Source organism: Pholcus phalangioides, unplaced genomic scaffold (genome assembly GCF_987345545.1).
Source record: "Pholcus phalangioides strain wild (caught in Gottingen) unplaced genomic scaffold, Ppha-v1.0 ptg000018l_1, whole genome shotgun sequence".
In the NCBI taxonomy this organism is placed as follows: Eukaryota; Metazoa; Arthropoda; class Arachnida; order Araneae; family Pholcidae; genus Pholcus; species Pholcus phalangioides.
In genome coordinates, this window is record NW_028301611.1 from 15526704 (window position 1) to 15670882 (window position 144179).

The 144179-nt window shown below is 34.8% G+C and overlaps 1 protein-coding gene across 1 annotated transcript; it reads right to left on the reverse strand.

Moving 5' to 3' along the window:
* Positions 1 to 37297: 37297 nt before the first annotated feature.
* Positions 37298 to 104157, reverse strand: LOC149071768 (neurotrimin-like). Its single transcript, XM_089247890.1, has 8 exons — positions 103490 to 104157; positions 66429 to 66547; positions 54395 to 54602; positions 44161 to 44316; positions 43914 to 44045; positions 43317 to 43607; positions 42227 to 42346; positions 37298 to 37983 (listed from the first exon to the last, which is right to left on the reverse strand). The coding sequence occupies exons 1-8, from the start codon at positions 103575 to 103577 to the stop codon at positions 37874 to 37876; spliced, it is 1224 nt and encodes a 407-aa protein (XP_089104016.1). The 5' UTR covers positions 103578 to 104157; the 3' UTR covers positions 37298 to 37873.
* Between the last annotated feature and the right edge of the window lie 40022 nt (positions 104158 to 144179).

Below are 144179 nucleotides of genomic sequence, written 5' to 3' on the forward strand. Positions count from 1 at the left end.
CAGGGAGATTACGTGTATATACAAACGAAACGATAAAGTGGGCGTAACTTAGGGTCTGAGCATCATATATACAAAATCAAGGCATGTGTTGAAATCAGAAAGAGCAGGGCTTTCAAAAGAAAATAAAAATTGATATTTTCTCCCAAAATGACGTGTTTTCAACGTAGTCGGATACCTTAAATACGAGGCAAAAAGTGCGATATAGAAAATTTTCGAGGAATTTCCTATAAGGGAATAATTTGCACCTACATGGTGGTTACAAATAAACGAACCCTATTCAGATCCCCTTTAGAACACATTCTACTCATGAAAATTGTTTATTCGGGTTCAAAGACCGTCGTATGTTTGAGTTGGTTCTCAGCGTTTCCCCAACACTAGCAGTTGGCATCATCAGGAAAATTGATAAAGCTGGATCAAAAATAAAGTTTTGTGGAATGCGAGAACTTATAACGCTGAGTTCTGCCCTCAGGGCTATTGCAGCGGCTTACAAAAGGCCTGGCGGGCTGATTTAAGTTTCCGGAGTCCCAGGTTGTATTTACGTACATGAGTGGCTTGACATAAACTATTGTTTTGTGATTAGTCAGTTGATCCAATGGCTGGCAGCGAATTGAAAACAGCTCTCCTGCTGGGAGAACCTGATTGGCAGCTGGATCTTGAAGGAGAAGGCTCTCGTTCTTCTGAGAGTTTATTCTGTTCTATTAGAGCTGTTTTTGTGCTTGTATATTTCAATAGCCTCACTGTAGATTCGTGGGAAGAAGTGATCAACATTCGCCATTACCTGTGTTTTGCTGAATTGTATACTGTGGTTATCGTTAAGCGCATGCTCCGCACATCGCCGACCTTTCTGTTTGGCCCATTCTGCAGCATCGTTGGTGCTCTTTTATTCTCGTGGCCACAGATCTTTTTAAGATTCCAATATATACCTGCCCACAAGGTTAATAAGTCTTCTTGCTGAATTTAGCTTACAGAGATCATTGATTACAGTAAGTAAAAGTTGGAGTCCGAGGATCGATCTCGAGGAACGTATTTATTAATTTTAATAAGGCTTCTGGCTTTATTGAAAAGTTTTACGATGTACTGTCTATTGGTTAGGCAAGCCTTTAAAAGTATAAGAGGAGTCCCTCTAACTCCGCAACAGTTTAATTTTTCGAGAAGTATTTTATGAAGAACACTGTCAAATGCCTTTTTGATATCAAGAAGAATAACTATTGTTTTATAAGAGTGATCGATATTTAAAAAAAAATGTAGAAGTGTTCGCTTTTCATGATGTGAGCAAGGTTGACATATTTTTGTGACTTCTGATGTGATACTATGCACGTATCCCTCGAATAAGAGGGTTGTAACCCTGTGTTCCATCATGATAATTGTTAATCCCACGGTGCATTTACGGAGTTCTGGGGAATCCCTGTATTTCCAGGAACTATAATGCAATCCATTGATTGAGATAAGTTATCCCTGTTACTCATAAAAATGACATTCTAGCATCTCATAGTGTGGATATTTTTGACTTATTAATTTTATGAGATGTTCATTCTCACATGAATATTAAAAAAACAAAATATATATTCAAAATATATGTTTATTACTATTAATACGCTGTTTTTATAGGTTGCCAAGGTTTTGAAAAAAATTTTCTAATATCTTACATAAAATATTTCCCTCTATTTTTTGTTTGTTTGCCGCAAACTATCAAAACGTTGATATAAATATTTTTCTACTGGGAATTTTTTTCGGTGTAATGTGACGAAAGAGAAAAATATATTCCACGTAAAAAAATGCAGAATACTTTCATATTTGATAACACTCTCTCGTTGCTGCTAAATTTCTTTTTACAGAAAATTCAAAGCATCTTGGAAAGAAGACATTTTGTCATACCGTCTTCCAAACTGAATATTCGCATCGTAACCTAAGTAATCTTTCAAACTAAAATATAATAATGTTCAAAATACTGTCAGATGTTGGTTTCGGTATTTAAAAAAAGACGCAAAATAAAAACATGAAACAACTTTGTGTGTACGCGTGAGATAGGTTTGGAAAAAAATTACTGTCCGGAAGAGTAGATGTATTTGCCCAATAATACTCAAAAAATCGTCAACGAATAAGGCAAACACCAGGAAATACAAAAAAATTCCTAATGCATTTCGACACGCTATTTCACGAAATAATGACATTAGAATTTTTGTTTCAACACACTATCTAACATGCTCGGGACTGCCTCAGTTATACTGGGAGCATACCTCTCCATATACTGGGAACATTGCAGTAGTGGCAAATAATTGTAAAGGCATAAACATGTGTCTGAAATGCACTGTATGGGAACCACGGAAACTGAAGTAAGCATTCAAAATGGCATTGTTAAGGCTCACGAACAATAGTCACCCGGGAGTTTTTTGCCCATTTCGGTTATTTGCTCCTCTCTAATAAACTTCTTAAGTATCACGTCGTTCAAGGCGGATCGTAAGTGTCATATATACAAAATTTGATTAAGATTGGTCTGAAATGTTTTATCGGTGTAGAGGGAACGTATACTCAGAGACACAGAAAACCAATTTTATACATCACAGTTTTTGCATGCCGTTTAGTTCAACAATATGGCTCCGATTGACGTCACTCTACTAACCGTGTACACTGTAGACGTTCTCAAACTTTTTCCACCCGCGGCGAACGTTTTCCCAATCACCGCTTCTCCGCGGTTCCCCAGAGCAGTGTAACGAGGAATCGCTTCGAAGAACCATTGTCAGCGTCACCACTCCGCGGTGCCCTGAAAACTTTGACGGCGCACAGATTGAGAACCCCTGGTCTAGAGGTATAGTTTCCCGTATGTGGTGTATAGTATCATGTATAGGGGGTGCTTCCAAATTTCGGTCACCTCTCTGTTAACCCATGTTTTATTTCGCCTATTATGTTTTTTTTCGCTGATATTTTGCAGTAGTCAAAAGACAAACTCGGTTATAACGATATCGAAGATTCTACGAAATTTTGTCCTTATGACGGAGGTGTCATTAAAACTGAGGTTCACGTTTAGAATACTTTTTTAAGAATGGAAAATATTATCACAATATCAATCAAACACACAACATGAAGTTGATATTTGATTAGGTTGACCAAATTTGATTGATAAAAATAGCGGAAATTGGGATCATCAATACGGACCATCGCCGATATTCTCGCGAAAAATGTTGTCAATTGTCGGCTAAGTTGCCAAATATCAAAGAAATATAATTTTTCATTTCTGGATACTATGCTGAGGACAACTTGGAAAGTAAACTTAAATAACGAGGGAAATTTCGTATCTCTCCTGCCCGGATTGCGAGAAGACCAAGTGAATTTTTTTTCCGACTTGATCTCGTCATTACATCCAGATAAACATGTATCTTTCTTCATATATTGGACTGAGAAAAATCATCTCATTCTTGCCAAATGCCTCCTATAAATATTCCTTCAGTCAGATTCCAGTGCTGCAACTAGTCCACAATGATGTAAAATACATTTCGCGAAAAAAAATTAATAAAAATGTGTAGTTACAGGACAATTTATTAATTACGCAAATGACATTTATCATTGATTTTTGCAGAAATTATGAAGTAAAGTAAGCTTTGTTGAAAAAACCGGAAAAAACGGGAAAATTTTTGACGTAGTTTCTAGAAACGAGCGTTGGGAAAGGCAAAACAAAATTACGGATAAATAAGGTGAAAGTCTCGCATACGTATGTGAAGGAAGCTTGAGTATGATGCACGCACAAAATTGAAAACACGGAGAAGAGAAATATCCGCCAGAAATTCTGCAATTTTATTACTCCACTAATTAGTGTCGTTGATGTTCTCAACAAAATGAATTCACTGTACAATCCGATCAGCATTGGAAAGCTGCCTTACGTATGTATTTTACATTGCTCGGAATTAGGCCGCTATTCATGTTTTATTTTTAATTACGTGCATGCAATCTCTTCGAAAATTTCTCAAGCGTATTATACTTAAAACCTTGTCATTGGACTGTCAAGTGAAAATAAAGCCACGAATTACAATACAAGAGCTAAAAAAAAATCATAGTTATATACCTCTTATTCTAGCGACAAAACACGGGATTAGTCATTCTCATACAAGCTCATTTGCCCATAAAAAAATCCATGTTTCTAAAAACATTGTTATACATAACCAAGATTTTGTTGCAAAGGTAAGTCAAAGAGACTGAGTAAATACTGTTTGAAAAAAGTATCATTTAAGAAAAAATAATTTATGCTGTTTTTCTTGTTATTGCGTTCTAATTGACCGTTATCTGTGGCTGTAGTGTTGATTGAATAGGCGAGAAGAACAACTTTAACAATTTTACAAGTCCTAATTCCAACCTTTTTGGGGTTTTTTTATGAATCAGTTCGATAAATGTAGATCTAAATATTAAGTTTAAGTTTTTTCGCGTATACGTCGAACACAGAATGGGAATAGAGAACACTAAATGATATTTCCAGTGCGAACTTTTTTTTAAGTAAAACCCGAGAATTTTGCATGCATGTTCACGTTGTTTGTAACTTCGGATGGCGCCACCGGAATGTTTGGACGTTCACAAACATTCGATATATACATAATATATCTCGTGCAACCGCTATGTGGGGCCTTTGCTTTACATTATGCCTCCCAGTACTTACGACTTCCATTGTGATTCTTATTTGTCAGTATGTTTAACTTCAAAATTGTTTGTTATCTAATGTATTAATTAGTTCACATTAACTCCGTTATGGATTAAACTCCCCGTTGTGTTCTCCCACATACAATGATGTCGAGCGCTTCTTTATGACTGTCTTACTACTCGATTATTTCAGAGTGAAAGAGCAATACTATATCAGCCTCCCTCCATTTGTTTCAGGCATGTTTTAAATTTGAAAGTAGGTTGCACCGTGCAACATTTCGAAACGTAAAACTTGATTATCCACGAAATTTCGGACTAGTACTGGTCTTCCTCTCACCGTTTCTTATGAATAATTTGAATTTTGGACAGACTAGCTCGGACTTTTAAGCTGTTCTACTAGTTCGACTCCAATAGCAACTGGTGGCGGATTGAAAAATGAAGACCATTATTTCACATCGCATTCTACAAACAAAACTGTACAGTCTTGTAATTTAATAAAATAAAAAAAAAAATAAAAACATGGTAAAGAAAATTGCAAAAACGAAAAGTTTATTATTCAAAATCTTGAAAAGTGCATGTCGTCACACACAACGAAACATACAGATTTAAATAATTTTATTTCAAAATCACGTCTTTCATTTTGTTTCTTCTTTCATATGGAGTACCTGCTTCCATGTTTTGTAAACGTAGTATTCGCTTCATACAAAATGTCACATTCTTTAGTTTTACAGTATAAATGTAAAAATAGGAGAGGAGGTAAAATTGCCAAGCATTTATCACAACGCAGTCACTTTATTTCTCTCAATTTTAAGGGGAAGCAAAAAAAAAATAATAATAAAGCTCCTTTTGAATTCATTGGAGCCATTTTCTTTTCTCGGCTGCCGTCATCATAAATCAGAAAGCACCGTCGTACGCGATGATGGTCGAAAAAATTTTCATACAAAAATTGCTAACAGTACAATATAGAGTATGTGTGGATACACGTAGCATCCGTTCGTGAACCTTCGTTTATCCGTTCATATGCATAAAAGAAAGTTTCTCCTTGCAATTCCACGTGCTCGTATACATGTATTTTATTATACATACACATTTGTGTGTGTGTGTGTGCTTTAGGATTGAGGGGCACCCTTCACCCATCTTCAATCATTCATCTCACTATATGAACGACTTCTGCCTTCTTTTGTACTTTTATGTCCTTTTATATGACTCCTTTTCTTATTGATCTCTCGTTGCCTGTTTTGCGTGGTTGGAAATATTTGCATTTTCAAGTAGGGATGAACCATTTCTCCCCATCCCTAAACGCATTCCTCGCATTCATGTAGGTAAATAGCTTCTCTGTTTTTCTTTTTTTTTCTTAAATTTTCAAAGAGGTTTTCAAATATATTCAATAACATTTCATTCATGGCTTGCGTAAACGTGAGGGAAATACAATATATATTCAGCAATAAAACATGATGACTTTTTTCTGGGACTGTTTATACATTTCTGTATATAAATATTGAATCAAACTTATAAGTTATTGAATTTGGGACATTTTCTGCACGGGATTCATTTTTCTTTTGCACGCAATGTATGGAAATATGTGGAAATTTGTTTAAGGTAGTGTCACGACTCCTGAAGTCGATTTCACAAACATTCTTTAAAAAAATATTTCATTCAATTGCAAATAAAATGCAACAAAATATTCATGTCAATCAGTCGATTTGTATTTTAAAAATTAAGGAAAGTAAGTTCAAACGTATATAAGAAAAAAACTGAATTTTCTGAGATTGCCGTTTTTGTATTCAGCCATAAGATTTAAAAAAACTCACTGCACCAAAGATTATGATATGTAGAATATATATCAACGATATATCTTAGTAAAATGAACTTCGGACATGAATATTTATAACTATTGGTTGGAATGTTTTGAATTTTTAAAGTTTGAAAAACTATAGTTTCAAAAATTTATATATTTTTTCAAACTTAAGAATTAAAAAAAATTCTAACCAACAGTGAGATATTCAAGTCTTGTTATAAAACAGTTCCCATTGGTCGATTGATAAATCGGAAGTTCATTTTACTTATATTACATTTTATTATACTATATGTTGAATAAACAGTTCTGCAAAATTTCAGAATTTTTATCAAAGTAGTTACAAACTTTACTCCGATTTTCGAATTCAAATATCTTGTCGAATTTTGATTGCGCTTAGAAACGTCAAAGTTTTTTTTTTTACCTCAGTAGAGGTAATAACTTTTTAATTGATTTTTGAGGACGAGGTGTCTGTATAAAAAGTTGACTTTTTTATTTGAATATCGCTATAAACCCTTGCAATATGAATGACGCAACTAACGTCTAAACGTTATTTGGATATTTACACTAGACATTGTACACTAAAAACCACAGGATATATTTCTGTAATTTCCAATGACTGTTGTCTGAACAGGACATTTTCTGTAAAATGGCAGCTTTCGTGGAACAGAACCTAAATTTTTACGAGAAAGTTCAATATTTGGATTTGAAACAGATCTAAAGTATTGAATTCTAAATATATAGCTGAGATCCTAGTTCATCGCACAACTAATATTATCTGAACTTCTGTTGAAAATATCGCATGGAATAAAACGAAAAAAATAATCTTCAGAAAAAGCGTATATTCCTTGTTGCCTTTGAAAACATCGTTTTTCAAATAATTTGTATTCATAGATATGACTTTGGTTTTACTTACTTATCGCATGTACGAAAATATGAACAAGAAGTAGAAAATCGCGTTCAAAGTTCTGGTATACGTTTAAAGTGAATTTTTAAAGTGAAATTCATTGTTTTTTTCTTTAATTTTGAAAGAACAAATCGATAGATTGGCACGAACTATTTTGCATTTGATTTTCAATTGAATTAAATACTTTTTTGAAGTCATTTCTGAAAAATCAAATTCATGTGTCGTGACACCCCTTAATCTATCTGAAACGAGAAAAACGCACGACTCTGACGGAAACGTACTTGTCTATGAAAAATCCGGGAATAATGCGGAGCAGTGTGTTCAGTGTAGTATGTTTGAGAGAACCCGGATTTCCAATTTTAATATCAAATATTAGCATGCACGGTTAGTATTGGCACAGTTGTAACATGCTTGTCTTCCGCGATGATAGTTACGTTCAAGGACCACGAGTCCGGGCAAAGAACATCAGGAACAAGGTATTTACATACCAAGAAAGTGGTGACCACTGATAGATGGGACCTTCATTTCAAACCAAACTCCGAGGGTTTTAAATTGCTGTAAGGCGGTATATGACCGGAGTTTGTGTGCAATAAAGTAATATTTAAAGCCTAATTCAAAACCGAGTTTTTATTTCTTTCCGTTTTATTTAAGGGCTGTTACGACCCCTAAAGTCAATTTTTTAGAAATTACAAAAAAAAAACTTTTTGACGCATCAAACGCAAAAAAAATTCGCATCAATCCGTTATTTTTTCAAAATTTATAAGATAATTTGGTTATAAAACTAATAGACTAAGAAAAACGCTTTCAACGCTTTTTTCTCAGATTGCAGTCATTTCTCAGATTGACATTGAACTGACTACGTCCAAATCACGAATATTCTGAAAATTGTCAAAGATGGAGATTTATTCGAAATGATTTTTCACCAAATTCAAAAACTGTTTCATATTTTTGTAAATGCGATAAGTAAGTAAAACCAAAATCATATCTATGAATAATTCAAATTATTTGAAAAACGATGCTTTCAAAGGCAACAAGGAATATTTATACGCTTTTTCTGATGATTATTTTTTTCGCTTTATTCCATGCGATATTTTCAACAGAAGTTCAGATAATATTAGTTGTGCGATGAACTAGGATCTCAGCTATATATTTAGAATTCAATACTTTAGATCTGTTTGAAATCAAAATATTTAACTTTCTCGTAAAAATTCGGGTTCTGTTCCACGAAAGCTGCCATTTTACAGAAAATGTCTTGTTCAGACAACAGTCATTGGAAATTACAGAAATATATCCTGTGGTTTTTAGTGTACAATGTCTAGTGTAAATATCCAAATAACGTTTAGACGTTAGTTGCGTCATTCATATTGCAAGGGTTTATAGTGATATTAAAATAAAAAAGTCAACTTTTTATACAAACACCGGGTCCTCAAAAATCAATTAAAAAGTTATTACCTCTACCGAGGCAAAAAAACATTTGACGTTTCTAAGCGCAATCAAAATTCGACAAGATATTTGAATTCAAAAATCGGAATGAAGTTTGTGAAAAAAAAACCGCATAAACGAGGGAAAAAAGACTTGACCGTTAGTTTATGATGTCCTTTCCCAACTTCTCTTCTATTTTTGGATCAAATATCTTAGCGAATATTGATCTTAGTAACGTACATGAATTATATTTTTTTTGGCCTCAAGAGAGACAAGACAAAACTTTTATCATAAATTCACACGATTCTGCAGCACACGGTTTTGCATGGTTTTCAAAGCAAATCTCGAAAGATTGACTCAGAAGTAATTACTGATCACTATAAAGACGAAATTATGTGGTAAAAGGATATTTTCCCTTCGAAAATGGTGAAGACGGAGACATCGTCGGGGGAAATGACAAAGTATGTGATAAAGTGTTTCTCAGCGACCATGCTCGGCTAGACTCACATTGCGACAGAGCAGCTGAAGATAGCGAAGAACGCAATTTAAATGAATAAAATACTTTGGATACGTTTAAGTAGATGCCTTCAAAAGAAGAACAAAACAAATGCATTAACATGTACTTTAGTATCATCGGTGATAATAACAATTGGTTCTAGCAGTTCCCACGTCCTTGAGTCCGAATACTCTCACAGTTGCTGCCGGATTAAGAAAGTTATGAACTTGTGAAATTGATGATTGATAAGGCTATTTTATTCTGCATTAGAACTCGTTTCATTTCCCAAACTCTCATATGGAACAACATTGAAATTTCAATACATAGAGAAACTGGTGAAATCTCTGAACGTATATAGAGATTTCAAATATATTTCAAAAATGTCAAATATAAGATAATTCTTCATCAAAATATTATAAAAAATATGTGTAACCAAGAACTCTTACAAAAACGTTGAGCTTTTAAAACTTATCAATCCGTTATCTATAAGTTAAAAAGAAGAATAGAAAAAAAGTTAGAAAGAGAGTGATTCTTAAATCCGAAAGACAACCTTTTGATCGAGAAAAAGAATGTTATCTTCCAGTTTCGAAATTGAGAAAACAGAACTGAAAAGTATACCTCAATAAATGAAAATAGTTGATATCAAATACTGAAATACAGAAACGTTACAAACATGAAATAGTGAAGTTCAACGAAAGATACTTTTTTCCTTTCACAGCAGCAAAAGTTCGAAAGAACAAAATCATCTATAGTTTGAAGATGCTTTTCTTGCAGTTGTAGTAGCTTCTACCACAACTGATACTGCACTTTGGTTAAAGCGAAGGCTTCTTACAGAAATAAACGATATAAGCAAATGGGCTTTTCTCATCTATGCGGTTGGTTAAAAATCTCTATCCGTTTTTCAGACAAATTAAGTCTTTCAAAAGGAGAAATGAAGGCAAAAAAAAAGTAATAATAATAATAATGAAACATGAAAAACGAATTGAGAAGATAATACTTCTTCCTTAAAAGTTCCATACCATTAATTATAAGCGGAACGAATAACGTCATGAACTGCTGAAAATCCATAAATTATCATCTATTAGCGAGAAGTTGTATTCTGCTAATTAGAGCAGCTGTTGCCACGAAATTATTACAATTTTTGTTCCTTTATACTCTTTTAATTTTTCCTTTTTGTTTTATGCTCAATACGCCTCTCTTTCTTACATTTGTTTCAAACATTTTCTTTTCAAATATGTTAATTTTCCTCCATGTTGAATTTCTCAAGATGGTGGATTATCTGGTCACTTTTTTTTTCGATATACGTTTCTCTTATTTTCGAGATTTTAATTAAACAGAGAAAAGTCTTATATGTATGTTTTTGTTTCGATATGAATTGAAAAAAGAAATCTAAATTACATTTAGATTAGATAGGAATCTCATTTTTCCCTTGATGAAAATTAGTTCAGTTTGAATATTGAATGTGATGCGCTATCGCTTGTTGTAACTCGATTTCCAGGAAATATACGTGAACAAAATTGATTGAATTATCCGCCTTTTCTGGATTCTTCCGATTTCTTTATTAATTCATTTATTTTAGCATCTGCGTTATTAAGAGATATTCGGCAACAAATGGATTCTAAAGCATCTCAAAGCTCACACTTTTATTTATGAAAATTCAAATTATGGCGTTTCTAAATAAAATTATTTATCTAACGTACCTGTTTGTGTGTTCTCTATAAAAAAAAATAAATCGTAAATCTTTGATAAATCACATGAAAAAATTCATTCACGCATCAACTAAAACGCGGAAAATTCGATTATGGCCTAGTAATTTCTTAGTATACTGTGGTTGCCAACTTCGAGACACGAATGCGAGCCGATCTTCCCAATAAAAAGTTTCGCCTGAGAGAGCAACGGGCTTAGAAACGGTACTAATATTTAATCATTACACTTCTGATATATAGATGGCATCACGAAAAAAGCGTACCCAACTCTAGATGCTCACTCAGATTGTTAAATAAGCACACTTTACGCTTCCGGACAGTTCACTATTTAGAAAATTGCCCGTGCGATAGACTTGAGTTGTGCTCGGGTTGAAAAAGGAATCTTCTTTGTATATAAGGAAATAATACTTCAGTCCCGTGAAATACAGGACGTATAGTTTACTGATGTGCATTCTTCTTAAATCCCTCTCACATCCGACTCCCAATGCCTTGGATCCGCATCTCGGTTCCAATAATCAAAGATCTTCGACCTTGCGCACACCCACACAAATATTGCGGGTCAAATCACGCTGCTACGAAGATTGCGGGCCACCAAGTCACTCATACCATGACATTTTCCGGAACTAAACAGGATTTTCCACAGTATTTGAACGGTTTTTCCTTAAATCTCTGAATTAATTTCTTTAATTAAATTTGAATTTTTTTTATTTTCAAAAACATCTATTTTCATTAATTAATTAGTTATTAATTCTTATTTAATCCATTATTTTTTTGTGGAATCTGAAATTTGTCCCGTTAACTCTGGAAGTAGATTTCATTGATTTCAAATTTCAAATTAATTTTCAATTATTGTTTCAATACTTCTGAAATTATTTTTTTTAATAATTCTAAAATTTTTTTTCAATTATTTTGAATTTTTTTTTTCAATAATTCTGAAATTATTATTATTTTTTTTCAATAATTTTGAAATTATTATTATTATTATTTCAATAAGGGTTTATTACAATTACTATAAATTATGTAATTATCTTACCTTTTTTATACGCCGAATTTGGCATCTCGAAACATGTAGCCTATGTGAAATCATAGTCCTCAGAAACTGTTATGGCTCGGAGTTCCCTGAATTCGTTACGACGGCACTTTTAATTGAATGTATCAAATGTAGAGCATTACTATTGAATTTGGAAATTGGAGTTCCAAATACAACAGTACAGATTTCAGGCTTTCAGTGACCAGAGCTCTCTTTGCCATTGTGGTGGTCGAGTGGTTATAGTGACGGACTCGCGATGCGAGGATCCGGGTTCGAACCCCACAGTGGTGGTCGGCTGAAGTTGGTTTTCTGTGGTTCCGAACTTCAAGGCGCAAATGCGAGCCGATCTCCCCGTTAAAAAGTCTCGCCACAGAGAGCAACAGTCCTACAACGATAAATCATTCAATCGTAACACTTCACTCATAGTTAGAAAAACTGGTGGCAGATGGCAGCACTACACATAACAAGCATTACACAGAAACAAACTTTATGTCAGGTTGCACTACACGTACACGCACATTCCCGCATGTACCGATTCCGCGGGGGGGGGGAAATGGCTCGGGGATCCATGATGTTCTTAAGTCAGCCATCTCGTTGGGCAATTTGCCTGTTGTGGCGTTGTATTTGTATTCATACAATACTTATTTGTGTTTGTATTTCACTAAATTAGAAAAAATAAAGGTAGGTTTCGTTAAAAATGCTGGGAAAAAAACGGGGCACTTTAAAACCGAAAGTGAGCACTGTAAGAATTACACAAAAGAAAATAAAAAAAAAAAAAACACACAAACTGCCGGCTGCTTGTATGGTCTTGGTGACGAACTCGAATCACTAGGAACCACGTGTTCGAACACGACCAGCGGCACAGTGATGGTCGGCTGAAATTTGTTTTCTGTGAATTCCCAACTAGGAAGCTTGTACGCGAGCCGATCTCTCCGTTAACTCTTTATATAGCAGAAGACTAAGACAGAGATTTTAATTCTTATTTCGTCTGGTGGCAGATGGCAGCACTACGCATAACAAGCATTACAGAGAAACAAAAAACCTTCACGTCAGGTTTCACTACACGGACACGCACATTCCCGCATGTTCCGATTCGTTGGGGATTTTGTAAAAACATTGTTTTAAATTGTCGTTTCCACAAATACGAAATAATGTAGAATTTCATTTCTTTCAAAAGCGTGATGACATCGCCCCTCCACTCCCCCTCTTCTTATACATGTTGAAATCCTGGAACTTCATTCATATACACGGTTGACATGACGAAGAATGAATAAATAAACAAAATAAAATAAACCGTAAAAAAAGAAAAGAAATGAAGGAAAAAATTGCTAAAGCATTCATTTTAACACCCCAATGAATAAAACATTTTACTTTCAGTTTTCAATTCACATCCACATGACCAACAACTCTTCCCTTTCTCAGATCTTTCTCCTTCGCCATTCTTTCCCGTATCATTCATTCCTTATTCCTTTTCCCAGCTTTTTATTCCATATCTTTTATATTTTTTTTCCTATCCTACTTTTTTTTTCTTACTTTGCTAACAATAAATCTTGTTCCGGTTTTCAATTTCAGTTCAGCCGTGCTTCGTTCTCCTATTGAATCTTATTCTGCCATTCCGAGACGATTCCGCAGACGTGACACGATTCTCAAATGACAAAAGCTTCGATGTAAGAGGACCAAGAGAAGATTTCACGTTAATTTGCGTTTTATTTCCTTCTTCTCTTCCTATCCTGGAACCATACGCAATGTGAGAAGAAAAGCTGCAATAATAATAATAGAAGAAGAAAGTTCTGGAAAGTTTTCGAAACAATCGATATGCTACGAAAAGAATCATTCAGTTTTTTCCTGGTATTGAACTATTCTTGTGGGTATGTCCGTGGATTTTGAATGTTGAATAGCAAGATAATTATGGAAGTTCTTGGTTATTTATTTTCTTTAGTTTATGATGGAATAGTCCCAACAATAGCCATGTCAGCTTTGCTGTTTGCAATTTATTTTCAGTGATTGGGTATGTCATACATTATCAAGTTTCATTTGAGGTGTTTATTTTAAAAAGGGAACATTTCACACTTTTATTTTAAATGGATTTTTTAATGGTTCTTGAAACTTCGGGATGAGCTCTGTCATATTATGCAAAAGGGTTTATTAAAACGGAAATATTTATGGTTAAAATCACAATGTAAAATGTGTCTTGTTCATTCATTTCGGTATTTTTTATTCAAAAGGGAACATAAAAAGCCATTGTCTTACTGGCATAAAGGGATTTTTTTAAAGCAATGGCATATTTCCCAGCATCGCTTTTAAAGTTGCTTTTAAAGTCTCACAGTAGGACCTCTTGATAACGGCCATCCACAGGTCCGGAAATCGGACAAAATGAAATTTCGAGATACAATTCTTTTAGTAATTGTTATGTGTTTTCCACTTATCTAAAACTTTTGTTCTGAGAATCGTTGGAACTCAAAGTGAACCACCAGTTCTAATCCGAGTAGCATCGCAATATTTGGCTTCTGTCCGTGATAAAGTCCATTCGTTTTGCTTAGTGTAACTCCAATATGCGTATCAGTATTCAATAATGTTCAATATTATACTAAATGTTAATTTCATACAAAAATTTGAATGAGAAACATTTGAAAAAAAAAATTGAATGAACCTTTCACACATGCAATGTCATTAAAATGTGTTAATTTTATATCTATGTAAAACTTTTGGATGCCGAATTTTGCCTCTCGAAGTATATTGCTTGAAAAACTGTTTTTCCTCTCGGTCACTCGAATTCGTTACGACGACGGTCCTTTTATTGTATTAAATACGCAGCCGTACTATTGAACCTCAGAAGTGTCTCAGAGTTCTGAATGCAGCAGTACAAATTTCAGTTCCAGAGGTCTTTAATGAATTTTCTCTTTTGAACTTTATTCGTTTTCTAAGTAAAGTAGCTACTTTAGAAAAATTGAATTTGCGTGTTTCTTTCAGTATAATATTGGAATAATAACTTACAATAATGGGAAACATTCACGTTAATGTTGAAAAAGTTTAGCTTTGTTTTTTTCTAAGTACTACAATTTTCTAACAGGAAATGCTTCTTTTTCATTGGTATCATAGAATGTGAATAAGCATAGGAAATTATCGAACAACTATTCTTTTCTTGCGGTAAAATAACAATAACTTATAAAATTGTGGGTGAAGTTTTTTTATTTTAAGACAGTTTTAAGCAATTCACTCACATATCCAGATTGACGGTGGAATTTTTCAATAATCTGTCTTTACTTTTTCTCCATCTAAATTGAAGCTCACATGTTTCTTTAGAGAGAGAGGAAAAAAAACCAGTCTTTTTCCCTCTTTCTTATTTTACAATATTCATTGGAATTCACGCTTAAAACTCGCTCTTGTATTGCGTTGGCACACAATAAAATGTTCTAAGAATTCTTCTTAAATCGATGGAGAAAACAACGATGATATTTCAATATAAGGGGGGGAAAAAATGTTAGCTTTTTCACAGTTAATAAATACTGAAGCTTGGTATTGCTGTGTTGACGCGCTGTTTGAGACATGCAGAAAAAACACTTATTTTCTGCCATGCAGGGAAGATTAAACCATTTTCCAGAACTTGATTCTTTCCACTCCCTTAATCGGAGTATTTTTTTTTCCTTTTTAATTTGTTTTATGATCTAACTAAACGGTCTTTAATTAGTAATTTAAAATTCAGTGTTTCTTTGTGTAGCTGATCTTTTAACTCAGTTTGACGTTGACAAGGCTTTTTGGGATAACAATTTGTAAAAACAGTGGAATGATAAGAGCGTTACAACAATATCCAGCACGACTGGGCATATGTCTGCAGAATAATAAATTCCCGAATCACAATAGATAGATAGATAGATAGAAAGAACCGCTCACAGCCCCGGACTGATGCAAAGCACCTTACTTCCGTTACCTCAAAAGAGGCAGAGTTGTGTCGGAAAAGAATGTCCACCCATGATATCCAGCAATTTATTGAAACTGTTAGCAATTTAGAAACACGTTTCTTTTGAGGTGATCAGAATTAGTAGTATGTATACGTACGAGGTATCTCACACCCATTCGATCCGTAGCTATCAATAACAATGATTGGTGTGAATGGAGAAGTGAATGATGACTGAGCGAAGATTAAATACTCATTCAAAATATAATTTAATGGAAACATATCTAAGTAATTAAACATACCACAGACTACTACCACTTACCGTACATGCATCTCGTGCATATACCTCTGTGGAATTTCCAACCAATCGGTGCATGCAAGAATGATTATTTGTGTGTGTGGGAATTATTATTATTACGGATTTGTGTGTGTGTGTGTGTGTGTGTGTGTGCGTGCGTGCGCGCGCACATGCGTACGTAGCCCTGACGTATTTATGTTGTCAGAGTTGTGCTTGTTTATTGTCCTTGCTCTCTCTGGTGCTGTCATGCGTTTACCATATTTGAAGTGATAATGGTAAATGTACTTGGGTTTTCATCAAATTTCTCTTTGGCAAAAACTTCACGTATACCACGATTTGGTTAATTACGAATATCAGAAATTTGTCCATCAATCTTACCTTCCAATATGCACTCGAAGATTCTAGAAATGTGTTCCTTCGTGAACTGCGATGATTTCAGCACATTTTTGATTCACCAGCAAAAACGCTTTCCACTGCTTTATTTCGATCTGAAAACATGCAACCAACGCAACAAGCACTTTTAAAAATTTGCTAAAGTGCTTTCACTTTAGAAAATTTTGACAGTGATTTCCCACCAAAATTAAAAACATATGCCATTTTAATCAACACGATTTCAATTAATCAATAAAAGATATCCATTTATTTGATTTTTATTGCACATCAATTACATGCCTAAAAATGATAATTTAAATCTGTGTTTTTGATTTTATCGGCATTTTTATCTTGTGCACTTTTGAGATGAGCTATACACTCTACAATTGCGTATTTAAATATAAAACGATACATTTCAATTCACTTTAGAACTGATATTCCGCAGCTTTCATAGTTGTTTAATGTATTTTTTATTACGACCGAAATATAACATCAAACTCAATAGATTGAACACATATATGACCTGCCATAAAAAGCATCGCCCGTGCCGCACTAATACATCTATTCGTCCATATATTTTTTGCAGTATAATTCCAGTTTAACAAAATACCATGGCCATATAACACATATCCAAACTAAGTATCGAATTTAGCAAACGATATTATGAAGAAAAACAGGAACTTTATTGATATAAGATGTTTCTCAGCCTGAAAGAGAATGCACTATGAGCCGAAACTCAATCAAATATTAAATACTTTGGCTTTCTCATTTCCAAGTTGGAGACGAGTTATATTCATATACTGTGTGTGGGTGTATAAATATTTGTATATGTTACGTACTTTACTTTAATAGTAAGATCATAAAATATTTTAAGATGGAAGAGGGATATATCTTCTAGTTTTCCTCTTGGTTATAGGTTTCCGATATTTTCCATATTTTCATTAGTGTAAAAATGAATGTGGGATGAAGAAAGGGTTTTCATCTGTAAAAAAAAAGCAAAGTGAAGCAACGAAATCGATGGAATATTTATATACAAAGTTTATTAGTGCGCACATATACACTATCTTGCATTACTTAAGCTATTATTTATTTATATTTAGTTTGGAAAAGAAAACGCGGTATCGGAATGTATTGATTATATAAACTGGTATATTTACATAGTAAAAATATTAAAAAAAGAAAATGTTGTAGAGACCATCTCGCCATCATAAATTTTGTTACAGGGAGCCGCGAAGAATCCATCATTTAAATTGTTCTCTGCGAGTTTTTCATGGAAAAGTTATTAATTGCACACATGCATAAAGAACTCTTGGATCAATAAACCTTGCGTCTTTAATCTGAACATATCATTGAGAATGATCATTTATGTCTTTTTTATTGTAATATTGCTGAAATTCGTTAGTGAATGCTAAGATTTGGTATAGATCGATAAAACTGAGCAAATCTTTCATTATGCTTGTTTCACCTTAGCCAACGGTAGCCATATTTTTGGACATGACCACAGAAAAAGATTGCTACCGCAGGGAATCCAGCATCGAAGGGTTAGCGAACAACATCAGCGAGAATAAAAAAAGTAAAATGTTGAACGTTGCCGTTTGGAATTGGCAATAAATTGTCGGCAAGGGTCTAATTAGCCATCGTGTGCAGAAAGTGACCGTGTTGCGATAAAAGTGATGTTAGAAGAGTTGATCAACTTTGCCAAAGAATATTAAGAAGACACCAACGAATAAGGCAAATACACGAAAATAAAAAGTCCTAATGCATTTCAACACCAATGGGTGCCGTCTTCAGAGGAAAATTTAACCACTAGTACGCTGACCGAGTTTTCCACTTAGGTTGAATACCAAATCTTAACGCTCGGTTGCTCAGCAGAAGAAGTACGTCTGTTGACTTCAAACGTAGTGGTCAGAATGAAGCTGTGAGCCTGCGTGAGATACTAATGCAGCTTCCTGATTGGATACTTCATTGTTAGTTTCAAATTCGGCTGTGAACTGAACACGGGGGTCTATGACATAGACCTAGACTATCTATACATAGACCCCCCTGTCTTGATCCTTTCTTCTTTAATTTATATTTTTCTTTGATTCAAAATCGGAATCCATTCACCCAGGTTCGAATAAATATTGCAGGATCAAGACAAGGGGTTTAGCAATCCATAAGATGAAAGAAAACAACACAACACTTTCATGAGCAAGTAAATCAGAGTCAAATTTTAAGGAAAAGAAGATATTTAATTTTTAACAATAGAAAATAATGGTGTAGGTAGCTACCTTTTAACAATTAAAGGTTATACAGATAAATGCAAACATCTACCAAATGAAGGTTAGATTTTCCGAGACAAAAAAAAACAAAAAAACATCGCTTTACAAGGATTTAAATAAAAAAAACTTACATATTATCGTTCTGTCTATTTATGCAAACTACGGTTGACGCTCGAAAAGGTGAACATGGAGGTTTGTCCATAATGAAGACGGAATTTATTTTCCCGCATATTCTGCAGGTCACTGGCGGCTAGGAATCCTTCCTGTTGTTAGGAACACCTTTCAGGAGCAGGTTCGTAGGAGCACTCCTGTTGTTAAGAGCACCTCTCAGGAACAGGTTGGTAGGGGCACTCACCGACTGGTTACTATCGCTAGCTGGCTACTATCGGCCCTTTGGAAGGCGAAGCCGTCCTCATAGTAATTGCTGGAATGACCATTGATCCAGACCCTCCATCCATATGATTTCTGCTCTTTCGTGCAATCGTTATTTATCAAATAGTGGTAGATGCACGCGATTTACTCGAGAACACAGGAGCGTGAAGGCTACATTTCGAGTAGCGTAATTATTTTCAACGAGGCACATAGTAAATTCAAATCACCAGCGAGCGAACATATATATATAACTCGCGCAAGCTTCAATTACAAGCGAGAGCAAAAACTCTCGTCAGACAGTAGCGTTGAAAAATTATCTCCCGAGACTGCGAGCGAATTTTCCCAGAGGGTATGTTAAAAAGGTCCCTTGGCGATCCAAAACTATATGAAATTGTACTGAGTACAGGTCCTGAAGGGAATTATTCGGCGTTTTAATTTACCGTTGGCGAAGAAGGGAGAGAGAGGGGGAATCGAGGTACAACAGAAAAAAGGGAAAACTTAAGGGGACCGTCAAGACCTTCGGAGAAATTCTTCTCGCCAAGGACCCTTAATCACACCCCCTGAAAAACAAACATTACCTTATATGGCTCGATGACCATCTCTTTCACTCTCTTACAACCCTTTGTAATTCGACCCGTGTTTCTCATCTGGGGCCCCAAGGCAGCAGTACCGTGTACAACTGTATCTTAAGGCCTAAACTTTCTATAGAATAGATTTTGCTTTCCACTATTATTATTATTATATGTACCATAATATATACAATTAAATATAGGTATAATCAAATGATTAATTATGTAAGATTCCACTGTACAAATACAACATAAGGCAAAATCTATTCAATATAATAATCTTTTCTTTTCTCTACAATTAAAACTATTTTAAGATTAAGTTAATGTAATGTTATGATGAATTTTGACAATTCAACATAACACCCCCCCCCCATGTTCAGTTCACAGCCGAATTTGAAACTAACAATCAACTCTCTTTCTTGGACGTATTAGTAGCGAAACAGAAATCATAGTACCAATCCTTAGTCTATCGTAAGCCTTTCGCGATCTCATTACCACGGCCAATGGTAGCGCCAAACTAGAAAGCGGATTGTTAATACGCATTTTTCAATATTCAGTCATTTTACATAAAAGAAAACAATATGTGGGGAGGTATCGTCCTTCGTTACGTAACGTGACGTAAGGAATGTGCTTCTCGTGATCGGCGGACTTTATTTTCTCTAATTTTGAAGCAGCGATTTTCCCAAATCTTAATTCGAATTATCCACTGGTGCAGGGCCCCTAGTGCTGTTTGTGCTTGAATCGGGCGTGATACGGGACCCCTGATACGTCTAGATACGACTCTGACAGGTAACAGGTACGTAAGGATCCTGTCTGATCACCGCGACACATTCATGTCCATTGTGCATTCCGACGGACTTGGACAATTTCAGCAGGACAATGTGACACCCCACACGTCCAGAGTTGCTACAAAGTGGCTCCCGGAACATTCTTCTGACTTTAGACACTTCCGTTGACCACCTAAATCCCCAGACATGAACATTATTGAAAATATATGGAATGCCTTGCAACGTGCTGTTCAGAAGAGATCTCCACTCCCTCTTACTCCTACGGATTTATGGACAGCCCTGCAGGATTCATGGTGTCAATTACCTCCAGCACTACTTCAGACATTAGTCGAGTCCATGCCACGTCGTGTTGCGGCACTTCTGCGGGCTCGTGGGGGCCCTACACGGTATTAGGCCGGTTACCAGTTTTTTTGGCTCTTCAGTGTATATACTCCACAGATATAAATATAAAGGGGAAAACTCATCAAACGAGAAGTGTTTCGGTACAGGAAAATTTCTAACGGAGGAGATGGTTCTTTCGGAAAAATTTATTAGCTAGTGACCTAAAATCCTAGGATTTCTAAATAATTTCCTACATAAAAATCGATAATTAGGCAACTATCGGTATTTAAAGGTTCACTTTCTAAAAAAAAAAAAAGCTTTTTAAACAGGATATTTCTCATGAAAATATTACATTAACCGTTCAGCAATAGTCCAGTCTAGGGAATACCCCGCTTCCCGATATCGAACAGAGAGCAGTTTATTTATTCAAAGTTTACTATTAAAAGAGAGCGCCATTATAAATAATGTTCGAATTCTCTCTTAATGTGTGCGAAATAATTCATAATACTTGTGTTTCCTTCGTGATTTTTAATGATTACTCGTGAACCTCACCGAAAGTTCCGAAAACTCTGATGTTTCAGAGTCTTTGAATTCATAAATGTAAACCTAGATATCGCACTTTGTGTGTGTGTGTATATGTGTATATATATATATATATATATATATATATATATTTATATTCATTTATTTATCAGCGTATTTTGCATTAGCTTCTATGAAACAAAATACTTTTCTTTGTAAGAAAAGGATGCCATTAGCGTAAATTTACATTCCCGTTGTCATCTTAGTTTTCAGATACTCTTTCGAGATCAAAAGAAATTTTATTCTTTTTCTTACATAAGATGACAATTGGAAATGTAAAAAGAGACGGCATCTCTCAAATCCGAAAATTAGAATACTTGAAAAGAGAAATGTTGATTCCGGGTAAATATGGGAATGAAAGTTTGGCATTTTCTTTTTCTTAATCTTGCTTTTAGAATTATATGTACGTGCATATTTCCCAATTATAGTTCCAGTATTATTTAAAAACTGTGGTCTTTTTGCACCCATTTCATACGGACTAATAAAGACTCTTTAATCCAAATAGGAATTTATAATTCCATCAGCTATTCGAACTAATTAATGTTAAGGATATGCTTCGTGTAAAAATGCATCAAGTAATTTCTATCCTGGATGTTATTATAATTTGCATTCATAAAAGGAAAAATCGCAACTAATCTAATCTGTAGTAAGAGACGCACATTTCACTACTACTTAAGAGTTAGTTGTAATTTTAATACTGTTTTCACAGTTTTATAGCTGCTGTCAATATTGTCAAAAAACTACGGTTATTATTAGAATCTCTCAGGCATGAAAAAAAAAGATCCCACTGCAGCGATAGTTTAGAAGTTTAATTAAAAATCAATAATTTATATCTAAGTCGATAAAATATAAATTTTGAAAAACACATATATTTAGACGATCTACTTTATTTATATTAATGAGGAGAAAATTTTAGAAATAATGTCAAGAGCGTTGAAATACTCTTCCCGAAAAACAGATTGTAGTTCCCTGCGTATCTCATGTCGGAAATATAATCCATGCAGTTTTCTACACTTTCCGGGCCGTACTAATTAGTACTAAACCGTGCATCAAAATTAATTGAAAAATAAAGCGTATTTATCGACCACTAGGCTAAGACGATAATGCTTGATGGTTTGATTCTGCAAGTGGGCGGCACTGCTGACTGGTTTTAATCAATCCGTAACGACGCTGACTCGCAGAATCAGAAAACAGCTGGACTATTTTCGTAGTACTAGGAAGAAAACAGGCCGCGGGATTTAAATTAGCTCCACCTGATGTTTCGGAGGTGAAACTTACACGTTTGATAGGCGTGGAGACGATAACTTTGATTTTTATTTCACAAAACCAACTTTTTTAATAGTCTCCACGGAACACCACAACGAAACCAAGTATGAAAAAGTGGAAAACTTTACCATATTTAGAGAACTTTTAAAAATAAAAAGGTAAACAGAATCAGCATAGACGACCATAAGCTGTAGGTTTTCCCTCAGCATCGTCTTACAAGTGAATGAAAACGTCGCAAGTGTGCAAAGAATGTTTCTGCTCTTAGCATTCCCTATAGTAACAGAGAGGGTGCTGCTGCTTCTATTCGGTGTTCCCCTATTGAATTGATGATGGCTATTGAAGCCCTATTCTAAGCCGCTTGCTCTCAAGTCTTATCTCTGTATTTTGTGAAGCCCTAACATAGTTATGATACCAGAGTCGTGTGTGCTGCAGAATTTCTGGCACCTGCCTTACGACTGTAATTGAAAAGTCGAACACCTGAATTTCTGTGTTCCTGCAAGTATTGTGCTGCTTTATGCACATATCACGTGGCCAAATAACAGCCCAGCAGTGCTGTTTCACATCCGATTTTATTTTATGCAAATACTTGAATAGAATATCTGTTTGTGTGTGTATTTGCGACTCAAAGTTTAAAACCCACTGGGAAACAACTTCAGCCGATCACTACCATGCCATCAGCACAGTTTTCATGATCGCAATTCCCCCACCGCCTTTAAGGTAGTATTCAAATCGAATTTAACATGTTTTTACTTTCATTCCTTCTTAAGGAAGTTTCGCAACGCACTAATTTTATTTATATCGGATATAACTTGCTGGGATCCAACAAAAACATTGACGTTAATATATGTAAGCATTCTCATGATTTAAAGCCGCTCCACAGATATACAAATACAAATACAAATACAACGCCAGGCAAAATGCCCAACAAGGTGGCTGATAAAAAGATGCCCATAAAAATACGGATGTCATATATTTCAAAAATACAGCAACCCAATTAAAAATGCAATTAACACATTTAAAAATGCAATGCAATATACCATTCTTTGTTTTTCAGATATCTCTGGCATCAGAAAGACATCGAAATTTTCAACTTACTACCAATGAGATCCAGTTTTTACCAGTTCGGATGTTTCTCCGAAAAGAGCCAGAAACACTTAAATATTTTTCATGATTCGTCCACATAATCAAATTGATTGTTCGCGTGAAGTAAGAAAGAAAGATAAAAAAGGTTAACTCTCTCGATTGCCTTATAAGAGAGATAGAGGGAGAGAATGCACACACACACACACATCCTGGTTTGGAGATATGATCATATAAGTTTATAGTGAGAACGCTTAAGGCGTTTAAGGGCAATTTTGTGTCAATGGGCCTTTAATTTTACGTAAAGTGCACAAAGACGCTTCGTGTGTGAAATGAGCTATCGAGTCGGTTAGGCATTTTGATTCAGACGGAGAGAAATAAGTGCACCGGATGCTTAGTGATGGTGACTGATGAGTGACTAAATAAATATATATATATATATATTTTTTTTTTCACGTTCATTTTGGGCTGATGGGGTGAGGAGCGAATCAATTATTTTCGTTTAAGAAAAAAAAATTGCCTTTGGTTTTTTAATCATTTCAGTCGTCCAGTTGCAAAACTCGTTAAGCGCCAACTAGATTTCTTTACAGAAATGTAAATTTAAAATGCTTGAAATTTAAACATTTAACGGTATAACATTAACATTTTAACAAGCGTCAGCTCAAAAAATACACTCTGTTAAATTTTCTTTTTCAGTTTCTGTAGAAAAATCTGGTTGGCGCTTAACGAATTTTGCTACTGGACGGCTCATTTATGGATGCATTTATATAAAATAAAAAATTAATGCTCACAATAGATATTGACTAACTTCATTGAGCAATGCCTTATTTTATTTTAATAGGTTCGCGACCCGGTCTCTCAGCTGAACGAGGAAACGATTGAGACCTGTTTGCCCTGTGTCTAGTTTCGGAAAATTCCAAAAAAAGAGACATAGAGAGATTTTTTTAAAGGAAATAAAAAAACATAGATCGTACCCACCTGACCTTAAATACTCCTAAGATAAAATACTCAGCTTGCTGTTTAGAAAGCTTTGAATCGAAAAACGAAATCGCAAAATCATTTGGGCGGGTCTTTCTGTTCTATGAAGTTAGGGGACATGTCATATTCAGGTCTGTACTCTTCTGAATATCCTACGTCTTCGGATTTAGTATCCTCTGGCATTTGTGATTAACGGCTTTCCGAATTTCAGACTCCCTGTGCAGTATGGGCAATTATATATAGTTAAGGACCGTCAGAGGTCTAAATTTATAAATGAATTGCGTTACGAAATCTCTACACAAGCAAGGAAAAACCTTTAAAAATATTTTAAGATCTGAATTCCATGAAAAACTTTACGTATTAACCGATTTTTGATACCAGATTCGGCTTCTCCACACAAAAATCCATACGAATTGAGGTATCACGGTATTTTTATCACTGCCAGCGTTGATAGTAAAAAAAAATAAATAAAACAAATATGCAAAGACAGAAACCCGAGTCATAGTTATCACCATAAACAGTGGCTTTGAAGTAAAACAATAGCCCCAGGGGTTGAAGTCTGGTGACAGGGGCGGCCAAGATATGGGGAAGTGTCGGCATATAATCCGGTCATCTGTGAAATGGTGCTGAAGTAATTGTTTGACACGTGATTTTGCATAACCCCAAAAACAATTCCGCTTTAGAAACGATTAAAACAATTTTAAACCGATGTCTTCATGTCTTATTCCGTTTAACAATATTTCATACAGCGCCTTTCCCCGCTGGTGGTGAATTTTTGAACTTTTTTTGCTGAAAATTGAATCCCACTATTACAAAATTTGGTAACATTTTGTCCATTAATTTTCCTTTTATGGCCATTTCAAAGTGGAACTTTAATTATAAAGACCCTGTATTTAAACTATGCAAAAACTGAAATTCGCTTATAGCCATAAGTCCGTTGTAACTACAATTTTCCTCTGATTATGAAATGTCGTCCTAATCCGTATTATCGTACACGTTGAAATATAATACGTATAAAATATGAAAAGAAGCCATCTTTAATCTAAAAAAAAAGGAATTATCGGAAAACCTCTGCCATCCGGGCTAGATGTTAGAGATAAAGAAAGACACGTAAGAAGAGAGCTCAGCGAGAGAAAGGGAGAGAATTTATTTATCTCTTCGTTACATGGAAAGCTAATTGCCTCGCCCATACCTCGGCTCGTTTCAACTGCCCGTGTTTAAGAGCTCTCTGCCGGGAGGAAAACTCCGCCTCATACTACCGCTATTTCTATTCTATCTCAAAGTAAATGTTTTCCCAGAGGAGCTGATAGCACACACACACACACACAAGTATACCTCCGTACGTACTGGGTTCAGACTTCACTTTCTCCGACGAGCACACCATCCTCCTCCTCTTCCTACATCCGAGTCCGGAACTGAGAGTTTCCCAGAAGAATGTGGGATTATTTCAGTTCCACAATATCCAATTACGAATGTGGGTAAGGTGGGGAAAGGCAATCTTTAAGGCTGGAACAAAAAGATCGAAATCCAGTGGTGGTAGTACTAAGACTAACCTGCAATTGTCTAGTTTTGAAATTTCCATTGTGCATGGGGAGAGGAACAATTTTTTGTCATTTATTAGTATAATCCCTGTGTTTTAAGTAGTTATTTTAATCTTCCGTTGTGTTTATTGTGTTGATAATTCAAACGATGCTGTAAATATGATGATTCTCTGCGGCCTTTATCCATTCCCATTATAATTTGTCTGATAGCACTCACGGGTGTGGATTCAATAATTGCACAATTGCTTTCCCAATCACTTTCCTTACCATTATTTGAATTATTTTATGTAAAGATATACATATAAGGGGTGAGAAGATTATATGAAATAGTCGGGTGATATGGAATACCCGGTTTTCTCCCCTTTCAGGTATGGCTGTCAAGTGGAACAGTGATAAAAAGATAATGAAGAAAAAAATAATTTTGAAATCACAAACTATGAAGGTATATCTGAATATTATCCTTATATAACTTGTAGTTACTTGTAGCTTATACATACAATAGATATGAAGAGTTGCTTATTAATTTCCCAGAATGTAACTTAGCTGTTTTACTCTTGTGTGTATTGATCTCATTCATATAATAGTACCCAATTTAATGAAAAACTTGAAATGCATTTAAAAAAGGTAAATACAAATATATTAATTGTTGGTGACATTAACATTGATTTATAAAATAGAAATAGCTAATCATATTATCTTGATACATAAGCAACGAATTGGTTAGCCAATTTACATGAAAAAATTACTACAGAAACAGACATGACACAAACATGTATTGAACATGTTTTTTATTGATATAAACAAAACTCTGGACATGAATTTATTGATTTTAAGCCTCAAATTGCAGACCCCTATCCTGTATTGAGATACATAGAATTTCTCCGGAAAAATGTTAATAGTCTAAAAATGAGTAAAGTCAATAAGGTACATAAAAATCATAAATTATGAAGAAAGTGAAAATTTTATCTCGAAATCAAATCTCAAGAATATTATTGAAGATGATAGTGCCCAAAACAAATATAAGTAATGTTTGAATATTTCATCATTGAATTCTAATTTATGGACCCAGACTGGAAAAAAGCCTAAAAAAGATAAGAAAATCCGGATCAATGAAGATTATAAAAAATAATGAATTGTGTTATATAAAAAAAAATTCAAAAAATTCTTAAATGGTTTCATACCAATTGGAATGCGAAGAATGTGAAAAAAAAATAAAAATATATAAAAGTATATTAAAAAAAATAATAATAACCGGAAAAGGTAAACGCTTGCAATGGAAATATATGAACAAGAATATATTAAAGATATTGGGGAAAACGCACTTCCAAAATTTAACGAATCGATAGGGACTTGGTCATTAATTATATAATGACTTTATTGCGAGGAATTGGAATACTAATGAACAATTATGAATAATTATGGTACCCATTCGATGGAACAAAACGCTTAGAACAATTTGATCAATTTCATGTTTTACACTGATATCAATAAAGAAGAATTAAAGATAAGAAATTTCAAGGAAAATAAAACAAATGGTTATGATGAATTGACTCTAAAGTGATTAAAATAATTGTGAAATACCACTTACTCTCTTACAATAAAAAATGCAATCGATCATTCTATGTATATTAAATGAGATATTTTAGCATTATTCGAAATACTTTCTAATCCATCTCATACATAAATCAGGAGATGGTAATTATTTGACTAACTGCAGACCGATATAAACACTTCCAAGTTTCTCAAAAATAATTCAATTTAGACAAAAAAAAAATTCTCAATTAACCATATGGATTTAAAAAAAAACGGAAATAACGGTATTTTGTCTAACTATTCAAACAATGGATTCAAAAACAATACATATTCCATAACTTTGTTCCTAGATTTCAAAAGAGCATTTGATTTTGTAAATTTTGATACTTTAACAAATAAACTATTTGCAAGAGGAGTAAGAAGAAACATACTTAAATGTTTTAAATCATACTATGTCATCAGGAAACAAGCATTGCAATACAAAAACCAATTAAACTATAATTAAAATATAAATATACTTCAAAATATTCCCCATGATGCTATAGTGTCAGTGTCACTAGGTTGTCACTATCATCACGGCTGCTGTAGGAGAATATTTGTTTTTCTTCGTCCTGAATCTGGTCAGGAAAGTTTTCAAAGATGTTCATCAATTACTAGAAATGTGCCCAATATAATTGTTGCATATTATATTACTGTGATAGTTTTTTAGTCAACGATTCTTTCGGTTACGTGAAGCGCTTGTTTTTTCCAAGATGGTGTGACGAGTAATATGGAGTATTAGAAGTATCGTATCACACATCTGAGTTGGGCTAGAATATCTCGTCATGACAGAATTTTAGAAGATGTATAGAAGAGGTCTGGGAATATTGTGTGTCCTTTGCTCTGTGGGACATTTTAATGGCAGAGAAGGAAGATTACATCTGCGACTCTTGTAAACAGGCTATGGCACCACCACATCATCAACTATTATAAAATATATAAAATTTTCATTTTCATTATTATGGATAGTGCATTTTATACAAAATACAATACAAATACAACGCCACAACAGGCAAAATGCCCAACGAGGTGGCTGAGAGCAATGTGTATTATATAGACTTATTCTCATTTGTTTTGTTTTTCCTTTCGTGATATATATGCTTATACATTGAGTTGATGTTTCAAAGTAATAATTAACGTCCGTATTTTTTGTTGGCATCTTTTTTTCGGTCAGTTTGTTGGGTAATTTGTCTCTTCTCTTTGCCTTTGGATTTGCATAACTGCGTTAATAGAATGGTAAACACACGCACGCATGCGCACACCAGTTTCTGTAATTCAAAAATCCGTTAGAGGTTCTTCAGATGTTTAGAAGTAATATGTGTGGTTGAATAGCAATATAATCGTCAATACAAACTTCAATTCTTCAATTTCTAAGAAGCATTGAAATACATATTGTCATAAACTCATAATATATATGCTACTGCCAAAGCCCGAGATTGACCGGTGATCCCTGGCCAAAGGCCGATAAGAAAAAACATGATTCGGGATCATCGTCAAGTTGGCGTATTTTTTCGTGATTATTATGTCCAGGTTAGTTATTGCTAACCCACATCAAACCCTAGTCACGATACCAGGCTCCAACCAGGCCGTCTTACATCAGCACATCGATCTTTTTTCAGGAATATCCGGTCACTTCACGAAATGGGCGGCCATTTCTGCAATTCGGACTTAACTCTTGCCTAATTAACAAATTGGTTGGTCCCATCGCAAATTGGTCGCACTTCGTCCTTTGTCATGAATGAATGAACGCCAGGATCTCTGCCACCGAACTTATTGCGTTGCCGAGATATCTTCCAGCCCAGCTTCGTGGCAGAGTCTAGAACAAAGTGAGTGCACCTAAAAGTCTGAGTGTGTAGTTAGTGTTGTGTATGATATTTCAGTGCTGCCATCTATACTTCAAATTGTGAGGGAAGTGTAATGATTGAATATTTGTAACGTTGTAGGCCTGTTGCTCTCTGTGGCGAGACTTTTTAACGAGGAGATCGGCTCGCATTCGCGAAAAACTTACCAATAAAGTTTCTAAAACCCTTACGGAATTTACACGTTGTTTTCTTTTCTGACTTGGAGAAAAAAATGAAAAGAAAATAATGAAAAAACAAGATATAAAATAATCACATACTTCATAAGAAGTGGATAAAACAATACATACGTGTGTATAAGAGAGAAATATTGGGAAAAAAAATGCAGTGAACAAAAAAAAGTAAAACAGTAAACTCAAACACGCCACATAATTCTATTCCTAATTAGCCCTTGGGAGAGTTGTCCACAGTAATAACAAGTTAACACCGGAATCTTGTCGACGGACAGAGAATGTCGAGAGAGGAGTCGGAGAACAGCATAGAAAATAGCATTCATTAATTTAGTTGAAAAGTTAATCAAATTCTGAACATGGTTTTCTCGTAGAAAAGGAAATAATCATCTCGTTAGCACCTTCATCCTTTTCTCTACCTACACTTCTCATCCGTGTTTTCATCTCTACGTCACTTCGTTTTACCGGAAACCAGGATGTACGGCTGTAGAAACAGAGTGGAACTATGCTGGGTATTTCCTTTGTTGAATATCTGTACGTGTGTATGTAACAATCATGAGAAATTTCCACTTTTGTTTTTGAAATATTCCACAATTTTCTCTCTCACTCTTTCTAACAAACAGATATTCACGGAATTCTTTCAGATTTGCTCAGGTAAATAGCTCTTGATTTAATGTTGCCAACTGTTATGTTTCGCTTTGTTTTGTTTTACTATTCTGATTATTCGAGTGCTCTCAGGAAACTTTTGGAAAACAAATATCATTAACAATTGTTTGTAAATGGATCGATATTTCTATAACTTCTGGTTTTTCCTTCTCCATTAATTGAATAGTTTCTCTTGACGATAAGAAAAGAATTCCGAATATTTTTATTATATCGAAAAACTCAAAATAATCATTGAATTTATTAGTTTGCGATAAGAATTTCCATTTTCCCCCCATTGTTCGTATTTCTTTAGAAGTGATAATTTTCTACGTGGACAATGGATTCAAAGATTCTTTAAGTTATTGAAAGTTCCATGTTTAGTTTAGCTATTTCATATCGCGTATGTTGGTTATTCAAAATTAAACAATCCAACAGACAATTCCTTATGTGAAAAATAAGTTAAAACTGGTTCTATTGAGCAATGATTACATTATTATACAAATGCATTATAATATACGATATAATTTAGTATAAGAATTTGATTATAGTAATTATAGTTTTCATTTTTTTTAGTGTTAGGCCAGGTAAACAATATCAAGGTGAAATACAACGATTTGAAAAAAATAAAAACTCATCTCGGAGATGCTGAGCATTCAAATGAAATAAAAGAAATATCTGAAAAAAATCATTTGAAAATTTACATTCCATGAATTTTTTCATAATGTACTCTCGGACCTGCTTATAACGAGCCTGCTTTTAGTTAGTATCTTGATGTAACTAATAAACTAAGGCATTTTGTTATGTACAATGCTAACTCTATGGCAATTTTGTCGCTTTTAGCGGACAAGTGTTTTACGGTATCTCTGATTTAACGACGATTTAAAATGGGATGAGAAAAAATGCGAAAAGAAAATACAAGTACAATGCCAAAACAGGCAAGTTGTCCAACACGGTGGCTGAGAAAAAGATGCCCATAACAAATTGGATGTATATATTTCAAAAATACAGCAACCCTAAAGCTGTTTCAGTTCCCTGTCTCACCGATTTCATAATACGAATATATGAAAGAGAGTATTCAAAAGTACATATTTTGACATGTGTAGAGGGATTTGAAGTAACCAGCCTTCACAAAAAACAAAAAACAAAAAGAAAAGACTTCAAATCACACAAGTGTTTCATTTATTTCGGTTGATAACGTTCATTTTTATAGCCGAAATCTCTTACAGCTCGGATTCATGGCACAGTTGGGTTGTACAGGGTGTTCTGTAAGTACTAATGCGGCTTCATTAATCGTTCCTCGTAGAGATATAGTTTCAATTTTAAAAATATTCAAAACAGGTTTAACCAATATTAGTTTCGAGATACCATTACCCTGTACCATTTTGAGAGTGAAAATAGAGCGTGTCACAAAATAAAAGAAAATCTAAATTTTAAATAGTCCCCTTGACCTCTGAATTCGGGTTACAAAGTTGTCGTTCTCCCGAGGCTAGCAAAAAAATTCAGTTTTTCTAAGTGCAATTTCCATTGAAATATTTAAGTTCAAATATTGTTGAAAATTTTGAAAAGAACAGCGTAAATGAGGTAAAGAAACGTTCCCTGTTATCTCACGCCATTCTTTCCCAACTTTTCTCCCATTTTTGAATTCAAATATTCCATCGAATATTGCACTTGGAAACGTTGATTTTTTGAATTGTTAGCCTCATAGAGGACAACTTTCTTACACGATTTTCAAGCAAACGGGGACCGTATGAAAAGTTAATTTCCCCATTTTTTTCATGTATTCGACTCCTCAAACACATTTAAATTTTTAAATTATTGCTCGTAATTTGAAAAGTGTTGTTGTTGTTGTTGGTTTTTTTTTTTTTTTTTTTTTTTTTTTGAAATTAAAAGTATGCTCCTATAGTCAACAGTTGCAGAGAGAGATATATCTGCTGTGCCAACAATTTAGGACTATTTGTATAGAATGCACCACTAATTCACATGTGAAATAAACATAAACGAAAATTCAGTCAATTTTTAGCCCTTTAATTCTTCAATTCTCTTAATTGGAAAAAGTCACTTCTTTTTCGATTCATTGTCGAACACCCAAAAAAAACAAAAAAAAAACACGGAAACAATATAAAAAAATAGAAAAATAGAAAATGAATGAAGAAAATCCAAATTATCCTTTTAAATCCTCTCAGGAAATTACTTGCAGAGAGACTCCATCTTGTATTTTTTTTTATTCCCCCATCAACTTGCATTTCAATCCGCTCACGTGCTTTTCCACCTTCTAAATATTCCCTATACATTTTCCTTGGGTGTATGTGTGAGTATCAGAACACGAATAATCAAGTTAAAAGGACATTACACATGTCTGTTACTTTATTTTTTTTGTTTTTTTTCGCTGGTCCATTTCTTGATTAGGAAGACTTTCTCCGTCCATGGACAGAGAAACAGCCGTGAACTACTTACCACGTGTTTAATACGCGATCTCACCGATACGAATTTATTATTATTTTGTTTCATTCATTGAAATAAGTATTTTTATTCATACATTTTATCACTCGTAGATGTATGCTGTTGATTTGGTTGCAATTACCAGTATGGATTTGAAATGATCGAAGTTAATATTTCATTCATTGCATATACTTTCTGTAATTTTTGAATCATGGTTTTCACTAATGAGTTTTCGAATGTTACTCTGCTGTCGATTATTGAGATGGCTTATATTTTAGATTGAAATATTCAATATTCATTATTTGAACAGTTCTCATTATTTGTTGCCAGATTTTATTTATTTCGTTTCCTCACAAGCATTATACTTGCCATGGAGCTGTAAATTTTCTTGCATTGAGAATATGAATTATTGACATAGAAAAAAATAGTCTCTACATTATTAACCCTTTATGGCTAGGTGTTTTCTCAGTAGCATTATTCTCCCTCCCACGGGTCAGAGCAATGCTTCAGGAATGCTTCGCGGCGTTGGAAATGCCAAACCACCAATTCACATACTTTTAAAAATTACATAAATACGGTGCTTAACTGTAGAAGTGAATAATGAAGTACGCCTATCGACATTTTTTTAATGCTCGGGGCAAAAACAGCTGCCGCAGTACAGAGAAATTAGGAAACGGGTAAACGATCACTGGGCTGAAGCAGCCACTGTCTGAATGACCGTAGGAGATCACGAATAAATGATTGTAGGAAGCCATTGCATATAAAGGATCGTAAGAGAATAGAAATCGCAAATGAATTATCGTACAGATATCGGAAACCAGGCAAAATGAACGCAAGAAGGAGTGAATCACAGGAAAATTGTTGTAAGAGTATAGAAATCACAGGATCGTAGGTGTATGGGAATAACGATTAAATGGCCGTAGGGATATGTGAATTACGGGCAAATGATAGTAGGCGCATGAGAATTACGGTTATCGTAAGGACATGAATAATCACAGTTAATTTATCGTGAAATAGTCATTGGAGACACGGGTAGGAACATGAATGAGTATATCCGGGTAAATGTTTGCTCTCACAGATGCCTCGAAAAAAAAAATAAGCCCAATGATCATATCACGTGAGAAAGCGTAACAAACACACTCATTGATCTTGGAATATTTGTTTTTAAACTTCAAAAACTCGCATGGGGATTTTTTGAGCCCCAAAGTCGGAAATTGTTCTTATTAACCCTGTTAGACACACATGAATTGTTGCCTCATATGAGAAAAAAAAATTACCCTCGAGAGCTCACTGTAGATGGGTTCTAACATCTTCACAGAACAATTAGCGTCTTCTGTGGTGACAGCATTTTTTTTCTCGCTGTGTGCTCGCAACAATAGCAACCTACAAAATGGCGCTTCTGGTAAATTTTCAAAGATACAACGCGGAGGAATGAAATGAAGGAGAAAAAAGTTCTTTTGATCAAAACTGACGTTTCTGACTAATCAGATTCATTAAGACGCACAGCTGTCACCACTTTCCCGGAAGCTCAAAAACTACAGTAGTTACAAAGGAATAGTGATATAAAAGAGAAAGAAAATGCTTGGATGTAGTAGAAGAAGCCGAAACGAAATTTCGGTAAAGAAAAAATATCAAAATCCCCGATATATACACTCATGTCCATAAATTAAGGATAATGCCAGCTCCGGCAAATAAAGGTTCAGAAACAAAACAAACGTTACTTATTCATAAAGTCCATTTATTAAACAAAAGATAAAGAACAAAAACGATGGTGTATGTATGATACCATTCATAAAAACTACGATTTTTGCTCCCTGGAGCAATTGTAAAAAATATCTCCTTTACAAAAACTTACTATTACATGGTTGGTATGATGGTTAATACATTGTGTGTCTCCCATGCGACGAAATACAGTCCGTACAACGCCTAGGCATGCTGAGTATCAAATTATCGATCTGATCTTGGGGAAGATCACTCCACTCAGCAAGCAATGCTCTCCGAAGTTCCGGTACACATGTAGGAGGTAGTTGACGGGCTGCAACTCGTCGGCCAAGCATGTGCCACACATGCTCTATCGGATTCAAGTCAGGTGAGAATGCTGGCCGTTCCATACGAGTTATATCCTCAGATTCAAGGCATTCGTTTACGATGTTTGCTCGGGCGTTGTCATCCATAAACACAAATTCTGCGCCCATGGCACCCCTAAACAAACGTGCATGTTGTTCCAGAATGATGTCCCGATAAATTTGGGCTTTCATGGTTCCGGTTTGAACATGCAGATCTGTTCTGGAAACCAGTATAATTCCACCCCAAACGAGCAATGCTGCACCACCGTAACGGTGTCGTTCAATGATATTGTCTTGGTGGTAACAGGTACCTGGCGTTCTCCATATGAAAGTCCGACGTGAATCAAACTGCAAGCTAAACCTGGACACGTCTAACATCACACAAGCCCACTGTGACGATGTCCACATTGCATGTTCTCTATTCCAGGCTAATCGCTGCCGACCGTGAGTTGCCGTCAGCGGAAGCTACTGACATTTCCGTTATCTTGGAATCGTTGCCAAAGCCTAGACATGACAGTTTGGGCAATTCTAAATTCCTCGGATACTTCCATCTGAGGACGCTCACATTCCAGGCGGCCGATTTCTACCACGTAAAAATTCATCCACATGTGTCCTCTGTGTCATAACTATTCGCTTATGGCACTGAGTGCCTTACAGAACTCTTGTGAACAATTTTACTTCTTTGCCACCATTCCTTATATATCCCCCTCTTACACTCTCGTCATTGTGACGTACTATTGGCATGATCTGGTAGCTTCCTGAAATTTGCATATCATTCTTGCAGATGTTTGTGATAATTCTACAGGTGAATTTTTACTTTAGATTTCGATTTCCGTGTGATTCTGAATTATGCTTAATTTATGGACATGAGTGTATAAGACAAAATGTTTTCTGGCGAAGAGTGCGACTTATAGGCGTGCAGATTTGCAAAAAATTAATTATATGGGAAAAACACTTCATGTATGATAATAAAACCTAAAATGTCCAAAAGCTGCAGGATTACACGAACGTAAAATCAACCTGTTTTTTTTCACAGTAAATCTGCATCGCTTTCTCATCTATGGTATTGACAGAGATTTTTGCCAGTAGGCATTTAAAGTGGAAAAATTGCGTTCATGTATTTGCCGTGTCTCTTCTCAACGTTTCAAGTTTAGTAAACTAACTATGTTTTGTAATTATAATCTATGCATTTTCCTGATAAATCTTATCGAATCGTCAATCTTACCAAGCACCATGAAAAAACGTAATATTTTTTTTCAAACTAATAGAGCATCGTGTGCCTAGGAGCAGTATAAAACTTAAATTTTTCCTGGAATTAATCTTGGAATACTCAACTTACAAAAAAATTTAACACTCCCTTTTCTGTTTTTAAATACAATTTATATTTTCAACTTTATAGTTCTATACGTTTTTGCTAAAACAAAAAACCCAGCTATATTCATCTCTACTTTTCCATTCACCTCTGGTTATTTCTTGGTGAAATTTGCTGGAAAAAACAGTTTATAGGGGGCGCGTCAAACGATAAACTTTTACCAAATGAACTTCTCTAGGAGGTGAGATGTGAAAATATTTTATTGTTTATCAGTGCCAGATACAGCAAATGTTGAAATGACGGATACTTTATCTCTAATGCAATCACCTACATCTGTAGAAGGATGATAAAGAAAAATTATGAATTTTTCACCTATATAAATATGCTCCTACCTCCATTATTGATTATTTTGTTGATGTATGTTAATAATCATATTTGGGTCATTATTTTGATTTTTTGTATTTCAATACATGTTTTATATTTAAAAAATACATTATTTTTCTATAACATTTATGGTTATTTGTTTAATCTTTGTAATTTCTCTCTGTTTCTAGGTACAACACTGCATGCCTCAAGGTACAAGACCCCACGTTATAACTTTTCTAAATCTATATTTCATGATTACAGTAAAAAGAGACGATAATTTGAAATATAATCTTAAAAATTAACTTAGTGAAATTTTGCGGTAAAAATTGACTCAGAAAAAAAAGTTTGAAAAGTAATGTGCAATAATATAACAGTCTCCCTTACTGCATGACGCTAAACTGGAATTGCGCTTGGTTTGAAAGAAATACTCTTACTAATTTCTATGATTATCTAGAAATTCTGGGAATATACATATATATATTTTTTTTCAAACCGAAATGCTCTTTACTCGAATATGAAAATAAGTTTCACACAAGAAATACACAGAAATGAAATTCAAACTTAAGCACAGTTGGTGAAAAGTTTTATTCATGTATCCATGGGTATTCACACATATAACCATAAACCAATCAATATCTTGGGTTTATGACAGAATGTAATCGAATCCTGACGCTGAGACCCCATGCTAATAGTTGACTGAGTGAGCATAGCACATTATCGAATGCTACCAGTCATCTATAATTTTAGCAAACCCGTGTACATTTTCCATATTAGATTTTCTTACATTTTATAATTTACATGTATGCATATATTTATATATCATTTATATAACACTCCACCTTTTTTTGAGCTTTACGTATTTTGAACAATTTATATAATGTTGCGCGCACCAGTTATTTCTTATATAAGTGATGTCTTGAGCAGAGTTGTTGTTTCATGTTCCTTCCATCATAAAGTAAGTTCCTACTTTTCCCGAAAATAAAACAGTATAGAATAATAATAAATAACGCTAATGATCGTTGGCTCGAATCCGGTTTTTAATTTTTTTTTTCCTGTTTCTGTAATTTTCCATTTAGAATTTGACGTGATGATTTTTATTGTTCGATAACTTTGGCTCCTTTGAAAAGTTCTTCGTGTGCGTATCACGATATGTGATCACTCAGTATATTACGCCACGCGTATAAGACCAATGGACAGATGAACATATAAACAGCGGTAGCAAGAGTTGCACCAGCACCTGACGAACTTTCACCTGCAATATTGAATGACATTATTATCAGAAAACCTAAACGCGATTAAAAAGAAGGGTTTTCACATAGACTAAAACTATATTATTTTAACACTAAATTGTAATTATATATAACTGATTTATTTCAAATTTTGTGCACATATTTTTGGTTGTATAAGCTGTACAAGGATGATAGAATTTAGTGAGGTAAACTGATGTAATGGAACTACATATGATTTGTAAAATTTAGTTAGGTTCTGGAAACTCGCTTTTGCAGAATATTTCTTTTGTGTATACTTTATTTTTCAACACAAATGTAATTGGTACGATATCAGCTCATACATGGTCACAAGGAGCTTTCATCTTTCATGTTGAGAAGTTAGGTTTGTGGTCATGCCAATACCTGTTGTGTCTTTTGCATTTCGACTCTTTGAGGAATTTCGAATTGCTCCAATATCGTTTTTTTTCCATCTTTTTCTATCAAATTACATGATTATATGTATGGTTTTAATATAAAATTCTGATATATCTTTAGGTAAAGTAGGGATTAAGAGTGGTTCCACTTTCCCCACGTTTTCACTGTGCTGAGGTAAGTGGAAACAATGCATTTACACTAACACCGTACCTGTTTACATTGACTTTATCAACTGTGGTATAAATTTGAAGAAATAGTAAAAGCTTCTGAGTCAACACTAGTTGCTTCTAAAGACTTTTTATTCTAATTTATGGATAAGACAGCGGTTCCCAAATATTTTTAGTCGTAAACCTCCCGGAAAACTTTGTTTTTGCCATGACACTCAGTTCTACTCGTGGACCTCGGAAAATCTTGGCGTCTCCCATGGAATCCCCATTTATATCAGCAAAAACTACAGCCATCTACCAGATAGACTATATTTGGACAATGGAGGCCATTCTAGTAAATGTGATGTGATAGCAATGACATCTACTGAATTGCAGAAGACCCAAAACAACGTTCCATATCCTTATCACAAGATATCACTACAAATGCAGTTTTTGTAGAAAATCGTAACAATATTATTATCGAAGTCTATCAACGTTGCAGCGGCGCTTTTGACAGTTAGTTTGATTAAAATGTTTCTTTCTTAAGTAATTTATTGATTATTTTATTATCCAAGTTGCCGTTTGTTTTATTTATAATTATACAACTGGGTTGTGGACCACCAGTAGAATGACCGTGGACCAGTCCCCGCACCCCAAACAAGGAACCGCTGATTTAAGACATAACTCCGAAACAGGCATCTTCTACTAGGCAGATTTATATTGTAGGGATAAAAGAATAAATCCATTCACATTACTTATGGTTTTATTCTTTGTTTTATTCACTCCTGATTATTTCTAGTTGGGTGCTTGGAAAAAAAATAACAAAGTAATAGATTATTCATGACTTCAAGCATGGCCTTGGGTACACTACTCTATTACTCTGCACCAAAGTCACCCACCTGAAGGATGACTACAAAGGACAACAGCAGGTACAGAAGGTACATTAAACTAATTTTCATTAGCCCTCAGATTACTCCCATCATCCACTGATGATGAGCGTAGTAGCCTGCTTAATCATACTGTGATGATCTGATTTTTTTTTTTTTATCTTTTTAACATGACATTCTTAAAGTGGCGTATAGATGTCCCCCATCGAGGGATTAGCGCACTAACCCCTCGACGAGTATAAAAAAAAAGTCTGCTCTTCGGAATCGGCAATAAAATGTAAGTCCCGGTCTAATTACCCCTCGTGTGCATAAAATGACCGTGGTGCGACAAAAATGATCAAATTGATCAATACTAGGTTTATTTTTCTAATTAGTACTTTTGTCTTGATGGATTTCCTGGCACCATGCTTTTACGGGAGTACATTTTTTAGTAGTGGTAGATTGTTTTCCTGCCCCCGACATTACATGAGGATCGTTACTAAATTATGAAGTTAACATGCTAGGACAGTCAGCTGCTGTGTATGTGTTCACGTAAGAAAATCATATATATATCAGCGCCCAAATCAGTCCTGGTTGATATGCAATTTGTATACAAACCTTTTTCTAGGCTTTGCACCGCCACAATTCGTACCTAGATTCTGTGTTTATATCGCACCATTTTTCCGATTGCATTATAAAGTGGAACCTGTACGAAACGGAACGTCAAGAGACTGATATAATATTCTTCAGATGGCGTTATATAGAGAGAGGTTTCCGTTGTAAAGGTGCACATAAAAAAGTAATCAATGTAGGGGCTATTCTTTCGTTCCGTCGAAAAGACAAGTTTCCGTCTCAAGTCCGTCTAAAACGGACAATATTTGTAATGTAAGACTTTGAGTGTTTTCTGTCTTTGACAAAAAGTCGACTGAAAATAAAAAGGGATTTTTCTTTTACACTGCCGTTTTGATAGGAGATTTTCTCTGAACATATCCGTAGCGAAAGGGTTATTTTTCTCTATTATAATAAGCTACAAAACAATTATCCTTGCACACAAATAACTGAAAACCTTGCTGCGACCTCTCTCTATCTCCCTCTCTATATTTGCATCTCTTCCCCATCTCCCCTTCCCTCCCAACTTTTAGTATAAAAAAATTTTAAATTCATAAGGGAGATAATAGAACAAGAAATGTCCAAAATATATACAAAGTCACCCCCAGTTTGCGTTAGGTATGGCGTTTTCAAAATTGAATCATGCTCTCATATCGAATTTTGTAGGCATATACTGTTGGATAACGTAAATATATTTACGCGAAAAGATTTCGATCGAAGAGTTTGCATCACTGGTGCAACCACGCCTACAACGCAGCATGCTCACGGTATGACAACTTCTTCTCTGTTCTCAAACTACTCTCGAACTCCCTAGGCCACGAGGATCGATTTCGGGAGCCATCTATATTTTTCGGAGATGGTCGACCTTGACCATTATAGAACCCCGTCCCACCTTTTTTTTTTGTTTCATAATACCGTCTCGGTATGAAACCAGGATGAATCTTGTAGATACATAAACAATCATCAAAATACGTTACATAAGCAATCCGGAGCATTAACAAGTACGGTACAAAATGCGATATAAACTGAAGAGACAAAAAAAACAGGTAAAGGCATGCGTATGCAAAAAAAGAGATCTGGAACCAATCAGAATACGGCGCTGCGGTCGGCAACGCCTATATAACACAACAACAACAAGAGTCTGGCATAGTTGTTAGAACTGTTACTGCTGCTACAATGGCAGGTTATCGAGATTTAAGTGAGTTTGAACGTGGTGTTATAGTCGGCGCACGAGAGATGGGACATAGCATCTCCGAGGTAGCGATGAAATTTGGATTTCACGTACAACCATTTCACGAGTGTCTCGTGAATATCGGGAATCCAGTAAAAAATTAAATCTACGACATCGCGGCGGCCGGAAAAATATCATGCAAGAACGGGACCAACGACGACTGACGAGAATCATTAAACGTGACAGACGTGCAACCCTTCCGCAAATTGCTGCAGATTTCAATGATAGGTACGTAAGCATCCTGTCTCATCACCTGCACCCATTCATCTCTATTGTAACCAACTAATTTCAGATGGACTTGGGCAATTTCAGCAGGACAATGCGACATCCCACACGTCCAGAATTGCTACAAAGTGGCCCCAGGAACACTCTTCTGACTTTAGACACTTCCGCTGGCCTCCAAAATCCCCAGACATGAACACTTATTGAACATATCTGGGATGCCTTGCAACGTGCTGTTCAGAAGAGATCTCCACCCCTCTCTTACTCCTACGGATTTATGGACAGCCCTGCAGGATTCATGGTGTCAATTACCTCCAGCACTACTTCAGACATTAGTCGAGTCCATGCCACGTCGTGTTGCGGCACTTCTGCGGACTCGCGGGGGCCCTACACGATATTAGGCAGGTGTACAGTTTTTTTGGCTCTTCAGTGTATATGCCCCACTTTGGGCGCCAATTTGTAGGCACTTACTTTTCGATAACGTAAATTTATTTACAAGAAAATAAATAATATCATAATGTAAAGTTTAAATCGCTTGTGACAACGTTCCTACAACGCAGTACACTCGACATCGACGCCATGTTCTCGAACTAATTTCAGATTCCCTTGATCCCACCTATATTTGCGGAGACGGTCGTCCACCTTCGCCGTTACAATTTTTTATATTTTCAATATTTGTAATCTAAAGTAATGTATTTATTTTTTAGGTTATTTAGGTTTGATATTAGTTTTAAATTATGCAAAAAAAAAAATATATATATATATGTAAGTATATTACTTTGCTGGCCGTGTTCACTCATTACGTCTTCTTCGTGTCCGTTCCTGAGTTTTTCAGACTTAGACGGGAAAACACCCGTATTGCTGCTAGAGCTGAGTACGGAAGATGGCGGTGGGATTTCTAGAGTGATAACAAAAAAAAATTATCATTATCGTATTTTTTACGGTGAATGAGATAAGTCGGTTATTATATATACATAATGACCCGGTGCTATTGTGCATGGTCACGCCAATCATTCCGGTACGTTTGGTAAATTTAACACTTTTACTGGTGAATATGCAGGTGCAAGCGTCGCTGGTAAATTTTATAAATACAAAAAAAAATTGTTGCTTTTATCAATACTCAATTGTCGATGGTAAATTTGATGAATGCTAAGAATGGTGATACGTAACTGGAATTTTGATAAAATAATACGTACGATCGAGGAATTTCTTAAATTAGAGATCATTATACCGGGGGAACTACCATTAAGATGTTAAAGTCCGTGATATCGAGGTGCGATTGCAGAATTCATCAAATAGGAGTTGGTCTGGGGATGTTCGGAAAAACTCGTTAAATCAAATTACTTTACATCCGCGGTTCGGACGTGGTTCTTGTGAGCGGTCATCTAAATCAGTGTTTCCCAAAGTGGGCAATTTCCGGGGTGGTCTGGGGGGGGGGGGTGCGATAGAAGCTTTGAGTATAACATAAGAACCTATGTGTTCGGATTAATTATGGGGCAGTGAGAGAAAAAGTTTCTGAAGAAGGGGGTGATAGAAGAAAAAGTTTGGAAAACTATGATCTAAATAATAAATCTTATCACCGCAATGGGACCGATTTACTAGCACGAAATGGACATTATGCATAATAATCGGCAAATGTGATGAATTAATTACGAGTTATGAAATTCACCAACGACGCCAGGGTAATGTACATAATCACCGGTAGAAACCACAAGTTTCGGGAAATCTGACAATTATGCATAATATAACAGGTTTTTCACATTTTAAGACATTTATTCAATTCAATCAGTTTTTATTGTGCCTAAACGTTACGAAAAAATCAAAAACAGTTTTTCGAATGAGGAACAATATTTGAAAAATTTACTCACCATATAGTCTTATCGTTCCTTCTGTTTCACCAAGGGAGTTTTTAGCAACGCACGTATAAGATCCAAAGTCTTCCGGTTGGAGGTCCTTTATAGATAGTTTCAGCTGAACCTTATAAAGTACTTGCGGTACGACTTCCGAATGGTACTTGCTGTTACTGAGAACCATTATCCCACCTTCTCTCATCCAGTACGTCACTGATCGAGGATGCGATTCCAAGTTGCATTGCAGTAGGACGTCTGTACCTACTGGAGCTCCAACCAATTGAGTCGGTATCCATATCATTGGTGTAACTGAAAAACAAAACCCACATCCTAAATTGAATATTATTCAGTTATTTTGCTTCTCATTATTGTTTATGTTTTTTGAAAGCTTCGAAAATTCAAATGACTGCATGTGTGTTTATATGGTCAAAAGCACTAAAAATCTATGGCTTTGTAAAATATCATTAACAATATCATTTACAGTATACGAAAATATTTGGAGCCCTCATCGTTGTTACAATGAAATGGGTGCTACAACGTGGGGTCGTTATAACGAGTACCGACATTTATTTATCATTCAGTTTGTCAAATGATATTGGGGTGAAATGAACTTACACCTAACACCTAATAGTATCCTTTTGCTGAGAGACGGTGGAACCCCGTTTGCTGATATGCACAGATACGGACCCATGTGTAATCGACTGACTTTGGTTAAGTTCAAATAGCTTCCTTTAACAGTTGGTAAAACTGCAGGAAAAATAAAAAAAAAAAACATCACGTTAAGATGGACACGAAGATTTATTTAAAACCTTGAATAATATTTTGCACATATATGCAATAGTTGAAAATAAATGTAAAATACCTTTGTTTTTACCAAGAGCAATACCCTGTCCGTCTTCCCGACGCCACGTGACCAATGGTTCAGGTGAACCCCTCGCGACACATCTCAGGCTGACGTCACTACCTTCCCTAATCTCAGTATCAGAGCTCGTTAATGATTCGTCAAGATATGGTGGAACTGAAAACGAAATGATGATTCCGGATTAATGAACACGTTGTAATCTCGAATTAGAGTCATATTGTCATACGTATTAATTCTAATACCTTTTAGAATCCATACGTATTAATACGTATAATTGGGATACGTATCATTCACACTGTATACTTGATGTTTAAAATATGATTATTTAATTTTGTAAATTTTATTAGCTAACATATTAAAAAAAAATTGCGGGGATTAATTAACTCCTTGATAAAAACGTATTCTGTATAATCGCAGTATTTAACCCATTATTTGAAAGTGTAGCTCTCAAGCAACATGAGTTTTTTTATATTTTACAAACAAATACAAATTCAACGCCACAACAGGCAAATTGCCCAACGAGGTGGCTGACTTAAGAGCATCATGGATCCCCGAGCCATTTTTTGTAGGCCCTACCTACTACTGCTACACCACACATGCTCCCCCCGCCCCGCGGAACCCCCCAACGAATCGGTACATGCGGGAATGTGCGTGTACGTGTAGTGCAACCTGACGTAAAGTTTGTTTCTGTGTAATGCTTGTTATGTGTAGTGCTGTCATCTGCCCCCAGTTTTTCTAACTATGAGTGAAGTGTTATGGTTGAATGATTTACCGTTGTAGGACTGTTGCTCTCTGTGGCGAGACTTTTTTAACGGGGAGATCGGCTTGCATTTGCGCCTTGAAGTTGGGAACCACAGAAAACCAACTTCAGCCGACCACCACTGTGGGGTTCGAACCCGGATCCTCGCATCACGAGTCCGGCACTATAACCACTCGACCACCACAGCGGCCAAACAAAAGGACTGCATTTTTTAGCTCGTTGTGATATTGCTTATCCCTGAGACTAGTGTGACACTATAAAAGTTTGGTAAAAAGTATTTCATAAAACTTGAAAATACAGCCAGCCATTAAGCACAGCGGTTGCATTTCAGCGAATGTAACCAACAGGATTATTGGTTGTTTCTTTTCAAGTTTTGTAATATATATTTTATCAAAGTTTTAGGGCGTAATCCCAGCTATAATCAACTCCTAAACATTAAATTTTTACTTGTGGGCTATTCATGATGTTTTTGTAATCACCATCAAAATGTGTGTGTTTGTGACTCAAAGGTACACGCCTCCTATTTCTTGATAAGTCAAGCAAGAACGATTTCTCAACCTTGCGATTTTCGAGGGAAATACCATCTGTAGAGGAGACATATCGCTGTACATTCTTCAATAACGATAGAAAATTCCGCAATTGTATCAACCACTGTTCAATACTTGCGCTCCTGAGTGGATTCGAGACGTTTTTTCCCTTGTTAGCTGCAGATAGCAACGGAGTTCGACCCGGCATCTGAATTCCATACGGCGAACAGTGCATCAACGTTTCACACGAATTTTATGAGTTTTGTAAGTAAAAATTGAAATAAATCAATGGTTAAATATTGTTTTTAATGGTGTTACTGCTTGAGCATGGGAATTATAGTATCAGACCCACCTCTTAATTTAGTTGAACATGAAGCTAAATTAAATGCTATTTCACTGCAGAAAACAGCCAGTTAATTATTAATATTATTCGGAGTGGCATTACTATGACCCTCTGTGAATTCTGTGATTCGAAAGTGTCAAAAACTGTGTACTCATGCTGCAACATTATTAAATAATTGTATTTAATCATTGTTTTATTTCAAATTTTTTACATATATTTATCTATACTATGATATAACAACATAAATATTTTCGTATTTACTACTTAATTTTTTTTTGTAAATTTGAAAAGTTAAGGATAAATATATTTAATAGTTTCAATTTCATGGTTGCAATGAAATTAAAAAAAAATTTAATCAAAATAAAGGAAATGGAATGGAGTCCATAAAACGGGGCAAAATATTAATATTTCATTCATTCCTTGTTATTTAAAATCAAACCTAAAATTGAAATTTTGATATATATATATATATTTGCATACATATATATATATATATATATTTGCAAACTAAGCTTTAACTAAAATATTTTACTTCAGATTTTGATTTTGATTTTTTTTTCCAATTACGTTGATGAAGTTTTTAATAATACAATATTTTTTTTATATTTTTTTTTTAGAGAGAGAGAAATCTGAAAAAAATTGATGTAATGACGATATGCATAACACTGCATAGACATACCATTGTACAGGCATAGCAATCTAAAATACCTTTACCAAATTTTGAAATAAATCAATGTTTATATTATATGTTCAATATTATTTCCACTAGAGCATAGTTTAAAATTTTCAACGATGTTAAAAGTATAAACACCCTCCCTCGAATATCTCGAAGGATTGATTGTCGATCTCCCTTCATTACATTATTTGTTACACCACCCACAGAATTAAAACAAAAAAAGAAATCAATAAAAATTTCCCATACACAACTTAAATATGCTCTGTTATACACTAACTATATAAATAACATAGGGAGAAAAACCTATCTAAACTCCCCTTCTTGAAAAAAAGAATGATTATATAACATATTCGCAAGTATTAAATCGACTGATGTTATTAGGAAATGTTGATCCATTTACCGTTTTAAAAATCGATTTAGAACCCATCGAATGACCGTAGTCAGCAATGAAATTCTTTCGTAATAAAAAAAAAAGTTGTATATATATATATATATATATACAGAAATAAGATGGAATCCAAAAAGGAAAGTCAACGCATCAAAATAACTAAGAAACAAAAAAATAAAAAAAAGCTCATATTAAGAAATAAATGTGCATCAGGGCTGTTTAATTCCCTTCGGAAACCATTTTCCTATTCCCGAAAAAAGTAAAAAGAAAATCTTTATTATGACTTTTCGCAGCTGCGTCAGTGAAATGCGGTACTACGAACACACACATATATATATTTAAAAAAATATATATTGTACACTACTTTTACAGACTCAAAAAATATTATTCCTAAAAGCCCATTAACTTGCATAAGAAAAGAAAAGATGAAAAACCCGTTAGTAAAGGTTTCGATTTTGGTTTCCTTCTTTTCCCTCGATTATTTTCTATTATTATTTTTTTTCATTCTTCTAAATCCGCTAGCATAAATAGCTTTTTGAAAGAATTTTAAGTTACACCGATAAATCATTCCTCGTCTTCTTTACAAGAATCGATTTTTTTTTTTTATTCCTTTATCTCTGTTGCTACTTGTTATATATATATGGATGTAGAATAGTAAAAAAATATATGTATGGAGAATGCATTTAATATCTTCTGTGTGATTCTCTTTGTCTCTCCCTCTCCCTGTCTGGAAAACAAAGAGAAAAAAGCGTGAGAATTTATTTATTTTATTTTATTTTATTCGGAACCATGTTTTAGTGTGAATCTAAATTTTTTTTTTCGTTTTATTATTGAGGAATCGGTAGTAATCTATGAATTTTATAAATCTGCGTATAAAGCAGAACTGTGATGTGTGTATATATATATATATAATATATATGTGAATATATATATATATATATGTGAATATATATATATATATATGTGAAAATACAAAACATATGAAAAATGCAAAATTTAATGGAACAATGCGGAGGTCGTTCTCAAGAGCGAACCCACATTGTTCGAAGTAGCAAAAATGTTTCTAATACATTACTAGCACAATATTAAATGGACACCTCCACAAAAGTGTTTAAAGTTGAAAATAAGAAATAAAAATGTAAATATTGAAAAACCAACTTGAAATTCAACTCCTAAATGGTAATGCCACAAATTATGAACCACATGGCGTCAAATAGCAAGTCGAAAAATGTGGGTGAAATTTGAAACCCATAAATGAAAACGGATAACCGTTGCCACTCAAGATATTTAAAAAGTTAGAAAATGCTTTAAGAAAATCATTTCCATTAGTGCGTGTTTTTTTTTTTAAATGCTTGACTTCTTCTTTTTTAATTAAACACAGTTTTGTGGAGATATCCATTTAGTATTGTGCTTCTAATGTATTTTTCGTGGGTTTTTTTTCCAATTTTGTATTTTCTCCTATTTGCTTTTTTTGAATCCCAAAGCTTGTTTTCCGTGAAAATGTCGGGGGAACTGATGATTCATTGCCCTTTCTTGGCTAACCATGATCATGATTAGGAACAGTTTTGCTGTTTGGAACGATGTGGGGGGGGGTCCCCCTGAGAACGACCTCCTCATTGTTTTATTTATTTTTGTATTTTTTTCATTTTTTTCATATTTTTATTTTTCTTCTAATTTTATATTTTTTAGTTATGTGTATAAATCTGCCTTTGGCGCTATACTATATATACATTCCCAATGTATATATCAAAAAACTAAAAACTAAAAATATTGTATTACTAACAACTTCATCAACGTAATTGAAAAAAAAAATCAAAATTAATTCTCTCTGAAGTTCAAAAAGTTAAGTAAAATATTTTAGTTAACGCTTAGTATGCGGAAAAAAAAATATATATATATTAAAATTTTAATTTTAGGTTTGATTTTAAACAGTATTCAGTATGTTATATATATATATATATGTGTATATATATATATATAGGTATTGAATATATAGGTATATATTATAGGTATTGAAACAAACAGTGAATATACATACAAGATGAAGTTTTATCAGAGTGAAATAGAAGCTATGCAGTGGATCGTCATCAGAGGGAACCCGTGCATGCTTCGAAAACAGTACACGTTTCTGACTGGTGAATATGCCTGATTGGAATAAAAATGAGAAACCCTTGTTCCCTGACGACTGCCTTCGCAAAAAGGATGTTCAACGTTGAACAAGAAATGACAATAAAAAAAAGTATGTTGAAGAAATACCGTACAGCTTCAGATTATAAGCAAAATGAAGCATGATGAACAAGTGAACAGCACTAGCGCTTTTGTCATTCGAAAATATTTTTTTGCTTATGTATTCCAAAGATATTTTCGAATTTTCGAATATTTGCATATATATTTCTTATGTTTGATATGGAAATAAGAGGTATCCGCATTGGATTCAGAAGAAAGGTTTAAATAGTATGCATTTTTTTGCAGGATAAAATTCAGTAGAAAAATTAAAATAAATACTTTTTGAGATTTTACTAGAAAGTTTGTAATTTTGCTTTGATTTTTAATTTAAATTTTTGTGTTACAACATTGGACGTATACCACATATGTGTACCTCATTTTTAATGGTTTTATGTGCTTTTTAATGATTTTATTAAGTTAAAACCTGAAGTAAATATTTTTTTATATAATTGTTATTAATTAGAGACATACCAGTAAGTATTCGAATCAAATGTACATAGTAATTACTTAATTCATCTTGCAGCATTTTGCTGGAGAAGCGTTGATTCTAGAGGGATATTTCCAATTATAATAAGTATCCAAATAACGTGTAGAACTCAGATACGTGATTCATTTTGCAAGGGGAATGTATAGTTTAAAAAAATGACTTTTTTAATGTACGACCTGCCATCAAAAATTAATTCGGAATATTGTTGACCTATTTCTCCTGATAAATAATCGATGGCATCTTTAAATTTAAAAACTGGAGAAGAGTTGGGATAGAACAGCAAAAACTAACACACAACGCTTCTTTCCATCGTTTATGCTATGCTTTCACCAACTTCCATCCGGTTTTCCAAATCAAATAGTTGGCGTCGGGAAAGATTGGGCAACAACTTTCTGATTTTCTTTTAGAGAACAGGGTGTCCATATATTTTATTTTCTATTTTAATAACCATACAACCCCTTGCAACATGAAACATGAATGACGTAGCTGCGTTCTACACATTATTTATATATATATTTTTTTTTTTTAATAATTGGAATTATGCCTTTAAAAGAACAACGATTCACCAGTAAAATGCGCTAAGGGTAATTAATTAATCCATCAGTATATGCACCAAACCCAAATGGTCCTAGTGAAAATATATCGATCTAAATTAACTAATTCATTTATTAAATATTTTTCTAACTTTTAAATCACATTCTGATGCGCAAATGAATCGAAATAAAAATTGCATCATTTTCTGGAAAACAATCGTTTATTTTGTTAAATAATAAATTAGAACGTGTGTGCGATTGAATTGCTCCGTTATGTTGGCTTCTCCTTATTAAGAGTGTTTTTGCAAAGAAAACATCTTGCAGGTAGGTTGATCCACGATATTTTCCCATCATTACTGAAAACATTAATTGAATATTTAATATAATAATAATCAATATTGCATATTCAATTTATTTAATTCACCCACTCTTTCATTATATGTTTTCATTATATTCAAAGAGAGCTGTTACTGTAATTTAACTTATAAATTTATATTGGGTGGGGATTTCGATTTGGTGTATTTTCACTTTATATTTTCTGTCAACAATAAAAATAATTCATTTCTAATACTATTTTTTTTGTAATTAAATAAACATGTTTCATGTTTTCATATTTCAAAATATATTTACAAACGTTTCTAGATTTTAATTCCTTCGTTCGCGTTTTTATATATAAATATATTTAGCCATATTTTTATACTTCAAATCTTGTAGTAGCATGCAATATGTTTTATTTACAATAAGGTATGAGTTCTTAACAAAAACACTCCAATTTTTCAATGATTTTCTACAAATATTTTTATATTTGCTCTAATAACATGATAATAATCTTTATTGAATGAATGAAGTGTTAAAAATTTTTAAAACTAGATGTAATGAAGACTTGAGTGTGTTGACTTAAGTAATCAAAATTTTGTTCATGAATTACTTTAGGGTCAATGAAATTCGGTTATTTATTATAGAGGGTAAATCACGTGGTATCTAAACGGAATAAAAAGTTCGACGATTGATAGTATAATAAAAATAAAGTATGAAATATTGTCCACAAAAAGAGAAAAAAATCAATGTTTGCAATATATAAATGAAGAAACTATTGGGAAAATACAACAAAATCGAATTTTTATACAATCTTCGTATATTTTATATAATTTTTCTTAATTTTTTGTGTAAATATTATTTATTTATACTAGTATATGAGTTTTTTTTTCATCCTCCAATTTTTTTCTTAATTATTTAAAGATTAATATCATTTAATTATCTAATATTTTTCATTAATCGTTATTTGCTATATTACTGCTTACAACTCGGAGCTGGAAGAAAAATGATAAAATTACTGAAAATAATTATATAATATTGTTTAATTATATAATTTATCAGAAATTAATTTTTTATTATACTTAATGCCTCCTATACATCAAAAACTTCACAATGTGTGCTATATTGTAATTAAAGAAAAGTCTTCATGATGAAAACCTTTATGATGATTTTATGCTCGACATGAAGTGCATGATAATCATTAAAAATTTATATGGAAACAATTTTGTTAAGAAATATTTCACTTTGTGAAATTTTCCTGTGAAAGACCTAACGAAAAAAACAAAACAAAAAACAACAGGCACATGGGCTATGAGGGACTTGGGGATTTTCGTGAAGTAAGATCGATGGAGCACAACATCGATTTTATTTTTTTTTATTTTCTACGCACAAGAGTCAATATGAATTTCACGTTCTCAGAACGTTTCTCTCGCGGAACGACTTTCCGCTAACTCGATATGTTTGAGCACGTTATTTAAAGGCTCAGAAAAAAAAAACCGGAGGAGAACATTCTCTTAGTTCTGACACACTATCGGAATTCCGAAAACATTATCTCTAAATGTCCTTTCCGTCCATGTAGCTTTTGTCTTCTGGGAAATTTGTGTTTGGAAATAGAATATACTCGCTTAAGTTATGTTTTTGCTTCTTTCCTTTAGTCTTATATACGATAGTTTTTGTGTGTTCGCGTACCCTAATAATGCACTTCTAAACTGCATGCACATTGAAATGTTTGATCAGGAAGTTCTATTAGCATTGACTGTTATTCGGTGTTACCAGACATGCATACTCAAACAAATTATGTCACAAAGCATTTCCTGTTCTTGTGTACCGACATGTTTATTTTAGATCCAAAGCTTTAAACCTCTTTTTGCAACATGAGTTTTACAACAGTAACATATGTTTCAGAATGCACATGTGTGTGTGCTAAATTGAAGAGACAATGCATTTAAATGAAATTGTGTCTTATCCCTGAATACATAGTTGGTAGGATTTCATTTCGTTTTGGAGAAAGAGATTTATATTTTGAGCTGACGCCTATGCTGCTAACGACGGAAGCGGCCATTTTGACCGCAAAGTTACTTTGACATGAGATTACACCCAAACGGTTTATCTCTGGTTGTTAAAATTTCAGATCTTTTCTCATGTTGTTAAGGCTCTTCGATTCCTGAAATATAAATGTCTAGAGTTCTTAGTTTGATAGCAAAATAAAATGATATGGTTAATGATTAATATGATTGCAAAACGTGCTAAAATGGTCAGTCTTCTTATGTGAATAAATAAATGCTCAATCATGGATCTTTGTTTTTCTCAAGTATCCATTTTTTACCATTCAAAGGTAGTCTAAGTAGCTCGTCGTTATTCCTTATTCGATTCATTTAGCGTTTGTATCTTTGACCGTGCACTGCATTGCATTTTAATGATACAATGTGTCACAACGAGATTAATCTTCATTTTTCACGATTTCGTCCATGAGCAGGGCTCCAGCCTGGGGACAGAGGTAATCCTTTTCTTTTGTTTCTTCACACTACGTATTCACAACAGAGGGTGCCCTAAGAGTCATGCTGGATAATGTATGGAACCGTTATTTTACCACATGTCCTACTTTCGGCTGAGCAGAATTAAAATGTCACAGTCGATAAGCAGAGAAAAATGTGTCTTAAATACCATGTTTGCATGGTAAAAAAGCTATTTTACGTATGCACTTTGCATTGCTGAAGATTTAGCTGCTATCGTAACCCTTTTATCTACGAAATATGTTTCCCAAACATGTAATGTATTTCTTTACTATGCACATGTGAGAGCGTAAGAGAACACGTAGGGTGAGTGTGGAAAGAGGACTCTGAAAACTCTGGTCTTCCTTATATATATATTTTGTTTTTTTTTCCTTTTTATATCCCCCCTCCCTTTCCTTTTCGTTTTTCTAACGAGTGGTTAGTTTAGGACCCTGTAACTAGATTTATCGCCGATTCGTTAAATACAGGTGATCCAAATTCTTTGCAAAGGCTTGTACGTGAAGTGTCTGTCAACACAAAAAATGGCGCTAAAGAAACTTCAATAATCAGGAGTAGCAACCTTTTCTTATAGCTACGTGCATGTTTTCCTGAGCAATGTTTCACTGTCACGGGACATTTTATTGTTTAGCATGCTCAACTGGTTTAACACAGACTCCCTATTTTACCAACCATTAAATGGCAAAAACACTAACTGTGGAGTATTATAACCTTCTGTTATTTATTACTATCACGATCAACGTTATATACGTCCTCGAAATGATTCCATTCCCATCGCAACTCCTTGATACCGTGACCCACTGACAGGTACTCTCAACCATGGACAGTCTGAAGGCACTAAACATATGGTTGCAGAGACTTTCAACATATTACTGCAAGTGATTCCTGAGAAATTCAAAAGACGTGTTTCATAAATAATGAGGCATACATTAGAGTGAAATGTATCGCGAGTGAATAGTACGCAGTGCAGGAAAATCTCTCGTTTCTATGGTATTCTACGAAGGGGGTTCTCGAATTCGTGTTGATTGGAAAACAAAACCCTCAGAACAGTGAATCTCAGATTGTGTATGGTGCTATGAGATGCAATGGGTAGCTTATAAACGAGCGGAGGTGCTGAAATATAAGTGGGATTTCAACATCATTCGCAGAGGGCCGTGATTCCCAAAAGGTGCACAGCATCACCCCGGAGTATAATGAGATCTGTCTGGGGCATCAAGAGGTATATTACGAACTGAAAGAACTAATGATACTGAATGGTCCCTGAAAACAGTGTCTTAGCAATTTAGGGTACCGCATATCTCAAGAGACTGATGAAATAGTATCAGGCCAGATCAACGAAATATGTCAGACCGGATCAATAAAAAATAGAGTAGATCAATTAGCAGTATCAGACTATATCGATAAAACAGTAGTTGCTAAACCTTCAAGTATTGCATACCCCAGAAGTTTTAATATATAAACTGACTCACCTACGACTTCAATGTAACCTGTTTGAGTCATCATCGGTATAGTGTTCACTTGACACATGTATTCCCCTCTATCTTTCTCTTGGACGTTGGAGATGTGGAGATACCACGTTCTGTGGCTGCTGTGGCTCACTCTGTACCTCTTGCTCTTGCTGATGACTCTATGTCCTAAAGTTAGCAGAGTGTAATGGTTCGTATGGATCCACGCCACCTGGAATATTTATTTTATATTTAAATAAAATAGAATATAATCCTAAAAGTAGTAGTCATATTTTGTTGTATTTATATATTACTACCAAAATCGCAAATGGTGATCAAAAGTAATGTCGAATGAACATGAGGAATTTTACTGTAGCAAATTAATTAAGCTATATTTTTTTATATACATACAGCAATTAGCAGTTTACTTTGCTAATATACGGGGTGGTCCGAACCTCCACTGATATACCTCAAGGGGATGATCGTACCTTTATGGCAAGTAATTTTTCGAATGGTTGAAACACGATTATTTAACCCTACAATGCATACTGTTGCTGATCGGCAACATCTAATTAACATGTTTTTTCCCCCTGCCAATTGGCAATATCATGTTTGATACATTCATTATTCGAATTTTTCACTTTCCTTCGAAAGCCATTCATAGATGTCAGTAAATACGTCAATTAAAAAGAGAAATGTAAATATTTTGTGTGTGTAACCTGTTAAAAAATAAAATTGTGCACTGAAAATGTCGAAATGATTTATTTTCATTTATTTTTTTTTTACGTTGAAGTTTGCAACCATTTTTATCTTTATGTAGCTTGTATCACAAAGAATGTAGTTATGTATTTGGAAAGTAGTAATACTTCCATATACCTATTTTATATGTTATTTTACGTCTTCTGTACGCCCTATTTAAGACCTTGTATAAGGATTGCAATTCGGAATATATTTTCTAAATATTTTTTCCGGCTTTTTACAGGCTTCATTAATTATGGAAAAAAATTCACGCATAATAAGTTCAAAATAAAAAAATCACGCATTGTAGGGTTAGTCGGAAACGACGTTGGCAAAGGGTGAATTCCCAGGCAAGCTACAACATATCCACGTCAGTGGAAACTGGCTGTACTTGAGCTAGTGAATCTGCGACTCGGTCTGCACGCTCCCCGGACCAGGATCTACTGTACTATTGAAGGTGGACTATAATACCAGTGGACTCAGCGGAAAAACTTGTTACAGGGATTCTTGTTGCTGCTAAGATTAACTTCACACCATGCCTCTGCGAGCGGAGGCGCCATCCCTTCATTGGCCGACGTCAGTTGTGCAACAACTGAGATGGGAAGCAGGGTGCGTCCGGTCCTTCATTGTTAACAGTAGTCTCGGACGCCACTTTGAGAAGCTGCTGTGAGTGCTCGCACAGCCTGTTGCAATAATATATTCATTTTACCTGATATCCGCGACTTGCGGTGTTTCTGTTCTTTGTTTTTCAATTGAACAAATGTATGTCGAAAAAGGCTTATATTGCAATAGTCATTTGTCTTGACGTGTACGATCATCCCTGGAAATCTGTTGGTGGAGTTGCGAACCCCATCCTCTTTTTACATTTTCTCTTTCAAGAAAGTTAAAGTTTTTATTACTGATTTAACTTTCATTGATAATTTTCACCTCGTATAAATCAGTATTTTCAAAACTACGGAAAGAGTACCTTAAAGGTGCATGAGGTGTCATGGCTTCTCGAAAAAAATTCAGCAGGAGTGCGAAACACATGTAAATTAATAGCTAGGAGCATAAAATTTATTTTGGTACAATTATTGCTAGCTTGCACTTTGCCTTGTATATTGTTGTAGCACAACATACGAGAAAGAATGCCAGCTTCATATTTATGTGGAAAAGCATACACACCTATCAGGTATTACTAGTTAAACATATTAATAGCTTTTCATAGCTAGGAAGACACATTCTGTGTCTTCCTAGTGGAACGGAAACGTATGAAAAGTACTTTTTATATACACAATTCTAGGATCGCGCACGACTCTTATGCTTTCTTAGGATAACGCAAGCTTGTTACGTTTATGTAAGATCACGCACGACTCACATTTTTAAAGGATCACGCATGATTTTTCAATATTTCTAGTATTACTTTTTGGATCTTTCACACGTCACGCCCTCGCGCACACTTCTTACAAACTTCTAGAATGATGCATGCCTTTTACGCATTTCTATGATTTGTCTCAGGATCACTCACACGTTTCAAGTTTTTCTAGGCTCACTCACGGTTTTCAAGTGTTTCTAGGATCACGAACGACTTTTACGTATCTTCAGAACTACGAACGTCTCATGTATTTTCGGAATAATCTACATCTCTCGGGCTTCTGGGATCAGTAACACTTTTCGTTAATATCTAGGATTACGACACGTTTTAATCATTTATAAAACTACTCCTAGAATCACGCATGCTTTTTACGTATTTTCAGGATTACACAAGCTTTTTATGTGTTTTTAGGATGACCGCACGTTTCCCAGGAATCTCTAGGCTCACGCATTTTTCAATAATTTCTAGGAATACACACAGCTCACATGTGTAAATATGGCAACGTTTCCATCGTATTCGAAGGGTGAGATATGAAATACTCCAATAAATTTCTAAATTCTAAACATACTAGCCTGTACATCATTGCGATAAAAATGTTTCTTACAATTTTAAAGGAGCGCGCAAGAAACCTAGAATTGCCTGGGAGTACTCGCAACTACAATGATGCTGTGAGAGGAACCTCATTTCTTAGCTTTTATACGAAGACCACCAATGCATTTTTAATGGTACGTGTGACACACTCACTACAAAGGGCAGTGATGCTCCTTCTGAATGCCTTATGACCAAATACTAATATTTATAAGTGTGCACACACATTCGATCTATTTCTAGGAAATGCATTTGCAAGCTTTTATATACGCACCACGTGAGCATTTCTAAGACTGCGTAAACCTGACACGTATTTCTGAAAATGATTAGGCTACTTTTAGATATCAGTCTATTCTTCATCTCCTCGGTATTGCTTCATTCCAACTCCTTTGTTACAGAATGTTGTGTGTGTGGGTTTTTTTTTGTAAATCTGTAAGGATTCGTGCTATTTTAAAACGGAATGAAGTTGAAAAATACATCAATACGTGTGTGACATTTCACACGGCAAGCGTGAAGGCCGCCACCACAACACTGTTTTCCTCTCTTTCAATTTTGCGGCTTCTTCTATGAAAGTCTCTCTGTCCAACAACTCGTGTTATCACCGACGTGTTTCACAAAGGATTTTTCAACTCAAAATCAAATCAAGAGACACACCACACGTGGACACCGAGTGAGGAAAAAGGGGAGGGAGGGAAAAGATGAGACTCAAAAATAAAATAAATCAAAGTCAAGAGAAGAAAACACACGATCCGGAATTGGACAAACCCCGGAAAAATAAAAAGTAAAAAAGGATTCGCTGAGAGATCAAGAAACGCCAACTGTAGACGCGGACGAAATAAATTGAAATAGTGAATACGGGGAGACCTTAACTCAAAAGAGCGGAAAATAACCTGTATTAGGGATGAAAGAAAACAGACCCTGAGAAAGAGACCCGTATTTGACTTGGGATCCTAAGACATTCTTTTGTTGGCGAGGCCTAAGAAAAAGAACTAAAGTGTATAGCGGGATTGATTCCTGCTCTTCAGGAGTTTCTCCAAGAACATGGTTTCATCCCTCTTAGTTTCACTTGAACTACTATCTTTTCCATTTTCTTCTTTTTTTTCCCTACTTAAGCCTATCTTGTGTTATTTTCTTCCGCCAGAAGTTGAATAGGGCCTTCTATGTGATAGTTTGAAGAACATCTATGACGGATGCTTTTGTCAACTATCAGTAACATCTAGTGGTCCATTTCGCGAGCGAGTGAACACTACGATAATGATCATCGGGTAGTGATTGCTGGGACAAGTTATCCAATGTTTAGACACGATTTTTTTTTTCTCCTCACGTAGTATCATTACTTATTTGAAAGCTCGAGGCTGGTAGACGAGACAATACCAATTATATTGGTTGTTAGTGGAAATCGATTATGATTGTTTTCGAAATAGTTGAGAGAGGTGAAATTCTCTAGGAAATTTCGTTATGGCCACCTTGTGGTGCGGGATAATCGAAAGAGGCCACGGGCGTGAGATTAACGAATTAAAGGAGAGCCATGGAAAGTGATTGAAAAGGCAACAGAAACTCTGAAAAAAAATAATAACGGGAAGAAATTAATTTTGACCACTTAACGATCAAGGACACAATATTGCGTCCAATTTATTTTCTCTCTTCTCATCACCGCGAAGATTTGTTGTAACTCAATATTTTTTATCTTTGATATTTTTCCACATATGATGCATTTTTCTACTATATGCATGTAATATTGGAAGAGAGCAGGTAGGTTGAAGGTGAAAAGAAAAATATTATTTATTCCTACTCTATTATCTACTTACCTGTTACATTGCCTCACTCCCCGTTTATTTTTTTTTTCCTTTCTTTTCTCTTCTACTTTTCCCCTTCTCTTTTTTTCTATTTTCCAACGTGCCGTTAGGTTAGTACAACGCCACCATATTTATCGCCGATTCATCAAATAAATGTAACATAAATTCATTGCCAATCACTCGTAAGCGAAGGAATTAAGAGGATTTTATAGTCAGGAAAAAGTGTGTAACTTACTATAAGGGTCACACAGGGCCACAGAGGGATTTAAAAATATTGGATATGAAAAAATAAAGCTTTCAAATGAAATATTGGGGGAGAAAGTACGACTTGCAGAGCCCAGTGGAACTATCCATAGAATCTGAGCAGTCTCATCTCATGTACTTGTACTACTTGTACCTCACCCATCAATACTCTTCTCCTGGGTAAAATTCCACAATGGCCAGTGGGGAAACGGTCTAGCGGATGCGGTAGTAAACTAAGCGACCCATTCCGGAGTCTTTTGCAACAAACTCTCAAATCCAGCTTCTTACTTCTTAAGTCACTCTTCTTGACGGAAATTGAACCAAATTGGCAACTAGATTTGGATATGCCGGAGACGTCAGGAAGATCAGCTCATGGAGTTATCAAGAAGGTAGATACAAGAAGGAGGGGTTGGTCGCGGGAGTAGAATTTTATTTGTCACGGGTGGGTCAGGGACCTTTCTGGCAACCATCGCTTTGAAGCGATCGCCAGCGATTAATGGTTCTATATTGACTCTGACACGACCTTGGACCCTGCACTACGCCACTTGCTGTCCAGAAAAGACAACATTCACTCCCGTTCGCCGGATGCCCATCTCCACAGATCATGGATACTTATCAAACTACGTCGAGAGTAAGCAAAGGAAAGGAAAATTGGTGAAATTCCTGTAGCAACGTCCAGAGATCATAAGGGGTCCGTCTGCTCCAGCTCCTGTAACTCCGGTACCAGCGTCCCCATTCAAGAGGAGGTGACAAGGGAGGATCAGGATAAACCCATATTCTAATGAAGTCCCAAAGAAATTTTCAAGATCTTCAACAGTGATCAAGAGTGAATTAGAGTGGGTGGAATGAACTGTCTGAGCACAATGGTGTGCTCCGTCCTTCTGTCATACAATCCTTGTACAATGAAACTTCTGATTGCGTCTTTTGCGATATGATTTTATATAATATTCTATAATCGTTTATTTCTGTCCCCGTCGCACACACTTTCACTTTCACGTGATCATTTGATTCTCCCATTCACATAATTTTAATTATGATGCACTGTATGTAATCTTTACCGTATCAACGAATTCTGGTTTTGCTGGAGATGCACGGGTCCCTTGGAGGGGCCGAAGTGCTTACATTACTTGTTGTGACGGAGCTTGGGTTTTTCCAGTTTTACCTCATGGCAGATCTGTAGTCATGTGGGCACTGGACATCGTAATGGGCTCTCATCGTGAGGATACAGCTTCCAACCTCGTTGTCATCACAGTGGTGGTCGGTAGAAGTTTTCCCGTGGTTTTTTAATTTTGAGGCTCGGATACGAGCCGATCTCTTATTTAAAGAAAACGTTTCTCCGCAGAAAGCAGGCACACCTACAACACGGTCCTCACATAACACGGAAATTCAAGGTTTTCCCATCTTTAGTTTAAAATATGGAAGTCGGATAGTAGCACCAACAAGAATACGAAGCACAACTGACAACAGAAATATGTTATGGCCGTGTGCGTACATATAATCACTCAACCTTTCTCCGTCATATACTGATCCATTATAAATGCCTCAGAAAAATGTGTATGAGGTGTATGTACGATTAAGTGGTATAAGTAGTTGTCTCAACGCATGGGACACGGCTGAACGAAGAAAGTGGGACGAAAAAGCTCACATTCTTAAGATACTTTCTTGTTGAAATCTGACACTATGATTGTGCTAAGAATGAAAATAAATACAACCTGGAAAGTAAGGATCCGAGAACATAACTTTGTTCGCGAGCTCTTCATGCTGAAAAGTTGTTTTTCATAGGAACCTCAGTGCGAATTACGAAGTGGTCCGAGGAGATTCAAATTATTCAAAAACTTCTTGCTCACGGTAACACTTTCAATTTACCTATTGATTTTACTCTTTAATTTTGACCTATGAGTCTTCATGATTCAATGGTTCGATGACGCGCAAGCAAGCAGATCGTTAGAAGGCCAAGTCGTCGGTGCTCCATCACGATAATGCGAAGACTCTCGGGTCCCTCCCTTTGTAACACCATCTAAAGCAGAAGGCCTCCGCATGAAACTCGTGACGCCACGGAGAAAGGTCATCTCACCTATAGTCATTGGATATAGTACAAAAAAGGGAAACGATGGCGCATGCGTCTGCCCTCTATATCCAATTGCAATAGATGAAATGACCTTCTTCGGTGAAGTCACACATTCTGCTACTTCCACAACCAGTTCATTGCTATGATCTCGGCCCATATGACTTTTTCCTCTTTCCTCGGATAAAAGAGCAACGATTATCTCGCAGTTGTTCTCTCCTTCTTCTATCATGTCGCTCTGCCGCAATCAAACAATATATGCAGGTGTTCGAAGAAGAACTGGGTCACGCCGGTAGATGTGCGCGTATGTATTATGAACCTAACATGGAGTTTGTTTCTGTGTAATACTTGTTATAGTGTTGCCATCTATATTTCTGTAATGACTGAATTTGTAACGTTGTGGGCCCGCAGCTCACTGTGGTGAGAGACATTCAACGGGGATATCGACTCGCATTCACACCTCGAATTCGTTAATCACAAAAAACAATTCTCACATTCTGAAGAAGTGCGACGTAGGTATTAGAAGATGTGGCAAAAATAAACTTCAAGGGAAGGCAATTCTCATTCACATGTGTGTATGAACGATGGACAAAAATACATAATTGCAGAGGGCAGTTACTTCAAAGGAAAACACCAAATACACTGTTTCTGACTATACCCATTCTCCCGTATTTAAATAGGTTCCTGAAGTTTTAGGGCGTATCGGTAGAGTAGTCTTGGAATAGATATAATATATTCAGATACTCTAACTCTTTTTTTTAGAGTAACTATCTTTTTTATTAATGCAAAATTACATCCTTCTTTTATTGCAGAAAATCAAAAATTACTTATTTCATTAATTCTACAACTAATAATTTTTTTCAACGAATTTCTGAAAATGATTTTTAGCCGCAACAGAAAGCTGCTAGGGCCTAACGCGGCCCACGGGATATATGTTGAAGAATCCTTGGGAATGTTTCCCTAATAATGTTCTGTGGTGAAGTACAGTGCTATAAAATTGACCAGTAGTGCAGCGCTACTCTGCGAGTGCGCTGCTCGAGTGGTAAGATGCTCGTCTACCTCCGTGAAGGTTGCCGTCAGGTACCCAGGCTCGAACCGGAGGAAGAATATAGATAACAAGGTATTTTTCTGCATGACGAGCTTGAGACGACCACCGGCAGATGGCACCTTAATTTCCAAACTCGTTAATGGTCGTAAATTGTCATATGGTCAAGAGTTTGCACTTAGTGAAGTGGTGGTGCTGTGATTCATTTCAGGGATGAAATTAAATATTAAATATTGTTGAAATATCCGAGTTTTTTTAGACAATATGCATGTGTATAAACTCATAAATTGCTCGGCAATATATGAATTTATTAAATCTGTAAGAACTTATCACCTTTCATTGAAATAATTAGAATAAATGAAGCGTTTAAGACTTTATAATTCACGAATTTTTCCATCTCCTGGTGAAATTTTCAGCTGATAAAAGTATCTTCGAAAAGAAAACTTAGTAAACCAGAAATTTAAAATTATTCGTTTCTTAATTGCTTTTCCATAAATTTCAGGGAAAAAATATATAATTTTTTTTTTTAGGAAAAGAAAAGTAACATTTTGAAAATTATTCTTGTAAAAAAAATATTAATTAAAAATATAATTAGTTGGTTCAAAATTTTCATTTCATGAAAAAAGCCAACATATACCATTAATATTCATTTATTCGAGAAAGTTATTAAGTAATTTAAACATTTTTAATACGAAAATGTTTTGTAAATACTGAATTTCGAGAAAGAATAATTTTTATTATATGAAATCTGAAACCGCATTTGCTCAGTGGTAATAATCTGTTTTATTTTCGTAATCTAATAATAACATTGAAATATTTATCTTATCAATAGAAGTGTTGTTTTTTAATTATTTAACATAAGGTTCTGCTTTTTAATATTAAGCCGGATAAAAAACACTCAAACAGTGTAGTGACTGCTGATTGTGGAGTTTCAAAACGGGCAGGCTAACGGTGCCAAGATGCAGACCGTAAACTAAACAACGACACAAAGGTTTTTAACAGCAACCTGATGCGGAGATACATTTAGGAAACAGAGAAAATTCAACTGCTCCTGCGGGGAATCGAACCTACTTCCTTTAACTTCCTGGACGAATGCCCTAGACCACTAGACTACAGAGAAAACGAGGATCTCAATCTTTGCTTGGAGCTCACGTACACTGAACGGGACTGTACATGTACGGTCGGATCTAACCAGCACCTCCTAGACATAGAAGGCCTTCACAGTCTGCTTGTGACGTCAGTAAGTAGTTCATTTTCCCTCAGAAGATTTAAAGAAAAATTCCCTGCTCGTGCCAGTATCATCGTTGTGAGGAAAGGGAAACTATTTCTCTCATTCATTTTAGAACTTGTTACTTCTAGATTAATTACCGTCAATATTTCGTTAATTCTCAAATTATTTTTATTAGTAATTCTCTATCTATTCCTTTTATAAAATGTGAAATTATTTATCTCGTGAATTGTGGAATTATTTCTTTCTATTATTTCCGGAATTATTTGTTTAATGAATTCTCGAATGATTTCGAACACCTGTCCTGGACATTGCTTTCACAAATTTTCATAAATTTCGACTATTTTTTTATATCATATAATTTTCTAATATCATCAATTTCGTAAATGCATAATATTCTCTTATTCTGGAACCATTTCTCAAATTATTTCCGGGATTTGCTTGTTCAATACTTCTATCATAATTACTGTCGCTAACTATAGAATGTATGCTTTAAAGAATTTGGATATATTTCTTTCACTAATATTCTCGAATTGTAATAATTTACTTTATTAAATGTGAAATAATTTATTTTATTGAGTTGTGGAAATATTTATTTAATTATTGTTCAAGAATTATTCCTTTAGTATAATGTGATTTTTTTTCATATGTTCTGGACATATCTTTAAATGATCTGGACATATCTCATAAATTTCGTATATTGCTTAATTCTGATATAATTTTTTTCATAAATAATGAATATTCTTTGATCTTATTGATTCGAGTCACTTCTGTTATTAATTCTGGAAATTCATTTCCTTAATAATTCAGGAAAACTATTTAGCTTAATAATTCTAGAAATATTTATCCAATCTCTAATTATTTCTCTCATTAATTCTGGAATTTGTTCTTTCATTACTTCTAGAACAATTACTGTGAATAATAATGATTGCATTCATTAATTTTTGAATGTTTTTTGTCACACTTAATTTTGAACAAATCATAATTTCTATTAACTGTGGATTAATATCGCACAAACTAGATATCTCGTTAACATTGAATCTCATGAAGGTATGAGTTTTAATGGAATTACGTATTTCTTGAATTAATTTCAGACTTTTTCATCCAATTTCTCTTGAATTTTGAGTTAATTTCTCCTCAATTCTGAAATAACTTCTCTCATCAGTTTTAAATGAATACTTAATTACCACAATTCCAATTTGCCATTCGTTTTCGAACTATTTATTTCATTGTCCTGATTCTCTTCATCTTCTTGGAAAATATTTCTTTTTGTAATTTCAAACTTGCAGTAATTTGTAATTGCCATTGATTTTTGTGTGTTAACTGCATGCGATTGTGTGTTGATATTTCTGTGTAGTACATATTTTCCAACCCTTTTCGTATACGTTCTTAAGTAATATATACCTTATATATATGGTTACTTTGGCATCCCCTAAGTATGTATAATCGGGATCCAAAAATAGGGTCCAGTTCTTGGGACAAAACACCGACGTTTATCCTGTTGTGGCCCAAATATGTTTTCGGCAGTTCTTTGGTACAGTTCGTACTTCATAACGCCTCTCTCGCAATCACGAAGGCTCCTAGATGTTTGTCCTATTTGTACTTTTTTGTATATCATAGGAATTCTGATAAGAAACCGATTTCAGATGGGAGGTCATATTCTTTCCATTTTCTAATTTAAATTTGTTGGTAGATGTCCCAATTAACGACAAAAATTATTTTTTGTTGCAGCGCATTCGTGTCTGTGATTTCGCTAGTTTGTTAAAGTATTTTGTTTGCATTTATTTTCTTTTACTTCGTGCCATACTAGGCAGAATACTCAGGAGACTGAGACGTAACATCAATTACGATGTGAAGTAGGGACGTCGTTGGGCAAAATGGATATTAAGTTTTGTAAATGCTTATACATACAAATACAGTATAAAAACGCCACAACAGGCAAAATGCTCAACGAGGTGGTTGAGAAAAAGATGCCCATAACCAAAAAATATGGTTGTCATATATTTCAAAAATACAGCAACCCAATTAAAACCACAATCAAAAAAATTATAAACAATATATACGCATGATAAAATAGTATACAATGCCTATATAGAATATCATGGTAGTCTTATTCTAATTATGGATAGCTTCTCGATTTGCTACCCAACATGTTTATCGTATTTCTTTTTAAACGTGCCAATTGTGTTACAATTTGAGCAACAAATAACGTTTTAATTAATTTGGTTAATTTGTTAGCAACAAATTCCCTTATACATTGTATACTAACACTTTTTCGGTCATGTAACATTGTAAGCCCTGTCTCTTGTTTGTAAGTAAATTGTCTCTCAGTTGAGAGGTGGATCAACGGAGGGGGAGGGTGTTCGGAGTCGGCGTATTAGGTTAGTCTTATTAGATCACAATAGCCCTTTTTAGGTTGGGTCTCAAGATGAGGCGATTTGATCGTCGTGCTGAGCTGGACTCGCCCCGGCGTCCGATCATACATATAATACCATATTCCCTCCGGGGTGGGACGCCTAAGCGAAGCTTACCTTGAATATCGTAAAATATATATTTTTTGCTATAGTTTGAATCATCAAGAAAGTTGTTATATATTTGGAAAATAATGTTGCTTAACACATTCGTTGATATGTGATTTTTGAGGTGATGTACGCCCACTTTGAGGCCCTGTATAAGCAGTGCAACTTGAAGTATATTTTGTTGATGATATTTCTGGCTTCTTACACGTCTCAAACACTTAAAAAGAATGATCATCACGGAATAAAACATCATGCATATAATGGTTTTAAGATAATTGCGTATACACTTTTATTTTCCCAAAAACATATTCATTGTTCAAGCGTACCAAAGTGACTTTTTTTTTTTACTTTATATGAAAACAAATATCGTTCCTATTCTTAACAGTGTGGGGCACGGTGCGGCTGCACCTCTTGTACAATCCTTATGTGACGGCGAAAAAAAATCTATGTAGTGAAAGAGAACATGAAAATTTTCCACTTACTCTGTAATTATTTAGATTGTCTATGACACATGGTAGACTGACATCCCGTCCAGCGGTCACAGTTATATTCGGAATAGGTTCAGCAAATATTGGATCTTCCAATCCGTTCAGTTTTGAAGCTGAAACAAAACATGAAATATAAACTTTTTGAGATATTTTCTTGGTAATAGAGAAAAATGTAACACTAAATATGATTTTCATTATAACAAAAATGAAAACGAATATGATTGACATTGTGCCATATGAATTCCGATTTCCAACGAAAAATTTGAAGCTAACTATACACTCCCTAAAATAAACTTTTGCCTTTAGTTTAACATCTAAATTATAAGAATTAGTAACGAACTCTAGTGAAAACAGAAAAAATAGATTTCTCTGCACATCAGTTTCCTACAGAGGGGCATCTCGATGAAAGAATTTTATTATTCGACAACAAAATGAAGTCAAGAATGCAATATACAACGTTATACGGATAACGCAGTGCTTCTCAATTTTTTCTCTTCCTTGGCACTCTTGACTTGTGGAGACGTATCCGTGGATCCTCAGTTTACTCCAAACCGCTTGATGTCATTGAACAGGCAAACATTAACAAGGACAGCTCATGCGGTGCCCCAAGGTGGCGCGGTCCATACTTTGGACCCAATGAGAAAACGTATATCTTGGTCCACCAGATATTTAATTGGACCAAACTTTCTACAAATCGTCCTGGATATTTAAAGACGGAACATATAGGAGAACGTGCGGGTTGAGGATTGCTATCTGGAAAAGGCCGAATTTCAGTATTTGCTTTGTTTTATTTAAGCATTTCTTTCACATCTGAATGACAACAATCAAGCTGTTATAATTAATCACAAGGGGTGAACCATTCATGATTATTAGCGAGTGAGAAAATCAGTTTTCCACCCACATAATCAAGATTGATGCTTTTGTTTCCCTTGCGAGCGTGTTTGTGATTTTTATGTATTAAATTTTTCTACATCGGAAAATACACCACCAATACGGAAAATACTTCACCACACGTCAATTCCGGCCGTATCGCTTTATGGAATTTTAAACGTTATGGGTGAAATTGAAGGCGCCATCTATCGGAGGTCACCTCAAGCTCGTTGGGGGGGGGGGCGTGGCAGAAATATCTTATCCGTAGCTTGTATATATTGGGGTAAAAGCACGAAGAGACTGCTAAAAACTAGCTTTTACCAAGGCGACTTCGTAAGGCCTGAAATACGATTGTAACGTTTTCATTTGACCAAGTAAAAGCCCATTTTTAATGAATCAATTTATCATGAACATATTCGTTCCTGACGCTTATAAATTAATCAGCACCTATAACAATTAATAATAATTGATAGTAGTGGATCAGCAAGTCTCCATAACGAAATAAAAGTTTCAATTCTCTTACACTGATTAATTAATTAATGAGTGCCGATAAATAGTAAATAATTAATTAATAATTATAGTTGGCATCGAGGAGTTCATGATGTTTAGTTGATTCATTCAAATCATGCTTTAGCTGTTCGGAGTAAATAAATTATTTAATGATGATAAATAATTGTTAAATTTACGTCAAGAACGGTGGCATTTATTCACTAACACTCATTAATAAATAAATAATGTCAGGAAATATTAAATCATGATTGTTAATTGGTTCTTTAAAAACGGTCTTGGTATGAAACTTGAAATGAAAACGTTAACAACCCTATTTAGGGTTCTTTTACCGTAACATATATATATACATAAAATTGTTATTATGGCATTTGATTATAACGAAGAAGATTGTCGTTATAATGAATTTTTCGTTATAAGCGAATTCCCATTTCTTTTACTTTTATTAATAATTCCAATTTTGATTGGGTCTGAAATAATTTGTTCACTTATTCTGGAAAAAGTATTTGATTAGGTACTGAAGAAATAATTGATTCTGATACTAATTTTAATCTGAATTCACTTTAAATGATTCTTTTTTTCATGGAAACAGACATTTTCTTGATTCTATACCGAGAAGAAATTGGAATGAAAAGTCATCTTGTGTCCACCGGTAATCGAACTTAGGACCATTTGCATTCCGGGCATGCATACTACAATCTACACCACTAGAGACGCGACTCTACCTTTCTTATTTCGCGTAGTGTGGCGTGAGGCGCTGAAGTAGGGTCATTAGCACCCTCTCTTAGCTTCAGCGAATATCAAAAAATATCTGCTTCTTTGATGTATTGGCATGAGAAAAAGCCATCTATAATCTAGAGCCTCTACGGTCCCACCTGGGGCCGTTTGCTGTAGTTAAGGGAGCCTACGAGTGCTTCTACTTCAACTCCTCAGACCACAGTGCATGAAATGAGGAAGACAGGACGTGTCTCCAGTGGTGTAGACGGTAACATGCGCGTTCCAAGGCCTGCGTTCAAATCTCGTCGGAGACCAGATGACTTTTCTTTCCGAATTCACCTCTGGATAAAATCCAAAAAATATCTGTTTCTATATATATTGTGCTGAGAAAAAGCCATCCATCTGGATTTAATTATTTAATTAGAATTTATTAATTCTTTTTTTAGAAATTATTATTTATTTTGGTAATTCTAAAAAAAAAATTTTTTTTTCTTCTTAATGCCTTTTGAAATAAAATCATTTCTTTCAATTGATGAGCAAATATTCTTTTATTGCGTGTGAAATAATTTCTATCAAAAATTCGAAACTATTTGTCTCATTGATTTATAAATTATTGTTATATTCAATAATTCCGAAATTGTTTGTCTCAAAAATAACGAAATTATTCATTTCACTAATTTTGGAGTAATTTCTTCTATCAATTCTAAAGTCATGTCTTTCATTAATTCTGAGGTATCACCAATTTGTTATGTAATTATTTTTTTGGTATTATTTCTTTCATTTATTCTGGGCCGTACTATTCTAAACGGTCGGCGACAAAAAGCTCCGAGGACCAAATGTGGCCCACGGACCATGCGTTGAAAACCCCTGCCCTAAGCAAATCGCTACCCTACATGCCAAATAAATACAACAAGGTTTCAGACCGAACCAAAACGTATTCCAGTAAAACCGTCACTGATGGAAATCGGTCGTAGAAACTTTTAGTTTAGTTAGGCAAACTTTCATTCTGTTGGCGTCGACAAAAAATTCCGCGAGAAAAGAATGAGACATAGACTTCCCTTCAAGCACGCCATCAAATTTACATTGTCGTCATTAATGGGCACACTCCCATCCACAGATTGGAATACTTGGAAGTTCAGGGTGAAATTTGTATTTTTTGCAAACACGTCATTTAATAAAACATTAAATAGAATGGGCCTATCCCCTTGTTTTAATCCAGACAGGATGGGGAAGCTATTTGTTTCGCCGCACGTTGACACCAAATATCCAAATAAGGTGTCGCCATATAAGGCAATCAATGAGTTTACGTATTTATAGCCAAGTCCATATGAAAAGAGTTTTCTGAAAAAAAAAAAAACGCATACACATATAATACGGATAAATCACATAGTAATTTATATGCATAATGACGGAAATTCTAGTGTATCTGGGAAACAAAAGGGAAATATATATCATGAAAAAAGTCTGTCGAAATTCTAGAATTCAAACTCTCCATGAAGAAAGGTTCCAATTTTACCAACTGGATTTTTTTTCAAAGAGAAATATAATATTTCCAGCTTTTGCATTTCTTTAAATTAATTTTTCTGTAAAAAAAAAAGCTGAAAAAAGTCAAATTTTATCAAATTAATATTTAATTTTCACCACGGAGTGGGATGTGGTTAGTCGTGTCAGAAGAATTTTGTTGGGTCACATTCTCATTCCCAGAGCAGCTATTTTGTGAGTTTCAGGGAACACTTTATATGCTACAACATGGAGAAGAATAACTAAAATTCAACACTAGATCATTTTACCGTTTTCGATATTAGAATTCGTTTTCATAATGAACCAGATTGTTTAGAAAGTTGAAATTTGATTACTTTCACTAAAGATACTGGATTATTATGTCATCTAACTTTCTATAATTTGGAAACAAAATCAACCAAGATATATTTTTCTTAAAAGGGCCATGACCTTCCAATATGATCGGTAACGTTATAGACCCTGTTATTTCATAGACAACGAATATTTCGTCAAATCGTGACATAAAATTTCTCTAATATAGATGTTTTTGCTTCTGCTAATTAGACGCATCCTTATACTGACTAATTAATGATGGAATAAAAATACTAGGTTAGCCAAAAATGTCCCAATGCGGATCATTGCATCTTATCTAAAACGTGGCCACTTGATGATAGTTTTACTTCAAGAAATACTTAGTAAAAAATAGTAGCTGAATAATATATCACCTTGATGGGTGGAATAATAGAACATCGAAAAAAAATTACGTGAAATTCAACAAGAACTCCTTCATATCTAATGTGTTGGATGCTTTTACATATAAACACGTTATATTTAGTATTTTTAGGATAAGAAAGAAAGATAATATTATAGTACGTTCATTGCATTGAAATGTGGAAAAATATATTTTCAAAGTGAGAAAAATTTCCTGAAACAGTTGATTTTTACAACGAATCAAAGTATACTGTGATCAGATAGTTCAAAAGCAACTCCGTTCTATCACTTGCCAGTGGACGCTTCCTACAATGTTCGACTTAGCCTAAATAAATGTTTGGTCGAATTATAGGGGAAATGTGTTCCCCCTCTTCATCGTAAAATAAGCTAAAAACCTAAGAAAACTTTAATTGTTCAGAAATCATAATTTTGGTGACAGCAATAACGAGTGCTACAATATAAAAAAAGAGGCCAGATCCCATGATACAAACAAGTATTATATTTTCAGTTTAAAAAGAAACCCGAAAAGAAAAAAATATATATTTCCAATGTAAGAAAAGTATTAAAAAGGATCTGCGTGAGACTCTCGTCGGATAGAAGTGAAGTTGTATGAGGCCTATCCCTAAGCTGCGCGGATAGTATTTGATAAAACTGTATTTCCCACTCCACATTAACCCAATTCTCATTTCTTCCAAACTGTGTGCATCACCCAGCACACTAAAGGACACTTTATTTTCTTTCACGGCGAATCACTATTGACATCCTCCATCGTCACTACAACCCATCTGCTTATCGTAACTTCATCACACAATAAGTTGTTCTACGGAACCGGTTTTGAGAAAGTAGAAATCGTTCCAATTTCTGTGACGGATATTCTTTCCCTCATAAAATTTCACTCTGAAGAAGTTCCACTTTAAGATGTAAAAAGTGGGATTAATAAAACTGCAGTTGTGATGTTTAGACTGTAAGTATTTCTTGGCGTGAATAATAAATTTCACGTAAATATATATTTTTTTAATATATATTTCATAATGTATTTATTTGGTTTTGCTTTCAGAAAAACAAAAATACCGAAATGGCAATTATAAAATTAACGGGAGTTCTACAGGGGTTGGTTTTGGTTCCGATACTGTTTTTAATTCACATAAATGAACTTGGCAAATAAGATCTGAGTGGTAACATTTTATCTTTTGCAGATGGCACAGTTTTATATGTGGAGAATACAGAGATAATCAGTCTGATTAAAAAAGCAGAAAAAGGATCTATCAAAAATTAATTCAGTTTCTGGTTAAACATAAATTAAAAATAAATACACAAAAAAAATAAATCCATATGCACGAAGACAAAAAAATATAAATGAATGTACTAGAATCCACGTAAAGTTGCATACCCACTGCCAATCTCAATCTGTATTAGAATGTGATTATGAAGAAATAGGTAGACAGGTAGAGTGTTTAACTATGAATACTTAGTTATACAATATGACTTAGAATGGAACATACATACTAAAAAAATGATTTTAAAAAAACAACCCAGAATGTATTCAGAAATCTTTTATAAACTTAAATACATAGCTGATGATAACTTCTTAAAAGATATTTTCTATGAATTGGTTTACTCAAATATAAATTACGGAATATGTGTCTGGGGAGGCGGACATTATGAAAACATGCGCAATTTAGACAATTTTACAATAAAATTAAGGAAATTAATAAATGTTTCAATAGATAACAAAAAATGCAGTGTCACATATTGACACTGAGACAGAAATTCATGTACAGAATTTTTAAATTCATCATCAGAAATGAAGAATGGTTAATAAAAAATGAAAATAGAACATCCAATATAGAAATGTTTATCAAGTGCCTGAAAGTAATAGAGCATTATTTTAGAAAAATGTTTTGTTTTACATCGCTCCAAAAATAATGAACTTCATTTACGCTTATAATCACATTAATAGTAATTGAAATAATAAATATAATCGGGTCTGGGTACTAGACTCGCGGCCAGTTGTCGTAACAAAATTGTTTTATGTTATATGTCGAGTGGTTCACAAAGCGAATAAAAGCCAATGGTGTCGATTGATAGGCATTTCTGAGTCAAATCCAATGATACCACTATAATTTTAATACCAGACTAGACATCAGTGTAATGCTATTGCATGGTATTATAATATCGATGAGAATCAACTCAGATTTAATTACAGTAAGATGCATAAGCAGAGTTGAAATTGCTGTCTTGCAATATGAAGAAACATTTTCCACCGTTTATTTTGAGTGCAATACTCAAAATTGTCCGCAAACATATTTTAATTTTATTGGTTGTTTTTTTTTTTTCGTCTGCGTCTATCGAAGGTGTTTATCATGTTACACGTAGTGTTTCAACACCAGTGATTTTTCACTCCACTGATCGCTTTGCAATGTGAGAAAAAACAAAAAGAACCATTAAAGTAAAGACGAAAACTTCATCAGCCGATATAATTATTTTCTGAAGAAAATACATATTTTAATGCCGTAACATTTCTGTGCTGATAGTCACATGAGCATACTTCTTCTTCAAAACTTCCGATATTTTCTGATTGCTTTATAACCTATTCAAGATGATAAATGATATGGTTTCTAGGGAATTCATATACATTCGATCATTCATATCATTCGTACATCACATTCATCATTCTTTCATACTTCTAAATTACTCGAAATAATTTGAACAGTATTATATTCGCGCATATCCTGAGAAATTCAAGCGTCTAGAGATGTGATATTATTTCAAATACCCTGCATTTTAATCAAATTTTTGGATAAGCGTATGGAATTTGCTATCCCTGGGGGAATAAGGCAATGGCCACCATCAGTCACAAATTCGTTCTTATTCCCGGTGCAAACCTCTAAAACGCTACTATTTTCGTTTCCAAATGAAGTTTCAAGTTTACTCGCTAGGTGGGTTCCTAAGCCTTCTCCCAACCTCTTTGCCGCAGCGGCATGGCAATTGCGAAAACAGCAACTAAACTTTCCTGGAAAAGGAAACCCGTTACAATATAACTGCAAATCCACTGCCTCTGAATTACCCCTTTAAATATTACAAAACTTTTATGACTTCGCTTATGAGTAGGCAGAGAAACGTTTTCTCTAATTTAGATATCGAGATCACACTGAGAGAAAAGGGGCTTAAAACCGTAATTTAATGTAAATATTCCACACTGCCCTCCTCCGAATTTTTAAAATTACGCCTGAATGTGCTATTGGCGTAGGCTAGACTGATCCATAGTTCATCCGGGTCCTTAGGGGGTTTAGGGGTAAAAGGAAGATGTTCTCTCTGAACAACTCTCATCAATTTTAATGATGCAAGGCCGTGCAATTATGCTTCAAAGAATGTAGACGCGCGCGCGCGCGCACACACACACATACACGCGTATGCTTCACAGGAGAACGAATTAATAAACGTATATTCTCTCATACACGCACAATCTACTTTATCAACCTCCGAGTCTTTCACTACGTATAACTCTTTTGGAAATGAGGCGAAATTCTGTTTTGTTTTACGGGGAAGGCGGCGCGTCTCTGTCGTCTCCTACTTCACCCTCATCTTCCCGAAAATTCTGTGTTTCGATTCGCATAATTAGCGGTTTCTGTTTGAGTTTCGTAATGTTTATATAAAGATTCAACGGCACGGTCCTCTCCAAGTTTGCTCAAAAGCTCTCTCTTACTCTGGAAGAACGAGAGGCACAGAGAGAGAGAGAGAGAGAGGACATGTTGGCAGGTTATTGTTAATTAAAGGAGGGATGTGTGTAACGTATACATGAGGCACAAGCGGTGTGAGGAATCTCTGATGCTATTCATGAATTTGGGAAGGCTATTATTCATATAAGATTTATGAAAAATGATTATTACTTTTTTAATTAAAATTTCCAAAATTAGTGATGAGAGAAAAAAACCTAAGACTTATATTTATATAATGAACTTAATGAATTTTATATTTCGAAACTGAGGAAATGATATTTCATCATAAGCTCTATTTATAGAATACACAGTGTGTCAAAAGATTTTTAAGTCTCGGTCTGTGAAATGAAAATGGAATTAAGAAATTATTATTTGTTTCTGATTTTGTTCAAAATCCGGCTTCAATATACACTTTTTACAACAATTTAATAATAATTCGAATGTCTGCTCCAGCTCACTTCACGAATTGCCTCCAAAGCATGCGTTGGAGCTTGTTTATTTTTTATTTGTTGTAAGTATTTTGACTTCTACTTCCCACTTCCTTGCTTCTTTTAAGCATCATACTGAAACCACTATGTTTTGCCATCTGAAACAAGGGATTTCAAGAAGTTTGGATCATTTTCAGCGGCTGAAATGATGTTTCTGCAATGTGCACTTCTCTTTGATATTTGTTCATAATATCATGCTAAAGTGTGTGGAACAAATTTAGCACAAACTTTAGTTTTGAAAAAAAATCTTCATGCAGGATGGTTCGAATCGTTTGTTTGTTGATGTATCAAGACTCATAGTTCGTGCCACAGGAAAACATTTGATCTACTTGAACAAAAATCACTGTAAACTTGTTTGACCTACTGGTACGTTTCCAAACTTGGTAAGACACTTTTACCAAGTTTTTCGCCAGCAGACGGTTGAAGTTTATCATGCATGAGCAATTATACTCATGACACAACAGTAGGCTTTAAGGCCAGTCAAGGCCCAGGCTCTGTCCCAAGTGGGATGTAAGCCATTTATCCTGAGGGGTTGGACCACGCTGTAGAGACTACAATAGGCTGACATCTAGCGTTATATATATATATAGTCATAAATTCTTTTTGACACACTGCGACATATGCTATGTAAATATTGGTGATTATATCCACATAATCGGGAAAATCGTCACGGTAAGTTTGATAAATTTTCCTAAATTTATCAATTTATCCGGTGATTATGCAGTTTCCTAATAGAGTTAGTATGAAAAAGATGAGTATGCGATTATAATAAATATATAAAAATGCGACTATGATAAATATAGGGAAGGAATCACGCTTATCAGTTTCTCACGTATGTGATGGGTGCACTTGTATATTTTTCCATAAACGGAAATGAGTGTTTCAAGGGTGAATGAAAGCGAGTCCTGTGATCTTATTATATTATTCAACATTTTCACACATAATCATCATCACAGATTGATTCCGCCATCTTAGACTGAAGTCTGAGCAAACGTTTCGGTAAATTCAAGTAATCCGTTGATGATTTATCATATTTACAATTATGAGCTGGAGATATATAGTCATAACATAATGAAACATAACATAATCACTATCAAATGTGATAAATTCGCAAAACTTATCAATTTTATCAAAATGGTCGGTGATTATGAATAATTGAGCCGTGGTCATTTTCTGCACACGAAAGATAACTGAACCGACACCTGCAAATTTGTTGCTGATTCGGAGAGGCTGAAATTATCATTTTGCAATTTTTTTTAATTCACTGAGGATTTAGTGCGCTAACCCCTAGGCGTGAGACTCACTGCGATAGCAATCGTTTCCTGGGGTCATGACGTCACCGGTTCTATTGCACTCCTCGTCAGAGAAGTTTCTGATAGGACGAATCCGGTACCGAACTTGGGACGCCTCTAAACATCTTTTGGTACTTTAGGACGGTATATAATCAACCTGGGCTAGAGCATACACCGATATTTCTTAAATTTGCCGTAACATAAATATTATTATTTATATTATCAGGGCTGGACAAATCGCAAAAAATCTAGCACCAAAAAAAATTCTAGGTGCCAAATTTTTTTTACCCGAAGGAAAGGGTCCAAAATAATGTTTCCTTTGACTTTTCCAAGACATAGTGACCCTCTTTCATGTCGACAGATATGTGACGCTATAAATTCCAAGCATTTTGTGCTGCTCTCAGCCTGCCGTTTAGTAACTGCACAGGCACCAATACCAATTGTTTAGTCGTCACGGTGTCCTAGCGCCGGGGATTTGTCCCGGCTTTTTTGCAGTGAATATGATAATGTATATTTAGAATAGATAAGTATAATAACCGGTTGTTATGCATACTTACTAATTGTTTTGATAAGTTTGATAAATTTATCACTTTTGCCAGTGGATATGTACGATACACAATCGTCTAGGTAGATTTAATAAATGTTAAAACATTATCACTTTTTTACCGCAGATAATGCATAATAACCGAACTCCGTTAATAAATACTTTAAATTCATCGCCTTTATCTGTGATTATGCATAATACCCAAGTGCAATTGGTGAATTTGATAACCATGAAAAGAATTCCAAATGAGTTTAGTATGTGTGATGAATCGTACTTATTCTCTCTCTCGGTTGGACAGAACGGTCTCCGATCTAGTCGGACTCCGATATAATGATCACAAATTTTACGATCTTATCTCGATATAATGATCACAAATTTTACGATCTTACCTCGATATAATGATCACAAATTTTACGATCTTACCTCGATATAATGATCACAAATTTTACGATCTTACCTCGATATAATGATCACAAATTTTACGATCTTACCTCGATATAATGATCACAAATTTTACGATCTTATCCCGATATAATGATACAATACGCAAATGAGATGTCATGTATAGTATATCATATAATACGATTAATCATGTTTACCAACGACGCGAAGTTTGGGTATTATGTATAATTGCCGGTAAAAGTGATAATTTCCTTAGTACTTATTAAATTTACCATCGACGTATGACCACCGAATGGAACAGTGCTAAAGTATTTGCAAAAAGCCCCATGATGCTTCATAGAGTCAGTGACGCTGGGATGTCACCACCACGACGACTTTCATAGGGGAACCCAAGGTTTTCCACGTCCAGAAAGTAATTCAGGTAAAGTGTGTGAATTATATATATAAACTGTGTTTTTGATATACCGGGTGTTTCGCGAAGGACCCCTGACTTTGAAAATAAATAACTCGGAAACGGTGATAGATAGAAGCATGAGACCAGTGGTGTGTTTATTAAAACAATCGTAAAAATCTGTTACAGAATCCTCAGAATTTTAGTTACAAATTTCGCCGATAGACGGTGCCGCTCGTGGTATTACCATAACTAGGCTGTACACAGTGGATAATGCAAGCAGCCCTCGTGGCATTCACATCAAAAACGATTTAAAAAGTGCACCTTCCACACAACACACATGTCGCAAAAGTAGAATGAAATTGTCAGTGACTTTCTGTAGTGGTCACCGGAAATCGACACACAAGCTTGACAAATAGCCTTCTCCAGCTCGTCGAGTGTTAAAGAATTGTTGCGGTAAACAATGCCCTTCAGTGTGTCCCACAGAAAGTAGTAGCAGGGGGTGAGGTCGGGTGAATACGGAGGCTACTTATGGTAATGCCGTCTGCGGCGCCATCTATTAGCACAATTTGTAACTAAATTTTTGAGATTTCTGTATCAGATTCTTACGTTTTTTTTAATAAACATACCACTTGTTTCATGCTTCTAATACATCACCGTTTCAGAATTATTTATTTTCAAAGATAGGGGTCCTTCGTAAAACACCCGGTAGTTTGGATACACATTCGACAGCCATATTTTTTATGCGAATATATTTTTAGCCACTTCGTTGTGCATTTTGTCTGTTGTGGCCTTCGTATTTGTTTATATATATATATTATCCGGCAAACCATCTGCGGCAAAATAGCCTTCCATATAATCGGTGAGAATCGCTGGCTATAACATGAGCGCATTAAAGTGACATACAACACTTGTGATGTACATTTGTGCTTAGTGTCACCGAAGTCTGTTATGGTTCCCAAATGGAAGAGTGATAAATCTTCAAAATGCTTTCATGATGCTATAGAATCAGTGTCACTCGGTTAAAACCCATCATCGTGGCTGCTATTTAAGAAGATGGCCTCTGTCGGATAATACGGAATGCTATAAGTATTATTTGAGTTGGGCTAGAATATCTTTTCAAGATGGAATATTGGAAGACTAAAGGCCTGGAAATAATGTGTGTCGTGTTCTATGAGAGACCACCTTGACGGTTTTGCGGCAGATTTGGAATATCGCTTTGGCTGTAACACAACCTGCCCGATTTTTTTTAATATCTTTGTTCATAGCTGTAATGTTTACTTCTTTGCATACGATTCATTTTTCAATGCAAAGACAACAAACAAAATTTTACAGTAATGTAGGTTTCAGGTTCCTACCTGTTTCAATTGGAATAATAGAGGAAATTAAAGTAGTATTTTTTTCCATATTACATGGATATACTAGTATACAGGGTGTTCTTGAACCCATGTGTAAATTTTAAGGGAAGTTAAAATACACATAATACACAAAAAGAAGCATTTTTTTCATAGCAATGTGGGATCGTAATTGTAAAGTGTTATCGGAAAAACACGAAAACGCGGAATGCTGAGGAAATGAAAGAAACTTTTTTTTTACTTACATTAATAACTACAATAAGTTCGAGGATAATTCCACTCTCCGTATCCATCCGCAGGTTTTTAGCAGCTGCTAATGCGAAGATATATTTAGGAAAGAGAAAAAATCCAACTGCCTTTCCGGGGAATCTCACTTGTCGGGTGAACACCCTGGACTCCTGAAGTAAAAGATTGGGGGTTCGATTCCCTGCAAGGACAGTTGAATATTTTTTCTCTTTCCTAAAGATAACTTATGCATCAGGCAGCTGTTAAAAAGCTTCGTATGAATATGCAGAGTGAAATCATCCTCGGATATGTCACCATCTGGGGGCAGTACCAGCAGTTGTAAGCTTTGGCCTGAATTAGGTCCGGCCGTCCATGTGCGGTCCCGATCAGCGCCCACGAGCTCTAAGGAAATATTATGATTCGTTGCCCTTGTAGTCTAGTTGTCTAGGGCACTCACCCGACAATTGAGAGGACGTAGGTTCAATGCCCGCAAGGCTGTTGAATTTTGTCTCTTTCCTAAATATATCTTCGCATCTCAGCCGGGTTTCTTTTTTTTCTTTCAAACCAAGCAAACCTCAGGTCTATCACCGTCTATGGGCGATTTCTACCTACTGAGTTGCGCCGGAAGTGTAACTGTGTGTGTACCTAACAGTCCGAGTGCGTATGTAGTGTTGTATTTGATTTTTTAGTGCTGCCATCTATATTTCAGAAGTGAAGTGAGCGATGTGTTATGATTGAATTACATTTGTACCGTTTGTAGGTCTGTTGCTTTCTGTGGCGGGACTTTTTAAAAGGAGATCGGCACGCAACCGTGCCTTTAAGTTGGGAACCACAGAAAACCAACTTCAGCCAACACCACCACTGTGCTGACGGTAGGGTTCGAACCCGAGATCTCGCGACGCGAGTCCTTCACTATGACCAATCGACCACGCATCAGCTAGTTGTTAAAAACCTTCGTCTTACAGTAACTGGTCAAATGTACCACCAGCAACATCGATATAGACTTCACAGCGTCTAGCAAGTGATTGGCATAGCCTTCCGAAGATGCGTTTCACAAACAATTGCAGAAGTGGATAAAACTTTTGCAATGAGGCCCACTCCAGAGTTTTCCCTCAAACACTTGTCATTCCGAACCCCCCCCCCCCCGGCATTGCTATACAAGAAAATTATTCTTTATGAGTATTTTACCTTAAAGAACGGCCCAGGAGTTCAGGGACACCCTGTAAAACTAAGTATGATGACTAACTGAAACAGTTTTACTCGATGATTAATAAATAGTTTAGTCTAAAAGGAAAAAAAAACAACAACAAAGCAACGAGACTCCCCTGCAGAATAGAAAAAATATACATATATATATTTATATGTATATATTCATATTAAAACAATCTTTAAACGCGATTCTTTTTGAAGCAATATAAGTTTTGCGACAAGACGGAATTATACTTGTATCACAAACACACCACAAAAGGAAAACTGATACATAAAAAACTCCTAAGTTTCTTTTATAAAAGATGTAATTCTGAGAATATCTTTATTTATCAAATAAACTAATTCTTGTTTGAGCTGTTTAAAAAGAATCATTATTAGAATACTTTTTATAGCATCAGATCACCCTATAATAAAATAAAAAGAAGGCTAATTTCATTTTATTTATTGTTCGATATACTCATTAATAGAATATGATAACGTTTATACATAATTACCGAAAGTGACTTTATATATTCTAGGAATATTGGATACTGATTTTCGTTTAAATGTTCCACTTGATGAAAGTATTATTCACAAACGTAGTAAAAGAAATGGGAGAATAACTTATTAATTAATTTCAGGAGAAGAGGATTTCTCTTTTAAGAAGAAACAATGTTTTTCAAATTATTATTAATATCTGGAATCCAATTTTCGAAGCTTTTATTGTTTTCGGGGCCTTTGAAAGAGAATTGCTGCATTTCTTTAAAAGCCTGGTGAGTTTTATTTCAAGAAAGGATAATCATTGTAGAAAAAATAATAATGAATAATTATGTCGTTGAAAACATCTTTATTCTTAGATTACTAATGAATTTATACATAAAAAATATGTACATATCTGAATTTTATAATGAGATAAAGTGTAGAATTTCCATTTCAAACCAATGATTTATTTATTTTTATAATTCATGTAATTTTTTCTGTTTTCGAAATTTTTCCTGATTAATATAGTAACAAAATATTAGTCAAATGTAATACTAAAAAGGAAGTCATCATAAAATAAATATGAACTGATTATGAGTATAATTCTGTGGAAAATTTGAAAAATTGAATGATTTACATATTTAAAATAAGAGATATACTTGATTGAAATGTTGAATAAATAGAGGTACTTTTTTATTAAGATATAATACATTCATATAGAAAATGGTTTTTAATTAATACTAATTGTGAATAATATTGGGATAATGAATTTTGCAACTACCATCTGCATTTTTTTCATTTCCAATTCCTCGCATATAATGCCAAAAATAGATGGTTACACCTGAAACACGTAACATACATGCGTTAGTTTCCATCGGCACACAAATCCCTTATTCCAGGTTAGATCATTTGATTTGTCTTTGCAATGTCAAATCAGGCGATACCTTTGCTTATTTAATTTGCGTTGGATACTTCCTGAGACATACGAGAGTTTAAATATCTTCTCGCAAATGCTTCTCCAGTATCGTCAGATGATTTAAAAGACGTATTTACGTCCAAAAAAATCCTATGAACAATTGCTCATCGCAATGTTTTTTCTAGGGTAATATGGTAATAAGGTCGGGTAATATGGAATACCTTCTTTATTTTAACGATTATCCTAATTGAAAACATGATAGACACCCGAAACTTACATTTCTGTAATACTTAAATTCTTGCCTTCAGAATTACAAGGTGTATCGTATTTAAGAATGATTGTTATGCCTGAGAAAAAAGGCATTGATGAAAAATGTTTTAAAGGGGTAATATGTAGTAGAGTGCTGGGTAATACGTGTAATAGGGGGCACTATATTGAGTCTAATTCAAATTTATCAAAGATTAGAATGAATAGATATATGCATAATAAATGAAAATTAAAAATATATTTTTATTCTAGTTGGGATGTCATAGTCTATTTACAAGAGTAATAGGTGAAATGTTCCTCCTCTGTCCTAAAACAGTTGAACAGTTGAGATGGACCAACAGACAGTGGGACACACATATTTCGCAGACCAATAAGAGTAATAAAAAAAACAATAATTATGATAAAATATGCTGCCCGTAGAAAATTATGGTTGTTCCATCTAAGTATGAATTTATCCAAATATATTAATCGTATTTTTTTTTAAAACGTAATAATTGCGTATGAATTCACGACCCCGGAGAAAAGCTAGGAAGGGTCTAGAAATATTGTGTGTCCTGTTCTTAACTATTGAAAATGTGTCCTATTATTTGGAACTAAGCAAATAATGAATCACAAGTGTTATATTTCATTGTGTTGTGCTAATTTTCAGCCAGCGATTCACTCCAGTTAGATGACACGATATTCCTTCAAAGATTATGTGTATTTTCGTGTATGGGATATTTCAAATACCATCTGATTTTCACTAGTATATATCTCTTCAACATGTTCAGCAAGATAGAAGATGAAAGGACTAGAAATAATGCATGTTCTGTGTTATCTGTGGGCCCACCTTGACTGTTTTTGGGGGCAGAATAGAAATATTGCATTCATGTCTATTTTTTAAGTAGACATCACATCATCAACTACAAAATACAAATGATGAAATTTTCATTTTTCCATTGTCATAGACTCATTAAATATTTTTTGATATGATTTCCGAAAGATAATTTATTATTGATTTTGCACGTATGAATAAAACAGAAAACACAAAAAAAAAACACACACAACACATTAACTACACAACTGAATAAAAGGGTATGATCTCCCAAGAGAGCTACGTCTGTTCAGGGCAGATCCATGGTAAATCATATTAATGTTTTCTCGAGGCAACACAAAGCTTTGTAGTATATACATATATGTATGTACACATACACGCGTATATCCTTTTTTTTTATAACTTCCAATTAAGTTTCTTTATTTCGCACTCCCGTTTTCCATGTTACCCGACAATTTTTTTTTAAATTATTATTATTATTATTATGCCTTTTTTCTCAGACATGATAATTATTGGAAAATTAGTAATTGTGAACGCTGCATGTGCCAAATCGCAAATTTTACAGAACAGCGAGAAACAAGTTCCGAAAACCATATATTGATGTGTTAAATGACATCTACTGACGTGTTTTGAACTACTTGCAGTTAGTCGATTGATAACGTCGGTATTTATTATGCTTTGACGCGGATTTTTATTTATTTTTTTGTACTTACTGTGTTTACTGTTTCTAGTCCTCATTCGTTTTTAAGAACGATATACATGTTATTTCAGGAATCAAAATTTCATAAAAAAGCAAGTTTCAGGTTTCTCTATCCTACTTTAATTTGGAATAATCGAAAAAATAAATAAAAGTGGTATTCCATTTTTCCCGAACTTCCTAAATACACACGTGAATATAATTCTTTAGTTCAGATTCCCCTGCAAATACCCGAAATTGCGTTGGTTCTGTATTTTAATAAGTATTCACTTTTGTGTACAGGGTGTCCTGTTAGTGCCAATGCGGCCTTTTATTTAATCAACCGCCTCTCGTAGATGTAGGAATTCAATTTACAAAAATTCTCAAAAGGCGTTCAAAAATTACCCCTCCTTTAAGCTTGAGAATAGAGTGTGCAACAAAATAAAAAAAAAATCCGAATTTTTATACGGTAACCTTGTTCTCTATTAATATGAACTGCCATTTTGAACGTCCCTTCGCCCTTCAAAAAAGTTGTTTTTCCTTTTTTTCCTAAGCCAAACAAAAGAAATCCAATTTTTTACTTAAATATTTACTGAGATATTTAAATTCGAAAATCTGAGAACAGTTGGGAAATAACAGCAAAAACTAATGGACAACGCTCCTTTCCCTCATTTATGCTTTCTTTTCAAATTTTTCTCCGGTGTTTGAATTCAAATGTATCTGCGAATATTGCAGTTAAAAACATAAGCCCTCTTTTGATGAAATCAAAAAATACAGGACAACAGCTTTCTATTTAAAGTTTAGAAGACGGAGGGAGGGATGAAAATGTAATTTTTTTTCATTTTGTGACACTCTGTATTTTCACTCTCAAAACTGGTACAGGCTAATTTTTTTTTACTCACTTTGAGCATTTTTTAATTGAAACAATATACCTCTACGACAACGGTTGATGAAATAAAGGCCGCTAATGAATTTGCATTTACAGGGCACCCTTCATATACAGGGTGTTCTGTTAATGGAGCGACAAACTCAGAGGGTTGTTAGTAGGCATCAAGAACAGGAACAGAAATTGCACTGGAACATAGTGTCGCAAATCACGTTCAGAGGGTGAAAATCGTGAGAAACGCGTGCAGGCCCTGAGTCCAGAGGATACGAAAGGTGGATGTCAGGTGATCGCCTTTACTTTTTTTCTTTTAAGTAAAAACAACTTTAGATCGCGTGTGTAACTGTGCAACTAATTGAATTTCAAGTAAGAAAAAAATTCACGGTATATATACTTTTATACAGTCGACCCCGAGAATTAGAATCGCAGATAATGTTTTCTAATTTGGATGTTATCACTTTTGCAAGGAACAGAACGGACCGATATAATAGACCAATACATCAGAAAAATCGGGTAAAATAGTTATCGGGACTTTTTTTGTATGATGTTATCGAATTCTGAAGCTGAAGTAGTTCTTAACTTATTTTTCACCCTGTGAGCTATCGTTATCAGGCTTCAATACTCTGTAGGAGGCTAGCGTGCCCCCCCCACTCTTGTTTACAATCATCACCATGGTTAATGTCGTAATAAGTCCATAGTATTTTCTGTGATCTATGCACGTGTGGTGCTGCTTTCCGCAATGACCTTCCTATACATAATGATGGCAAATGCGTAATGAAAAAAGCGCTTTCCTCCAGAACTTGATCGGTTTCTTTCAGTTGACCAGATTCAGATTTCTTTTCTCGAGACACTTTCACAAATGATGTATTGAACGCATTGTGGACATAAAAAAATATCGTAATTTGTGATATACATTAGGCAGATACATCCCAACGTCTCACAATGGCTGAATAACAAAATGCAGAAATTTTAGCTTAAGGGGGACGGGCGGAGAGTTCCCGTTTTTAGAATAGAATAAAAAACAATGAAGCAATTGAACATTTTTTGCAACCAGTTATGCGGGAAAGAGGAAAATTTCTCCCATTTTCTCAATACCTATTTACCATACGTCCCGTTCTACCAAACGGGATTTATGGACACCGTTTGCATCGGATGCAGTTACCATTGGATTATTGTTATCAGAAACCCCGAGTCTTGATAATGATCACATTGAACAACGTGACTGTATGTGATCTTTATAAAAATCGCTTGTATTTCTTTTGTGAATTTCATTCGTACGCCAAAATCCCGAAAATATTATTGAACACCACAGTATAAGTCTTTCTATTTCACAAATATGGATCTATTTTGGATCGGTTCATTGCATGAAAAAGAAGCTATATACAAAGCAACATATATATACATGCGCACTAAACCTCGCGGAAACACATTCTTCCCTTATGTAGGTTATCACCCAAGCTTAGATGACATGAACATTTGAAAAGAAGGCAATTGCAGCCGCCAGCCACGTATTCTTATACGGTAAGCTTCCGGCAAAACATCTATCCGCTGGCCATCGTAGCCGTGAAAGAAAAGAAAGAATATATATATATATTGGCGAATATATATGTCTTCTACTACTACGAACTGGCAGTCCGGGAATAATCTGGGATATTGCAACACTACGATTCTCGTTATTACAGGAAAGAATTCTCGTTGAATCCACGGTTCTCGTATCGTCAGTTTTCGTTTCCGTTCGGTATGTTCACCTCTACGAGAACAAAATAAGAACCAAAAAGTGGCTCTATCTTCTTGTTCTTTCTCTATTTCTTCAGACATCGACTTCCATCTATCCCGTGCTGAATACTAGGGTATAGTATGGACACCTAGATACTTCAATGAGACTCTGATAACATTTACTAGCTTTTTTCTTCTTGCTTTTCCTCCCTCCTATGTAAGTATTGATCTCGCTTTTTCTGCTGAAAAATTATTTATAAGGGTTTGAAATTTTCATAAATAGTTTGTCATTTATTATAATTCACGGATAACTAACAGATTAAATACAAATTTTACGAGACAAAAAATAGTATTTTTGGTCTCGTGATAAAGGAAAGTTGGAAAAAGAAATGGATTTTAATTTTAGATTGTTTTGGTGGAGTTTGTCGAACTAAAATTGTTCTCACTCTAGACTATACTGAAACTACGTTCACTCAGAACAATATTAAAATTATACTCGCTCAAAATTACAATTATGCTCATTCAGAACTAAACCAAAATTGTGCTTAATCAAAACTAAATAAAAATTGCGCTTAATCAAAACTAAATAAAAATTGCGCTCACTCAAACTGTATTAAAATTATGCTCACTCACAACTATACTAAAATTGTGCTCACTAAGAACTAGACCAAAATTGTGCTCACTAAGAACTAGACCAAAATTGTGCTCACTCAAAACTATACTAAAATTGCGCTCACTGAAAATTGCACCAAACTTATGCTCACTCAAAATTAACCTAAAATTATGGCCACTCAAAACTATACTGAAATGATCCAAAACTAAAAATTATTCCCGATTGAATTAAACTATTGAAACTAAAACTTTGTCGACACAATTTATTGTGGAAATTATGCATCGGTGAACTCGGAGAAAGCAAAGTCTAGTTGTCCCCACTGGGACTCGTGCCCAGTCCTCTTGAAATACGGACAAAGACACTATATACATCAGTAGAGAGACGCGACAAATCCTTCTTTATTTACGCACAGTGGAGTAAGGCATTGAAGTAATGGCATAGTAGCCCTTCTAAACTTCAGCAAATGACCCCCAGGTGGCGGCAGTACCTGAAGTGAGATGATGTTTCTTAGCCCAATAGATGAAGGATAGACATTAGTGTTTATTATTATGCAGAAGTGGACTTGGGAAGAGAAGTAAACTTGTCTCCACCGGGAATCTTCCGCCACAGTGCGTAAATAAGTGAGAATTGATCACGTGTTTCCAGTGGTGTATATTAATACAGAGGTTGCTCGAGGACTGAATACGCGTCCCAACGGAAACACAAGTTGACCTTTTTTTCGGAGTTAACCTCGGCATTATATCCAGAAAAAAAATCGTTTGGATTTACTGAATCTGAAATTACTGGAACTAAAATTGTTTACTTGAATCTAAAATGATTGAAACGGACATTTTGTGCTCAAAAACACTGCTACTGAATGAAACACTGCTACCCCGAGTGCTACTGAATAAACACTGCTACCCCGAGTGCTACTGAATAAACACTGCTACCCCGAGTGCTACTGAATAAACACTGCTACACAGTAGTCCACACATGCCAAAAACAAATTCCTCTAAAAAATTTCAAACGAATCGCGACGTACTTGTGTGTGTTTTCTTTCTGACGTAAATTTGAATGCCATGAATCTGTAACGTGTCTTCGAAATTGGAAGTGACAATGATAGATTCCTGGAATTTCCATGATTGTAAATTGAGGGTCTGCCTTTTCCCGTAGAGATATTCCGTTTGAAGGAGAAGCCGAGTGCTTATTCGACTCTGACTTGGAAAACTCAGAAGTTTTTTATAACTTCCATGCCAGGTTGTGTTAATGAAAATCTAGATATATAATGGCTGATTTCCTTTCGCTTTTATAACTTCTCACACGCTGCGAAATATTTGAGAAAACAAACTTGACGTGTATATTATAATTCTAGATACCGTGCTGGGCAGTGAAATTATTTGGATAATCCTCGTGTTAATGAAATCTTTAACGTGGTGGCACGCGCGTGGGGTTCAACAAAGTACATTCCTTATTAAATTGACTCGTCTTTTTAACCCACGTACTTGATTGAGCATCTTCATTCCTCTCTTTAGTAGCTGAGATTAACCCTTCAACTCTTCTCATGTGGGAAATATTCAGCTATAACGATGAAAGTGTTTTATCTTTTAGGGAAATATTGGTGCGATATTGTAACCGTGTTATCTCTCTTATCTCATTTTTGGGGTTTCCTTTTTTATTTTTACCAACTTGAATAAGGCCGTTATTGCAAATTATAAAATGTATTTTATAAAACTTGAAAAATGCAACCATAACCTTCTCAGTTACATTCGAGCAAATAGAACCGATAAAATTATTATATGGCTTGTTAAGATTTATAAAATAATTTTTATAAAACTCGTATAGTGTAATAACGGCCTTCAGAAAAACGAAGAAAAACATCGAACATCATTTTCCCCCGTTTTGAAAAAAGCAGCATAGGGATTGGTAGCATATAGGATAGCAGCATATAGGATTCTACAATCTGCACCTTCCTACAGTTGATGAATTTGCATCATATTCCAATCAGACGAGGATGGTGCGAGTGTTAGTGACTTGTGACTAGCGTTGGCAGCATTGATGGGATATCTACCTCACTTATATTTTATTTAGAAAAGCCTTTCTTATATTTTAAAAGCCTTTGAATTTAGCACTGACAAGTCCTGATATTTTATGGTTATTTCTTTTATACCCCTGAGTTTGCGCCTGTTAAAAATCGGAAAAAAGAAAAGAATATTTTATCCAAAAAAAAACATTTTGAAGAGGGTTTGGTGATTTATACTGTGCAGCTTAAATGGTTAAGGCCGATTTATACCGGTTAAGGTTCATACGGCTGTTTAAAAACTGGTGTCATTTTGGTCACAAGTTAGTGTTTTTGATAACAGAAATTATTTGGTGTATATCAATATGATGCACGTTTTTAACACGAAACAACTGATCGAATAGGGCTATCGTCAAAACCAATGTTCTTAAAGGTATAATAAAACCTCTTTACGTAAATATTTTATTAAAAGTAAAGTAAAAATCACTTTTATAAATGTTTACAGTCCTGGACAAGGATATATCAAAGGGTATTTTTTTACAAAAAGCTCCTTTAAAATTTATTTTCTAAAGTATATTTGTATTATGAAATCGTTCACTATTACAATATACTACTTGAAAACTTTTATCATTAAAATCGATTTGATGTATAACAAATCATTGATGCATTTAGGAACACAGATTTACATAGAATTTTAAGTGAAATAACGAGTAACTTCAAGAGATAAACACACTTCCTTCACACCATGAAATGTTCTTTTCGTTAGACTTCAAACGTAATACGAGGAAGATTGACAAGTAGATAGCCTACTGCAGATGTTTTTTTAACAAAATGAAGTCTGTGATGTCTCGTTTTTATAGTGACTGCAGACAGGTTTAAGGAGCGTTTATTCTTTTAAATATACGGGTTTTCACGGAAATTGCGCAAAAGAAACGCAGTTTTATTTTAATCCACAATTAATGTTAATGTGATAATCAAAGAAATGTTAAAGTGAGATATCAAGGTGACAGCTCAATTTACATGAAACGACAATCACAGTAAATATGAAAAAAAGTCATAATTCTCATAACTTCTGATCGTAGAATAAAATATGTTGCTCTTCTCTATTATTCCGAGGAAATCTACTCCGTAGAATTCGAGAACAATTCTATAAAATGGTTAAAATTATTTAGTAAACTGCTATCTTTCACGGCTGTCACCGGAATTCTTACCAAATAAACTCATTTAACTACTACAATTCAAGAATTTTGTTTACCGATATCTCGATGAACTTCTCTTCAAGTGCTACAGGGTGAATATCTTGAATACCTTTAATATAGAAAGACAGGAATTTTGATAAGTGACATATTTTGATTTCAGGAGGGGCAAATGTTTATCTCTGTATTTTCCTCAATGAACACTTCACGAGTGTGACAATCCCTAAACGCTCAAGATCTGGTGTACACACACCCGTATAATCGCCACCGAATTCGGGGGTCCCTAAAATCTCGGGGCTTTGTATGCACAACCGTAAAAGCGGCTCTAAATTCGGAGTCCCCCTAAAAGTCCGATACCTATGCACATGCACTAGTAATAGTGCCTCTAAATGATGGGTCCTTAAATGCCCGAGACCTGGTGCACACACCCGTAAAAGTAGCTATTATATCGTTTCACTAAAATTTCGTGATCTGGTGCGAGCATTTGTAAAATCCGCTCTGATTATTTTGTTACTTAAAGCCCAAGACTTCGGGTGCCCACGTCCGTAAAAACCGCAGTAAATTCGTGGTCTCCTAAACGCACGAGACCTGGTGCAGGACACTAACCCGTAAAAGCGGCTCTGTATTCGGGGTCCCCTAAAAGTCCGAGAACTGGTACGCAAACCTGTAAACGCGGATGTAAATTCTGAGTCTTTAAGAGCACGAGATCTTGTATGCACACTCGTATAATTGCTTCTGAATTCTGGATCACCAAAAGTCTGACACATGATGCGCACACCCGTAAAAACGGATTTGGATTAAAGGTCCCTAGAAGTTCGAGACCTGGTCCGCACACCATCAAAAGCGGTTCTAAAGTCGGGCCCGTTGTTAGCCTCGTTGTTAGTCTCCTATGCAAAATCGAATTTCGAACACCAGTTCGAGCGTTAGTGTCACTATACATAATTTTGACTTTGTTCAACAGGTCAATTTCAGTCGCGCCTTCATTTCGTACTGCTCATGCAAAGGCAGAATATTTAAAGATTCGAAGACTGGTACTTACGGATGCTACACTTTTCGTATATAATCTAATGTTTCTGAGATTTAACTATCGAGTTATTCTCTTGAAACGGAGTTAAGCCAGAATAAGAATCACTAAAGTTTTGTTAAAAACCCATCCTGGAATTATTAAATCAATACTCACAAATCCCCGGTGATGTTTGATTAAAACTCGCGAAGACTTTCCCAAGCCTTTCATTAAATTTCCACGAAATCCCTCCCTTAAAATATCCGATTAGTTTTCCTTTGTGTCCTTGAACCATTTGCGGAAAATCTGATTTATTTGAATTCGGAAAATGCTCGTTTGTTTGTGACAGATTGTTGCAGCCAGATAATTCAATGGATAAGAACGTAATAGTACAGTTCTAAATGTCAGAAAATATTCAAGTACCTAAAACTTTACGGAAGAAAATTTCCATTCAAAATCATTTCATTGATGAATTTTCTAAGAAACAATTTCATCGAAATGAAAATAATTTTACATCCAAACGAAACTTCCAAAATTTCAGCAAAAATTGATATTGATTACTACTATATGCGTATTTATTCATTTTTATATATTATTATTTTAAAATATTTTTCTCTTTCAGAATTACCAGAAAATATCATTCGTTATTCAAGAAATCCTTCAATTTTTTTTCCATAATAACACATTACTGTCAAAATCGTCTTTCGGTTTATCCCTGGTCATATTAATCTAAAATACTGATTTTTATTGAAATTGATGTTTCCGAAAAGAAAATATTTTGAATATTACCTTATGAAATCAACGTGTAGAAATAGAAGTATTTATGATTATAAAAATATATTTTATATTAATGTTTCTTAAAGAAAATAAATGCTTCGATATTTGGTATTTCGCGTATCAAATTCCAGCCGAGATGGAAATCATACTACGACACTGAATATAGATATCAAAGAAGTTAACGGTATTTCTTAGACAAGACTAATCTAAAAAATCTTGTTGAATTTTAAAATCTATGAATTTTAAAATCTATGAATTTTTACCATTTCAGCATTGATACTTCAAAAACATGTATATTAATGCAAAATTTTCTCCAAAATACATTTGTCACAACAAGTCTCTAATATCTTCACATATTTTCCGTAGAAAATGGTTATTTCATTTTTTTTTTACTTTTTAATACTTAAGATGTAAATGGAAATTGAAATTTTAATATAAACTTTCTTGACATTTGAAAGCGTGAAAAACTGACAAAAATTCCTAGTTATTAATTTTTTTTTTTACATTCAAGATTCAAAACCTTCATTTACAATAATTTCCCATCATTTCAGAGTGCTAGCCTGAACTGGTTAAACTAAACCCGCCTCGAAATGTTGTCAGTTAATACTTCATAAGAGAACGATATTAAAAGAAGGAAAATATCTTACCGACAACTCATTTTATATTAGTTAGATTTCATTTCAACGCAGTGATGCAAAATTCCGGATACATATTTGATTCTATGATGTTTGATTTTTCGAAGACAGAATTAATTTACGGACTCCCAATCTATGTATTGAACGAAGAAATACGAAATTGTATGAAAAATGCTAGAAATCTCTCTCTAATGCAGTGGTTCTCAACCGGTGCTCCGTGTGCACTTCCTAGAGACTCCGCAGCGAATCGAGGAAAATAAAATAAATCAGTAAATGAGATAGATAAATAAAAAAAAGAGGTCTTCAGGGGTCCACCATAAAAATTACATACAAAAAGGGCTCCGCCATAGAAATTATATACTTAAAAGCGCTCCGCGAGTCAAAAAAGTTTGAGAATCGCTGCTCTAGAGCGAAAGTTCTGAACCGGTGCTCTGGAGAGATCTTTGGGCTAGGTGTGCATCTCCCAGGGGGCTTTGTGGCTACACCATAGAAATTAAAAAACGTTCCGTGAGTCAAAAAAACAAAAAAAACGGCTTCTCTAATAGATTGAAAATATATTTTCAACATAAATGGACGTAATTATTTCATAATCAAGAAATACTATATTCTATATAAAATTGAAAAAAAATGTCCTTCAGAAATCCACGGTTTATCTCCGATACAGTATATGTTTTCAAATTAATAAATTGATAACAAATTCATGATTTACAAAGAGTGACTGCGTGTATGCTTGCCGCTATATTTCGATTAATATTTACGCGTATTATGATATCACTTTAAGAGATGAAATTAACTACGATGAAAAATGCGAAAAAAAAAATCGAATTAATTGTGGAACAATGAAGAAAACACTCGGGTATAAAGACTAGACCTTAATTCCTTTGGCACCAATGACGGATCATAATGAGGAACTGTTCTTGGTCTCCAGCAAGAGAAAATGGACGGAAACCAAACCCGATGGACGGAAACCACATTTCCCATCGTCTAATGGCGTCCCCAAGATATTCCCTTACGACCAGCTTATAAATTCTGGAAAAAATTATCATCACTTCATAATTGAAATGAAATTTTCGAGATACTAGCTAAAGAAATTCGCAGTGAAGAATGTGAATGCAAAAAGTATGAAAGGAATACATTGAAAATGTATCAAAAGGGATAATGCAATTGTTCGACATGACCAGGGGAATGCACTTTTTTTACCGCCAAATTAATGTCGCTAACATGTAAGTTATTGTGAATCTTTCACGCGTTATTTTATATCAGGCATGCGAATTTTTTTGGAGATTCTCAAACCCTGGAAGATGCAGAAAGAACAAACGTCACCCTTGGAATTATCTGCATTTATAGGTTTACACCCTTTACAGTTGATTTGTGTAAAAACTAAAATTTATAATAATATGTTATAACATTATGTTACCATAAAATAAAACAGTAGATAGACACTAAAAACCTCGAACTTTCACCTTCAACACAGGGCCATAAACTGCAATTAGCATCCTGCTAAATATCTACACCACTCTAACCAAATCTGACTCGAATTTACACACCCAATGTATCAGGACAGAAATGCTGTGACATATATCATGTTACGATGGACTAACAAAGATACCTGGCCCTGCCCGGGTTTTTTTGCTTATAATGAGAGCATTTAAGTTATTGCAAACCATTGTAGGTAAACATGTGTAAAACGTATTGCATAGGAAGCGCGGTAATATACATTCCAAAAGTCTTTTTTGTGGGCAAAGAACCATTGTTCCCGATATTTTTTCGTCCACTATGGGCATTTGTAAGCTCAGACTTACTTTTAAAGTTGCCAATGTTCAAATCGAGTTCTGTTTTTTATATATTCACAATTTGGCGGTAATCAGTCGAAAATTGTGGATTTGTATAGAGAGTATACAACAGAAAATAAATATAATCTATATAGAATTGATTTTCCGTCTGTGCGTGAGTATGGTCTCTATACAAATCTACAATTTTACATACATCGTCGCCATATTTTCGATACCCACCAAACAGGACCCGGATTGAGTAGTAGGCTACTTTAAAAGTTTTTCAGAGATGGGAAAATTCCCTAAATGAGCAAAAAAAACTGTCGCGCAACAACCGCTTTTGGGCCCCAACAATGACTTTTGGAATGTTTACTTTGGTCATAGTGATTCCCTAACAATGCGTTTCAGACGGGTATCTGCCTTGTCACTTTTTCAATCCTCCCAGTAGTTGAAGGAAACCCGGGAAGCGCCTGGTTGCTATAGCTAGTGTGTTTGTGTATTCCATGACTGGTGACTGATGCCTTTATTGAAACATGAAACGACACAATAATAAGTGTGAGCTACTACTCTGAGCAAGGAATCTCAATGATAAAAAAATATATATTTAATCTCGTATTTGTATAAACTAGAAATTTATATTTTTCTCCTATTATTACTGTCACCAGACAGAAAACACATCGGATTCAACAGATTCAATTATTTGTAAAATGAACTCGTCCTCTCAACCTATACAAGTGATTTGTATGTTTTATACGCCATTGTCCCATTATTGCGAAAACGTGTCTTTTCGGATAAACGTATATTTTTATTTGTTTAGTTTTGTTTTCATTTGTTTTATTTAATTTTTATTTACGTATTTCATTTTCATGTTTTTAATTCATTTATTTTTATTTCATTTTTTAATTCGTTTATTTTCATTTCATGATTTCATTTATTTGTTATTCATTTATCTCATTTAATTATTGTTCATTTACCTCATTTAATTATTGTTCATTTACCTCATTTAATTATTGTTCATTTACCTCAATTAATTATTGTTCATTTACCTCATTTAATTATCATTCATTTACCTCATTTAATTATTGTTCATTTCTCTCATTTTATTATTGTTTATTTCTTTTGGGTTATTTGGTTTGTATTGTTTGCCGTAATCGATCATCATTCCTTAAAAAAACGTCTCACCGCTGTAACAATGATGGCTAAAATAGAGAGAAAAGCGGAGTTGAAATTGCAAAATTTGCCAAGTTTGGAAATGAATTGCAATCTATTTTGAATCACATACACCGACACAAAAACATCAGCGTTCTTTAGAAAGATTTTTGAGAGGAATAACTGTCACGAAAACTATTTGTTTCGGGAATTGCATGATATCATGGTTTTTTTAAAAGATTAAAATTTTTAGCAATCATGCTTAGAACAACTACTACAATGAATTCATTGATGCGTTTAGTTTTTGTTTTGCACATCTTTATTGATTAAAAGCGATTGTAAAAAAATAAATCTTTGTTGAAAAGGAAGGAAAAGATACTTTTTCATTCACGTTTTATAGAATAGTTGCTGCAGAGAAACAGTATGAAATATTCTTTCAAATGAGGGTACGAAAAACAAACTGGAACACAACATTTTATGAAACATAAAATATACAGGATGATTACTCAGTTCCTCTTGCCGCATTGGATTGGTTAAGCGTTGATCGTAGAGTCATGCTTCCAATTAGAAAATTATCGAAATAACGTGTAGAAATCAGAAACATTATTCATATTGCAGGAGGTTGCGTAACACTTCGAACTCGAACTTCAACCTAGTCCTCTCTAAAGTACCTATTGGCTGCTATCCCTGTAGACTAGTGACTATATATATATATATATATATATATATATACACACCCCAAAAATATCGAGATTACCATTAGCTAGCTAAATATCTTATTTATTACACTTATTTATACACTAGACAACTAGGTCCAAAGGCAAATAACAAAAATTACTAAGAAAATACTCGGGAAAAAAATCTTCTTGATTGATCGTTAACACAGTTACTCTCAAATGCCTGCGAAAAGTATATCGACTAGGTGAAAAAACACCAAAATGACCGAAAACATAGAATCAGAAGCCCCACCCCCCCCCTATACGAGCACGTGCGCCAAAATTCGAATATCGGCATAGATGCAACGCAAAGTGAAAATACAATGAAAATGGAATGATAACGAGAGAAAACAGAATTAAATCGATCAAAAATGCACAATGAAAGTTAAAACAACTGGAAACATATCTCACACATCCAAACATGGCCGTTCTTCACTTGTCCGAAAATATAAATCCGGTGGTGAAATCAAACTAAAGAGAGTAATGAACACCAAATCAAGAGAAAACAAGAAAACATCGAAGAGTCCCTCCACCCCCGTCTGCAAAAAAAAAAAAAAACGCTAGTGAAATCTGACGAGTAGGAAGAAAATCACAAAACTGCTCACCGACGCCACAAACAATCTCTGAGTGAAAGTTCCGGTTTGAGGTCAGCTAAAGAACAACGGCTATTTGCCGGTGAGCGGAGCGTCATAAAAGGGCGTCTTACCTCTTCCACGACTAAGACGAGAAAGCTGACGAATGCATAAAATCCATTGCCAGTGGCCCAAGGCGGCTACAGTACAATGCATTCATATGATATCAGCACGCGTTTTCTCATACTGCCCAAGCAGGCACACTCTAAAACGTCACGTTTGCAGAATTTTCCCATTTTCCCACTTGTAACATACACAACCAGGGAAGACATTCAATTCCAATTCGATGAAGTTGATTTGTAAATTTTTTCATGCAAATATTCAAGTGATAATCCGTATTCAGTAAGACGCTGTGATTTTTTGAAACAAATTTCATAATTTTATCATTTCTTATAAACAAATAGGAAGAGGTAATTTTACAGTTTATGACGCATTAAATTTGTTTTATGTTTTTTTTTGCCACCGATATGCTCAGAAGTAACTTCTTAAAATATTGAAATGCCGATTACAGCCATAATGTAAATTTGATCTTTCTAACGAGATATGTAAATATCTCGTAGATATGTCTGTGATGTTATATATTTTTTAAAACCATAGTTTAATGTTTAATATTAGCAAGGTAGTTCAAATAAAAATGATAGTTGTGATTTAATTTTCGTATAATTAATTATTGTAATTATAAGGTCTGTTTAAATATACAGGTTGCATAGCTAATTCCTCGTATTGCAAATTACTGGCTGACCTTTACCCTATAGGCAATAAGGAAAAAGTACCAAATAACGATAAGGCACGTCATTTATATTAAAAGGGCTTGTATAGTTACTAAAATAAAATAAAAAATAATGTTTTATACGAACACCCCGTGTTCGAATACCAAATTAGATTTGGTATCCCTCCTGAGACAAACAAAAATATTCTATATTTCGAAACGCAATGTATTTGCCGAGATATTTGAACTCAAAAAAAATCTGAAAAGATGGGAAATAGCATAAACTGAAGGTCAAGCTTATTGAGCTGTTATGTTCACCTTTTCCTCTGATTGTTTTGAATTGAAATACATCAGTGCATATTACATAGAAACATGAAATTTTTGTTGGCCTCAGGAGAGACAGGACAAGAACTTTCAATTATGTTTTTGAGGACAGGGTGTTGGTATGAGCAGTTTCTATCTTAATAACTATACAACAAATACATGACGTATCTGAGACCTACATGTTATTTGGATAGTTTTTCTAAGTAGAAAAAAGTATGAAAGTTTTGAATGTACGCCTCTAAGATAAACGGTTCTCCATTAGGTTGCGAAGCGAAGGGTGTACCCTGTATAAAATTTCCGTTGTAAAAAAGTTGTGAATTCAAAGGAATTCTAGTATTTTGTAAAGTACAAGTACCACCTTGTATCTTAATTTAATGTACGTAATACACGCATGCAACGTAAGTAATTTGTAAATAGATAGCTGTTCATCCCAGGTTGTATCCCCATCCATCAAACCATCATGGGTTACGATTGCCTTTTATCAGCGAACAGGTATAATGACTCATATCCGTTATTTTTCCTTTTATGTTACGGGAGATGACCACGAATCCATTTGCGGATCCGATCACATAGCCATTCCCAGGTTATGCTTCCTCCGTGAAATTGATCTCATATTTCTGTTGATGATTCTATGCGTATAGACACTGCATCCACATAATAATATCGTTGTATTTCTTGCCCGAAGCAGTCATCACGTTTATGAAGCGTTCTGTTTACATGTGAATTGTGATCTCTGCTCTTTTCTCTGGGTATCGCACCGTTTTCTTGTTTATTCCTTTCGTTCTATCGTCGTTTGTTTTTTTTTTCCTCGTGATGTTGCTCCATTACGGAATCATCTGACAGTTTTCCGTTAAGCAAGAAAAATATTTCTATTTGCGATACGAGTATTTTCTATTATTTAATATAACGGCATCTGTGATATATATGGAATGGATTCTGGTGATTTGAGATTTAAATGGATTCACATACCGCTAGGAAAATAAATTTCAAATTAGAATATATATTTTATTGCCGTTACAATACAGCTACGAGTGCCGTAGTAGGTATTTTCAAGTGCTTTCCTTCATATTAACGTTGAAAAAACTTTCTTATGTAGAAATATTATTAAACGTATTATTATATATAGATGAATAAGTACCCATTGATTTATTTAAAATTTTTACCGCTTATATTCGATTGCATATGATATCCTATGCAAGTACAACATTTTACATATATGTCCAATAATTATTATCTTTTACAAATTAAAAAGAGAAAAACGCATTAAAAACAACTGGTGCGTATGATAAAATATCATGTCATTAATGAAATTGAATAAAAACAAATTCAATTGAATAAAATTGAATAAACTGTCAAGTTCATAAATTGATGAAAAATATTTGAAATCGCATTCATAAATACTTCGGTTATATATAATTTTTTGACGTTTAAAACATTAAAAATTAAAATTCAATTTTGAATAACATTGGGTTCATAAAATCTCAATCCCCTTCATCATATTCTAAACTAAACAGTTCTCTTAATTTTGAAACATTTTTATTCAACTATACCGATTTCATGCAATTTTATCATGCGCGATTTAAATTTCGTAAAAAAAAAACGTAAAATTAAAAAACGTAAGTGTTGGGGATATATAAAAGTTTGTACTGGCATATGCGGGGGGGGGGGGGAAGCATACACGTTCAAATATATGTAGTAAAATATTTGTTACTCACGCTCGCTATTTATGGGTCAGGTTCCGTCAACATCTCACTAAGTGCAAGTTATTAAGTGATTGCACTAGCAATTTAATTCGTAGCATCGAAATTGGTTTTGGAGTAATGACTGAGTTTTGTTTTTCGTTTTAGGAAGAGGAAAAGTGAAAATTACCTAAATAAAAAGTTTCAAATCAAATTCAGTGTTCATAACATATTTTACTTTGCATATTATAACACTGAATATGAATAATCAGGTTGGGTATAAAAGGTGTCTGAGCTAAGTTGATAAGTAGTATCTAAAAGTAGCGGTTTATAAGGAGAAGAACGCACATGTTTACTTATGAATTTTAGTCGTATTGCCTCCACCTTACAGTCCAATAAAGTTCATTGTGAGCACCTTTTTAGTGGCTCTGCAGAATGAATAACTTCATTAAGAGGTTGTTTCCCCCATTTAGGAGGCTTCACATTGCATTCAGTTCATACATAGTGTTTAGCACGGTTCTATGGTGCATGCTGACACTACAAGTAATCGCAAAATTCCTATGAGAAGCCTTATAAATTGGTGCCTTAGCTAATCTGCTTGTGTGCCATAGCTAATTTTGTTTCTTAGGAATGTCTGTCATGTGTTACAGAAGTACTGCCATCTGTCTACCAATTTTAAAGCAACAGCGCAGTGGTTTGTTGACATGAATAAGTTTTAAAAAATCATCTAATGATGTTGGATGCATTCGCAAAATGTTGCATACCGATACCGTTTACACGCTAATATCTCTGGAAATACCCAGAATCTTCCAGTAATTTTGATATTTTCTGCGGGTGAGTGTTGTTAATACTAACCCAATGACACTACTCTGGTTTTAATACTTTTTTTCAATCTGGGTACCAGGACTACGGCCGGCATTCGTAAACATAAGTTACGCTATATCTCGGGACGTTAGCAACGCATAACAAGGAGTTAGTGGGCGTCTTGAGACTCAATAGTGTGTGTCCTTATAGATATTCATAAGACAAATCCGATGATACCCAACGGATTTCAATACGTCTTCCGGTATAAGCACGAGGCTCTCGGCCCACGTTTGTGAAAAAAAAATGGTTCACGCTATATCTCTCGGGAAGTTCACAGCACAAATGAAACCAAACGGTATCATCTGATAAATTTTTTAATACTATTTTTTTGCCTATATCACGTAATATGGGTGAAATTTTAATATTGTAGGTTGGATTGCTCTCTTTTGTGGAGGTACTTTATTTTTTCAAATAGAGGGATCAAAAACATTAGGTGCTGGACGTTTGAAAATCACAGAAAACATATTTCAACCGATCCGGACGGCATCCCCATGCTCGCAATCAGCGCAAAATGCTACGAAAAGCGTCTCAAAGCAGTTGTTGACAGTAGTTCACATACCGTTAAACGGGGTGAATAACACCGAAACTTTGTAAAAAAACAAACATATATATTCAGAAAAGAATTTCCCGTTATCATGTTTGTCAACTGAAAAATAAATTGGAATGAGAAATTCTCTCTTTCGCTCTCTCTCTCTCTCTCTCTCTCTCTCTCTCTCTCTCTCTCTCTCTCTTGTGAATATAATAGGGGAATATACATATGTATGCTTATGTTTTTTTTGCTGAGTTCCGTTCCTATTCTTGTCAATGTTTCTATTCTACCCGTTTTACAGTACATGACCTCATAAGAAACTTGGAGCTATCGCGGAGCAGCGCTTTCATAACAAACTATGCAATGTATGATTCTTACAGTAACAAACATCGCTTTCAGTTATCTTTAGCCCGGACAAGCTGTATAGCAAACATAGGAAATGATTCATAATCACCACCATTATGTGATATCAACTTCAGCCGCCAGAAAATTCATTTGAATGCATTCTATCTAGTATCTATCTTGTGTGAAATAAGCTCTGCAAACAAATGGAAATTATCTTGAGAACATACTGCTAATCAGGTCAACCCAAGAATGCAATTGTATCGGGTTTAACGTGACTGGATACTTTTGATGACCAACAATCATGTCTTATAATAAGTATTGCTTGTAATAAGTATTATTTATAATAAATATTGTGAGCTTGGCATGAGTCTATTATTATTACGGTTGCAACTAGTGTCACCGATTTAGGAATTATCATTCATGAATAGGTTAGTTTTTTTTGTTTGAACATTGTTTAGCGGTCAAAAAAGACTCTTCGCATTCTCCTAAAGGCATTCTACCGCTTTTCCGAAGATTAGTTCGGCCTGGACTGGACTAGACTACGCCGTGAGGTAACGGAAACCATATTTGAAGATTTGAATCATATACAGAAGATTTGGTTCAGGGGAGATGGGGGTGTAGTGAGGACCCACGCGCGCTGTTATAAGCACACAAGGTTTGAGCTATGAAGAGAGACTTGATCAAAGTGTTTAAGTTGAAAATTTTAAACACTTTGATCAAGTCTCTCTTCATAGCTCAAACCTCGTGTGCTAACAAGAGCGCGCGTTTGTCGTCACTACATCCCCCTAAATTTTCAACCACGTGTTATTAATACGCCGTCAATCTACTGCTTCGACAAGTGGGGGGGGGGGCACCAGTTTCGTTTAGTAAGGGACAACTACAGGTTGTGGTGTCGAAGGGAGTTTTCCTCTAATAGGGTTGTCAACAAATGGAATTGTTTTTCTGCGAGTGTCATGAATTATAACATGATATACACGTTTAAAAAAGAAGTACGATAAACACATTGGGAAAAATTTGAGAAGCTACCCATACTTAGAAGAGATTAAGATACAATTATAATATTTTTTATCGGCAGTGTATTTTATGTAGTATCACTTATTAGTTTGTTATTTCGTGATATATGCCCTTATCTTGGGTTGCTGTAGATTAATCATATTTGATATCCATATTTTTAATGAGCATATTTTTTTTATCCACATCGTTGGGCAATTTGCCTGTTGTGGCCTTTGTATTTTTGTATATCATAAATCAACTTGTTTTTTTTTAATTTTCGCTCTCATGGTTCCAATGGTAGTAAGCATTTCTCGAGGAACTTCTGGGGCTCAATAATGTTCATTGCGCACCATATTTGTGAATAACGGAATTTCAATTTTTTCTGATATTGTAACCACACGTGACATCGATATATAATACCTATTTAGAATTGATTTTATTTTAATTCAGAACAATTTAAGTTTATATCAGCCGTTTAAGTCTTGTATTAAAAAAAACAATTATTAATGTTTTCTACTTAATATTCAATTTCTTGGAAAGTTTGAGTATTCCAATGTTAGCGCTGCCTTTTTCAATGCTTTGCAATGAGAATATGAATATTGAATAAAACCCGTTGATGTCTACGGAGATGATACCTCCACCAGCTCATTCCTTGATTGTAGGTCATTTCATTATCTGTCGTTAAACAATTTGAATTTTGTTCTCTACTAATAAAATAATAGTTTAGTGATAGCCTCAATAGTATTTAAAAAATATATCATTGGTTTTGAACATTTTTATACTCAATACTAGGATTTGAAGGCAGCTTTCATCCTCGCGATCGCAGTGCATTCCATCTCGTTGAGCGGATTCACTTCTGTTTTTTCGAATTACATATTTTTTAAGCTCTTTCTATTAGTTTTGAAGTTATAGCATGGTATTCAGTCAATTTTGTTGTCAAATGTGAACTGTAATTTACGCTTTTCTTCTTCAACCATCTTCCTCAAAATTAGACACGTGATGTCTCACTTCGCTTTACCTTGTGGAACTTGTTCATCTTCCCCTTCGCTCTCTGAATTAGTTATAACTATGTATCATTTCATCGATTATTTGATTCCTTTTAGAGTCATCGTATTTATCAGACATTCTAATTTATTTCATACTTTTTTATCCTCAATTTTTTTTCCCATAGAGACGAACGTAAATTTGCATTAAACGACAAACTTCATTATGATGTTTAATTATATGAAATTGCTTATATGTTTTAATTAATCAACTATCTTGTAAACTCTAATGTAACACGTCAAATTTCTTCTCGCAGAAATAAGTTTAAAAACCATTATAGTACCGATTGAAATTTAAAATAAAACTACACAATTCAATTATATTCAAGAATGAGATTCTTCAGTAATAATTCTGATTTTAGTACGTATAAAACTATTTTTCAATCTTATAATTTTTAGATGAAAAACGTTTTTCCTACCTGAATTTGAGATCAGTTCAGTCAGCAGCAAAAATAGTCCGAAAAGCACAGCCATTGCACAATCAGAGAAATCCTTATTCGTCACCATGATATAAATTTCTGTTCATTGTAGAACATTTTACAATAGCACATAACCACTTTCTTCAAATCAAAAAAAAAAAAAATCAAAACAAAAATTCAGTTTCTTTTCAGAGGAAAACAACGTCGTTCATCATCATTTCAGTCAACGGGAGTACGTATTACAAAAAAATGGAAACTGTCGAAAACGAAAGTAAAAAATTCGAGAAGAATTATGTGCGAAAAAGTAAATTAAACAATGATTGTAAGAGGCAGATTGTTGCCTTGACAACAACAAGTAGAAAAATCTTGTCTCTCAGCTTTTGGTGTCATCTCAGGGGGAATCCAGAAAAAATAAATCCAAAATCCGATAAACACAAGAAAACAACAACAAAAATGTAGTGATTTTTCTAAAGGAAGAAAAGAAAAATGAACTAAAGTTTGTCGCTCTCTCGCGTCGAGGAAATGCCGAGAAGATATCGCAAGGTGTAGTGAGAGTGAGAACAAAACTGAATGTGTGTCTGTGCTGGAGGTGAAAGAAAAAGGCTTTGAAGCTACAAAACCAGAGAAGCGAGATGTCGATGTTTGGTTCGGCTAGAAAAGAATGCTTTGAAGAGACTCTCTGCACGTGCTTATAGGGCCGATGTTGGCGCATCAGGCGGCTGCGCAGTGAGCCTGATGCTAGAGATAGGCCGGAATGAATAACAGAGGAGAGAGTGGGATAAAAACTGAGGGTTGTGGGATGGAATTGTGAAAGAAAAGATTCCTGGGAATGTGGGAGAAGTACCGAATAATACAATGTGCATGTAATATTTTCTAGAAGTAAGCCTTTGCTTGTATAAAGCCATGTTTCTTTTTGAAAATAAATAATTCCGAGAAATATTCATAATTTGATTTTAATATATAGGATGCTTGGGTAATTATGGAGTAATATGTTTTTTTCGGTCATCACAATTTAAATGGGACAGAAACTTGAAACATTTCTATAAAATTTGGATTCTTGTTTTGGCATTGATACGTTAATCGTATTTAACCTTTGTATTTGACATTGTGAAAAGTAGAATAAGAAGAAAATTATAATGAATTAAAATAAAAGTATAAATGTAATGACAATAAATAGCTATACTGATAATAATAAATATTTATGCTGGAAATTATTTGGTAGGTCAGTTTAGTTCTAATTAAAGGAATATAAATCTATGGTTTTGAAACAGTTCAAAACAAATTATCTAACCTGATATGGATGTAAAGGGTTAAATAAATATTATTTCTAAGAAAACTGTCATTTAAAAAAGTAATTTTCAGCAGTTAATGTGCAAAACAGGGTTCAAAATGAAGAAAAATAATTCAAATTGATCAAAAACAAGATTTAATGAGCCTGTAAATAAATGAAAATGAAAAGTTTCATTTTTTTGTAGGTGATGGTGTTGTGGTGTCATGATCTACTTACAACCGTCACCGACACAATCTTCCTATTCCAAAATAGTCAAGGTGGACCCACAGAGAAGAAGACACCTTTCATATCACTTGATATGTTATTGAACTTTCCATTCGAAGAGATATTCTAGTCCAAATCAGATGGTACTTAAAATATCACATACTGCCAGACACGTAATCTTTGAAGAAATAGTGCGTCATCTAACCGGAGAGAAAAACTAAAACTAAACTAAGCTAAAACTAAAACTGAGCACGCGACTCAATGAAATACAACACTTGTGATGGGCATTTATGCTTATTTTCGAATTATTCAGGGCATTTCTGATAACTAATAAACACTTTTGAAAACTTTCCCAAGTAAATTTATGGAAGTAGGGAAAAACAAATATTCTCCTATAGCAGCCGTAATGATCGTGACAATGGAGCGACACTGACTCTATAGTACCGGGGGGGGGCATTTATTTGCAGTTGTACATCACTGTTCCACTTCAGGGCCATAACTTACTCCGGAGAAAACCTGACTATCTCATAATATACCTGCGTTCCCTATATACATAATGTGGATAACTGACAGTACGCACCGCATGTCACTGGCGAACCGATGATCCAAGAAAGATATACCTCCAATTACGAAGAATACCCAAATAATGTGTGGACCTGAGATAAATCATTCATACTGTATTAATACTAAGGTAAAAAGTAACTTTCCATACAATCTCCTTGTCCACAACAGTTAGAGAGTTTTTACCCCCGTCTCTCCTGAGACCATGAAAGAAACAAACCCACGTTTGTAAATGCAATATTTGCTGAGATATTTGAATTCAAAATTAAATGAAAATTGGGGAAAAAAACAAGATAAATGATGCTAATACGTGCTTTACCCATTTATTTCATCTTATTGATTTTATTTTCATTTATTTATTTTATTTTTACTTTTGTCATTTAATTCTCATTTATTTCATTTAATTCTTATGATTTTTTGAAATATGTTTCTTGCCATAATCGATCATAATTTACTTATGAAAAGTCCCACATGGTGACAAATAAGATCAAATCATAAAAAAATTAAAATTACAAAAATTGTTTTTTAATTAAATGTTTGTTTGCCGCTGTGGTGGTCGAGTGGTTATAGTGCCGGACTCGTGATGCGAGGATCCGGGTTCGAACCCCACAGTGGTGGTCGGCTGAAGTTGGTTTTCTGTGGTTCCCAACTTCAAGGCGCAAATGCGAGCCGATCTCCCCGTTAAAAAGTCTCGCCACAGAGAGCAACAGTCCTACAACGGTAAATCATTCAACCATAACACTTCACTCATAGTTAGTAAAACTGGGGGCAGATGACAGCACTACACATAACAAGCATTACACAGAAACAAACTTTACGTCAGGTTTCACTGCACGTACACACACATTCCCGCATGTACCGATTCGTTGGGGGGTTCCGCGGGGGGGGGAGGGGTGCATGTGTGGTGTAACACTAGTAGGTAGGGGCTCGGGGATCCATGATGTTCTTGGGTCAGCCACCTCGTTGGGCAATTTGCCTGTTGTGGCGTTGTATTTGTATATTTGTATAAATTAAATTTCAATATATATAGTACATTCGGGTAATATGTATTTCGTTTCTTGCGTTTGCATTGAGAAGTTTAAAGTGTTTGAAAATTAATATTATAACTAAGAAAAAAGGTCGCCATCTGGTGGCAGCGTCAGTTGTGAGCTTGGCCTGAGTCTGGTCCGGCCGTCCATGTACGGTCCCTTTCAGTGTGCACGAGCTCCTAGGAAAGATTGAGAGATTCGGTACCTCTCTAGTTTAGTGGTCAAGGGCGTTGGTTCGATTCCCCGCAGGGACAGTCGAATGTTCTCTCTTTCCAAAATATATCTTCGCAACAGCCAGTTGTTAAATCCTTCGTATGGTAGCGGAGAGTGACGTTATCCTTACATAAGAAAAAAGGTGTTTGAAAAATCATTGTAGTGGGGGAATTATGCAATAGCCGGATAATGTTGAATAGGGGACTCACAGTGCAGAAAACTAATCCGATTTGATCAAAAAGCGGAATTTAATGTGTCATTGACAATGAAAAATAAAAATTTTGCTTTCGTAGAGGTGATGATGATGATAGGTGTCACAGTTTATATAATAGAGTCGCAAATGCAATCTTCTAATTTTGTCCTTAAACAATCGAGGTGGGGTTCCACAGAGAAAGTACGCACATTGTTTCTGGACCATTCTTCTTCTTTATTACTAATCTTTCCATCTTGAGGAGTTGTTCTAGCCCAATTCAGATAATCCTTATGGTATTCCATATTATCCGACGTACCAATCTGTGAAAATATAGCGTTTCATCTGAACGTAGAGAATCGTTACCTATTAATGAGCACAACACAATAAAATGCAACACTTGCGATGTACATTGTGCTTAGTTTCAAATTATTAGACAAATTTCAAATAATTAATAAACGCTTTTGAAAACTTGCTTAAGTAAATTTCTTGATGTAGACAAAAGAATGTTCTTCTATAACATCCGTAATGATACTTGACGACGACAAACGACCGACTCTGACCCTATAGCATTTGAAATTAGTTTTGACTGTTCCAATTGCGGGGTCATAACTGAAGGTGGAGAAAACCCGGAATTTCATATTACTGGAATGTTACATAGTAATCGAACTTTCTATATATACAGGGTGGGTAACTAACAGAACGCACCGCAAATTACTGGTGAACCTTGATTTTAGACACATTTTTCCAATTAGAAAAATTATCCAAACAACGTGCGAAGCTCTGATAACAATCATTCATATCGATATGGACTGTATTGTTGGTATAGTATAGAACAGAGCACGCCCAGGCTCTGTCGCTTTTGCGATATAAGCTCATTGATCGTGAGATCGTGGGCGTGTCGGAAAAAACTCAAACCGGCAAACCGGCCGAGAAAGCATACCCGATACCAACATCCCGCCAACCCCCCAAGCAGCACAACCACACTAATGTTATTAAAATAAAAGGTATCTGTTTAAACGGACACACTGTGCTCAAAAGTGCAATTAGAAAGTTGTTCCCCTGTCTCTCTTGAGGCAAACGAAGAATTTGAAAACGAATTTGAAGGCGAAAAAGAAGGGGGGTAAAATGCATTTCATACTCCCCAATATATATAATACTAATTATATTTCATTGAAATTTATGTTATATTTCATTGAAATTTATATTACATTTCATTGAAATTTATATTTTATTTCATTGAAATTTATATTTTATTTCATTGAAATTTATATTTTATTTCATTGAAATTTATATTTTATTTCATTGAAATTTATATTATATTTCATTGAAATTTATATTTTATTTCATTGAAATTTATATTTTATTTTCATTTATTTATTTTTTTTACTTAATTATTTCATTTAGTTCGCATTCCAAAGATGACGAATATGCTCAAAATAGAGAAAAAAAGTTCAAATTAAAAAAATTGAATTTCAATATATTTCGAACTTGAACAACAATATCAATACAAACAATTTTTGACGAAAATTTTTTCATAGTATAAATTATCGTGAAAAACCATTTTTGTATTATTATTACAAGAGATCTCTGTTAGAACTTATTATCATTATGAAAAGTGATAGCGTTGTTTACTCCTTGATGCATTTAGACATTGCGTTGAACATCTATTGTTTCTCTACAATGATCGCAGTGAAAATAAATCTTTCTTGTAAGCAAAGGAAGAGTATATTCTTTCACAACAGATGCTGTTAGGAGTATAAAATATGATTCTCATCTAATATACGGAAATTAAATTCCAATACAGTATTTCATTTTTTTTAAATTAAAAAACATTCTATTTATCTATATGTATGTGCATGTCAACAAAATAGATTTATAATTAAAGATTTTCATACTTCTTTGTATGGAAAAACGTAACATTGCAGAGAAGAAAAATAAAATCATAACATAATACATATAAGAAATAACCAATTGTGGAATATAGAAAAACATGTATGATTAAATGCAAATTTATATAATGCACAATAATAAATATGGGCCATGATAACCAGAAGTGTTCAAAATTAAAAATATATTTTTATATGTTAATAGAAATTTCGTATTAAAATAAACATAACATAAAAAATATAATATTTTTCGAAATTTAGTATTAAATAATATTCATATGCATTAATTTTTTTCAAACGTAGAAACAGGAACAAAATTTTTATACGGCATGCTCCATATTTACATAAATGAACGAAATTGATCTAAAAAAACAATTATACAAAGAATCGATAAGATAGTTTCGAAATGAATTCCCGAAAGTAACATGTAGGTAAAAAAAAAATATTTAAATGAAGATATTTAATCTTGTAATCTTGTTTTTTGATAGGGAAATAAATTAATAAAACTTTCACCTGAATGTAAAAATACGGCGAAGAAAATTCTCACACAAGGTTTGAAGACAATTTCTAAGTTCTTGTCATTAATTCTTCTTTCGTTATTTCCTAAAGTGAAATAAGAAAATTGGAAAGATCTTTTTCCAAGAAACTCTTAAGAAACTAAACCGTGTAAAAATAATGTTTTTTTTTTTCTCCTTTATGTTCTTCTTTTTCCTGTTTTTCTTTTCGCCTATTTCATTTTATTTTATTATTTTCCCGTGTTTTCGTTTTCATTTCATCGACTTGGGATACATTTGGAGAATTTGAGAGAAGATAGAGCGAGGAAAAAAAAACCCCGAAAACTTGTGTTGATTATTATTGATTTTATTTTTTATTTGGACGGTCTTTTACTTTAGTTACGAGTAAAGCTTTACTTAGGAGGTATTTTTATTAGAAAAAATTAGAATTTTTATATATTTTTTTTCACATTTGTTCAATAATAGATTTTTTTTCTTCAGTATGAATACTTTAATCAAGCGAATATATTTCTTCCAATGCAGTGAGTTAAAGAGACATCGAAATGAAGACATCATTGGTATCAGATTTGCATACCTGAGATAAAGAGAATTTTATAGAAATATGAAGCGTGCCGGGAGATGATTCATGCAATTTTATGGTATAAAAGATGTTAAAGTTATTATTATTTGATTTGATGGTACTTTTATTATAATTCGACTATACAAGTATGGTTTTGTTGGGTGAGCTGTGAAGTATAATAAAGTATGTAATGATGAGCGTTTGAAAATCATCTATCTGAACCAAATTAATTATTTTTGTATGAGATCGCTTATTGAAAACAATGTCTCTGATGAAGATCACCTCGTTTGGCAACCTGGAAGACTTCTTTCCAACCCACCGCCCCCAAGGAACGTTGATAATAGTTGCTCTACTTTTCATTTTCATAGTTTCATAGATGTTGCAATGTTACACCATAAACCATGCTGCCAATATTTATAATGTAAATCGTCATTCACATAATATGCATCATTTTCAAACACCGAATATAATATTTTGATTATGCGATGATGTTACGGTGAATGTGATAAATTTCTAGTTATTTATGATTACCGATCGTCTCGGTAGATTTGATAAATTTTCCTACATTTATCGGTATGACATTTCCTGCATTTATCGGTATGACATTTCCTGCATTTATCGGTATGACATTTCCTGCATTTATCGGTATGACATTTCCTGCATTTATCGGTATGACATGTCCTGCATTTATCGATATTACAGCTTCCTACTTTTTTCGGTACTACACAGTTTCCTACTTTTATCGGTATTACAGTTTCCTACTTTTATCGGTATTAGAGTTTCCTACTTTTATCGGTATTACAGTTTCCTACTTTTATCGGTATCACAGTTTCCTACTTTTATCGGTATTAATGTTTCCTACTTTTATCGGTATTAATGTTTCCTACTTTTATCGGTATCACAGTTTCCTACTTTTATCGGTATCACAGTTTCCTACTTTTATCGGTATCACAGTTTCCTACTTTTATCGGTATCACAGTTTCCTACTTTTATCGGTATTACAGTTTCCTACATTTATCTGTACACGATTTGGCTAGTTGTAGGTATTATCAGTAAGTTTTACCGACGATTACTAGCATACGGCATAGTACGGCATAGTACCGATTTAAGTCGGTATAAGCATGATGGAAATGACAGAAAACGTGCGGAAATCTCATTTACATTCTCTCGTACGTGATGGCTGCTTAAACATATTTTGTCCTAAAAATCAAATTAAATTGAAGTAAGTTTTGTGACGATAAAAACGTACACATTATTATCAGCGTAAATAATGTCTGCTTTCTTCACATTTATCAACATTTTCCTGCATAATCAACATCACCGATCGAATCCATCATTCCAGACTGAAATGTGAGCAATATTTTCGGTAAATTTGAATAACTAATTGAATATTTAACATATTTGTCAATACGAGCTGAGGATTGTACGTAATCACCAGTAAATGTGATAAATGAGCAAAATTGGTCAAACTTACCAAAATGGTCGATGATTATAAACGAATTTATCGCATTTATGTTAACGATGCTACTGTGAGATATAATGTTTCACGCAGCGTGAGGGTCTTTGGTCTGTATAGTCCGCCGATCATATTTTAGTGGCTCACCAAGTACATTAGTAAAGGGGGTTTGTGCACGCACATTTTTCAACAAACACATTTTCAAATTCTTCAATTTTTAAATAGTATGAAATTTTCTGCGTCTTACTGTTTTCAAGTTTGGGCTCAACTCGTACTAAAAATGTTTTTAATATAAACTGCTGGCACCGGCATTACACATGCTAATGTTTTTCACTAAAATGAATTTTTCTCAAAATTAAGTTTTTTTAGATAAGGAACATTTTTTTAAACACTACTCATTCAAATGTCTTGAAAATGCGTGGGTCTCTCAACACTATGGTGTTGCAAACTTTAACAGGAGCTATTAGGATTTTAATTGCTGGTTATTTTCACTATCGAATTTTAACATGCAACTTTTCAAAAATCAAAATTTTCCCATATTTTGTTCCATAAGATATTTTAAAATAATTTTAATAAACACTCCTCGTGTTAAATTATTTAACACCACAGTGCGTTCGGAAAAACCCAAATTTCAAGATATTCAAATGAGTGGTGTTTGGCAAAACGATCCTTACCTAACAAAAAACTCAGTTTTGAGAAAAACGCATTTTAGTGAAAAACATTATCATGTGTAATGCCTGCCAGCAGTTTACATAAAATATTTTTAGTACAGGTAGAACAGAGAAACTTGAACACAGTTAGACACAGAAAGTTTCGATGTATATGCAGAAGTTATATTATGTTATATTATAATTAAGAATAATTAATAATTAATTATGAAGTTATATTATAATATATAGAAGTATGTAGTTTGTATTTGTATTTGTATTTGTATCGTAATATGCAGAAGTTATGAGCAATAAATGGGATTGATTATAACCACATGTCGGGTGGTAAAAATTGGCAAATTTGTACCGAAATGTGGAAAAAATTGAATGCGTTTTAATAAAAATTGCGATCCTAATGTCAGTTATTCCGCCACAATATCATCAGCATCATTAATTTTCGATCCACTGCTGAATGAAGGTCATCTCTAAATTTTTCCATTTTGTTCTGTCTGTTGCTTTAGTCATCCAGTTGACTCCAGCCACTTTCCTGATCTCGTCGTTTCGTCTTGCCGGGGACTCCTTCTCGGGCGTCCAACACCACAGGGGTACCAACTCAAAATACTTGTGGTCCATCTGTTGTCCTGTCTTCTTGCAATACATCCAGCTCTCATTTCCATTTCAAACATTTAATTCTTTCCATGGCATCATATACCTTTGTGTGTTTTCTTATCCAAGTGATTCGTTTTCTGTATATCCTTGCGATGCCTACCATACATCTTTCCATGCTTTTTTGTGTAGTCTGCATGTATCCTTTGTATCACCTTTCTTTTTGAGTGTTAATTCTTCAGCTTCACAAGTCAGTGCTGGTAGTACATACTGGTTGTGAACACTTTTCTTTTCAGGCATAATGACATGTGATTCTTTCGAATTACACAGCTTTTGTCCAAAGTGTTCCATCCGATCCTGATTCTTCTGTTCATTTCATAAATTCCCGCACGATACACTAAATAGAAAAAAAAGATCATCTTTATAAGGATAGCTTCCAAAAATCGAAGTTTTCTTGTCAATGTCCTAGAAAATCTGTGAGAATATGTAATACGCTTTGAATGTTTTTTTTTTTTTTTTTTTTTTCGATGAGATATTGGTTTCTCGTATGCAAGAAAACAACTAACTTGTTTGTTAAAAATTAGTCAACAGTTGCAGACCCCGTGAATTGTGAAAAAAAAACAAAAGATTTGACATGATAATGTTTGATAGGCTAAAAAAATTGTTAAGGATAAAAAAATAGATTTCAGGTGTGCAACAATGAGCAGTTTGTAAAAATGAGAAATTCCGGGAAAAGCCTCGGAATTCCCGTTCTAAATTACGACAAAGTTTTGGTTTTTAACAACTTTCCTAGCATATTCTGCTTTTAAGAAACCACCGTAGTTTCATTAAACATGGTATTTCTGATCGACAAAATAATTCCTATCTAATTATAACTTAAAAATTGCTAAAAATCAAGCTATTATCTTGTGATGCTGCTTGAATTTCAGGAATGTGCGTTTCTTTCCAGAGACAATCGCATAACTCTCAGTCTGCGTAATTTGAGGTATTACCGTTTCATAATCTCTTGGCGCAAAAGAACTAGTCACGCCAAGCGTCAACTACTTAATTCCGAGAGTGAAAACAGGTAAACCCCTCAGAAACATGTAACTAATTAACCATGGATTTTTTAATTATTTTTGGATGCTCTCCACGAAACACTGTACAGGTATTTGAAGGGAATTTTTGAAAAAAGAAAATGTCGTGTTGAAATAAAATATAGGCATAGATACCCTCGTGTTCGTTTCAGATACATTGTTGTATTTCTCATTTTTGAACCTAATACAATTAGGATTTCTCGAATACTTTTATGCTTGAAAACCACACCTAAGACCAACCAAATGTAAAATTTAGCAGATGGCTATTCAATTTAAGTATACGGTGATTGAACAATATATATATATATAATGGATTTATTTTCGAAAAAATTCAGAACATATCATATGAGCGAAATAGATCTTGTCTAAGGATGATGTCACTCTTCGCTATCCATACGAAGGTTTTCAACAACTGACTGATGCGAAAATGAGTTTACGAAAGAGAAAAAATTCAGCTACCCTTGCGGAAAATCGAACCCACGTCTTCTCACTTGTCGGGTAAACGCCCTAAACCACTGGGTTATCGCTTAAGCGAAGAGTGACATTATACTTGGATCATACTCGCCATCTGTAGGCAGTGTCGGCAATTATGAGCTTTAAGCTAAGTTATCTCCGACCGTATCCCGTTCAGCACACACGGCATATAACTGATGTGGAGAAATTTTGTCTTCCACTTAGGGGGGGGGGGGCGTGATCGCATGGAGAGTTATGAACTCGAAACTCAATAAATACCATTACTCAGGTTCAGAAGACCGAAATGTTCCTAATTAGAATATATTGTTCAACTAAATAAAGCACGAAATAACACGATTTTCCAATAATTTGAATAATATAATTGATGGGAGAAGAGGGTCCTCGACTTACATAAAAAATACGGCATCAGAAAAAGACGACAGTTTCGCTAGGGAATGGCGCTGCAGTTGAAACTTTAACTTACGGCGGTTGTAGCCTACTGGTGTGTTAGTCCGAGTGGCGTCCTTGACGTTAACCGAGTCCTTTAACACTTTCCGTTGGATCGTGAGTGCTACGATGGATGATGGGGTGAGCTGGTGAAGCAGATGGTCCTCTCCCGAAGGCTTGGAAACAACCTCATGGTGATGTGGGTGGTCGTTGGCTTCAGAGGGACCGTTGGCAGTTATCGATGGCGAGGTGGACTGACTGCCGACTGCAGCATTTTGTATGGCGTGGTCTATCTATAGTAGAGTTCGGTTGCGTCGATCCGAGTGCATCTCGTCGGCGAACGTTACGAACATAGATATTTTTGATTCACATTTTGACAGTTGGGGAGCTTTACTGGGGGAGCTATTCTTCCATTCTTTGAGCAATTCAAACTTTTTTTTTTTTTTAAATTTGAATTCCAGAGCGATGCGGAACCTTCACCAGGTGACCTCTACCACCAGAACAAAGAAAAACAGACAAAACAAAAAAAAATTCGCTCTTCCTGCTTGTCCCTCAAGAATAGGTTTTTTTCTTTCGCCAAATGAGCCTCTTGGCGACCGCTTGTCGGCTGGAATGGCGACTTCTTTATAACATGAGGGAAGATTGGGAATATTGCCTCTGTAGTCTAGTGCGCTCACCCGGCAAGTGAGAGGACGTGAGTTCGATTCTGCGCAAGCGCAGTAAAATTTTCTCTCTTTCCTAAATTCATCTTCTTGTCAATCAGCTGTTGAAAACCTTCGTATGAAGAGTATCTAAGCTATTATTTTTTAGATATTATCTAATTGGAGCAAAAACTCCCGTGAGTCTGGCAGTTCATATCGCTGGAACGAAATTCTGTAAATGAATTGGTTTCAATAAAATAAACGAAGAACGTTTTTCCCCCACCTACGGAAAATGAATTAAGTCCATGATGAACTATGTTTACTCTTACACCCTGTGTCTATTTACGAAAATACACAACAAGAAGCATATAAGAATGTTCCTGCAAGCATGTGGTGGGTATCGTTTACCACAATCAACAGAATTTCAGTGAGCCAAACATTTTGAGGGAGTACTTGTTTCGATTTTGAAGCAGGGTGATTCGATTGCGTTTACTACACACTAAACGACGTCATGATAAATAAAGCCGCTAACTTTGTTCTATCAACGAGTAACAATTTATCGTCTGACAGAGATGTAACACTTTTTTCACGGTAGCTAAGTCAACCCTTCTGTGTGTTTACTCTTACTCAATTTATACATTATACTGATTACTACTACTACTTAACCGTACATGCACTTCGTACACATTCCCCTACGGAATTTCTAACGAATCGGCACATGCCGGATGAGTGTTCTGAGTGTGTGTGTGAGACCCTAACGTATATATGTTGTTGAGTTGAGCTTGTTATGTGTTCGTGATATCATCTGTCTTCCATTTGCTGAAGTAAAGAATGAAATGCTTGAATTTCCATGTTAACATTATTCTGACTGCAGTCCTGTCTATCATTATGCCATTCAATGCGTTAGTGACAGCTCCCAAACTATCTTGCTTCATAACGCGCTTCTCTAAAGTGCTTGAAACAACTGAATGACGAAATTTCGATTGCAGCGAAATATGTATATTCGCTCCATGCTAGCTGCAGCATTTCATATGATTCTGTAGTGGACTTTTGCAAACGAACGAGCTATAACTGACGAAATAACGAAATAATATATAAGTCTGCATTTCACTCATCACTAACAAACTTCATTTTCAGTTGATAAAAATAAATGAATAAAATTACTGGTGTATATTTTTTCTTTAGAGAAATGAATATTGTCAAGATTTACTAACATTATTTTTTTATTCTCCGGTATCAGAGCAAGATTTTACTTCGATCTCGTACGTCGTATTTGCTTCTGAAAATATATTTATTAATTATAAATTATGTATATATATATATATATATTTGTTATTTTACCATGGATTTCTCTAGTGAAGGTTCTTCGTTTTTACTCATTTTTGTCAGTTTTCTAGGGTTTCATTTTTCTTATCCAGAACATGGTTTTTGTTTCTTTCTCATGTTAGTGGATGGTTTTGAGCCTCCATTCCTGCCGCTGTGCAGTCGTGTGGGCATCGTGCTGGACTCTTATCGTGCAGATTCGAACCTCGTTGACTGTGATAGTGGTGTTCTGCTCAAGTTTTTTTTAGGTAATGTGAACCAGTCTCCCATTTCAAAAATCCTCTCTGCACAGAACAGACGCACCTACAACATGATACGCACATAGCATGAAAATCCAAGCATTTCCCATATTTAATTCGAAATATGGAAGCTATATCTTAGTACCAGCAAGAATACGAAAGACGCACAATTCTGACAACATAAATATGGATAAAAATTTAGGTAAAAATAACGTTAGGCATAAATACATCAGTATGTATTTATGCCTAACGCCATCTGGTAGCTTGGAGGTGTACAATCTTTCGGCATACGGGAAACCCGGGGTGAAGTCGCCGTGAGGGTAGAGATGAATTTTCTTTTCGTAAAACATAAACATCTCTTCATATAGCCAGTTTTCCGTAATATATCGTTAACAAAAGAAATAGCGTCTTTCTCTACATGTACGTGGCCATCTGGTGACCTTGATGTCATTCGCAAGCTATTAGCGGAATGTTGCAACCATCCATCAAACGGAGCCCTTCAGCATATATGTTACGTTACTGTCAAAGTTCGGAAACTGGACAGCCCAGTTGATCTGGAAATCGAGGCTTTGGCCGGCCACTATACGTCGATCCTTACGTTTTATATATCAGTCGACATATCCCTCTATATGGATCACAAATACACCGATATTCAGATTCCTTTGATCGTTAGGGTCACCATACCTAACCATAATAATTATAGTTAATTACGGAAAATTATAAATGACCATAATTATCACAAAAATACGCCAACGTGACGATGAAAACAATCATACGGCTGGATTTATAGGAATATATACGGATTGATATATAGGGGCCGGTGAAAGCCCAAATTTTGGCCGGGTCAACTTAGCTGGCCAGTTTGCGAACTGATCAACTTCGGACTTTGACAGTAACATATACATACGCATATAGGAGCGGATATTCTATCTGCTTTCATAGCTTAGATGTATTAGATGTATATAGCACTCGTCTTGGTTCAAGAGACCGGTGGTCTAGTCCCCGTGAGGGCAGACATGAATTTTCTTTCCCTAAAACATCAATACCTCTTCACACAGCCATATACATTGCTCTCTGTTATGGTCACCGGACTTTTTTCTTAGGATACAATCGCTCACGTTGTTCACTAAAAGGATCCAAGTATGTTCATGTGGTGATCCATTTCCATGCTATAAAAATAAAATGTTTTTCAGTTTTAAAAAAACGATAGATGTAAGCATAATATTCGTGATAGAAACATTTAGGAAAAGTACGAAGATATCTAATATATAAATTGTTAAGATTGTGCATCTTTTCGGAATCTATCGCGTTAATGATCAATGAGATAAACTGACGTATTAGAGTAAATACTCGATTAATATCTGCCAGTATGGTCTCATACACTGGCATACTCTTCTATAAGACCAGGATCTTTGGGAATAAAATGTTTCTTCTCTGGGAAAAGAGAGCGGAACCTCCCGGACGGACTCTTTTCCAAGGGGGTTGCTCGTTAATCATCCTCGAACCCTGCGTTATTGGAAATGGTAAGAAAGTTCTTGGAAAAGGAGCGCTTTTCTCATCCTCCTGTAACCTGGTGCTACCCTCCTCCTTCTCAAGATGAAAAGAGTTCCTCTTCTTCTTACTTCTTCTCCTTCTTCTCGTCACGAGCTTCTAGTCTTTCCTTACCTACAAGAATACAGATATTAAAGTATGACACTCACAGATATATATATATATATATTCTTCACAAGTAAGTGGAGATCTTTTCGAGAAAAATCTTTAAAAGCTCTCACGAAAGACTGGGAGCATTCTCCATCTTGCTTGTGCTGGAAATGTTTGTTTTAAAAAGCTTATGCTTGTATACAGATTAGTTGATTTTCAGAAATATTGTGTGTTTGTAATTTAATTGTGAGTTATGAATAAACTTAGTAGGGCTGGTCCAATTATTCGATTAATCGAGTAATTGTTAATCGCAAATAAAAATTTTAGTTCAGTTAATTGACTCGATCGATTCGAATATACATTCAAAGATTGTGAATTTACTTGATTTATTTGACGAAACCAATTAAATATCTTTAGTTATTGTTCCTATACATAACCTTTTAGATAAATGATTATACTTGAATATTTTTGAAGCAATAATTGTAGGGTAAGAAAGATAAACGCTGTGAGTGCCCAGCAAGTGTACCATACCACCAACATGCTTCAGAAATTAGAAATATTGACAATTGGAAGAGACAAATACCAGAAAGGCCAGATCTAATAATGAGGATCACAAACTTGGCGAAATTTATGGAGGCAAATCCAAATCTGTTACGAAGAGATAACCGTCAGCCATAACAGTAGTGCCAAGCACCTATCACGATAAGTCGCCGAACACCCTCGATACTCAAGGATCAGACGACGGGTTCTTTCGCATGCTGAGAAGTCTGAGCACGAAGGGCTCTTGAGTGAATAAAGGTTCAATTTAGGAATTCGTCGTCACATGGCTGTCTAATCTCTTGTCAATTTTACTTCCGTCTTCGATGACAAATTCTATTATATTTACAATGTACAGCCAGTGGCGAAAAATTTAGGAACACATTGCTACTCACCGCGAATATCGTGCGGGACCTCCTCTGAGTTTGAAAACAGCAGATATACTTCTAGGCAAGGACTCTACAATTTGCTGAAACTGTTGAGGAGGAATAGCCTATGCTAACGAAATGGCAGCTCTTAATTTCACTCACATTAGAAGGATGTTTTTCGGAGCTTTTAACAGACCTTTCAACCTCGTCCAACAAATGCTTAATTGGGTTGAGATTGGGTGACTGGGGATGAGGGGGGAGGGCATTGCAACTCTGAATCAAGTTCCTCAAACCAATCTGAGATAATTTCAACACCATGGTAGGGTGCATTGTCAGGCTGGAGATAGCCATCATCATCAGGAAACATTATCACCATAAACGGGTGCACGTGGTCCGCAATGATTGGGGAGGGGTGGTCGCGGGCATTGGCGGATGGTTGCAATGAAATTTAGGGACCAAGTATATATCAGGAAAGTTCTCCTCATATCGTGATTCCACCACCACTCACTGAATAGTTGCCATGTGGCATGCCGGATCCAGGGCTTCGTGCTGCTTGTGTCACGCACGGATCCTGCCATTGTGTCCAATTTCGGCGTTCTTTTGCCCACAAAAGCCGTTTTCTTCGACTCTGCAGCGAAATTGAATGGGCTGCTGTTGGTTGTCAGTTATTAAAACCAATTCATTTTAAGGTCCGTCTTTTAGATCGTAAAGATATGCTTTGCGATGATCCTGAATTGTATTGTGCTGCAATTTGTTGCGCTGTAGCTCTTCGGTTGTCGCACACAATGTGTGCCAGTCACCTGGTACCTCTTTCATTCACAAGCGCGATTTTCACCCACTATTCCACTTTCCTCTCGACGTTTATCACCTTAGCTGCCATTCTTGAAAAACTCGATATATTGTTGTATGAGAGGACCCGAAAAGGTTAGCGGCTTCAGAGATACTGGAAACACCTCTATATAAGTGAAATTCTATTTCCGTATATTTTATTGCGTTTAAAAAAGTTTTCTCATGACACAGTCCCACTCCTTCACATATGCAATGGTTGAAATTGGTTAAAGCCGATAGAGACTGGTCCTTTTTCGGTTTGAAAGACGGAAAAGATTGAAAGAATCACCCTTTAGAGGAGGTTTAAGTGTTTTTTCAGAGAAGTTCAGAGAATTTTTCAGTTATTAACTTTCAAGACTTCTAAATTAACAAATGAAGAAAAATTGATTATGATAGCATATAAAACGGCTCTTTCTCTCTAGATATTTACTTATTTTACAAAGATATTCAAAAACATTTTTTTGTTTCTGGTTGGCTTGTATGGGGATGAGAGCCCCATCCAGTTTACGCCTTCGCCATCAAACTGGAGCCATGCTCTGTACATTGGTGAGGAAATTATCAATAATTGACACTCAACTTATCGTATAAAGATTATCCAATTTCGATAAAATTAGTTTGTTCTTGGTGCTTTGATAAAAGTGACGCCCCCCCCCACCCCTTAAGCGAAGTTTGACATTATCAGGCGTTTAATAACATTAAAAGCATAGAGGGTAACGGAATGTTTTGGCAAACGGAATGAGCCGTTATCCGGGTGGCTCACTTAAACGAGTTCGATTATACGCGGAAATAATCAATTTTTTTTGAATATTTCTGAAATAGAAATAGTTTTCCTTGAAATGAAACCCATATTTTATCTTATATATGATTGTTTACAGATTATTTCTGCAAAATATCTGAATTGAAACGGGTTTTTATTTCCAAATGTTTTCCCTTAAGGGGGGGGGGGGAGAATTATATATATATATATATAATATATAGTTCTCCCGTTTTCCAAGAATAAGAACAAATCTAAAAGAAAACAAGGATTTTCAAACTTTTTCTCCTACGTATGCGAAAGGGGCTGCATTGCTTTTCTCATACGTTTGTTATACTCGCAAAGGTTTTTTTTTCCCTTGTATGTTTTCTTTTTAAACACATTTTTGCAATTTTTTTTCCTTCGTCTTTGCAAAACAAAGCAAGTAATAATAAATCCGTTCAGACAAACATACAAAAGACATAAAACATACACATCCTGTTTTTATTTTATTCCTCTTACTTTTCCCTTGGTTGAAGAGAATGGTATTATCATATGGACCAGCCGCTACTAGTCCACCCGAGTGACGTGGTGTTAAGATGCTCATCTACCACCCTGAACGCTGCTGTTATGATCCCAGTTTCAAACCTGAGGTAGGATATAGGTAAGATATTTTCCCTAAGAACTTGAGGCGACCACCGATAGACAAGTCCTTCATTTCCAACCCATCTCATTAATCACAGTAAATAGCGATATGTCCAGAGTTTGTGAAGAAATAGTTGGTACTAGTCTTATTGTAGACCCTACGACTATGTTTCGTTTACATCAGGTATGACCAACATTTTTCCAAGTCACCAATTATACAACTAGATAATACACGTAAATTAGAATTTATTTTCCACAATAAAGGTAATTTTCGATGCGCTTGACACTCACCGAACGTGCTCTGTCCTGTTATAAATTGTGTTGTCTTCGAGAGTTCTTCATCTGTGTCATTTCTGGCAGCCAAAAACGGCTTTCTCACCAGCACATTTCGCCTTCATAAGAGTTAATTATATGTTTTAAGCCAACACTTTAAGATATATTCTGAAAATATAACATGTATCATACCCTGGGTTGGTTGTTGGATACAAAATTGTTTCCTCTATTAAAACTTGAACTATATACTATAGCAAAAATAGCACGTGTTTTGTAACAAAACTATGAAAGCAACGAAATTAGTCTCAGCTACAGAATGAATAAAAACAGTGACTTGACCGCAGTAATAAATTGCTACAGCAGGGAGTCCCCCATCGAGAGGTTAGCGCACCAACCTCTCGATGAGTATAAAAAACAAGCGTGCCGTTCGGAATCGGCAATAAATTGTAGGTCCCGATCTAATTAGCCCTCGTGTCAGAAAATGACCGTGGTGCGACAAAAATGATAAAAAATGATCAATGATCAACAGAATGAATAAAGATTCTTACTTTAGAAAATTGAGAGATCGAGACCAATTTATAAGGAATAAGGTCTGTTGGACCCCACGTGAATGCATTAATCAGGTCTTCTGAATATTCTGAACAGAATATTCTGGCTTTGATTAAATATTTGTGAAGCGTTTTTTAGCGGAGAGTCCTTTTTTTTTCTCATAAGCTCACATATTGTTCAGATCTTTTTGTAGCTGAATTGAAGATCTTTTTCATCTGGAGTAGAAATTTTTTATCTGGAATCTCGACGATATTCCTAACATGAGAGAAATAACGAACAAATAGCATAACCAAATAAACATTCGCGACACGGTTGGTAGAAACAATACTGGGAATGATAAATATAAAACTGGATTTAAGAGGTATTTTACGGGGGTATACAGGTAACGTGAAAAAAAGACATTTGCAGTCGAGAGTTGAGTCCAAAGCAAGTTTCGAAATACAAGAAAGACAATCGGTTAGAGCCATACCGAACTAAAGATATTTGAACCGAAATATCATAAATTTTTAATTTTTAACCTGATCCACCGATTTAAATATTTCAGGTTCACTTGGTCTTCCAAATGTTAAAGAACCAAAAAATGGACAATGAAAATGTCAAAGATTGGTATCATTTGTGCTGTGCAGTAAACACAACCACTCATGGGATTGCTTAAGGAGTTAAATCAAGCAAGATTTAAATCCATTTCATTCGATCACATCTATGCATAGATGTGTATTCCACTCAGAAACTTCGGAAGCAATTTCACTCTATCTCTTCCGCCGATCTCTGAAATGCGGATTTCTACTACTGTGATCACATAAACCTGGTCGTCAATTTAAATAAATTCCTATTAATAACTCGAGTGGTAGAATTTTCGGAATATCGCATCCAGCTCCCTCAGTGTGTGTGTGTGTGTGTCCATCTCCTCCCTCTCCTCAAAACCTTTTCCGATCATTTCGCATATCTCGATTTTCAATCACAAGCTCGGTTAAGTTTGGCAATACGCGTTCGCTCTCATCTCCTGACATAACAAACTTTGATTTAGCTCATACGCTCCCACTCTAATTTGAAATACGGAAAACGAGGGAGGAGAAAATACGTATATATATATATAAAAAGGAAAAAAAATCCTATCACACACACATATATATATATGAAATGTAAACTCGATATTTCTCTCTAATTTCATAGTACATATGTGCGAGCTGTGTTGCCTCATCTTCATCCGTGCGTTTTCCACTCTCTCTCGTCTCCATCTGTATTTCCCATCTTGGGTAAACATACTCTTTGCAAAATTTTAGTGAATTAACCCTAACTCACCCAAAATCGGATACGTAAAAGTGATAAGTGAAAAAATACATAAATATATTTTTCTTGGGGAAAGTGTTCTGAAAATACCTCGGTTCATGATAATATAGAGGTGGGAGAATGTTATTCTAGTAGGATTTAGATCCTCGGATGAGTTTGAACAAACTTTTGCAAAATCTAGTAGTGGAATGCGTTTAAAAACGTAGCAGTATCCATATATTGTGGTAGAGATCAGCAATGGAATGAATCGGATTGTTTGCAAATAATTGTGGTCTACGTTGAAATTACTCACAAGTGGATTTCGAACTTAGTTACAAGAATATTTTCAAAATGAAAATACACACACACATAATATTTCGGAATTAAAAATCACAAAGCACACAATGGGTGAGTTTTTTACTCGAATTATTCTGAATTCTGCAATTTTAATACCGAAGACAATTTAAGAGCAAATTAATTCAAAAATAAGTTCAAATATATTCAACTTGATTATCTCATTAATACTTTTATTTTTGATCAAGAAGAATGCAGAGACCAGAATTATCTCTATATTTATATCGAAACAAATACTTCAAAGAAGATTACCAGTGGCTAGTAATTGAATCAACGCAGAGTTAAACATTTTTCCACTTTTTGAATTGCTCATATTTTCGCAACGTTTATCGAATATGTATATGCTAATAATTTTCTCAACACCAATCGAAACCGGTAATTTGATAGCTTCATTAATTATTGATGTTGTTAGGTTTATTAAACACACCTCCAATATTAAATTAATATTTATCTAAATATAAAATTCAGACATTATAACAACACTATCTTTATTACCCGATTAATAATATTGATAACATTTATGTAGCACCATTGGTTTTCAGCTGTTCGTGCGATGTTCATATTTGATAAGTAGCCACGATCAAAATTGTGAAGAATACTGCTGGGAAATGTACGATGGCTTTTAGAGTGTTTAAAATGATTCGATTAAACTTTCAGTTTGCTTGATGGAATAAACAGGGTTTAAGGAAAATTCACCGCAGAAAAACTCCCCGAAAACTATTCACCGCCATGCAATTTCACCACTAGGAAAATTCGTCGCCAGGAAAATTCACCGCCATGCAATTCACCGTTAGGAAAATTCACCGGCAACAGTTCGTCGTGAAGGTACCGAGTCCGTGAGCGAGACAGTAAATGAACGAGTGGGTAAGTGAACGAGGGAGTGACTTAGGGCCGTATTCACCGACATGGTTTAAACTGTAGTCACACACACAATTTTTCGGTAAGAGATCCACACAGATTGATTAAATTCAGGTTTTTAACCAATCTATGTTGATCTCTTATCCAAAAAGTTTGACTACCGTTGAAACCATGTCTGTGAATACGGCCCTTAGTGAGTGAGTGAGTGTGCGAGTGAGTTAACGAATGCACGGCGAGTTTGCAGACGAATGAGTGGGAGAGCAAGCTACTGAGTCCGTGAGCGGGTGAGTGAGTGATTGAAAGAACGAGCTACTGAACGAGTGAAATAGTGAGTGAGGGAGCGAGTGAGTGGGCAAGTGAACAAACAAATGAGCGAGTGCATGTGGAAATGAATGTGTGAGTGAGTGTGTGAATGAGTCGTCGAGTAGCTTCTGTGTCCGTGAGTGGGTAAATGAGCGAGTGGGTAAGAGATCGAATGAATGGGCGAGTGGTTGGACAAGTGGGTAGGCGAGTGAGTGAGCGAGTGGAAGGACGAGTTTGTGTATGAATTAGTGGGGTTGCTAGCTACTGCGTCCGGGAGAGGGTTAGCGAGGTAAATAGTGAGTCAGTGAGCGAGCGAGTGAGTGAGGGGTTTCACCAATGACTGTACCCTATTAATTTTCCTTACGAAAGTAAAACGTCGTCAAGTGGGTGCTAGAACTCCCAATGCTCCCACAATATTAGCACACGTAAACGGGGCTACAGACAGTGAAAGAAACAAAAATAGAGAAAAAGGGTCTCTCTCTCTCTCTATAGGGGAAAAACTGGACTAGAGAACGTGTGGCCGCTTCTGAGGAAACAGGAGAAAGATGTACTTTTATAGATATCGCCAAGAAACGCGAGAGGTGGTGAGTAGCCAGTTTTTGTTTTATGAGTTTCTGGGTGAGATGAATGTATTTTAATTTTTTTCATTTCATGATTTTTCTAGGAAGATTCCTTTGGACCCTTTCCTTGTAAGTGCAATATTTGCTGAGATATTTGAATTTTAAATCGGAGTAAAGTTGGGAAGGAATAGCATATAAAAGACAAGAGGAAGCGCTGTTCGTTAGCTTATGATGATTTTTCCAAACTTCTCTAAGATTTTTGAATTCAAATTTCTCAGCGAAACTTAGAAACCTGGGATCTTTTTCGTTTTGCCTCAGGAGAGATAGAGCAACAACTTTCTAATTGCGTTTTTGGAAAATGCTGTTCAAGTGCCATTTTTTATTTTAATAACTATATAAAACCTCTGAAAACATGAATGACTTATCAAACGTCTACGCTTTATTTGCATACATTTTCTTAATTGGAAGTATGCCTCAAAGATCAACGGTTCGCTTGTAATTTGGGATGCACACAAATTTATGGTTATAATTTATTGCATTTACACAATTTATATATTATACTGTATCATTGAAAAACGAAATAATTTACATTTTATGCTTAAAGATATTAAATATTTTCGTTGAAAATTTCGAACGGAATAATTATCATACCATTGATAACCAAATTGATTAAAACAACTGTTGATTATGAGGAAAATAAACAACACATTTCATTTCCAACAAGGTTAAGCTAAGCTAAATCTCAATATAATTATGATTGAACATTGAACTTCGAACTGAATTTCATTACATTCCATACCAATAACTTTTATTTTAAAGGAAAAGGTAAAAAAATCTATACTCTTTAAATGAATAAAACACCATTTACAGTCAGCACGTTATTCGGCCATTTTTCTATCCCTTTTCCCCCAGAATAGTATGCCAGCCGATACCGGAGAATCGATTTATATTTAGAGAATAAATATAGGAGGAGGAGGAAAAATAAAATACAATCCCTTACACAATCGATTTATAAACTCACTTAGCATTTCAACCAAATCGAGAGACGCTTTTATTTCTTTTTCTTTGGCAATAACGATGGAATATTCCTCGAAAAAATAAAATAAAGAACTAGAACTTTTACCCTAAAACTTTCCCGTTCCAGAATCTTCCTTCTTAAGACCACTGATTTTGTTTCTCCTGCTTCTTTCTTTATAAGGAAAGCTCTTCCTCAAATATTTTGATTGCATCCACCTTATACCCTCCCAACCTTTCGTTTTATAAAGAACAAATTGCTCCATGGAGGAAATTTTATTTCTTATTTTCCGTTCTTATGGTACCACATTATCGTATCCGGCTCCTGACTACACCAAATGCACACACAATTGCAGTCTTCTTCTTTTTCTTTATGATTTCGGGCTTTATTCAGCCTTTGTCTCTTTTCTTTTAGAAATTTTATTGAAGAGAAACTTTGAAAAAGAAAAGAAGAGAATATTCTCTAAGGAGTATATAGAAAGAGAAGTTGTTTATTTGAACTTTAAACGGCTGAGCTGTTTTCCAAACAAGTTCATCAATCTTAATCATTTGAGTTATTCATTCAGGGGGATTCCGCCATGTCTTTTAGTTTATTTTATTTATTATATATATATTTTTTTTCATTTATTTCCTGAAATGCGAATGTACTTTTAAATAAGTCATGAGCAATTTTTACCCGCAGACGATTTTTCAAAATTCAGAAGAGCGAGATTTCTCTTATCATTTCGTGAGTAGAATTTTAAATTCTTCATTTAATGGGATCTCTATAATATTTACATAATTCCGTATTTTTTTTTTTTTATTTGTTTATTCAAGAAGTTCGTGTAATATGAAATAATATTTTTGTTTACTCGATTAGTCCAATTCATAACATGATATAAATCTTAAATCTATCCGTATTTCATTACAATTTGAATTATTGCAGTTGCGATGATAAGTGTATAAAAATGGTTGTTACGTCTGAGAAAAAGGTGTTATAAAAAGTTCACCATGAAGATTTGATTTTTTTTTTTGTAGTTGATAGTGTTGTAGTGTCATAGTCTGTTTGCAAGAGTCACACATAAAATCCTCCTATTCTGTCCCAAAACAGTCAAGATGGACCCGGGCACACCTCACACTCCCACACATCTTCACCGCAGTCTTCCTAACCTTTTCGTTTGAAAAGTATTATTCAAGTCCAAATCGGAGACATTGAAATACCCCATATTACAAGAAACATAATCTTTGAAGAAATCGCTGGTCGCCTAACCGGAAAGAATTGGTGGTCAAAAATGAGCACGGCACGATAAAATACAATACTTGTGATGTACATTCTGATTAGTTTCAAATTATTGACGCATTTCCAATAATTAATGAAGACTTCTGAATACTTACGTGAGTAAATTTCTGTGAAGGGGAAAAACAAAAAAAATATTCTCCTATAACAGCCGTGATGATGGTGACAACCGAGCGAAGCTGACTGCATAGTATCATGGGAGCATTTTGAAGAGAGAGAGAGAGAGAGTTGTTCATCACTGCTGCACTTGGGAGCCATTCCAGGAGTCGTAGAAAACCCAGTATTCCATATTACACGAATGTTCAACGATTTCTATTCATCGCATTTTGATCTTACTCAGTACAATACGTATATAACTACTGGGTATAATTATTCATTATAATTTCTCTCATTGCTCAGTATAAATCTAGAACAACGCAAGCGGTCATTTTGACTGCAAAGTTACTTTGACATACAATAGTATCTAAACGGTTAACCTCACGGATTGAAATTCAATTGCTTATCTTATCTTTTAGAGCAGCGGTTCTCAACGTTTTTTGACTCCAGGAGCCCTTTTAAGTGAAAAATTCTATGGCGGAGCCCCGTAGACCAATGTTTTAATTATTCATCAAAAAATTCTGATTTATTTTTACTATTTAAAAATATTTTTAGTTTAACAATATTGTATTATAATATTATATAATATTATATTATTTAAAAGTATTATATAAGTTTTAGAGAGTCTATAACGTTGAGCAGTTTCGAGAATTTTTTTTTTCCGTGATTCTTGTACATTTACCGAATGTTAGCGTTGTGAAGTCCATAAAAAAGTCAATGATTTTTTCCAGATAATGTTGTTACATGACAGTGAAATTGTTTCGTGTTTTTTCGTTCGAGAGAACTCGAACGTTTCATCTTGCCCATGGACGACACTTATGAACGCAGCTCTTTAATAAGATTTTTGAAAAAATGCATTCGAAAAGTAGATTTGCCAGTCACTGTTCTTTACAAAATCGAGGAATTTATTCAAGCGACATCTAGGATGTTGTAAGCGTAGACAGTTCACCTCCGTGATGCCGCCTCCGATGAATATTTGCCGGCCTTTTGATAAGCTACATCTATGGCAAATTTTGTTGAATTTTTACATCTGGAAGCGTTTTGTGACTAATACTCTCGATATCGACTACTACTACTGAACTTGTACATGTTCCAACATGTACGAATTGGTACATGTTGGATTGTGTGTGTGTGTATTGAACCTGATGTGAAGTTTGTTTCGGTGTAATGCTTGTTGTGTGTAGTGATTCCATCTGTCATCGATATTTCTAACTACGAGTGAAGTGTAATGATTGAATAAATGTATTGTTGTAGGCTTATCAGATGGAGCGTTCTGAGTAGTAAAACCTTATCCTTTTTTTCCTTCGTAGAATGTCATTGGGAATCATTTTCCAGTACTGGTGTTGTACTGGCAACTGTAGTTGAACTTTCTTTATTTTGTCAGGTACTATTCCTCGGTTTCATCTGGCCGTCCTAACAAAGCTCGTATTTTCGGTTTTTATCATTTGAGACAGCTTCAAGCTAGTGTGATCAGTTGTGATAAACATTTCTGTCCTTTTCTGAAATGGCTTGATCAGTTGTATGAATACGTACTCTGAAAGAAAGATTCGTTGCATCAGCGTCTAACGAATCAAACGTGTGGCTCAAAATTGGTGTCAATCGAAATTGCAACCCAGAATTGTTTTCCTTTGTCATTACATCGTGCTCATACAAAAATTACATTTATATGTTTTCTCTAGAGTTGAGTTTTTGCTTTTTCAAAACCTTTTTTTGAGTCTGGTCAGAGTACCAAGTATTCAAGTTAACAAAGGAAAATAATATTTAGGTCTGTTTGTCATTCCTTCAGTTGAAAAAAGATAATCTCTTCGGACGATAAACAGGCCTTGACCTTGTGAAGGGCTTGTATTATTCACTATCTTCATATAAAAATAAATTGTAGACAGAGAAACCTATTCCAAGAAAGTGCGTTGAATTAGAATGACCCAATTTTTGGTTCTAAGTATAAGTGCTCATAGCTCTGAAATACGAAATGTGAAGAGGAGAGAATTTTCGTGATTTAATATTCATATGATATCATGAAAATTCAAGAAATTTTTCTATCATGCGCGTTTGAGTTTTCGAGTTAAATGAAAAAAGAAGTTTGATTCGGATCAAAATATATGGCCCACTTTTCCCACAACTACAAAAAACTAGTTCCGATTTTTTTCCCATTAATTAGAGTACGTTTTATTATTTATTTGTTCCGGGAAAACTACTTACGTTTACAGTAGCTTGAAAAATATGCACTATATTAACGTGTAATAGCTGAAACAATTTTAATAGCTCAAACAAACAAAGCTTCAAAATTATTTCCTTTAATTATAGCCATCTTGCATAATTTGAAAAATTTAATAGTAAAAATACAGTATAAATGCATTCTGAATATCTGTAGTATGAAAATAATAATAGACTGAAGTTAAGTTTTTATTTTCAGTATATTCAAAATGTTTCATTATTTTGTTCCTATAAAACTTTCTTTAGAACGCTCATATTAATCCTTGAAACTGCGCGGGAAATAATCCAGCTGTTGTTTCAAAATATTTTTTTCTTGTGAAAGGTTCTTCCAGACTAGACTCCAGCGTGTTGTTATTACACGTATATATATATACAACACACACAGATATACTCTAAGTGAGGAAGTATCTCAAAAGAATTGTTACTCGGGTTCTTTGAAGAAGTCGTAACTGAAAATTCAGTTACAGCCATACTGTTCTCGGTTCCAACTACACTCATGGGAACCCTGAATGGAGAGATTTTCTTTCAAGTGAGCAATCTTAGATGGAAGTTGGCACCGATGATTGATTCGAAATCTTCTAACTGTAAGTGCCAAGCAAATGTTACAGAAAAAGGCACAGGAATACACTTTTTTTTAGACTTTTTTCCAGCAACTAAAGTTAAAATGACTGAAGAAAAAGGAATGTTAATGTAATTATGATTTGTTTTTCTTTTACTTTTTCAATCTCAAAATTGCACAATTATGCTAAGAATTTAATCAAAAAACCGATTAGAACTCTGGCCAATCAATAGTTGGAAAATTACCACATGTTCATCCTTGAAAAGGTGAGTTGCGTGAAAATACAAATTGAATGAATTAATCAACGTTTAGCTTGACCAATAATGTGTGGTTATTGGTCTTGAAATGATTGGTTGGTATTATCATTTGTAATGTTGTAGACTTTATTGAGTGAGACTATCTTCTTGTTATGAGTGCGGCAGCCGTAAATCATCAAGATACCTCGATGTAAAAAATCTATTGAAGCATGGGTAATCGTCCATCGTCATAAAATCTGAATTGCTATTTCACATCATGTTTTCTAGTCTACCAAAATGTCAGGTCACATTAATCGAGCTCGATATTGGAGGAGTAACTGTTACAAAACCTACGCAATGCTGTGAGCGTTTCGCCAAGTGACCATTGGCGCCTTCATGGCGTCGCCAACACAACGACAATCCCGTCTAGCGAGAAAAACCTGTTTTTGGAGCAGCTTGTTAGAAGCAACTTTTCTCTGCTTCTTCTGGTCCTGGTTGCAAACGAGCGTGGTCTGCTTCACCTCGGCTCTCGGTGCGTTAATGTAATGCCTTAAACGTAGTCACCTAGAATAATCATGCATAAAACTTATCTCCTAAGTAAAAGAAATAAAATAATAATCTGAGGTAGCGAAGCACATCCGTTTGGTATTCCATAAGTTCCGGGACGAAGAATCCTGTCGAAAATGTGGTGGATGCGAGTGGATCAACGAATTTGAGGAAACGAGGCGTCATCTGATGCATCATGTTCCTGGATCTCTGAGAATAAAAATGGTCGGCGTCTTCTGTGGCTTATGTACATGACACCTAGGTTTGACTCCTTGTCGGATAAACCTGGCACCACCACCATTAACTTCAGGGAGCCTTAACCGTTCCTCCAGAGTATGGACAAGGTTGTCGATTCATCTCCTGGTACAGCGACGGATCTTCAGGAATAACTCTCTGATGTAACGAGCCTCCCTCATGTAGATTAGCACTTTAATTACTGAAAAACCACCAGTTCATCCGGTTTGTCGAGTATGTAATTTAATTATAGAGAGCTCTCTCTTAAGGTAAATTTAATCACAGTAACTAGCAACATGTAACTAAATGTAATGTATGAATATAATGTTCTTAAACTAGCTTTCGTTCTCTCGACTTTTCTTGAATGTGTCTTAAAGTGTTTTAATGCATTTGGTTTAATGATTTTAAATTATACGATCACGAGCCCTCAACGTCTAAGGGGGAGGCCTAAACTCCCCTCCTCACAACAGCAAGTACATTGGCAACATTAACACTTGAAAAAGAACTGCCAAACGTAGGAAATCTATTCATTATGGCTGAAATTGCATTTAACTACTGAAGAAGGTGTTCCTTATCAATGGAGGGATTTTAGTTCGGGTGTCAGGTTAGGTGTCATTAAGAACATTTAATATTTTTTATAAAGAGTGGTTGATGACGTAAGCATCACCCCCCCCCCCTCACCTTTTGTCATCAAAAGTCAGCAAATCCGAAGCCCTCTTTTCCCATCGATGCTGACGTAATACTTGAGTAGCACCTTAGTGGTTCACATTCCAGGAAGATTTCCTGCAGAAGTAGTTTATGACACGGAAGAGAAATATGACTGCCAGGGGACTATTGATACATCTGCTTCATCTGCTTCCTCATACAATTCCATTCAACACATTCAAAACCATTTCACTGACTTGAGGCCATTTCCGCCGTCAAGACACTTAACACCACAGTTTTTTTTTCGTCACAGCTTTAAACACCTCTCCAAGTATTTCCATGCGTACAGACGATTTGCTAGAAAACTAGCAAATCAAGATTCACCACAAATAACTGATAATGAACTAAATTATAACATCAGTTTTCGTGAACAACGCTCATTAATGTTTATGCACGTTTATGCATCAACAACACCCAGAACTTCCCATACCGAACAATCACTGTTAACGGACCCGTCGCGTTTACGGACACTTTTTTTGAACTACGTTGACAAAACTTGATGTATTTTGCTATCCTTTAACGGATACTCCTCGTCAGTGAACAAAATGCACAGTCACATAAATGCCCGTTATCGAGAGGATCTATTGTATAATCATTCCCATTACAATAGTGATTTCATAAGCAAATCAGAAATACTCTCCTTAAAATCACATTGAATCTAATAATTACATCAATAATCAAAATATTCATTTCTGAAAACTAAAAGAATATCGATAAATTATTTTTCCACCGGTAGCAAATCCGATTAAGAATAAAACAAATTTTTAAGCAAAAGGAAGTAAATAACAATGTAATCCAAATGAAACCCTGTTGATATCTAATAGATATTTTCTTTATTTAAAATATTTTACACAGTTACAAAATACAAAACATTTAGTGGCTAAGCAAGCTTGTGAGCCCACTAAACCATAACCGATACATATCAGTCGGCATAAATGATAACAAAAGAAAAAAAAGAAAAAAAAAACCACATAAATATAATTTGTTATTATATACGTATATATAATAAGAAATTAGTGGCAACAGGAATGGAGTTGATAGAAAAAAAAATTAACATTTAGCCGCGTATGCAAGATAAGAGAATATTACAAAACACAATATCAAATAGATAATTTAAATTTTCTTGAGTTAACAACCAAGAGAGAGACTTTAAATTGATAAAAAAGATGTACATGAAGATTGTTCACTTATTAACTGAGGAAGTAAATTAAATATTTGGGAGCTAAATAAAGGAAATTTTTTTCAATAATTGATTAATTAATTAATTTTAATTAATTTGAATATGTCCTTGTTTCCGTTCGAAAAGTCACTTTGTTCCTTTCTCCAGGACTAATATGGGATTTTCACAAAGGGAATCAGAATTGCAAATTCAATTACGGCCGAGAAAAAAGTCAAACTTTCGGTAAGAATCAAAAAAAATGATTTCCAACTAATCAATAGAAAATACATATGTGTGTGTATAGAAACACAAAAAATTACTTTTTTTATGATAATTTAAAAAAATAGTTTGTAAAAAGAATTGAGCAAAGAAAAGAAGCAATATATACAATGACAAATACAAGGCCACAACAGGCAAAAATGTCCAACGAGGTGACTGAGAAAAACGTACCATAACATATGTAAATGACGCTAAACCAGTGAAAAGATCATAAAATAACATAAATAAGCAAATAAATTCATCTGATTGACATCGCAGAAATAATAAGCTAGGTCACATCGACATAAATTATAGTTAGAAATTCCCGTCAAAAATATCCAATTATCGGAGATGACACAACACATATTGCAGTCAAATAAAAATACGTATACAGTCAGAATAATTTTTGCTAGACTTCCGGAAAATAAACTAAACGGTACGGCCGAAATTTCCAGCACAATAAAATTTTTGATTTGTAAACTATTAAATAAAGATCCAGTACCAATAGATAATCATACACACAATAATGCCATCAGCCTCATTATCTACCATCAGTCTGCAGTCTCAAGAATTTTGTTGCATCAACAACATGGGAACCTCTCATATCAGACACCTCGCGTAAACGGGCACTATTATTTTAATTACGTCGGGGGAGACTTTTGTGATGTATTTTGCTACCTATATTAATGAACAACCTCGTGGAAAAAATATAGGCTCATTTGTTTCCGTTATCGAGAGGACCTACAGTATAGTCATCCCCATTATAATCATAAACTGCAAATCAAATGAAAGTAATCCCGATAAAAATCATATTCAATCCAATAATTACATCAATGATCAAAATATGGATTACCTGAAACTTCTCCTAGAGAAAATGGATTAATTCATTTTATTCCACCGGCAACAAATCCGATTAAGAATAAAAACTCGAAACCTTCTAACCCAAAAGAAAGTAAATAACAATGTAATCCAAATGAAAACGAAAACAACAGAAAATCTGTTGATAGCTAATACTCCGAATATGTCCTTGTTTCCATCCGAAAAGTCACTTTGTTCCTTTCTCCAGGACCGATACGTGATTCGCACAAAGAGAATCCAAATTGCAAATCCAATTACTTCAGAGAAAAAAAAAAAGCCAAACTTCCGTGCTGGAAAGAACCAAAATAATGAATTTCAACGAATAAATAGAAAATACATATGTGTGTGTGTGTGTGTACAGAAACCCAAAGAAATGTATTTTTTATGATAATTAACAAAAAAAAATGCAAATAGAATTGAGCAAACAAGCAATATGATACAAAACCAGTAAAAAAATTATATTATAACATAAATAAAAATAAATAAATTAGAGAAATATCCAACTGACTGGCATCCAAGAAATAATTAATCTAGGACACATTGACAGAAATGATAAAAATGGAAATATAAAATGCAAAAAATATAGAAAAGCCTTTCCCAAAAAAAAAAAAAAATGACGGGTAAAAATAACAACACCATGGGATCTCAAGTGTCTCCTAAAAACAAATTGGGAGTATTGTTCCAGGAGGATGTGGTGGAATAAACGTAAATTGGGGATGAGCAGGAGAACAGCAACAAAAAATAAATAAATTATAATAATATTTTTTTTGGGTGTGTTTGAAGTAAAAAAAATAAATAAAAATGGGGAAAAAAAAGTGATTTACATAAAAGACGGTCGGTTATTTGAAGCTTCTTTTTGCCTGTCATTTCCCCTGGTACCGACCGTCCTTTTTTCCTGGACCCTCTCTCCTTCATTTAACGATCCGGGTCGTTATGATCCCGGATAGGGCTCTGGAGGTTGAGAAGGTGACTGTTGGTGGTGGTGGTTCTCTTGGCTCTCTCTCTCTATGTGTGTGTGTGTGTGTGTATGTGCATATACGAACGAATGCGTTTGATAGACAAACTTAATTTCTCGACCAGATGCCTCTAATTAATAACGCATTTCCCTTTTACCGATCGATACATTCATTGAAGCAAGTCGTTTTACGACCTTCTCTCTCTCTCTCTCTGTCCTCTCTCTATAAACTTTAGGCCTCTTTCCCCTCGTCCCGGCGAACTTCTTATTGTAAATAACATGAAGACGTTTTCTAAATTATAAGTGAAGCTCGGAGAATGGAAAATTAACTACTTTCCTTGCACTGTGGTGTCATGTTTACTTGGAGCCAGTGTTGTTTTCTCCCGCCTTCCGTGTTTCTGTGTAAGACTATATCTACCCGTGACGTTCGCAATTATGTCACTTTCCGGTTTAGGAATATTTGACGATAGTATTTAGAATAATTGGAACAACTCAGGAATTTCTGAGTATACTTCCCTATGGTTCAGATGTTCGATTATTGTTGGTAAAATCTTAAATGCTAAAATCTCAATGTTTATAGATTTTTTTTTTGTTTTTGTTTATGAACCATTTGTAGATTGGCAGAGAAGGCAGGCTTTCACGGACGGACTTTATACATAACAGTATCCATAATTTTCGTGCTATTATCTCGTGTTCAAAGCTTTTCTATCAGCAGGCATTTTTTCTAGTATTGCTTTGGACATCAGCCATACGGGTGACGGCGTCATCATAGGTGGAACAAGTGACGCACTAATGTTGGTATGAGTGTCGGTGTCTGATTGGGTAGGTTGGGATCGAAGTGTTCAAATATGAAAGAGGGATTAGAATTCGAAAGCATGGGTTTTTCTACAACTGTCTTGAACTTGGTTTTTGTGTTGACGGATGTTTTTTGTGTATCACGATTTTCTTAAATTCTTCTTCCTCTGATTATTGAAATTTCCTCTTATGGGGAAGAGGGAATTTCAAAAAGCAAGGAAAAGAAACATCACATTTCAGTAAAATATGATCCCCGGAAATATAAAAGTCAAACATCAAGACAATTGAAAAAAACAACGCTTTCGAATTCTGACCCCTTTTTCAAGACTCCGATCCTCTCTTTCCCTATCAGAAGCCGCCACGTCTTATCAACTTTAGTACGTCACTTGTTCTACGTCACAACGATGATGCAGATTCAATCACGTCTTTCGCTGAAGTTCCATAGATCATGGTCTTCCTAGGAAATCGTTTTGTCTCCATGCTTGTGGTTACCTGCATCAATGATATCCACCGCAGTAAGGAACGAAACGTCTGCTGACAAAAAGCCTCGAACATTTCATAACAGCACGAAAAGTATACATACTCTTATATTTGTAGATTCTTCAAGTTATTGATTGTTTCTAAAATCTGGAATATATGGAACTACATGTGAATAGGGGAACAACATATTTTTTCGACTTAATGCCCAGTTTTATGTTACAAAAATTACTTGGAAACTGTGATTGTAATCCAAATGGTATAAGATCTGTAGAGGAAACGCGAGCATAGGCAAAGTTACGTGACATAATTTTAATTTGCGAAAATTTATCAAATAGGCTGTTCTAAATATCGCTTATGTTCTAAACAATGCGAATATAATTTTTGAACATATAAAAAAAAAATAGTATGATAACAATGCCTTTTCATTTCTGTGGTGTTTGGTCAGAACATGATAACTTCAAAATCACATTTTTTGTCATTTAAAAATAAAAAATAAAGCACACACACACACACACACACCAAAACAAATGAAAATATCATGCACCTGCATGTTGTTTAGCCGTACGCACGTATTTGTGCATTTACCTCACTTCTAATTAGTTATAATTAGCCAGACATACTTTTAGATCAAAAAGCCATTTTTTGGAGATATCATGTTCTGACCAAACACTACAGAATTAGGTTTCAAAAGCAATTCCATTTGAGGTTTTCTTCATGTTTATTTTTGGATTTATTCAAATTTAATGCAATAGTTTTTTTGTTTTTTTTACTGGTACATTTTTATTCACAAATGCATTCCATTATTGTATAAATAACTTTGTTTATATATAGTTGTAGCACTGTTCGTGAACACATTCAGCTATCCAGGCACACAATTGCAATTGAAGTAGTGAATTACTTGCAGTTACAGTCTATAGTCGTAACTGCAATTATTAAGTGTTTGCCCACAGGAAAATTCTAACAAACGTTGTAAAATGACTATCCTTCAAACTGCAAAACGAGTTCTCTAAATAGCATGTGGTTTTTTAAAACGTCCTAATTTTTTGATTGGATGTATATTATAGCGATTTACTTTTTCATACAAACACGGGGTGAAACAGATATTTCTCTTGATTTTAACTTCTAAAACATTCATCACCAGTGACCAAACCATTGAACGTTTTCTTCGTGGCCCAGAGGCTTGGTGTTGAAACCACCAATGCGCGGTTCTCGAAGGAACAAGTAATTACCATTTTATTATTCGAAATAATTCCACACAAGACGATAAGAAGTACCAAATAGATGATTAGTGAGCGACGAAAAGTACTTTTATCAAGTAATAATTTATCGAAATAAGATAAAAGCCAATAAATCGCATTCATTTTTCTCCAGTTCGTATAAATAGAGAATTTTCAAACCAATACAATTCGCCAACAAAGCGAGCAGTCACCGAAAATAGTTTTGCGTGTTCAGTATCACAGGAAACTTTGCAATTAAATATATTGCACTTTTAATGGCTTCTTCAGCATGTTCTACTTTCCACTAATTAAATATTTCTGCAAACAGGGTCTGTATATTTATTTATTTATTTAATGTATACAACCCCTTCAAAATTTACGATAGTTTGAGAAACCATATTTTATTTGCAAACATTTACAAAAATATTTCCAACAGTTGCAAAAGTCGTAAGGACAAACAATTCAAACAGCCTGTCCATACAGTGTTTGTGCGAGCAAGTCGTTAATCTCCCTTGGAATACATAAAATGTGTCTAAACGATGAACACAAGACCATAAAAATTGTGTATGAAAATATATGCCACCACATTCGGTGCATGCACTATGATATTTGCTGAAACTTTAAATTACATGACTCAATGTTTACATCAGGAAGTAATGTCCAATATGCCCACCGTATTTATCCGAGCATGCTTCATCGAGCTACTGAATCACTGACTGAATGCAATTCAATATGGATATATACAACCGTATCCGCATCTATAACAAATGAGGTTTGATACAGTACACTGATTCTTTCAGAAGACTCCCATAAATATAAATCTAACATTGTCGTGAGTCTATAGTGGTGGTCATTCCACACTCATGACATTTATATTTCCATCCTTCATTATTTCGGAAGAGCTGCAAAAAATATATATAGTAAACACAGCCATTGGCTTCAGAATGTGGAACAAAAACTAGCTTGAAAGCTTATGGAAGATAAATCGGATCTTCTGGGAGGCTAATTCTGAGGAATTTTCGGTTCTTCCGCACTAAAAACTTTGTTACGGAAGTTTTCCTCTGTTCCTCCTTTTGTTTTGCGGGAAAAGAGAGAAAATCGAATCATCCCTGGAAACTTGAGGATTTACAACGGCGAATTCTTTCTTTTATGGCAGGTATAAATTTTTCCTACGCTGTTCATGGGCTCTCCTCTAAGAACTAAAAAAATTCCAACGCGTGTTGAGCATGAGAAATTTACTACCTTTAGTATCGCACTGTAATCGCCAGTGAAAAGAGGAGCTAGCTGGTATTAATCATTGAAGCCCTAACTGGGCATTAACTATATTTGAAGTGTTTCAATTTTCAGAGTATTCATTTTTCAACGGCTCTGATTATTTATTATTATAATTGTTTATGTTATTACATTTCGGGTCACTTAATAATACGAGCTCAACTCAACAATATTCAAGCAACTCAATATCAATATACCAGCTATTATACGTATGTTAACGCCGTTAGGCAATTTAAATTCTTAAATTTCGTAAAGCGTTACGAAGAGTGCACTCAGATGCAAAAATGTGTCCAAATGGCGTGGTAGTAAGATGCCCATCTATCACCGCAAAGCTTGTTGTCACGGTCCTGCGTTTGAACTCGAGGGAGGATATATAGATACGATATTTTCCCTAACGAGCTTGGGGCGGCCACCAATAGACAGCGCATTCATTTCCAATACATCTCATTACTGACAGTAAATTGCATTACAACGATATGGCAAGAGTCGTGTTTGGTGAAGTAGCTATTGTACGTCTATGCTTTGACTTCAATGCGCCCCGCTCTAATTATCCGGCAAGCACACTCTTATTATTTGCTATATTACCTTACATCTGTTTGGCATTTTTTTTTTTTTTTTTGTTATACAACTGTTACTTACGGTTTTATTTTGTTCCATCCTCAAATTAAAATTATCTTATTGTATATAATGCAGTAATCTTTTATATTTCCCACCAATCAATTTTTTGTTATCGTAATGCTATTTCTCTTGAGTATCGTGATGTCGCATCGTCAAATGTGCTGCCAACCCTTATATTATTTACCATATATTGATATTCTATATATATTCTTCTATTAATCCGGAAATGATCATTTTTTCTTTGAAACCGAGCACAACTCCAGTCAATTGCCATGAGCAAATTTACTACCAATTCAGTTGTGCCGGGAGTGTGTGTTCATAGTATTCTGTGTGAATTTTTGCACACACTGCCATCTATGATCCAAATTGTGAGTGAAGCGTAGTGATTGAATATATGTATTGTTGATCTATCTCTGTCTATCTCTGTGGTAAACTTTTCAAAGGGGAAATTCACTCTTTCATGCCTCGAAATTGAGAACCACAGAAAAGAAACAAACCGCTTCCAAAAACCAGGAACAGATCATTGCCTGGTCAACAGTGAAATCGGCACTCCCATCCATTACCTGACAAGATGTACATAAATTAACTGCACATCTAAAGCACATGGCTGAGCCCGCTGCTAAAAATGCCACACTCTGGATCAGAGAGATTTTTTAAAAGCAAAAGTAGAATAAATAAAGTCAAGAAAATAATTAGATGGATTGAAGACAATGAAGACAAAGTAACTCCACAGACGCCATATCATCAACCAATAGCACAAGTACAAACTGCAACACCTCGCCGTTCACAAAGAAAAAAAAAACTGATCAACTATAAAGAAGACTGACTGATAGCACAAGAAGAGTATAATGCAGGGGAAATCAGACGATTTAAATTGAGGATGGAATTGATTATGAATTTCATCTGATTTATTATTGATTTGAATATGCGATTTAGGATTTTATATTCGAATTAAGATTTAATATGAAATATAGGATTCTATAGAGATATAGATGGCTTTTTTTCTCAGCCAGAGATATCAATGAAACAGTTATTTTCCGGATATTATGCTGAGGTGAGCTCGGAAAGAAAAGTCATCACGTCTCCGCCGGGACTCGAACCCAGGCCCTCTTGCATACCGGGCAAGCATGCTACCATCTACACCACTGGAGACACATGAACCTGCCTTCCTAATTTCACGCACTGTGTTGTGAGGCGCTGAAGTAGAGGCATTAGTAGCCTCTCTTAACTTCAGGAAATGGCCCCCGGGTGGGACGGTTTAGAGAGATATAGATGGCTTTTTTTGTCTTGAGCTCACCTCAGCATAATATCCGGAAAATAACTGTTTCCTTGATAGGATTCTATGCTTGATTTCCGATTAAATACGTAGATTGTGATCTCGCAACTGATTTTATACTTATATTATGATTTTATGCTTAGATTATGCTTTTATAATTAAATTATATTTTGTACTGAGATTATGATTATGATATATATATATCCAGTCCGTGAGGACAATGAGCCGTTATTGCCATACGAGACCTGCCTGATGTTTTCACCGATGAGAGGTCTGAAATTGTGGAGGCAGCGACACTGTTGGTGTCCGAAATTTTGAACAATTGCTATAATAATCATCGTATCACTAGTTGTTTCCTCTCAGTACCTAACGTAGAGGAATGTGTACGAGGTACATAAATGGTTAAGTAGTAGTAAAAGTGGAACCTAACATAAAAAAAAATTTAAAAATGAAAATGGTGCAAAAATATATATATAAGCACAAAGAGTGCAAAAATGCATAAAATAGAAAAATACAAAAAATAACAAAAGTGGTAAAATAAAAAAAAATGCAAAACTGGAATAATATAAAAAATACAGTACAAACAGTGAAAATATATGAAAACACGAAAGAAATACAACATATATACAAAAATGAAACAGCAGAAAAGAAACAGTGCAAAAATACAAAAATAATTTCTATACTAGCCTAATGCTTTTAACATATCGCATTTAATTAATACCGGTAAAAAAGAATCCCTTTAATTGAATTCTTAAAATTGTTATCACCAACTTGATGTTTTCAATTGCCGCTTTATGAAGATCTCCGTTTCACAACCGAAAATCCATTCTTTTCAGTTAGTCAGGATCCAGGCGTACAAAAGCAACAACAACACATCGGGCAACAGAGAAGGACATTAGCGATTTCTCTACTTTCGTGTTTATCTCACACTGCCGAATCGATTGCACTGTCCAGACGCACGAGAATAGGATAACCGTGTTTTCTTCTGGGGGAGAGGGGGGTTTAGTAGAGCGGTAAGTTGATTTCGGGTGTATAGCTTGACACCATCCGTGGAGACGTTCGTCGTTTGTCTTATTTACGGACTGTTAGAAGAGAGGAACAATCGTTTATGTTCATTAGGTGGGTTGCGCTAGAACAACCTCACCACTGCCCACCACCTTGTTCTGGCAACTAACCACGTTTGTCTGATGGTATTCGCTTGACCATTGTTTGTCTGGTTACAGTGGCCGAGCGTTCATTCCTGGCTACGGTCCAAATGCCTCTAAGTGGTTAGAGGGTTCTTAGTTGACTAACAAACCCAGAGAGTGTAATTTCTGCCGAGAGGTCATTTCTCTTGGTCATTTCCTTCCGCAAGTAGCCATTACGTTTATCCCGTCATTCAAACCCGCGTACTATTCTTTTTTTTTCTGAGGAACTCGTCATTCCTTTCCGGGATGAGATAAGAATGGCTGTGATATAGATATTTTCATATTTCTTATTTTGTATTATATCAAACAACACGTATTTTTATTAGTTAAATGGGGTTTATTTCTCAGCATAAGTTTATTAGAAACAGAAATTGAATTATCATTAAAATATGTGTCCGAACTCATACTCTCGTCTTTATTACTCATATCCTTTGTAATCCCTCTCATTTCAGAAATAAGTTTGTGAGAAACGGTGTAAGTTTTACCGTTATTTCATTTAGTTTTTATGTCCATCTACACCAGTGTTTCTAAACGCTGGATGGTGGTCGCGACGATGGTACAGGTGGTTCCGCAGGCAGACTTGGTAATTGAAATCTACTAAATGAAAAATATTTCTATTCATATTTGTTCATATTCTTATGGGTTCAAATAAAAATTAGACCTTCATGTTTACGATAACCATATCTAATCGAAGAAAACACAGGAAATCACAATATTAAATATGAAGTAAATTGTAACCAAAAAAATTCAATTTGTGACAAAACTTGCTAAAATTGCTGATGCGTTGGTAAATAAATAACTGCAGTAAAATGCATGAAAATAAAATGTATTTCATGGGGATAAAAAACGTCATTACTGCGGACGACTTTCATTACGGGAACTGTGATCTGAAATAAGTTGAAATACGGGACAATGCCAATTATTACTAAAAACTGCCGTAAGTCGCAAAATCACAAATTTTTGCTAAAATCCCTGAATATTTCGAATCAGTGGAAAAGTGAAAAAGTGCTGGGACCCACAGTGAATTGAAATGTCATTCATAGGAAAAAGGCGTTGAGCATGATTAAATACGGAAGATCTGGAATGCGTATGTATATTTTTAGTCTTAATTATCGTAGCATAGTTTATATATTATGAAAGTTATCGTTATTAACCATTTCAAATAAAGATCACAAATTCGAATAAGCTTCGTTGAAAAAAGCGGGACAATTTTATGAAATCGGAATGGAAAAAAAAAGCACACGAATATCCTGAAAAATATGGGATTCATGCTCACGCTACTCATGCTGTAAGTTAGTGGTTCATCGAACTGTTTCAGATATTTTGCTGGTCCTTGGATTCAAAAGGTTGAGAAACGCTGATCTACACTAATGTTGTTTGACGTTAAAAGGAGTACGGGCCACGTCGATGATTTAAAAACGTGTCGCGGACCATTTAAGTGACGGCGTTCTCGGACAGCACTGCCGGTTACTTAACTGG

Excerpts from the sequence above, each read along its gene's own strand:
- LOC149071768 (XM_089247890.1), bottom strand. The coding sequence starts at position 103,577 with ATGGTGACGAATAAGGATTTCTCTGATTGTGCAATGGCTGTGCTTTTC. Across the intron at positions 44,046-44,160 it reads TGCTCTTGGTAAAAACAAAG|TTTTACCAACTGTTAAAGGA; the intron begins GTATTTTACATT and ends TTTTTCCTGCAG. Across the intron at positions 37,984-42,226 it reads GAGTGAACACGGCCAGCAAA|GTGAAAGTTCGTCAGGTGCT; the intron begins GTAATATACTTA and ends TCAATATTGCAG.